Below are 123852 nucleotides of genomic sequence, written 5' to 3'. Positions count from 1 at the left end.
AGATTAGTCCATTTCGGACCCCCAAACATACATGTACAAACGCACTTACATAAATACACTTACATAATTGGTCGCATTGGGAGGTGATCGTTAAGCGGGGGTCCACTGTATATATATATATAAATATATATATATATATATATATATATATATATATATATATATATATATATATATATATATATATATATATATATATATATGTATACATACATACATACATACATACATACATACATACATACATACATACATACATACATACATACATACATACCTATACCTACCATCTGACTTCCGACCTGCTCGACTTACGACCACTCGACTCACGGCCGTGTTTTTTATGCCAAATTTCTGGGAAATAAACAACTATTTGTGTTGTACACATTGTTTATCCTAAACCTTACAGTATAAAATACAGTACTAACAACATAAAAAGTAAAGTAAAACATGAAATATCAAAACAAAACAATAAAATAAAGTCATTACAAAAATGTTTTGTTGATATTCAGTAGTAAAGTTCGACTTACGACCATTTCGACTTACGACCGGTTTCTCGGATCCGAACTTGGTCGTAAGTCGGATGGTAGGTGTATATATATATATATTATTTATTTATTTATTTTAGATAGTAGGTTGGTAAACAGCAACTGCCCAGGTACTACTGACCTGCCAAGTGAGTGTAAAATGAAAACCTGTAATTGTTTTACATGATGGTAGGATTGCTGGTGTCCTTTTTTCTGTCTCATAAACATGCAAGATTTCAGGTACGTCTTGCTACTTCTACTTACACTTAGGTCACACTACACATACATATACAAGCATATATATGCACACCCCTCTGAGTTTTCTGCTATTTCCTTTATAGTTCTTGTTCTTGCTTATTTCCTCTTATCTCCATGGGGAAGTGGAACAGAATTCTTCCTCCGTAAGCCATGCGTGTTGTAAGAGGCGACTAAAATGCTGGGGGCAAGGGGCTAGTAACCCCTTCTCTTGTATAAATTACTAAATTTAGGAAGAGAAACTTTCGTTTTTCTTTTTGGGCCACCTTGCCTTGGTGCGATATGGCTGGTTTGTTGAAAATATATATATACAGTGGACCCTTGACCAGCGATGGCATCGATTAACGATAAATCTGACTAGCGATACATTTTATCGCAAAAATTTTGCCTCGATTAGCGCTAAAAAACTCGACCAACACTATTCCTTCCGTCTGAGACGCGTCCACTTCTGGCCAGTGTTTACAAGCCAGCCAGCCACTGCGGTCGCTTCCAAGCATACAATCGGAACATTTCATATTATCACAGCCTTTTTAGTGATTGCACCTGCAAAATAAGTCACCATGGGCCCCAAGAAAGCTTCTAGTGCCAACCCTACAGCAGAAAGGGTGAGAATTACTATGGATATGAAGAAAGAGATCATTGCTAAGTATGAAAGTGGAGTGCATGTCTCCGAGCTGGCCAGGCTGTACACCAAACCCCAATCAACCATCGCTACTATTGTGGCCAAGAAAACGGCAATCAAGGAAGCTGTTCTTGCCAAAGGTGCAACTATGTTTTCGAAACTGAGATCGCAAGTGATAGAAGATGTTGAGAGACTGTTATTGGTATGGATAAACGAAAAACAGATAGCAGGAGATAGCATCTCTCAAGCGATCATATGTGAAAAGGCTAGGAAGTTGCATGACGATTTAATTAGAAAAATGCCAGCAACAAGTGGTGATGTGAGTGAATTTAAGGCCAGCAAAGGTTGGTTTGAGAGATTTAAGAATCGTAGTGGCATACATAGTGTGATAAGGCATGGTGAGGCTGCCAGTTTGGACAAAAAAGCAGCTGAAAAATATGTGCAGGAATTCAAGGAGTACATAGACAGTGAAGGACTGAAACCTGAACAAGTGTTTAATGGTGACACTGATAATGTTGTGAAACACGTTAGGAATGTCATAAAGGAACGGGAGGTACAGGCCTCTATGGGCAGATATGTTGTGCGACAGAGGTCCAGTGACTCTCAAGCTGGTCCTAGTGGCATTAAAAGAAGGGAAGTAACCCCGAAAAAGGACTTATCACCTCAAGTCTTAATGGAAGGGGATTCCCCTTCTAAAGACTAAGACCATCAACACACTCCCCTCTTCCCATCCCATCAATCATTACCAGATCTTCAATAAAGGTAAGTGTCATGTAACTGTGCATGTCTTCTTCAGTTTGTGTGTATTAAAATTAATATTTCATGTGTTAAATTTTTTTTTTTCAATACTTTTGGGTGTCTTGCACGGATTAATTTGATTTCCATTATTTCTTATGGGGAAAATTACCTTGACTAACGATTATTTTGACTAACGATGAGCTCTCAGGAACGGATTAATAGCGTTAGTCGAGGGTCCACTGTATATATATATTTCCAAGATAAATACAAATTAGTTTTACATTCAGAAAGTCTTGGCTCCTAAATTAATTCTTTTTGTTTATTGGTTTTACAGTATTGTTGATCATAATCTGTGGGGCACTCTTGTACTGCTTTTTTTCATGTTTTGATAATTTTTCATCAGTGGCTCTGAGAGTAAACTTAAGACTGAACACTCAGTTTGCCTAATTCTGTTGTGCTTTTGCACAATGCACCTCATTTTTATGCATGTACAGTATTAAATTCTGAAGTGCACTTAAGCTAATACTGAAAAAATCACTAAAGCTCTCTGTGCTGATTGAAAAAATTTAATTGATTTGTTGCATTAGTTATTGGCTTAAAAAAATTTAGTTTTATGTACATACAGGTGGTTGCTTGGCTTCGTCAACCAAACATTATGGATATTCTATGTGAGAGGCATAGTGGCCTTCGCACCTCACCAGCTCTCAGGGACAAAGTCACAGCTATTCGAGTTGATGGCACTGTAGCGCTGGACAGACTCAGTCACGATGTTGACCTCACTATTGTACTTAGGTAAGGAAATGACAGTATCATTTTTGAATAAAGAACAAAAAGGCACAATACCATGAAACTTACACATAGGAGACTGAAACTTGACAGTGTTTCAATCCAACTGGGACCATTAACTAGTCACACACACAGAGAAGTGCAAAGGGAAAAGGGCCAGAATATATACAATGGGAGTAGGGGACAGGAGTGGTAGAACGGGAGGAAGGGTTAGTAATATTGTAGTAGTAGTTATAGAGTGCAACAGTGATAGAGGTGGCAGTAAGATAGCAGTAGTGGTTGTAAAAAAAGGGACAGAGGGTGGAATGTGAACAAAGAAATAGTAGTAGTTGGTAGTAATAATGGAGGTAGTCTAAGGAACAAGAGAAAAGAGGAGCACTGCAGGAGAGCTAGTGGATCACAGGGATAGGACAAATTTCCTGTAGGATTAACCCCTCATAGGACAGAACCCAACTAGGTAGAAGACAAGAAAGGTAATGAAAACATAGGAAAGGTGAAGAGGTAGGGAGAGGAGCAGAGAAAGATTGGGTCAAGTCACAAGTGTTCTGAAGTCTGGAGCATTTGTCAGGATTATACACAACATTCATAATATGAATCTTATTCCTAGCTTTGTCTTTGTAGATGCCTTCCTTTCTCATTATACTATCGAATGCTTCAAACCTCAGAAAACTCATGACTTGACCTGATCTTTATCTGCTTCTCTCCCTACCTCTTCACCTTTCCTGTCTTTGCCTAGGTGGGTTCTGTCCTGGAGAGGGTTTAGTCAGCAGGGTTTTGTCCTACCCCTGTGGTCCACTAGCTCTCCTTTGTTTACTTGCTGTTGCTGCTGCTGCTGCTGCCACAGCCGCCGCCGCCGCCGCCGCCGCCACCTGTTCTATCACTCCCATTCCCCACCCCATTCTTGTATATATTCTGGCTCCCTTCTCTTCACTCTTCTCTGTGTGACTAGTTAATGGTCTAAGTCAGACTAAAATGTCATAGGTTTCCTGTGTGGGGGTTGTTAGTGTATCATTTGTTAATATTGTATTAAGTGTATAAAAAGAATATGTTAGGAAACATTGAGAAAGTATGGCTTTCATTTAATAAAATAATTTACACATTATTTGTTCATTATGTTGCTTACAGTAAATCCTAAATATAATGGATCTCAATATAACAGAACTTTAAAATCATGGGTAAAATCCAGTAGGTAAATTGTACTTTTAGCTCCTTTATTTATTTTTAATGTTTATTAGTGTATCTGTAAATTGGGTGTACAGCACTATATTAGGTTTACACTATTACTTTTTTCCTCTTTTAAGATTCTGATTTAATGGACACTCAGACAGTCCTTCCTATTAGTTCATTATATCAGGGGTTTACTGTACATCAAGACAATGAATATGCAATAGGCTACTAGATATAAAAATATTTAAGCAAAATGGTTTTGAATATTGGACTTAGAAATAATTGTTTTATTGTTTGCAGTTTGTTTGAACATGAGATCATGTCATATGTGCCACCTACAATTGGTATATCTCCTCGTGGTTCCCCACAACCATCTCCTCAGGCCTCACCAGGATTGGCAAGGGCAAATGCTCGAGCACCAGCTCCTCACAGAAGGGATTTTGAAGCAAAGCTCAGGAATTTTTATAGGAAACTTGAAGGCAAAGGCTATGGGCAAGGTCCAAGTAAACTCAAGTGAGCAGTATTAAGTGTTTTATGTTTTTTGGAGGAAAGATGGTAAAAGATGAGAATATTGATTTGAACTAAATGTAAAGTGATTCATCATTGAATAGGCAGATATCATTGATCCATGTACATCATTAAAAGTACATTCGTTGCATAAATTAATTTCTTAAATTATATCTTCATGTTCACAAAACATGTATAGAGAATTTGCATAACAGACCCTTATGCAATGAGTTATGTTTATATTGCTGTAAATATCATATGTAGCACATTTTCATAACTGTTTATTCTGGGAATTACAGGTAATCTGAGGGTGAATCTTCAGAGGCCAACAGGAAGTGCTGTAATACACTTTTCCTCATAATTCATCTTAGATTTACAAATGTTTTCCCTGAATTTGGTGGCAGCATTAAGATGTGTGTTTTTATAAAATAGCTTGGAAGTAACATACACATGATTATAGTGTATTTTCTGTCAGTAGTATTAAAAACAACTTGTTGAGGCTTTATTAAAGAACTCTAATGAGAGTCAGATAATCAGAGTGTGCTCATGTTTTAAATCTCAAATCAGTTTGAGTGCCTAAGTAAATTGTTGACATTTCTTAATATTAACCCTTTCAGGGTCCGTCCCGTAGATCTACGGCTTTACGTTCAGGGTCCAAACCGTAGATCTACGCCAAAATTCTAGCGGCGCCAAATTTAGCGCGGGAAGGCTGGTTGGCCTACATCTGAGAGAATGGGTCTGGGTGGTCAGTGTGCACACTATAGAAAAAATCTGGACGCCTGCATGGCATTGTGGGAACGCCGGCAAAGTGGCTTGGTTCATGGTGCCTGGCGGAAAGAAAGCTCTCACTCCCCACTCACTCTCTGGGTGAATTCTGACTCTCCTCTTCACAACTTACAGTTCTAAGACTGATGGAAGTGGAGCTGAAGACGAATTCTATGGTTTTGAACCACATGGTACCATTGTGCCATATGGTACAATGGTACCATATGGTACACTGGTGCCATGTCATACAATGGTATCATATGGTACAATAGTACCATATGGTACAATGTACCATATAGTACATTGTACCATATAGTACATTGTACCATATGGTACATTATACCATATGGTACAGGGTACAGAGACCCTAATGGAATTAAGTCTGTCTGACTTTTTTGGGTTATCCTAGGTTCTCCAAACATACGCTGCTAAGTATGATATTCTATGTAACTTTATTTGTGTATAACTAAATAAACTTACTTATGATGACACATGCACTTGAATAAGTTTATTCAGGTGTACAGAAATACAATTACATAGATTATCATACATAGCAGCATACGTATAAAATCCTAGGGTAACCCAAAAAAGTCTGGGTGACTTATTTCCATAGTTATCCCTGTATTTGTACCATATGGTGTCATGTACTGTATGGTACCCTGTACCATATGGTACCCTGCACCATATGGTATCCTGCACCATATGTTATCCTGTACTGCATGGTACCCTATACCATATAGCACAATGTACCATATGGTACCCTGTAACATATGATACCATGTACCATATGGTCAATAGGTGTTGGTGGCATGAGACACCAGCCAAGACTGAGTGAGTGGCGACGCAAGCTAGCTACTGACTCCGCAGTTTCCGAGACAAAGTGCTTTGTCATCCACCTCGAGGAACATGTAAAGTTCCTGTACACTTGTAAATATATAATAGAACATTACTAATATACAACATTTTTTGCATATTTTTGTTGTAAACAACTATTGTAAACAAAATAATAATGAAAATATTAGTGTGTTTATTGTGTTGAATACAACAGTACCATACGGTACAATGAACCATATGGTATCGTTGTACTGTATGGTACCTTATGGTACCATAAGGTACCATTGCACCATATGTTACCATTGTATATGGTACAATTGTACCAAATGGTGCCATTGTACCATATGGTACTATTGTATCATATGGTACCATTGTATCATGTGCCATTGTACCATATTGTACCATATGGTACCATTGTATCATATGGTGCCATTGTACCATATGGTACCATTGCACCCTATGGCACCATTGTACTATATGGTACCATTGTATTCAACACAATAACCACACTATTCATCATTTTGTTTACAATAAACTTGTAAACAAGTTTTGTAAGCAATATAATGATAAACAAATTAGTGCAGTTATTGTGTTGAATACAATGAGTATACACTTATACAATATACATTATACTGGTCTCACAGGCCACAAATGTTATTAGAAAAAGAAAAAAATAGAAAAGAAAAGAAAAAAGTATAAAAAACGTAAAATAAAAAAATGGGATTTTGCGGAAGTCACTGATGTTGCCGCCACTGAGTCATTTTGGGTCAACTTCCCGCCGCTGTATCTCGGTAAGTACTGATCAGAAAAATTTTGTTTTTGTTCTATTACCTTCACAAAAATATTATCTTTAATTCTGTAAGATTTTTTTTTTTTTTTTTTTTTTTCAAAATTTCTTGGACACTGGGGCACTACAGTGGACCCCCGCATAACGATGGCATCACATAGCGATTATTTCGCATACCGCTTACTTTAATTGCAAAAATTTTGCCTCACATACCGCTTAAAAACCCGCTTACCGATTTTCGTCCGAGACGCGTCCAATGTGCAGCCTGAGCCACGCTCACATGTTCCGCCGGTGGCATTGTTTACCAGCCAGCCTCCGCGGTAACATCCAAGCATACAATCGGAATATTTCGTATTATTACAGTGTTTTCGGTGCTTTTTCTGGAAAATAAGTGACCATGGGCCCCAAGAAAGCTTCTAGTGCCAACCCTACAGCAATAAGGGTGAGAATTACAATAGAGATGAAGAAAAAGATCATTGATAAGTATGAAAGTGGAGTGCATGTCTCCGAGCTGGCCAGGTTGTATAATAAACCCCAATCAACCATCGCTACTATTGGTGGTACAGCTGCTGCTGCACTGTCAGCTGCTGCTGCACTGTCAGCTGCTGCTGCACTGTCAGCTGCTGCTGCTGCTGTAGCACCGTTGTTGGTGTGGCTTATTGAGAATACCAAGAAACAATTAACCCCAGAGGATTTGCCACCCAGGATAACCCAAAAAAGTCAGTGTCATCGAAGACTGTCTAACTTATTTCCATTGGGGTCCTTAATCTTGTCTCCCAGGATGCAACCCACACAAGTCGACTAACACCCAGGTGAACAGGGAAAAATGCCTGGAACTAGTGCTCATATTGGTGAATTTAAAGCCAGCAAAGGTTGGTTTGAGAGATTTAAGAATCGTAGTGGCATACACAGTGTGATAAGGCCTGTTCTGGAAGAAAATGCCAAACAGGACCTACAGTACTCAGGAGGAAAAGGCACTCCCAGGACACAGTGTCTCATCAGTCATTGCTGCATCTTCAATAAAGGTAAGTGTCATTTATTCTTCATTTAGTAGACTAGTACATGCACAATATATACTGTGCATGTACTACTCTACTATTGTGCATGTATCCTTCTCTTTGTGTGTGGGAAAATGTATATTTCATGTGGTAAAATTTTTTTTTTCATACTTTTGGGTGTCTTGCACGGATTAATTTGATTTCCATTATTTCTTATGGGGAAAATTCATTCACATAGCGATTATTTCGCATAACAATTACCCCTCTTGCACGGATTAAAATCGTTAACCGGGGGTCCACTGTACTTCAGATTTTGGCCTTGGACCCTGAAAGGGTTAATTTAATTTCAAACTGATATAAGACATCTTTTAGGTAACCTTTAATGGTCATAAACACTGCATACTGTAGCATATACAGTGGACCCTCGAATTTCATCATCCCTTTTCTGTATGTAAAACTATAGTTTTTTTTTTTAAAGTTGGTTGTCTCCCACTGAGGCAGGGTGACCCATAAACAAAGAAAATCCCCAAAAAGAAAATAATTTCATCATCATTCAGCACTTTCACCTCACTCATACATAATCACTTTTTGCAGAGGTGCCCAGAACACAACAGTTTAGAAGCATATATGTATAAAGATATAGGTAGTAGGTTGGTAGACAGCAACCACCCAGGGAGGTACTACTGTCCTGCAAAGTGAGTGTAAAATGAGAGCCTGTAATTGTTGTACATGATGGTAGGATTGCTGGTATCTTTTGTTTGTCTCATAAATATGCAAGATTACAGGTATATCTTGCTACTTCTAGTACTCACACTTAGGTCACACTACACATACATGTATACGTTTATTTATACACTTATCTGAGTTGTCTGCTATTTTCTTTCTAGTTCTTGTTCTTGTTTATTTCCTCTTATCTCCATGGGGAAGTGGAACAGAATTCTTCCTCCGTAAGCCATGTGTGTTGTAAGAGGCGACTAAAATGCTGGGAGCAAGGGGCTAGTAACCCCTTCTCCTGTATAAATTACTAAATTTAAAAAGATAAACTTTTGTTTTTCTTTTTAGGGCCACCCTGCCTCGGTGGGATACGGCCGGTTTGTTGAAAAAAAAAAAAATCTGAGTTTGATTTTATCTTAATAGTTCTTGTTCTTATTACTTTTCCTTTTATATCCATGGGGAAGTGGAATAAGAATCTTTCCTCCGTAAGCCATGCGTGTTGTAAAAGTCAATTAAAATGCCGGGAACAGTGGGCTAGTAACCCCTTTTCCTGTAAAGATTAATAAAAAATAAGGATAGGAGTGAATGGAGACAAATGGTTTTTGAGACCTGACGAGCTGTTGGAGTGCGAGCAGGGCAATATTTAGTGAAGGGATTCAGGGAAACTGGTTATTTTTATATAGCTGGACTTGAGTCCTGGAAATGGGAAGTACAATGCTTGCACTTTAAAGGAGGGGTTTGGGATATTGGCAGTTTGGAGGGATATGTTGTGTATCTTTATACGTACTGTATATACTTCCGAACTGTTATATTCTGAGCACCTCTGCAAAAACAGTGATAATGTGTGAGTGAGGTGAAAGTGTTGAATGATGATGAATGTATTTTGTTTTGGGGGATTTTCTTTCTTTTTGGGTCACCCTGCCTCAGTGGGAGACGGCTGACTTGTTAAAAAAAAAATACTAAAACAAAGAAGAAGAAAACTATAGTTATAATCTATAAAATGTACTTTTTGTTAATATTTTTGGTGTCTGGAATGGAATAATTGGATTTACATTATTTCTTATGGGAAATATTAACAAAAAATACATTTTATAGGGAATAACCATAGTAGTATTACATATAGAAAAGGGATGATGAAATTCGAGGGCCCACTGTACTTGACAATCAGTTTTTATGAGTATTTTGGGTGCCCCATTTATGTATTTTTCTTTAATTTTTAAGCTTGTTATTCCCACCATTAAAATTAGACCATAGATATTTAATTGAAATTATTAATTGACTAGTGTTTTGAGATTCTTTGAGACTATACTCCTTTTAAAATTTCTGAAATGACACTTTTTTTTTTGCTTCATCCATCTTCCACCAAGGTAGGGTGACTCATTTGTTTAATTGATGTCTTGCCAAAAGTGTGCTAACATTACAATCTAGATGACCATCCAAACTGCAACATCCCCACTCTTCCTTCAGAGGGCAGGCACTCCCTTTCCCTCCTCCAGGACTCAAGTCCAGCAAACCAGCTTTCCTGAATTCCTTGCTAAATGTTACCTTGCTCACTCCATCAGTACATCAAGCATTGAAAGCTACTTATTTCTACTCTCATCTAACATGCTCACACAAGCTTGTTGGATGCTGCAGCTATTCATATATTTATATTCAAGTTTACTGTATTCAAGACTGTAAATATTGTGCTGGGTATAACTTAAAATAATGTCCTCATATTTTTGTTTACAGGCTCAACATACGTCGTGATCACTTACTAGAAGATGCTTTTAATAAAGTCATGGGTGCCAGTAAGAAGGATCTCCAAAAATCTAAATTATACATCACATTCTATGGAGAAGAAGGACTTGATTATGGTGGTCCATCCCGGGAATTTTTCTTTCTTCTGTCAAGAGAACTCTTTAATCCTTACTATGGCCTATTTGAATACTCAGCAAATGATACCTACACTGTGCAAATTTCTCCAATGTCTGCCTTTGTGGACAATTACCATGACTGGTTCAGATTTTGTGGGAGGGTGCTGGGCTTGGCACTTGTTCATCAGTATCTGCTTGATGCTTTTTTCACCAGACCATTCTACAAGGGTTTACTTCGCAGGTGAGTAAATAGTATTTGTTCTTTATATAGTATTTGCATTAAAAAGTTACCATTGAGAATCAAGTCAGAACACTTTTTAACACATTGATCCTCTCTCATCAAGGTAGGGTGAGGTGAAAAAGAAGACACTTTCACCATCGTTCATTCAATCACTGTCTTGCCTACAGCATTCTGAAGTCAGAGCTGAGATAACTTTCTAAACTGCAGCATTTCTTTCAGAGTCCAGGAACTGTACTCCCACCTCCAGGATTCAAGTCTGGCTAACCACTTTCCACTTTTCCAACAGCTCATCAGGTTCCAAATACCATTCATCTCCATTCACTCCTATCTAACACGCTCATGCACGCTTGCTGAAAGTCCAAGCCCCTCGCCCACAAAACCTCCTTTACCCCCTCCCTCCAACCTTTGCGAGGACACCCCCTACCCCGCCTTCCTTCCCCTACAGATTTATACACTCTCCATGTCATTCTACTTTGATCCATTCTCTCTAAATGACCAAACCACTTTAACAACCCCTCTTCAGCCCTCTAACTAATACTTTTATTAACTCCCCACCTTCTCCTAATTACCACACTCCGAATTTTCTGCATAATGTTTACACCACACATTGCTCTTAGACAGGAGAACTCCACTGCCTCCAAATGTCTCCTCTCTGCAGCATTTACAACCCAAGCTTCACATCCATATAAGAGTGTTGTTACCACTATACTTTCATACATTCCCTTCTTTGCCTCTATAGATAACATTTTTTGTCTCTGCATATACCTCAACACACCATTCGCATTTTTTCCTTTGTCAATTCTATGATTAACCTCATCCTTCATAAATCCATCCGCTGACACGTCAACTCCCAAATATCTGAAAAGATTCACTTCTTCCATACTCCTCCTCTCCAATTTGATATCCAAATTTTCTTTATCTAAATCATTTGATACCCTCATCACCTTACTCTTTTCTATGTTCACTTTCAACTTCCTACCTTTACACACACTCCCAAACTCATCCACTAACCTGTGCAATTTTTCTTTAGAATCCCCCATAAGCACAGTATCATTAGCAAAAAGTAACTGTGTCAATTCCCATTTTGTATTTGATTCCCTATAATTTAATCCCACCCCTCTCCTGAACACCCTAACATTTACTTCTTTTACAACCCCATCTATAAATGTATTAAACAACTATGGTGACATTACACATCCCTGTGTAAAACCTACTTTTACCGGGAAGTAGTCTCCCTCTCTTCTACACACCCTAACCTGATCCTCACTATCCTCATAAAAACTCTTTCAAGCATTTAGTAACTTACTACCTATTACATATACTCGCAACATCTGCCACATGGCTCCCCTATCCACTCTGTTATATACCTTTTCTAAATCCATAAATGCAGTGAAAACTTCCTTACCTTTATCTAAATACTGTTCACATACAGTAGACCTTCATTTAGCATGGTAGTTATGTTCCTGAAAATGCTGTGTTAGGTAAAATCCTGTAAGATGAACTGAAGAACTTACGGGAAAAATAGGGTTACGTTCCCGAGAGCCCACAAAAAGTCAAACAACTTTTTAGGCCTCCACGTCCTACAAAAATAAAAGTGAATATGTAGTTTTAGTTCATTGTTGTGATGTATTATGTTGTTTTTACTGCTTAAAACTACAAATGTAACAGAAATAATAGTATTTCTTACCTTAAATTATGGATGCTGGTGTTTGTGGATGATTGTGGAGAGTTATGCTGTGGCCCTACTGGGCTGAGGTGGATGGTAGAGGTTCTGGTACTGAAGTCGATGGTTGTACTGGAGTGTCTAACTGTAAGTCACTCAGTAAGCCAGTCAAGTCACTCAGTAAGTCAGTCAAGTCACTCAGTAAATCAATCATGTCACCCAGTAAATCAGCCAGGTCATTCAGTAAGTCAGTCAAGTCACTGAGTAAGTCAATCAAGTCACTCAGTAAATCAGTCAAGTCATTCAGTAAGTCACTCAAGTCACTAAGGCAGTCAAGTCATTCAGTAAGTCAGTGAAGTCACTCAGTAAGTCAGTCAGGTCACTCAGTAAGTCAGTCAAGTCACTCAGTAAGTTAGTCAAGTCACTCAGTAAGTCATTCAAGTCATTCAGTAAGTCAGTCAAGTCACTCAGTCACTGAAGTCACTCAGTAAGTCAGTCAAGTCACTCAGTAAATCAGTCAAGTCATTCAGTAAGTCAGTCAAGTCACTCAGTAAATCAGTCAAGTCACTCAGTAAGTCAGTCAAGTCACTCAGCAAGTCAGTCAAGTCACTCAGTAAGTCAGTCATGTCAGTCAGTCAAGTCATTCAGTAAGTCAATCAAGTCACTCAGTCACTGAAGTCACTCAGTAAGTCAGCCAAATCATTTAGTAAGTCAAGTCACTCAGTAAGTCAGTCATGTCATTCAGTAAGTCAAGTCACTCAGTAAGTCAGTCAAGTCATTCAGTAAGTCAAGTCACTCAGCAAGTCAGTCAAGTCATTCAGTAAGTCAAGTCACTCGGTAAGTCAGTCAAGTCATTCAGTAAGTCAATGAAGTCACTCACTGAAGTCACTCAGTAAGTCAGTTAAGTCAGTAAGTCAAGTCACTCAGTGAAATCACTCAGTAAGTCAATTGTGGAGAAATTTTCTCCAGGAGGGGGGTATCAGCCCCCTTCAGCCCCTTTCAGCCCTGAGGGGCCCAGCCCTCTCAGAAGGGGCAAGCGTCTTGTTTACTGCTACAGTGAGTAATTGATCACAGATGCCGTACGAGTATGCGACGTGGTCAAGTGACCGCTGCTCCTTGCAGAGTGTTGCAGAGTGTATTTTAATAAGAGACAGTACATCTCTTACTTTAGCAGGACAATTAAGGAAAATCCTGCTCCCACTTTGTTACCATAGTAAAGACAGTGGACATTGTTGTCTATGCTTAAGACAGCAAGAATCAAACATTCTGCTTTACTTCATCGAGGAAGTGGCAAGGAAGCAAAAGTACTAGGTCAGCTTTTTCTTTGTGCTAGGGGAGTGACGTCATGGGGCGCTGTGGCATCTTCAGATTACTTTTGACTCTACTGAGAGTGACACTGATGCCAGGATAACCAACAAAGAACGATTTGTGCGTTAGTGTGAACAAAGTATCTCATAAAACACAATAAACACTTAAGAGAAGTGTGATCAGCTTCTTTAGTGATAAGATTGTGAACAATAAAGACAAATCTTGTGGAACATAGTGTACCAGTGTGCGTTTCCTAGACTATGGAAGACGTGGACATCCAAGGACACTTCAGCTTCTATCAAGTCACCGATACCTGTCGAAGGTGTGAAGAACACCATAGCTCACATTACAAGAGCAAGGTATGTTACGAATTTCTTGTAGTACGGGGGACTGCGCAGTTCTTGAGTCGCAAGGAGTTTGTAATCAACCTATAGTCGGCAGTAAGGTGTGGACTTTTGAGTCCAAACAAGTATGTATTTTGTCAGCCATCAGTGAATGAAATATGCTGACATAACACCCCCTAGGGGTAAGTTATAATCTTACAAATTATAATTCTTGACAGCCCGTTGTGAGATGGTTTCGACAGCTTCTAGACCTCGTCTGCAGGGGCAGCTGTGCAGGCGATGAGTTGTCTTTAAGTTAAGTTTTCACTGTTTAAACTTAGCTGGTAATGCCATTTCTCAACATATTGGTCATGCTCGAACCGGATAAAGGCCATACTGTGGTCCAAATATGTTGTACTACAGTGTACAAATAACCTACGAGCCAAGGTCCTTCGAAAAAAGCTGTAAAACTAGTGTTTTACAATATAAATCAGTATAAATGAGTCCCTCCAGACTCAATCACAGAGAATGGGCAGCCAAAAGAAAACGGGCGCTCACCCAAACGGGCGTTCACCCAAAGAAAACGGGAGCTGAGTGACTCACCCAACAAGAAAACGGGGGATGGCACCTGACATCCACTGCTCCAATCTCGAAAATCGCTGACAAAGACAACAACCCAAGTGATGTTCGGTTTGTCTGAGTGTATATACACATTGTGTTTATAATGTTTATAGACAGAAATTAAGAGACAAGATTGTGTTAAAGTTTGTTTCTTATAGATCTACCTGTTATATTAAAGGAACTTATATATAAAGTGTAAGCTTTCAAATACATATTAACAGTGACATTTATATATGTGTAAGTAATATTCACGTGTGATTTACAGTTATACAGTGACATTTATAGTGTATAGTGAATGAAGTGTATAACGTTATTTACGATTAATCATCGTTGTCAGGCTGACACAGCAAACTCAAGCCATAAACACCAGCCACATGTACTCTGTACCCTTCATGGTCATTGACCCTGAGGTTAAGCTTAGTGGGTCAGTAGTGTCTGACTCGATTATTGCTGACTTAAGCATAACAAAAACTCAGCACTATAGCAGTACAGTGTTTTTTAAACACTCTAAGTGTGGTGCTGGAATTTTCAATATACCATTAAAATGGCTTGTTTGAAAACTCATTTTCAGTCTTTACAGACTAAGATTACACAATTAGAAAATCTAATTTCAGTCTGTATAGGATTAACTCAAGATACAAACATAGAATTTGATGATCTCGAGGTCAAATTTGGATTACTAACACAACGTCTGGAAATAATTAATTCAGACTATACACATTATGAGAAGAATTTTCTTGAATCAGATCCATCTGAGGATGAAATTAAAAATGTTTTGGATACATTTAGTAATCAACAATTAAGGTGGACAGGAGTACAGGCTATCTGCCGCAAAACTCTGTCACAGAGACCTACTGTAACTAGTGGTCAAACACCTGTTACACCTGTAACAACAACAGGTGTCCCATTACCAAGCTTACCTACATTGTCATTACCTATTTTCCAAGGTCATAATTATGAAGAATTCATTAGTGGGTTTCAATCCATAGTAAATTCACGAACTGACGTAGATGAGATTGCTAAGTTCAATTACCTTAAATGTCTTGTGAAGGGAGAACCCTATGAACTGATTAAGTCATTTCCGGTGGTTAAAGGCAATTATCAAATAGCCTTACGTGTCTTAGCAGACAATTACTTTGATGCTGACAAGGCCAGAGTTAGACATGCAGTCTTAATATTAAGCTTGAAGCCACCCAAACATTGTTTTTCAGACTTACAGGCATTTAGAATCACATTAGACAATAGTCTCAGATCTCTAGGTGCTAAATATGACCTAAGACAATGTGATTGGTTTATCAGTGGTATTGTACAAGATAAGTTGTCACCACAAACTATTGAACGATTAAATATTATGTTCAATAAACGCTATTTCACTTGTGAGGAAATTAGCAATGGTTTACAAACGATAGTTTCATGCATGCAAGCAAGGAGACAAGATGAAAAATCCACAAATCCAGTGGATAATAAACCTTCAATTCAGTATAAAAAGAGTATACTTACTCCCACTAAACCACAGAATGGGAAATCCCATATAGGCATTTATCAAGCTGTGAATACAACAAACAGTAAACAGACTGTCATACATAAACATACTCCAAAATGTGTACTTTGTGATGGAACACATTGGGCACAGTATTGTAGTCAATACACATCAATGGAGGCACGTAAACAACGTGTTCATCAGCTGAAAAGGTGCATCAAGTGTTTAGGTGAACACAAGGGAGGAAAATGCTCACTGAAGAAGTGTTTTAAATGCAAGGGTATGCATCATACAGCATTATGCCCAAATACTTTTGCTGAACAGCAGAAGACTTCCACAGAATCAGGAAGTCAACAAGCAACAGCATTAAATGTGAGAGATAAGTTTAAAGCAACTGCTCTCCCGATAGCTCGAATTGAGTTATCTAATAAATTACACAAAACCAGTGTGTTAACACTATTTGATCAAGGCTCACAAAGGTCCTTCATAAGAAGAACAGTGTTGCAGAAACTGAATAAACAACCCTATGCCAAAATACAGTTAGATATAGCTGGTTTTTTTCCACAATTCTGGTAAACAGACATATGACCTAGCCAGAATCACTGTTGGTCTAGGAAACAGGAAAAAGACAGTAGAAGCTGTGGTAGTAGATGATTTGCCTAAGTCTGTGCAGATCCAGGGATTAAAAGAAACAGTTGCAGCACTGAAAGCAGCTAAGGTCAAGTTAGCCTGTCCTGACATACAGACGGACACAATTAGTCCAATTGATTTAATCATTGGAAGTGATTATTATCACTGTTTTGTGCAAAATATAGTAAGTAAACATGATGTTCACTTGCTGAAAACAGCAGGAGGCCACATGATATGTGGTCCCATTCCCTCTCAAAGTGGGAAAAAAGCTGATATTGATTCAGTGGAAAATGTACTAGTTACGAGAATAACCACTGATCATGTACCACAGCAAAAATTATCATTACTGGAAGAAATGAATGAACCAGTTGATAAGTTGTGGGATTTAGATGCGATAGGTATTGATGTAAATAAACCAAGCCCACAAGAGTCTCAGACTTATAACCAATATTTGGACACTGTCGAATATAAAGATGGACAGTATTGGGTTAGATTACCATGGAAATTAAATCCACCACATCTGCCTAGCAATTATCGCATGGCTTTCGGACAGATGAAAGCACAAATACATGAGCTCAGGAAGAATCCAGAGCTACTGACTGTTTATGATAATATCATACAAGAACAGTTGAACAATAAATTCATTGAGGAAATAGTCGAAGATAAGTTGAAGACAGAAGCTCATTATCTCCCCCACCATGGAGTCAGAAAAGATTCTGAAACCACTCCACTACGTGTTGTATATAATTACAGCGCACGTGCAAATAAAGATGTAGCAAGTCTTAATGACTGTCTGATGACCGGATCCTTACTAACTGAGAAGCTTGGAGACGTGCTTATGAAATTTCGCACAAACCCATATGCCTACACGGCTGATATTTCCAAAGCTTTCTTAAGAGTAGGACTACAAGAAATAGATAGAGATTATACTCGATTCTTGTGGCCTGAAAATCCACATGATCCTCAAAGTCCTGTGAAAACTTATCGTTTCAAATCAATATTATTTGGTGCAACATCCTCTCCATTCTTATTAGAAGCTACTCTGAATACACATTTGAAGAAATCTGAAAGTCCCTTCAAAGAAATCTTAAAGAAAAGTTTCTATGTGGACAATCTTCAAGGTAGTGTGAATAAAGAGGAGGATTTGAAATCCTTATACAGAGAAGCTAACAAGGAGATGAAAGAAGCAAATATGCCTCTAAGGATGTGGAATACAAATTCAAAGCAATTAAGGGAACTTATCAAAGAATATTTCGCTGAAGCTGAAATTCCTGATTGCAACAATATGCTGGGACTTAATTGGAACACACAGGAAGATACTTTGAGTCTCAAAAAGATAAACAATAAATCATGCAGTACACTCACTAAATGTAGTTTACTGTCAGAGGTATCACAATGTTTTGATCCTCTAGGACTCGTCTCACAATTACCATAAAGGGTAAAATGCTTATGCAAGATGCATGGAAGCTCAAAATTGGATGGGATGAGAACTTGCCTCTAGAAATGAGTCAAGCATGGGATGAAATATCCAGGGAGTTTAAACAACTTCATCAAATTAAATTTCCCAGACAAATAGGTCAAGAGGGAAACAATTACACATTACATGTGTTCTGTGATGCGTCAACCAGAGGTTATGGCGCTGTAGCTTACATGAGTAATGCTGAAGGAAGTACACTAATTACTTCAAAGGCCAGGGTCGCACCCTTGAAGGTCAGAACAATACCACAACTGGAACTGACAGTACTTTATGTAGGTACAAAATTAGCTGTCTATCTCAACAAAGTACTTGATCATCTCACTGTTGAAAAAACCGTGATCTGGAGTGATAATGAAGCAGTTCTCCAGTGGTTAAGAAATAATAAGAGTAAGTTGGTCTATGTACAGAACAGAGTAGCGGAAATAAAAGAGATGCAGAGAGATTATCTCTTTCTCCACATCTCTACCCAAGAGAATCCAGCTGACCTGTTGTCACGTGGTGTCCCACTCAAGAAATTTTATTTTTATTTTTTTTATTATTATCACACCGGCCGATTCCCACCAAGGCAGGGTGGCCCGAAAAAGAAAAACTTTCACCATCATTCACTCCATCACTGTCTTGCCAGAAGGGTGCTTTACACTACAGTTTTTAAACTGCAACATTAACACCCCTCCTTCAGAGTGCAGGCACTGTACTTCCCATCTCCAGGACTCAAGTCCGGCCTGCCGGTTTCCCTGAATCCCTTCATAAATGTTACTTTGCTCACACTCCAACAGCACGTCAAGTATTAAAAACCATTTGTCTCCATTCACTCCTATCAAACACGCTCACGCATGCCTGCTGGAAGTCCAAGCCCCTCGCACACAAAACCTCCTTTACCCCCTCCCTCCAACCCTTCCTAGGCCGACCCCTACCCCGCCTTCCTTCCACTACAGACTGATACACTCTTGAAGTCATTCTGTTTCGCTCCATTCTCTCTACATGTCCGAACCACCTCAACAACCCTTCCTCAGCCCTCTGGACAACAGTTTTGGTAATCCCGCACCTCCTCCTAACTTCCAAACTACGAATTCTCTGCATTATATTCACACCACACATTGCCCTCAGACATGACATCTCCACTGCCTCCAGCCTTCTCCTCGCTGCAACATTCATCACCCACGCTTCACACCCATATAAGAGCGTTGGTAAAACTATACTCTCATACATTCCCCTCTTTGCCTCCAAGGACAAAGTTCTTTGTCTCCACAGACTCCTAAGTGCACCACTCACTCTTTTTCCCTCATCAATTCTATGATTCACCTCATCTTTCATAGACCCATCTGCTGACACGTCCACTCCCAAATATCTGAATACGTTCACCTCCTCCATACTCTCTCCCTCCAATCTGATATTCAATCTTTCATCACCTAATCTTTTTGTTATCCTCATAACCTTACTCTTTCCTGTATTCACCTTTAATTTTCTTCTTTTGCACACCCTACCAAATTCATCCACCAATCTCTGCAACTTCTCTTCAGAATCTCCCAAGAGCACAGTGTCATCAGCAAAGAGCAGCTGTGACAACTCCCACTTTGTGTGTGATTCTTTATCTTTTAACTCCACGCCTCTTGCCAAGACCCTCGCATTTACTTCTCTTACAACCCCATCTATAAATATATTAAACAACCACGGTGACATCACACATCCTTGTCTAAGGCCTACTTTTACTGGGAAAAAATTTCCCTCTTTCCTACATACTCTAACTTGAGCCTCACTATCCTCGTAAAAACTCTTCACTGCTTTCAGTAACCTACCTCCTACACCATACACTTGCAACATCTGCCACATTGCCCCCCTATCCACCCTGTCATACGCCTTTTCCAAATCCATAAATGCCACAAAGACCTCTTTAGCCTTATCTAAATACTGTTCACTTATATGTTTCACTGTAAACACCTGGTCCACACACCCCCTACCTTTCCTAAAGCCTCCTTGTTCATCTGCTATCCTATTCTCCGTCTTACTCTTAATTCTTTCAATTATAACTCTACCATACACTTTACCAGGTACAGTCAACAGACTTATCCCCCTATAATTTTTGCACTCTCTTTTATCCCCTTTGCCTTTATACAAAGGAACTATGCATGCTCTCTGCCAATCCCTAGGTACCTTACCTTCTTCCATACATTTATTAAATAATTGCACCAACCACTCCAAAACTATATCCCCACCTGCTTTTAACATTTCTATCTTTATCCCATCAATCCCGGCTGCCTTACCCCCTTTCATTTTACCTACTGCCTCACGAACTTCCCCCACACTCACAACTGGCTCTTCCTCACTCCTACAAGATGTTATTCCTCCTTGCCCTATACACGAAATCACAGCTTCCCTATCTTCATCAACATTTAACAATTCCTCAAAATATTCCTTCCATCTTCCCAATACCTCTAACTCTCCATTTAATAACTCTCCTCTCCTATTTTTAACTGACAAATCCATTTGTTCTCTAGGCTTTCTTAACTTGTTAATCTCACTCCAAAACTTTTTCTTATTTTCAAGAAATTTGTGGATAATAAATTATGGCTCCACGGACCGAACTGGCTCTCTAATGAAAATAACTGGCCTCAGCAAAAAGCTCACATTATGCCAGAAGAAACAGTCTGCTTGAACACAGCAGAAATAAGTTGTGTAAATACTGCAGACACAACAGAAATAGTCATTGATGGATCTAAATACTCATCTTTGGGTAAACTCTAAGAGTTACAGCTCTTGTCCATAAATTCATTAAAGGAATAAAACCTGATTATGAATATCTTGAACCCATTAAATACTGGATGAAACTAATACAGAAAGATGTTTTCTCTACAGAATATAAATTTCTAGAAACACAAGATAAATCCCCAAAGAAACCTGTTATGATTAATTCTTTAGGACTTTATCTCGATTCAGAAAAGATTATAAGATGTCGAGGAAGAATTCATAATTCTTCACTACCTAAAGAAGCCATACATCCAATATTGATCCCCAAGAATCATTGGCTAACAAAACTGATTGTGCAGAATGCCCACAGTAACGTGTTACATGGTGGGGTAGCTGACACACTTTGTCATATACGACAATCCTACTGGATACCTCAAGGTCGACAAAGTGTGAAAAAACAAATAAAGGACTGTATTACTTGTCGTCACTACGATATGCGAGTATGTCAGTATCCAGGTCCACCTCCATATCCCTCTGAAAGAGTTTGTCATGTCATTCCATTTGAGGTGACAGGTGTAGATTACACTGGACCAATAATTTTAACAAAAACAGTTGACAAAGTTCCCATCAAGGTGTACATCTGTTTGTTCACTTGTGCTACAACTAGAGCAGTACATCTAGAAGTAGCCACTGACATGTCTGCTGAAACCTTTATCAAATTATTCAGAAGGTTTGCAGCCAGAAGGGCATGTCCCAGACTGATGATTTCAGATAATGCAACGAACTTTGTTGCTGGTGCTGCTTATATAAGCAAGATCTTTGATCAACCAGAAGTACAACAGATGCTGAATCAACGCAGGTGTCGTTGGAGATACATTCCTCCTAAATCTCCATGGCACGGCGGATTTTATGAAAGAATGATCGGCATTGTAAAACGTTGTTTAAGGAAGACTCTTCATCGTCAAAGAATAGACTTAGAAGAATTCTGTACAGTTGTGACTGAAATAGAAAATAGAGTCAACAACAGACCTCTAACTTATGTTACCGATGATCTGGACAATTTAGAAGTGTTAAGTCCATCTCATTTACTCCATGGCAGAAGGCTCGAACCTGTTCCTCCCATGAATGATAAAGAAATCATAGAGGATCCTACTTATTTCGAACCTGAGCAACTCAGACGTAAATTCAAACACCTTAATAAAGTGATTGAACGTTGGGAGAAAATTTGGCAAGAAGACTATCTCACCTCATTGAGAGAACACTTCTATGGAGCTGGTGTTCCTGAAAATCATAAGTCCTTAAGACCTGGTGACATAGTGATTATCGACAATGATGGTCCGAGGTCCCAATGGCCACTTGGAAAAATTGTGACCATATATCCTGATGCAAATGGAATCATCAGGACAGTTGATGTTTTGAGCAAAGGTGTAGTGAATAAGTGGACAATAAATAAACTAGTGCTGTTAGAATTACACAGTGTTGAAAACAAAATTAGTGATTCTCCAGAAACCACACAGACTAAAGTTGTTCAGAAAAGAAAAGCAGCAGTGGTGGCGAGTGAGAAAATCAAATTAATGTTAAGTGATGAATAGTTCACCTGCAGCGAACCTCCGCCGCCCCCCAGTGTGGAGAAATTTTCTCCAGGAGGGGGGTATCAGCCCCCTTCAGCCCCTTTCAGCCCTGAGGGGCCCAGCCCTCTCAGAAGGGGCAAGCGTCTTGTTTACTGCTACAGTGAGTAATTGATCACAGATGCCGTACGAGTATGCGACGTGGTCAAGTGACCGCTGCTCCTTGCAGAGTGTTGCAGAGTGTATTTTAATAAGAGACAGTACATCTCTTACTTTAGCAGGACAATTAAGGAAACTCCTGCTCCCACTTTGTTACCATAGTAAAGACAGTGGACATTGTTGTCTATGCTTAAGACAGCAAGAATCAAACATTCTGCTTTACTTCATCGAGGAAGTGGCAAGGAAGCAAAAGTACTAGGTCAGCTTTTTCTTTGTGCTAGAGGAGTGATGGCATGGGGCGCTGTGGCGTCTTCAGATTACTTTTGACTCTACTGAGAGTGACACTGACGCCAGGATAACCAACAAAGAACGATCTGTGCGTTAGTGTGAACAAAGTATCTCATAAAACACAATAAACACTTAAGAGAAGTGTGATCAGCTTCTTTAGTGATAAGATTGTGAACAATAAAGACAAATCTTGTGGAACATAGTGTACCAGTGTGCGTTTCCTAGACTATGGAAGACGTGGACATCCAAGGACACTTCAGCATCTATCAAGTCACCGATACCTGTCGAAGGTGTGAAGAACACCATAGCTCATGTTACAAGAGCAAGGTATGTTACGAATTTCTTGTAGTACGGGGGACTGCGCAGTTCTTGAGTCGCAAGGAGTTTGTAATCAACCTATAGTCGGCAGTAAGGTGTGGACTTTTGAGTCCAAACAAGTATGTATTTTGTCAGCCATCAGTGAATGAAATATGCTGACATAACACCCCCTAGGGGTAATTTATAATCTTACAAATTATAATTCTTGACAGCCCGTTGTGAGATGGTTTCGACAGCTTCTAGACCTCGTCTGCAGGGGCGGCTGTGCAGGCGATGAGTTGTCTTTAAGTTAAGTTTTCACTGTTTAAACTTAGCTGGTAATGCCATTTCTCAACATCAATCAAGTCACTCAGTAAGTCAGTCAAGTCACTCAGTAAGTCAGTCAAGTCACTCAGCAAGTCAGTCAAGTTACTCAGTAAGTCAGTCAAGTCAGTCAGTGAAGTCACTCAGTAAGTCAGTCAAGTCACTCAGTAAGTTAGTCAAGTCACTCAGTAAGTCAGTCAAATCGTTAGTAAGTCAGTCAAGTCATTCAGTAAGTCAGCCAAGTCAGTCAGTCAGTCAAGTCACTCAGTAAGTCAGTCAAATCGTTAGTAAGTCAGTAAGTCATTCAGTAAGTCAGCTAAGTCACTCAGCAAGTTAGTCAAATCATTCAGTCAGTCATGTCACTCAGTCACTGAAGTCAGTCAAGTCACTCAGTAAGTCATTCAGTTAGTCAAGTCACTAAGTCAATCAAGTCATTCAGTAAGTCAGTCAAGTCACTCAGTCAGTGAAGTCACTCAGTATGTCAGTCAAGTCATTCAGTAAGTCAGTCAAGTCATTCATTAAGTCAGTCAAGTAACTCATTAAGGCAGTCGAGTAACTCATTAAATCAGTCAAGTCATTCAGTAAGTCAGGCAAGTCACTCAGCAAGTCAGTCAGTCATTCAGTAAGTCAATCACACAAACTCATGTTTACCTCTTTTTCTGTGTACAAAATAACACTTCATTACTGCTACAGGTTATCTCTTGTCTAATATCTTTGTTTCTTTGTTAATTCTAAAACTTAAGTGCTTATACCTCTTCCTGCCACTTTCAGCAACACTGGTATGGCTACTGAGTGTCATGATAGCTTGGCAGATACAAGATATAGTTATTAAAATATAACACAATTCACAAACACTTGTAGCAGAGAAAGACTCTGGATTGGACATGTAGGAATTACGAACGCTGCGATTGTGGGGTGGTGTCGGGGAGTGGTAGGGGATGGCGAGAGGGCTCCCTGGCTGCTCCACAACAAGTTGGCCGCTTGAGCGAGAGAGAATTTTTTTTTCCTTCCCACAAACTGAACCGTGTTAAATTAATTATACGACGTGTTACATAAAATTGTGTCGCAATTCTTCATTCATGCAATACTCAAATCGTGCCAAATAAACTCGTGCTAAATGATGGTCTACTGTATATGCATATATGCTTCAATGTAAACACTTGATCTACACATCCCCTACCCACTCTGAAACCTCCTTGCTCATCCACAATCCTACATTTTGTCATACCTCTAATTCTTTCAATAATAATAACCCGTATACTTTTCCTGGTATATTCAGTAAACTAATTCCTCTATAATTTTTACAATCTTTTTTGTCCCCCTTCCCTTTATATAAAGGAACTATACATGCTCTCTGCCAATCCCTAGGTACCTTCCCCTCTTTCATACATTAATTAAACAAAAATACCAACCACTCTAACACTATATCTCCCCCTGCTTTTAACATTTCTGTCACAATCCCATCAGTTCCAGCTGTTTTAACCCCTTTCATTCTACATAATGCCTCACGTACCTCCCCCACACTCACATCAAGTTCTTCACTCCTAAAAGATGGCATACCTCCCTGGCCAATGCATGAAATTACTGCCTCCCTTTGTTCATCAACATTTAAAAGTTTCTCAAAATATTCCTGCCATCTACCCAATGCCTCCATCTCCCCATCTACTAACTCCCCTACTCTGTTTTTAACTGACAAATCCATTCGTTCCCTAGGCTTTCTTAACTTGTTAACTTTTTTTTTTCTTATTTTCATTAAAATTTCTTGACAGGGCCTCTCCCACTCTATCATCGGCTCTCCTTTTGCAATCTCTCACCACTCTTCACCTTTCTTTTACTCTCCATATACTCTGCTCTTATAACACTTCTGCTTTGTAAAAACCTCTCATAAGCTACCTTTTTCTTTTTTATTACACCCTTTACTTCGTCATTCCACCAGTCACTCCTCTTTCCTCTTGCACCCACCCTCCTATAACCACAAACTTCTGCCCCACATTCTAACACTGCATTTTTAAAACTATTCCAACCTTCTTCCACCCCCCCCCCTTCCCACTACTCATACTTGCACTAGCCCACCTTTCTGCCAATAGTTGCTTATATCTCACCCTAACTTCCTCCTCCCTTAGTTTATACACTTTCACCTCTCTCTTACATGTTGTTGCCATTTTCCTCTTGTCGCATCTACCTCTTACTCTAACTGTAGCTACAACTAAATAATGATCCGAGATGTCAGTTGCCCCTCTATAAACATGTACATCCTGGAGCCTACCCATCAACCTTTTATCCACCTTGCCTTATACATACACTAAATCACAGCTTCCCTATCTTCATCAACATTTAACAGTTCCTCAAAATATTTCCTCGATATTTCTGATACCTCTAACTCTCCATTTAATAACTCTCCTCTCCTATTTTTAACTAACAAATCCATTCTTTCCCTAGGCTTTCTCAACTTATTAATATCACTTCAAAACTTTTTCTTATTTTCATCAAGATTTGTTGATAACATCTCACCCACTCTCTCATTTGCTCTCTTTTTACATTGCTTCACCACTCTTTTAACCTCTCTTTTTCTCTCCATCTACTCCTTGCATCACTTCTGCTTTGTAAGAACCTCTCATATGCTAACTTTTTCTCTCTTACTACTCTCTTTACATCATCCTTCCACCAATCACTCTTCTTCCCTCCCGGACCCATTTTCCTTTAACCACAAACTCCTGCTGAACACACTAACACTATATTCTTAAACTTACCCCATACATCTTCTACCCCATTGCTTGTATTCTCACTAACCCATCTGTCCTCCAGCAGTTGTTTATATCTTACCCTAACTACCTCCTCCTTTAGTTTTTAAACCTTCACTTCTCTCTTACTTGCTGCTTCCATTTTCCTTGTATCCCATGTACCTTTTACTCTCACTAAATAATGATCCGATATATCCGTTGCCCCTCTATGAACATGTACATCCTGAAGCGTACCCATCAAACTTTTATCCACCAATACATAATCAAACTCTAATTCACATATTTTTTTTAATTTATACTCCCATGTTCGGTAGGACAGTGGAGTGAGTGATGGTAAAAGTATTTATTCTTTTTTGGATCACCCTACCTTTGTGGGAGATGGCCAGTGTGACAAATAAAAAAAAAATTATACCCTTTCTTCTTCTGTAGTTGATCATTTAACATTACTGTTACTCTCTTCATTTGTTCTAGTTATCTCAGTTACACAGAATTTAATTTCATTCCCTCTGCTGCACTGAACTTGTTTCACTTAGAGCTAGGACATCGAGCTTCTTGTCATTCATAACATTCACATTCAGTTGTTTTATCTTTATTACACCCACACACATTCAACCTTCCCACTTGGAGGTGGGAAGTATAGTGCCTGTACTCGAAAGGAGGGATGGCAAGATTTGCAGTTTGGAAGGGCATCTGAACTGTAGTATCTATGTGCCTCTGGCTTGACAGTGATAGAGTGAATGATTGTTAATGTGTTTTATTTCAGGTCACCCTGCCTCAGTGTCAAATGGCCAGTGTGATAAAAACTACCTTTTGTATATGAGTATATGCAAACTATAGTCGCTACACAATATTAGATTAATTATACATTAGCTTACAGCAGTATTAACCCTTTCAGGGTTTCAGCCGTACTAGTACGGCTTACGCACCAGGGTTTTTGACGTACTAGTACGCCTAAATTCTGGCACCCTCAGATCTAGTGAGAGAAAGCTGGTAGGCCTACATATGAAAGAATGGGTCTATGTGGTCAGTGTGTGCAGTATAAAAAAAATCCTGCAGCACACAGTGCGTAATGAGAAAAAAAAAACATTGACCGTGTTTTTGGATTAAAGCCAACTTTGCACTGTATTTTTGTATGGTATTTATTGTTGTATTCTAGTTTTCCTGGTCTCATTTTATAGAATGGAAGACATATTACAGAAATTGAGATGATTTTGACTGGTTTTACAATGAAAAGTACCTTGAAATTGAGCTCAAAGTAGCAGAAATGTTCGATTTTTGCCGAAGTTCAAAAGTAAACAAATCATGCCAGGCGTCCAGTACACGTCAACTGGTGAGTCTAATATTCTTTCACAAGTGTGCTGATATTATTTATACCATTTCTACACTAATGCAGTAGTCTGCATAACAGTAAATCTTCTATTTTTTTGTGAGAATAAAAATTCAAAGTGGAAAGCAAAAGATTGTAAGACGGGGGTGGGGACGTGACTAATGAACAGAGGAAATGTTATTTTAGTGCCAGGAATGTCTTTCTTGTTTATTCTGGACACTTCGGAAATTGCCATCTTTTGAAATTTGTGTGAAATTGGCAAAATTGCTAAATTCTGACCACTGTATTGGATAGTTGAAATCGGTAAATGGGTGGTTTCTTGTACTCATTCGATAGAAAAAATAGAGTTCTAGTGAAATAGTTATGATTTTTGTTGACTAGTACACTGGAATTGGCTGAAAATAGGGCTCAAAGTGGGCAAAATCGCCAATGCGTAAACATCATCGAGACCGCTAACTTCGTGAGAGCATAATTACGTAAGTTTTCCATCAAATTTCATACTTTTGGTGTCATTATGATCAGGAAAAGATTCTCTATCTTTTCATAAGAAAAAATAATTTTTTTTTTTTTTTTTTTTTTTTGAAATGTGAGTGACCCTGAGAATAAGTCTCGGAGAGGGCCTGTCAACCCTGAACGGGTTAATGGTTATTTTCTGGCTAACACTTGTAGGGACTGCACCTCCAGTTAAATTTGCCAAGTGACTGAAAAATCTGCTGGTTGAAAATGAGTCAGCATGCAGTGAGAAATAATTTTCATGTGACCTGTGCACAGCTTACTCAGTGGCATCTGGCAGCCAACTGGTTGATAAATGTTTTGCTGAAGCATTGAGCTTCTTTTCATTCATAATATTGTCAGTATCCATATTTTCAGTGGAGAAAGGAAAGACCAGCATTTATTGCACAATTCAAAACAAGTAATAAGTTTCTGTTTTTCAGTTGTGTGTTATTCAAATACTACAACAAATCCTCCATTTAATGGATGGAAATACAGAACAGAATATGCTGGGTCAGTAGATTTGGAAACAATAGACAAAATCCTTTGATCGCAGAATTGTTCATTACTGTTACAATCACAGCAAAACAATCTTTTCTCTATGCACTACAGTTGCCATTACTGACCACCCTATCCTCCCAGTTAGTCAATCAAATAAAGGGTTTACTGTAATTTGTTTGTTTTTCTTTAAAATATCAGAGTTGTGATTCAAAATTATATTAGTATATGTGAAAGAAATGTTAAACAGTGTACAGTACATCAGTGATAACTCCAATAACAGCTCTGTTTCTCCTGCAGTCCTGTCTCATTATCAGATGTGGAGTCTCTAGATTCTGAGTTTCATCAGTCTCTCTTGTGGGTGAAAGACAATGACATCACAGATATGTTGGAGCTCAACTTTTGTGTTACTGAGGAGATATGTGGACATGTGGTTGAGAAGGATCTGAAACCTGGAGGGAAAAATATTGCTGTTACTGAGAGAAACAAGAAGGTAGTAATTCTAGATTGTCACTTGCATGTTAAAGGAAATTATATTGAGCCATACTCATGATTAGGTTTATATATTTTTTCATGTTTTCATTTTCTTGTTGATCTTGAATTGTGATGCATTATATTGCTTTGTAAATTTATAATGATTAAAAAATCAGTTACAGTATCTTTGCAAAGATTTTTATATTTTCATAATGCAGTTATAAATAATGTAGTGTATTCATTTTCTTTTTTATCAGATTATTAAATAATTTTTTATTATCTTTATGACAGGAATATCTCGAGAGAATGGTGAGATGGCGCTTAGAGCGAGGAGTAAGTGAACAGACGGAGAATATGGTCCGTGGCTTCTATGAGGTTATTGATCCTCGGTTGGTTGGAGTGTTTGATGCTAGAGAACTGGAATTGGTTATTGCTGGAACCCTTGAGATTGACGTTGCTGACTGGAGGAAGAATACTGAATACAGATCAGGTATACATTACATGTACTGTCAACATTTTTTACATCACTCCTACCTGGAGTTTACCTGGAGAGAGTTCCGGGGGTCAACGCCCCCGCGGCCCGGTCTGAGACCAGGCCTCCTATGTGTTTACCATCAAATTACTTTTCTTATCTTAAACCTTTTGTCAGGTGGTCATCAGTATCAAGTCTTGCATCTTCATCAAAAGTACTGTACTCAAACTTCTCTGTCATAATTAATATTGTCTCATTTTGTCAAATACCATCACTTTTGATTTTATGGGCATTCATCTTTAATTTTTCTCTTATACCATTTAATTGAAGAAATTCCTTGATGTATAAAGCAAAATTTCACTGCAACTGTCATCACTGTGCAACATGAACTTTTCTCTCTTGTGATGGTGCATGAACTTCTAAATTTCAAGCTTCTAAATTTGAATGCAGAATTTATTGTGATTAGATCTGTCTCACACACACATTCAACCTCAGTTTAATGACCTAGATAAGAACTAGAGAAAAGGTTTAATAAGTAAATAAATATGTGCGGACTTAGTTCGCTTAATCATACAACTACCAGACATGGACAAACATCCAATAAAACAGACTTAGTCTTCTGTATTGATACCACAACCGAACATACAAAGAAAAAACTAATGCAACTTATTTTTTACAGAGTTTTACAAGGTTAGGTTAAGGATTCCTAACTTTATTTACAAGCTAAGAGCTGTTACCTACATCAGCTCACTTGAAGGCCTTTTTAATGTTTTGGGACATACAAATATAGAACAGGATGAAATTGGAGCCATCTGTGGGCCAGCAGTTTCTTTTGATCAACTGACTGTTTCGTTGATATTATGTTGTGCGACCATGTTCCAGACTAAGTCATCCTGGGAATAAATGATCTCAGATGAAGTAATGTTCTGGAGAAGGGTACAGTCAGAGTGAAGTTGCTACTTGCTGCCCATCTTGTTGTTTAGAAGCTCACTTCTCACTCACCTTGGAGTGGAGCTAAGTGTGGTACTTTGACAATACAGTGGACCCCTGGTTAACGATATTTTTTCACTCCAGAAGTATGTTCAGGTGCCAGTACTGACCAAATTTGTTCCCATAAGGAATATTGTGAAGTCGATTAGTCCATTTCAGACCCCCAAACATACACGTACAAACGCACTTACGTAAATACACTTACATAATTGGTCGCATTCGGAGGTGATCGTCATGCGGGGGTCCACTGTATTGGTCTTGTACATAACAGTAAGGCCACCCACAGTCCTCCGGTGTTGAAGGCTCTGCTGAAGGGACAGATCCATCCAGGCTTGGTCAGGCAATCCAAGAAAGTGGAGCATACTCAAGGTGTCATTGTACTTGTGCCTCATACAGAATCTTGCAACCTTTACTATCGAGGAGATGCAAGATAAGTCTAAGTGCTTTAAGCTTCCTGGCCACCTTGTTTGCAAGATTTACTACATGATTCTTCATGGTCACTTCGTAGTTAGATTTAACCCCCAAGGCTATATCAGCTTCATCACCAGGTACCAACACTTTCCCATTCATTTTTTTTTTACACAGCAATATCATCATGGTGCCTAGAGACCATCATCACCATTTGCTTTCATCTCTCTCTCTATCTCTCTATATATCTCTCTCTCTATCTTTCTATATCTATATCTCTCTATATCTCTATTTTTCTCTGTCTCTGTCTCTGTCTGTCTCTGTCTCTGTCTGTCTCTGTCTGTCTCTGTCTGTGTCTGTCTGTCTCTGTCTCTGTCTGTCTCTGTCTGTGTCTCTGTCTCTGTCTGTGTCTGTCTGTCTCTGTCTGTGTCTGTCTCTGTCTCTCTGTCTCTCTGTGTCTCTGTCTCTCTGTCTCTCTCTGTCTCTGTCTCTCTCTGTCTCTGTCTCTGTCTCTCTCTCTCTCTCTCTCTCTCTCTCTCTCTCTCTCTCTCTCTCTCTCTCTATCTCTCTCTCTCTCCCTATCTCTCTCTCTATCTCCCTATCTCTCTCTCTCTCTCTCTCTCTCTCTCTATCTCTCTCTCTCTTCTGTCTCGTCTCTCTCTCTCTCGTCTCTCTCTCTCTCGTCTCTCTCTCTCTCGTCTCTCCTCCTCTCGTCTCTCTCTCTCTCGTCTCTCTCTCTCTCTCTCTACTCTCTCTCTCTCTCTCTCTCTCTCTCTCTCTCTCTCTCTCTCTCTCTCTCTTCTCTCTCTCTCTCTCTCTCTCTCTCGTCCTCTGTCTCTCTCTCTCTCTCTCTGTCTCTGTCTCTGTCTCTGTCTCTGTCTCTGTCTTCGTCTCTCTCTCGTCTCTCTCTCGTCTCTCTCGTCTCTCTCTCTCTCTCTCTCGTCTCTCTCGTCTCTCTCTCTCTCTCTCGTCTCTCTCTCTCTCTCGTCTCTCTCTCTCTCTCGTCTCTCTCTCTCTCGTCTCTCTCTCTCTCTCTCTCTCGTCTCTCTCTCTCTCTCTCGTCTCTCTCTCTCGTCTCTCTCTCTCTCTCGTCTCTCTCTCTCTCTCGTCTCTCTCTCTCGTCTCTCTCTCTCTCGTCTCTCTCTCTCTCGTCTCTCTCTCTCTCACTCTCTCTCTCTCTCTCCCTCTCTCTCTCTCTCTCTCTCTCTCTCTCTCTCTCTCTCTCTCTCTCTCTCTCTATCTCTCTCTCTCTCTCTCTCTCTCTCTCTCCCTATCTCTCTCTCTCTCTCTCTCTCTCTCTCTCTCTCTCTCTCTCTCTCTCTGTATATATATACAGTAGGGCCTCACTTATACGGCGGGTTAGGTTCCAGGCTGTCGCCGGAAAGCAGACATCGCCGGAAGGCAGAGCGCCATTTTTTTCCATTTATAAATGCATATAAATGCCAGACAACAAGTTTACACTAAATTAAATTAAGTTAGTAATAGAACTAGGCATTAAAAACACACAAAGTAAAATACATTCATTATCTTAAAGTATTTGTAATCTTAATGTAGGGAGAGAGGTGAGTAGTACTTATTTGTAGGAAGTCAGGTGCAGGTAGCCCAGGTGTAGGCAGCCCTGGCTCCCCATCTCATACTTAATATATGATATTTAAAACATCCCAGAGTTAAAATACACATACAATACACTCATTATTTACCTTAAAATATGTGTAGTCTTAATATAGGAAGAGAGGTGAGTGGTATTTATTTGTAGGAAGTCAGTGTAGGTAGCCGGTAGGTGTAGCCCAGACGGGCTACACCTACCGGCTACCTACACTGTGGCCCAGAGCCATATTATTAACATTGACATACTTTGTTCACTGAATTTAATCGTTTCTAACAACTACCTTTAGATGCCATCATAAACGAAGAGAGAAGTAATGAATAATTCATACCAAAAATTGTAAACAAAAGCGGAGTGGGGGAGTGGTTGGGCCAAATGCAGATTCATACACATTTTCTCTGATGGCTGAACAGAAAAAACATAATGTTGTCCCTCCACCCAGCTACCACACAGCTCCACATGTATTATCAGAGCACATATAAAATATGCAATAAATGCTAGACAAGTTTACACTAACTTATATTAAGTTAGCAATAAAAATAGGCATTAAAAATACAATAAAAGGTAACATACACACAGAGTACACTTACTACTTACTTTAAAATATTAATATTAATATGTGAGAGGTGAGTGGCAGGGTGTTTATTGAATAAAATCAGAATGGCACACCATCATCCTCTAACTTGGCACTTAAAGCAAGAGGCTTATGACTCCTCTTTTTATCACAGCTAAGCTTAGATGCCATCGACAATGAGAGCCAACTAGTTAACAAAAGAGTAAACGAGAGAGAGAACGAGATACAGAGTTGAGACAATGTAAGAACACAAACTGAACAGGTAGTGGACGATCACTTGGTCAGGCGAAATAAATGCGTATTAATATGTGTCTACTTTTAGTTCATTCACGTACGTTTGTGAGAGTTTGTAAAACATTTACCTCAATATTTTTTTTATTATAATAATAATTACCTCACAATACAAATACTCTTACATTGTGTACAAGTTGTACAAGTTAGTACAAAATAAACAAACAGCAACACACCATTTTTAGAGTGAATGAAGATATTATTATTATTATTATTATCATAATAAAAAGCACTAAACCCACAAGGGTCGTGAATTGCTATATACTATAGAGTGAAGGCATATGACTAGAGAAAATGTAATTCTTCTGACACTACCTACACAGCCGCTTTATAAACAAATCTTATATTTACATCAATTTTTATTCTGAGTGTATGTATCATGTTTATATGCTATGTAACAGGTTTCATATATAATTTTGAGGAAAATATCATAGATGGATTAATGAAAATGCCTATATTAATATAAAATAAGACATTTAGTGTGCCCAAGAGTGATTATTATTAGGTAGTATTGGCATCATGAGTAGAGAGACTCTTAGCAATTTTAATGTGTACCTGCACACCAGCACAGTGTGTAAGTATATTTAGGTACAGGTACACATAAGTATAATTATCAGAGTACATATAAAATACACAGTAACTTTAAAACACTTGAAATTTTGGAAAAGTTTCCTGATATAATAGATGTGGTCACAGAGAATGTAAACAAACTGGGTGGGGGCACCGTATTTGAAAGACCGCTTGCCGAATAGCAAATTTTGGTCATAATTTGACATTGCCATATTAGTGGAACGTCGTAAGGCAAAACGCCGTAAAGTGGGGCCCTACTGTATATATATTTTTTTCAACAAACCAGCCATATCTCACCAAGGCAGGGTGGCCCAAAAAGAAAAACGAAAGTTTCTCTTTTTAAATTTAGTAATTTGTACAGGAGAAGGGGTTACTAGCTCCTTCCTTTCAACATGCATGGCTTATGGAGGAAGAATTCTGTTCCACTTCCCCATGGAGATAAGAGGAAATAAACAAGAACAAGAACTAGAAAGAAAATAGCAGAAAACCCAGAGGGGTGTGTATATATATGCTTGTACATGTATGTGTAGTGTGACCTAAGTGTAAGTAGAAATAGCAAGACGTACCTGAAATCTTGCATGTTTATGAGACAGAAAAAAGACACCAGCAATCCTACCATCATGTAAAACAATTACAGGTTTCCGTTTTACACTCACTTGGCAGGACGGTAGTACCTCCCTGGGCGGTTGCTGTCTACCAAGTTACTACCATATATAGGTTGGTAGACAGCAACCACCCAGGGAGGTACTACCGTTCTGCCAAGTGAGTGTAAAACGAAGGCCTGTAATTGTTTTACATGATGGTAGTATTGCTGGTGTCTTTTGTCTGTCTCATATGTCTTGCTACTTCTACTTACACTTACGTCACACTACACGTTTATTTATACACACTCAACTGAGTTTTCTTTGATTTTATCTTAGTTCTTGTTCTAATTACTTTTCCTTTTATATCCATGGAGAAATGGAATAAGAATCTTTCCTCCATAAGCCATGCATGTTGTAAAAGTCAACTAAAATGCCGGGAATAATGGGCTAGTAACCCCTTTTCCTGTAATAATTACTAAAAAGAATAAGAAGGAAATTGTCAAAGTGGGAAGTTTGAATGTGCATGGATGTTGTGTGAATGATAAGAAAGAGATGATTGTGTGATGTTATGAACGAGAAGAAGCTGGATGTCCTGGCTTTAAGTGAAACAAAGCTGAAGGGGGTGGGAGAGTTTCAATGGAGAGGAATAAATGGGATTAGGTCAGGGGTTTCTAATAGAGTTAGAGCTAAAGAAGGAGTAGCAATAATGTTGAAGGATAAGCTATGGCAGGAAAAGAGGGACTATAAATGTATTAATGCTAAAGTGGGTAAAAATGTTGTGGAGGGAGTAGTAGGTAAATTTGGGGTGCCAGGGGTAAATGAAAATGGGGAGCCTTTAATTGAGCTATGTGGAGAAAGAGGTTTGGTAATAAGTAATACATATTTTATGAAGAAGAGGATAAATATACAAGGTATGATGTAGCACGTAATGAAAGTAGTTTGTTAGATTATGTATTGGTGGATAAAAGGTTGATGGGTAGGCTCGAGGATGTACATGTTTATAGAGAGGCAACTGATTTATTGGATCATTATCTAGTTGTAGCTACAGTTAGAGTAAGAGGTAGATGGGATAAGAGGAAAATAGCAAAAACAAGTAAGAGGGAGGTTAAAGTGTATAAACTAAGGGAGGAGGAAGTTCCGGTGAAATGTAAGCAACTATTGGCAGAAAGGTGGGCTGGTGCAAGTATGAGTAGTGGGGGGATTGAAGAGGGTTGGAATAGTTTTAAAAATGCAGTATTAGAATGTGGAGCAGACGTTTGTGGTAATACGAGGGTGGGTGCAGGAGGAAAGAGGAGTGATTGGTGGAATGATGAAGTAAAGGGTGTGATAAAAGAGAAAAAGGTAGCTTATGAGAGGTATTTACAAAGCAGAAGTGTTATAAGAAGAGCAGAGTATATGGAGAGTAAAAGAAAGTTGAGGAGAGTGGTGAGAGAGTGCAAAAGGAGACCAGATGATAGAGTGGGAGAGGTACTCTCAAGAAATTTTAATGAAAATAAGAAAAAACTTTGGAGTGAGTTAAACAAGTTAAGAAAGCCAAGGGAATAAATGGATTTGTCAGTTAAAAACAGAGTAGGGGAGTTAGTAGATGGGGAGATGGAGGTATTGGGTGCATGGCAAGAATATTTTGAAGAACTTTTAAATGTCGACGAAGAAAGGGAGGCGGTAATTTCATGCACTGGCCAGGGAGGTATACCATCTTTTAGGAGTGAAGAAGAACAGGATGTGAGTGTGGGGGAGGTGCATGATGCATTACGTAGAATTAAACAGGGTAAAGTAGCTGGAACTGATGGGATCATGACAGAAATGTTAAAAGCAGGGGGGGGGGACATAGTGTTGGAATGGTTGGTATTTTTGTTTAAAAAATGTAAGAAAGAGGGGAAGGTATCTAGGGATTGATGGAGAGTGTGTATAGTCCCTTTATATAAAGGGAAGGGGGACAAAAGAGATTGTAAAAATTATAGAGGAATAAGTTTACTGAGTATACTAGGAAAAGTGTCGGTAGGGTTATTATTGAAAGAATTAGAGGTAAGACAGAATGTAGATTTGTGGATGAGCAAGGAGGTTTTAGAGTGGGTAGGGGATGTGTAGATCCAGTGTTTACATTGAAGCATATATGTGAGCAGTATTTAGATAAAGGTAGGGAAGTTTTTATTGCATTTATGGATTTAGAAAAGGCATACGATTGAGTGGATAGGGAAGTAATGTGGCAGATGTTGCAAGTATATGGAATAGGTGGTAAGTTACTAAATGCTGTAAAGAGTTTTTATGAGGATAGTGAGGCTCAGGTTAGGATGTGTAGAAGAGAGGGAGACTATTTCCCGGTAAAAGTAGGTCTTAGACAGGGATGTGTAATGTCACCATGGTTGTTTAATATAATTATAGATTGGGTTGTAAAAGAAGTAAATGCTAGGGTATTGGGGAGAGGGGTGGGATTAAATTATGGGGAATTAAATACAAAATGGGAAGTGACACAGTTACTTTTTGCTGATGATACTGTGCTTATGGGAGATTCTAAAGAAAAATTGCAATGGTTAGTGGACGAATTTGGGAGTGTGTGTAAAGGTAGAAAGTTGAAAGTGAACACAAAAAACAGTAAGGTGATGAGAGTATCAAATGATTTAGATAAAGAAAAATTGGATATCAAATTGGGGAGGAGGAGTATGGAAGAAGTGAATGTTTTCAGATATTTGGGAGTTGGCTTGTCAATAGATGGATTTATGAAGGATGAGGTTAATCATAGAGTTGATGAAGGAAAAAAGGTGGTGCATTGAGGTACATGTATATGTGGAGGCAAAAAATGTTATCTCTGGAGGCAAAGAAGGGAATGTATGAAAGTATAGTAGCACCAACACTCTTATATGGGCGTGAAGCTTGGGTTGTAAAGGCTGCAGCGAGGAGGCGGTTGGAGGCAGTGGAGATGTCCTGTCTAAGGGCAATGTGTGGTGTAAATATTATGCAGAAAATTCGGAGTGTGGAAATTAGGAGGTGTGGAGTTAATAAAAGTATTAATCAGAGGGCTGAAGAGGGTTTGTTGAGGTGGTTTGGTCATTTAGAGAAAATGGATCAAAGTAGAATGACATGGAGAGCGTATAAATCTGTAGGGGAAGGAAGGCAGGGTAGGGGTCATCCTCGAAAAGGTTGGAGGGAAGGGGTAAAGGAGGTGTTGTGGGCGAGGGGTTTGGACTTCCAGCAAGCGTGCGTGAGCGTGTTAGATAGGAGTGAATGGAGACAAATGGTATTTGGGACCTGACGAGCTGTTGGAGTGTGAGCAGGGTAATATTTAGAGAAGGGATTCAGGGAAACCGGTTATTTTATATAACCGGACTTGAGTCCTGGAAATGGGAAGTACAATGCCTGCACTCTAAAGGAGGGGTTTGAAATATTGGCAGTTTAGAGGGATATATTGTGTATTTTTTATAAATATGTATATATATGTACTTCTGAACTGTTGTATTCTGGGCACCTCTACAAAAACAGTGATTATGTGTGAGTGAGGTGAAAGTGTTGAATGATGATGAAAGTATTTTCTTTTTGGGGATTTTCTTTCTTTTTGGGTCACCCTGCCTCGGTGGGAGACGGCCGACTTGTTAAAAAATATATATGTACGTATGTATATATATATATCTTTCAACACTTCGGCCATATCCCACCAAGGCGGGGTGGCCCAAAAGAAAAAAACAAAAGTTTCTCCTTTTACATTTAGTAAAATGTACAGGAGAAGGGGTTACTAGCCCCTTGCTCCCTGCATTTTAGTCAGCTTTTACAACACGCATGTCTTACGGAGGAAGAATTCTGTTCCACTTCCCCATGGAGATAAGAGGAAATAAACAAGAACAAGAACTAGAAAGAAAATTGCAGAAAACCCAGAGGGGTGTGTTTATATATGCTTGTACACGTATGTGTAGTGTGACCTAAGTGTAAGTAGAAGTAGCAAGACGTACCTGAAATCTTGCATGTTTATAAGACAGAAAAAAGACACCAGTAATCCTACCATCATGTAAAACGATTACTGGTTTTCGTTTTACACTCACTATGCAGGACGGTAATACACCTCCCTGGATGGTTGATGTCTACCAACCTACTACTATATATATATATCTTTCTTTCTTTCAACACACCGGCCGTATCCCACCGAGGCGGGGTGGCCCAAAAGGAAAAACGAAAGTTTCTCCTTTTACATTTAGTAATATATACAGGAGAAGAGGTTACTAGCCCCTTGCTCCCGGCATTTTAGTTGCCTCTTACAACACGCATGGCTTACGGAGGAAGAATTCTGTTCCACTTCCCCATGGAGATAAGAGGAAATAAACAAGAATAAGAACTAGAAAGAAAATAGAAGAAAACCCAGAGGGGTGTGTATATATGTGCTTGTACATGTATGTGTAGTGTGACCTAAGTGTAAGTAGAAGTAGCAAGACGTACCTGAAATCTTGCATGTTCATGAGACAGAAAAAAGGACACCAGCAATCCTACCATCATGTAAAACAATTACAGGCTTTCGTTTTACACTCACTTGGCAGGACGGTAGTACCTCCCTGGGCGGTTGCTGTCTACCAACCTACTACCTATAATATATATATATATATATATATATATATATATATATATATATATATATATACATACACACATATATATATATATATATATAATGTTATAGTATATATATCTATGTATATATATATAAATTCTTTATTTCAGGTTACCATGATTCTCATCCTGTGATACAGTGGTTTTGGCTGGCTATTGAGCGTTTTGATAATGAGCGGCGTCTACGATTATTGCAGTTTGTCACAGGCACCTCCAGTGTGCCTTATGAGGGCTTTGCTGCTCTCAGAGGCAGTAATGGTCCTCGGCGATTCTGCATTGAGAAGTGGGGCAAACCATCTAGTTTACCCAGGTTAGTTTACTGCTGTCTTATTGCAGAAACCAATTACAATAAATCTCCTTATAAAGCAACATTACATACATTTGATATACCTTTAATGGGTTGGAAGAATCTTACTACTCTCAAAGCCTGGCCATGGGTCAGGCTCATCTGGTGCTAGCCTGGTCAACCTGGCTGTTGCTACTGGAGTCCCACTGCCCCACATATCCATCGCAGCCTGGTTGATCTGGCACCTGGTGAAGATACTTGTCCAGTTTCCTCTTGAAGGCTTCTACACTTGTTCCATCCATGTTTCTGATATCTTCTGGTAAGATGTTGAATAGTCTGGGACCCCGAATGTTGATCCAGTGTTCCCTTATTGTGCCCACTTCACCCCTGCTATTCACTGGGTTCATTTTTCACTTCCTCCCATATCTCTCGCTCCAGAATGTTATGGCAGTGTGCAGGTTTGGGACCAGGCCCTCGAGTACTTTCTAGGTACAAAAGGGCACCACTTATATGGCAAGTTAGATTCCAGGCTACCGCTGGAAAGCAGAACACCTACTTTTCCACTTATAAATGCATACAAATGCCAGATAACAAGTATATACACTAACATATATTAAGCCAACAGTAGAACTAGGCATTAAAAAACAATAAAAAGTAAAATTCATACACACCTTAAAATATACTTTTTTTTTTTTTTTTTTTGGCCATCTCCCACTGAGGCAGGGTGACCCAAAAAGAAAGAAAATCCCCAAAAAGAAAATACTTTCATCATCATTCAACACTTTCACCTCACTCACCTCACTCACACATAATCACTGTTTTTGTAGAGTTGCCCAGAAGACAACAGTTTAGAAGCATGTACATGTAAAGATACACAACATATCCCTCTAAACTGCCAATATCCCAAACCCCTCCTTTAAAGTGCAGGCATTGTACTACTTCCCATTTCCAGTACTCAAGTCCGGCTATATAAAAATAACCGGTTTCCCCGAGTCCCTTCACTAAATATTACCCTGCTGACACTCCAACAGCTCGTCAGGCCCCAAATACCATTCGTCTTCATTCACTCCTATCTAACATGCATGCTTGCTGTAAGTACTTACCTTAACATATTTGTAGTCTTAATGTAGGGAGAGAGGTGAATAGTACAGCGGCACCCTGGTTTTCGTCCTTAATCCATTCCAGAAGGTCCGTCAAAATCCAAAATGGACAAAAACCGAAGTAATATTTCCCATAAGAAATAATGTTAATCCAATTAAACCTTTCCAGACACGCAAAAATATTAACAAAAAATACATTTTATAGAGAATGTCTATAATTTTACATACAGAAAACAATGAGAAATAAATATAAAGCACTAATTTTAATGGATAAATGAGCATTTAAATCAATATTACATACTTTTATTGAAGACTCTTGTTGGCATTTGGAAGAAGGCGAGGAGAGGTTATTGTTTGGAAGGGGAATCCCCCCTCCATAAGGACTTCAGATATCAAAGCCCTATCCAGGGTTACTTGCCTTCTTTGTCTTTTACTGGTGCTAGGACCAGCTTGAGTCACTGGATCCCTGTTGCACAAAATATCTGTCCAGAGAAGTGTGACAAGGTTCTGTCACTGAACCTGTTGCAGATGTAGCTTGTTTCAGCTTGGTCAGGGTGATATTACTCAGCAAAAGCTTGCAACCTAGCCCACATTGCACAAATCTCCTTAACCCTTTGGCTGTTTCGGTCGTATATATACGTCTTACGAGCCACCATTTTTGACGTATATATGGGAAGTACAGTGCCTGCACTTTAAAGGAGGGGTTTAGGATATTGGCAGTTTAGAGGGATATGTTGTGTATCTTTATACGTATATATACAGTACAGTAGGGCCCCACTTATACGGCGGGTTAGGTTCCAGGCTGTTGCCAGAAAGCAGACATCGCCGGAAGGCAGAACGCCATTTTTTCCATTTATAAATGCATATAAATACCAGACAACAAGTTTACACTAAATTATATTAAGTTAGTAATAGAACCAGGCATTAAAAACACACAAAGAAAATACATTCACAGTAAATTCATTACTTATCTTAAAGTATTTGTAATCTTAATGTAAGGAGAGAGGTGAGTAGTACTTATTTGTAGGAAGTCAGGTGCAGGTAGCCCAGGTGTAGGTAGCCCTGGCTCCCCATCTCATACTTATTATATGATATTTAAAACAGCCCAGAGAGGTAAAATACACATACAGTACACTCATTATTTACCTTAAAATATGTGTAGTCTTAATATAGGAAGAGAGCTGAGTAGTATTTATTTGTAGGAAGTCAGTGTAGGTAGCCGGTAGGTGTAGCCCGCCTGGGCTACACCTACCAGCTACCTACACATGCCTTGTTCACTGAATTTAGACATTTCTAACAACTACCTTTAGATGCCATCATAAGCGAAGGTAGAAGTAATGAATAATTCATGCCGAAAATTGTAAACAAAAGCGGAGTGAGGGAGTGGCTGGGCCAAACGCAGATTCATACACGTTTTCTCTGATGGCTGAGCAGAGAAAACGTAATGTTGTCCCTCCACTCGGCTACCACACAGGTCCACAAGTATTATTATCAGAGCACACCTAAAATATGCAATAAATGCCAGACAACAAGTTTACACTAACTTATATTAAGTTAGCAATTGAAATAGGCATTAAAAACACAATAAAAGGTAAGATACACACAGAGTACACTTATTACTTACCTTAAAATATTAATATTAATGTGTGAGAGGTGAGTGGCAGGGTGTTTATTGAATAAAATCAGAATGGCACACCATCATCCTCTAACTTGGCACTTAAAGCAAGAGGCTTACGACTTCTCTTTTTATCACAGCTAACCTTAGACGCCATCGTCAGTGAGAGCCAACTAGTTAACAAAAGAGTAAACAAGAGAGAGAACGAGATACAGAGTTGAGACAATGTAAGAACACAAACTGAACAGGTAGTGGATGATCACTTGGTCAGGCGAAATAAATGTGTATTAATATGTGTCTACTTTTAGTTCATTCACGTACGTTTGTGAGAGTTTGTAAAACATTTACCTCAATATTTTTTTACTATAATAATAATTACCTCACAATACAAATATTCTTACATTGTGTACAAGTTAGTTCAGAATAAAGAAACAGCAACACACCATTTTTAGAGTGAAGGAAGATAATAATATTAATAATAATAATAATAATAATAATATTATTATTAATATTATTATTAATAATAATAATAATAATAGATTGTTAGATTATGTATTGGTGGATAAAAGGTTGATGGGTAGGCTCCAGGATGTACATGTTTATAGAGGGGCAACTGATATATCAGATCATTATTTAGTCGTAGCTACAGTTAGAGTAAGAGGTAGATGGGAAAAGAGGAAGGTGGCAACAACAAGTAAGAGGGAGGTGAAAGTGTGTAAACTAAGGGAGGAGGAAGTTCGGGGGAGATATAAGCGACTGTTGGCAGAAAGGTGGGCTAGTGCAAAGTTGAGTAGTGGGGGGGTTGAAGAGGGTTGGAATAGTTTTAAAAATGCAGTATTAGAATGTGGGGCAGAAGTTTGTGGTTATAGGAGGGTGGGGGCAGGTGGAAAGAGGAGTGATTGGTGGAATGATGAAGTAAAGAGTGTGATAAAAGAGAAAAAGTTAGCTTATGAGAGGTTTTTACAAAGCAGAAGTGTTATAAGAAAAGCAGAGTATATGGAGAGTAAAAGAAAGGTGAAGAGAGTGCAAAAGGAGAGCAGATGATAGAGTGGGAGAGGCACTGTCAAGAAATTTTAATGAACATAAGAAAAAATTTTGGAGTTAAACAAGTTAAGAAAGCCTAGGGAAAGTATGGATTTGTCAGTTAAAAACAGAGTAGGGCAGTTAGTAGATGGGGAGAGGGAGGTATTAGGTAGATGGCGAGAATATTTTGAGGAACTTTTAAATGTTGAGTAAGAAAGGGAGGCGGTAATTTCATGCACTGGTCTGGGAGGTATACCATCTTTTAGGAGTGAAGAAGAGCAGAATGTAAGTGTGGGGGAGGTACGCGAGGCATTACATAGAATTAAAGGGGGTAAAGCAGCTGGAACTCATGGGATCATAACAGAAATGTTAAAAGCAGGGGGGGATATAGTGTTGGAGTGGTTGGTACTTTTGTTTAGTAAATGTATGAAAGAGGGGAAGGTACCTAGGGATTGGCGGAGAGCATGTCTAGTCCCTTTATATAAAGGGAAAGGGGACAAAAGAGACTGTAAAAATTATAGAGGAATAAGTTTATTGAGTATACCAGGAAAAGTGTACGGTAGGGTTATAATTGAAAGAATTAGAGGTAAGACAGAATGTAGGATTGCGGATGAGCAAGGAGGTTTCAGAGTGGGTAGGGGATGTGTAGATCAAGTGTTTACATTGAAGCATATATGTGAACAGTATTTAGATAAAGGTAGGGAAGTTTTTATTGCATTTATGGATTTAGAAAAGGCATATGATAGAGTGGATAGGGGAGCAATGTGGCAGATGTTGCAAGTATATGGAATAGGTAGTAAGTTACTAAATGCTGTAAAGAGTTTTTATGAAGATAGTGAGGCTCAGGTTAGGGTGTGTAGAAGAGAGGGAGACTACTTCCTGGTAAAAGTAGGTCTTAGACAAGGATGTGTAATGTCACCATGGTTGTTTAATATATTTATAGATGGGGTTGTAAAAGAAGTAAATGCTAGGGTGTTCGGGATAGGGGTGGGATTAAATTATGGGGAATCAAATTCAAAATGGGAATTAACACAGTTACTTTTTGCTGATGATACTGTGCTTATGGGAGATTCTAAAGAAAAATTGCAAAGGTTAGTGGATGAGTTTGGGAATGTGTGTAAAGGTAGAAAGTTGAAAGTGAACATAGAAAAGAGTAAGGTGATGAGGGTATCAAATGATTTAGATAAAGAAAAATTGGAAATCAAATTGGGGAGGAGGAGTATGGAAGAAGTAAATGTTTTCAGATACTTGGGAGTTGACGTGTTGGCGGATGGATTTATGAAGGATGAGGTTAATCATAGAATTGATGAAGGAAAAAAGGTGAGTGGTGCATTGAGGTATATGTGGAGTCAAAAAACGTTATCTATGGAGGCAAAGAAGGGAATGTATGAAAGTATAGTAGTACCAACACTCTTATATGGGTGTGAAGCCTGGGTGGTAAATGCAGCAGCGAGGAGATGGTTGGAGGCAGTGGAGATGTCCTGTCTAAGGGCAATGTGTGGTGTAAATATTATGCAGAAAATTCGGAGTGTGGAAATTAGGAAAAGGTGTGGAGTTAATAAAAGTATTAGTCAGAGGGCAGAAGAGGGGTTGTTGAGGTGGTTTGGTCATTTAGAGAGAATGGATCAAAGTAGAATGACATGGAAAGCATATAAATCTATAGGGGAAGGAAGACGAGGTAGGGGTCGTCCTCGAAAGGGTTGGAGAGAGGGGGTAAAGGAGGTTTTGTGGGCAAGGGGCTTGGACTTCCAGCAAGCGTGCGTGAGCGTGTTAGATAGGAGTGAATGGAGACAAATGGTACTTGGGACCTGACGATCTGTTGGAGTGTGAGCAGGATAATATTTAGTGAAGGGATTCAGGGAAACCGGTTATTTTCATATAGTCGGACTTGAGTCCTGGAAATGGGAAGTACAATGCCTGCACTTTAAAGGAGGGGTTTGGGATATTGGCAGTTTGGAGGGATATGTTGTGTATCTTTATACGTATATGCTTCTAAACTGTTGTATTCTGAGCACCTCTGCAAAAACAGTGATTATGTGTGAGTGTGGTGAAAGTGTTGAATGATGATGAATGCATTTTCTTTTTGGGGATTTTCTTTCTTTTTTGGGTCACCCACAAGGGTCGTGAATTGCTATATAGAGAGTAAAGGCATACGAAAAGAATATTTTTCTACTGGTATACCCCAGTTTGACTAGAGAAAATGTAATTCTTCCGACACTACTTGCACAGCTGCTTTGTAAACAAATCTCATATTTACATCAATTTTTATTCTGTGAGTGTATATATCATGTTTATATGCTATGTAATGGGTTTCATATATGATTTTGAGGAAAATATCATAGATGGATTAATGAAAATGCCTATATTGATGTAAAATAAGACATTTAGTGTGCCCAAGAGTGATTATTATTACGTAGTATTGGCGTCATGAGTAGAGAGAGACTTAGCGATTTTGATGTGTACCTGCACACCAGCACAGTGTGTAAGTATATTTAGGTACAGGTACACTTAAGTATAATTATCAGAGTACATATAAAATATGCAGTAACTTTAAAACACTTGAAATTTTGGAAAGTTTCCTGACATTATAGATGAAGTCACAGAAAATGTAAACAAACCAGGTGGGAGGCACCATATTTGAAAGACCGCTTGCCGTATAGCAAATTTTGGTCATAATTTGACATCGCCATATTAGCAGAACGCCGTAGAGCGGGGCCTTACTGTACTTCTAAACTGTTGTTTTCTGAGCACCTCTGCAAAAACAGTGATTATGTGTCAGTGAGGTGAAAGTGTTGAATGATGATGAAAGTATTTTCTTCTTGGGGATTTTCTTACTTTTTGGGTCACCCTGCCTCGGTGGGAGACAGCCGACTTGTTAAAAAAAAAAAAATACTCATAAATTCTAGCGGCTTCAAATCAAGCAGGAGAAAGCTGGTATGCCCACATGTGAGAGAATGGGTCTATGTGGTCAGTGTGCACCATATTAAAAAAATCCTGCAGCACGCAGTGCATAATGAGAAAAAAAAGCTCCGACCGTTTTTTTAATTAAAATACCGACTTTGTGGTCTATTTTTGTATAGTATTTATGGTTGTATTTTCATTTCTTGATCTCATTTGATAGAATGGCAAACTTATTATAGAAGTAGAGGTGATTTTGATTGGTTTTACTATGAAAAGAATCTTGAAATGGAGCTCAAATTAGGGGAAATGTTTGATTTTTGCCAGTGTTCAAAAGTAAACAAATGATGTCATTTTCCAATAAATGTCTAAGTAGCTATTCTAATATGCAGTTATGAATGGGTTGACATTATTTATACAATTATTACAATATTGCAGTAGTCTGCATAACAGTAAATCTTCTATCTTTTGATTGAATCAAAATTCAAAATAGAAAGCAAGAGTAATATCAGAGGGGCCTGGAGATGTGACTGATGAAGAAAGAAAATGTTATTTTAGAGCCAGGAATGTCTGCATTGTTCATTCTGGACCCTATTTTGAAATTGTCATATTTTTTAATTTTCGTGAAATTGGCCAAATTGCAAATTTCTGACCATGTTATTCGGTAGTTGAAATCAGTAAATGGGCAGTTTCTTGTACTCATTCAATAGAAAAAATGGAGTTCTAAAGAAATAGCTATGAGTTTGATCGACTGGAACAAGGGAATTAGCAGAAAATAGGGCTCAAAGTGAGCAAAATTGCTGATTCGTAAATATCGCCAAGGTCGCTAACTTCGTGAGAGTGTAATTCTGTCAGCTTTCCATCAAATTTTGTTCTTTTGATGTCATTACAATAAGGAAAAGATTCTCTATCATTTCATAAGAATTTTTTTTTGGGGGGGGGGGGGGGGAATTTTGCAACACCAGGGGACACCTCAGGATTTGGGGTTGCGACAGTCAAGGGGTTAATCTCTGAAGAAGGCACCTCCTTCACTCCCTCTTCCTCGTCCTCTGAAGCAAGTTCCTGAGCTGTGGTCTGTTGCTGTTCCACATGAAGCTCTTGCTGCTTGTCAGTGGTTAGCTCTTTTCTGTGGTCCTCCACCAACTCTTCCATATCCTCACCACTAACCTCCAACCCCATGGGCTTGCTCAGAGATACAATGGATTCCACAACAGTTATAGGGTCCTCAGGATCAGCCCTAAATCCTTCAGAATCCCTCTCTTGGACACATTTTGGCCACAGTTTTCTCTAAGCAGCATTCAAAGTCCTAGAAGTCACTCCCTCCCAAGCCTTACCTATAAGGCTTATGCAGTGGAGGATATTGAAGTGATTCATCCAGAAATCTGTGTCCGAGGTCACTTCAAAGCACCTGTGAAACACTGCTTTGGTGTACAATTAACTGTTTTTCATTGATCCACACCAACAACAGTTTCTCCATATCTTCGATTGTTTGTGATCTCTGTTTCGTTAGCATATTTACCCCTTTTGCAACATCGGCTTCCTTGATTTTCACTGTCTTCACCAGGATGGAACTGGTTGTTGATCTGGACTTCCCACACATCCTGGCGAGCTTGGCCACACGAATGCCACTTTCGTATTTTGATACAAACTCCTTCTTTAATTCTATTGTGTTTCTCATTTTTCCTTGCCCCATGGGGAGATTAATTCGCAGTTGCACTCAATAAACAAGCACCAAAAACAATGGATAGTGTATGTATCATGTTTATATGGTATGTAATGTCTTTCTCATATAATTTTGAAGAACAGATCATAGATGGATTAATGAAAATGTCTATATTAATGTAAAATAAAACAGTTAATGTGCCCAAGTGTGATTATTATTATTATTTTTTTCAACAAGTCAGCCCTCTCCCACCGAGGCAGGGTGACCCAAAAAGAAAGAAAATCCCCACTTTCACCTCACTCATACATAATCACTGTTTTTGTAGAGGCGCCCAGATACAACAGTTCAGAAGCATATATAAAGATGTATAATATATCCCTCCAAACTGCCTATATCCCAAACCCCTCCTTTAAAGTGCAGGCATTCCCAATGCCACAATGGATTCCTCAACTGGCACAGGATTCTCAGGGTTAGCCTCAAACCCTTCAAAATCCCTTTTGTCTACACATTCTGGCCACAGTTTCTTCCAAGCAGAGTTCAAGGTCCTCTTTGTCACTTCCTCCCAAGCCTTACCTATAAGGTTTACACAATTGAGGATATTAAAGTGATCTCTCCAAAACTCTCTTAGAGTCAGTTGAGTTTCTGAGGTCATTACAAAGCACCTTTCAAACAGAGCTTTTGTGTACAGTTTCTTGAAGTTGGAAATAACCTGCTGGTCCATGGGCTGCAGGAGAGGAGTGGTATTAGGAGGCAAAAACTTCACCTTAATGAAGCTCATGTCCCCATAAAGTCGCTCTGCCACGTCTGTAGGATGACCAGGGGCATTGTCTAACACCAGGAGGCACTTAAGTTCTAATTTCTTTTCAGTTAGGTAATTTTTCACATTGGGGGCAAATGCATGGTGTAACCAGTTATAGAAAAATTTGTACTTCCCATTTCCAGTACTCAAGTCCAGTTAGATAGGAGTGAATGGAGACAAATGGTATTTAGGACCTGATGAGCTGTTGGAGTGTAAGTAGGGTAATATTTAGTGACGGGATTCAGGGAAACCGGTTATTTTTATATAGCCAGACTTGAGTACTGGAAATGGGAAGTACAATGCCTGCACTTTAAAGGAGGGGTTTGGGATATTGGCAGTCTGGAGGAATATGTTGTGTATCTTTATATCTGGCAAACACCCAGCATTCTCAAATCCATAAATACAAAACACCTATATGAAAAACAGTACAGAATGGGTCACATAACCAGAGACCAAACAAAACGTTACTCGTCAATCCTAACCAGCCTGATAAGAAGGGCAAAAAAACTGTATTATGAGAACAGATTATCCAACTTACAAGGTGATATAAAAAAGACCTGGAAAACCGTGTCAGAAATTCTAGGAACAAAAAAGATATCACGAAATAGCGAAATAAAATTAGCAAAATCAGATGAACCCCAACTCCCACCAACAGAAACAGCAAACAGACTCAATGATTTCTTCTCCACTATAGGACAAAACCTTGCCAATAAAATCCCAAGCTCAGATACCCCACCAAATGACTACCTCACTGGCAACTACCCGATCACACTGTTCCTAGCTCTGGCTAACCCATACGAAGTCTCCCATATTATCAACACACTAAAAAACAAGGCAGGAGATTTAAATACCTTACCACCCTTTATATACAAAAAAGTGTCACAAGTGCTATCACCAATCATTGCAACACTCTTTAACAAATCCATTGAATCCTCTACCTTCCCTACAGTTCTCAAAATAGCGAGGGTCACCCCGATCCATAAAGGAGGAGACCAAACAGAGTTGAATAACTATAGGCCAATATCCAACGTACACCCTCTCTCAAAAATCTTCGAAAAATTAATTCATAAATGAATCTACTCCTACCTCATCTCCCAAAACATACTCAACCCCTGCCAATTTGGATTCAGGCCTAATAAAAATACTAATGATGCTATTATACACATGCTAGAACATATATACACTGCAATAGAGAAAAAAGAAGTCCCACTGGGGATCTTCATTGACTTATGTAAAGCTTTTGATACAGTTGACCATGACTTGCTCCACATAAAATTGTCACACTATGGTATAAGAGGGCACTCCCTCAACTACCTCAAGTCATACCTCAGGAACAGAAGCCAATATGTATACATAAATGGGGCAAACTCTTCTGCACAACCAATTACAGTTGGTGTCCCACAGGGAAGTGTCCTTGGCCTTCTTCTCTTTCTCCTATACATAAATGACCTAATAAATGCTTCGCAATTACTCAAACCCACACTATTTGCAGACGACACTACATACGTCTTCTCTCACTCGAGCCCAGTCATGCTAGCCAATACTGTAAATACCGAATTGCAGAAAATATCTACCTGGATGAGGACTAACAAACTTACACTAAACATTGACAAAACTTACTTCATTCAGTTTGGTAACAGAGCTACAGATGTCCCTCTTAACATAATGATAAACGTTGCACCTATCACAAAGCTAACAGAGGGAAAATTCTTAGGAATCCACCTTGATAATAGACTCAAATTTCATACACATGTACAACAAATTTCTAAGAAAATTTCCAAGACCATAGGCATACTATCGAAGATGCGGTACTATGTTCCACAGTCAGCCCTCCTGGCCCTATATCACTCTGTTATTTACCCCTATCTCACCTATGGAATTTGTGTATGGGGCTCAACAACAATTAACCATCTCAGACCACTAATTACTCAACAAAAGGCTGCAGTCAGAATGATGATAAATTCCCACTACAGGCAGCACACTCCACCAATATTCAAAACACTAAACCTACTCACCATACAAAGCATCCATACTTATTACTGCACCTATTACATACATAGAACACTTAACTCTGATATTATCCCTCCCTTCAAACATCTCCTTGCCAACCTCAACAGGACACATGACCATAACACAAGGCACAGATCACTCTTTGATGTTCCTCGTGTCCATCTCACGCTATGCAAAAACTCAATGCACATAAAAGGCCCTAAAATCTGGAATTCATTACCTGTAAATATAAAAGAAACACTACCTGTTTATAAATTCAAGTCTCTTCTCAAAGATCACTTACTCGCCCAAAACCAAATAAATACTGAATAACTGAACCTTATAAATTGTATATCTTAAATGTTTCTCACAATTATATCACATAAATGTTAAACCTAAGACCCAATCTAACTTTGTTATTTTTTAAATACACTACCTAACAGAATACTCCATTCTACTGAATGTACAGCAATGCATGCAACCATATGACCTGTCTTTGCAATACTCATTTGTGCTTTATTGTTATCTGTTTACAATAATGTTTTATCACTGATTACATCATTGCTTAGTTAATCTTAAGTTAATTTTAAGCCTGCCTGTAATGCTATGCATACAAGTGGCTTTGGCATGCTGCTCTTACCTGTATTTTTTTGTACCTCTGTATGTATGTTCAAATTATTAAATAAATAAATAAATGAATAAATATATGCTTCTAAACTGTCGTCTTCTGGGCACCTCTGCAAAAACAGTGATTATGTGTGAGTGAGGTGAAAGTGTTGAATGATGATGAAAGTATTTTCATTTTGGGGATTTTCTCTCTCTTTGGGTCAACCTGCCTCAGTGGGAGACGGCTAACCTGTTAAAAACAAAAAATCCAGCTATATAAAAATAACCGGTTTCCCCAAATCCCTTCATTAAATATTACCTTGCTCACACTCCAACAGCTCGTCAGGTCCCAAAAACCATTTGTCTCCATTCACTCCTATCTAACATACTCATGCACGCTGCTGGAAGTCCAAGCCCCTCACCCACTGTACCTCCTTTACTTCCTCCCTCCAACCTTTTCGAGGACGACCCCTACTCCGCCTTCCTTCCCCTACAGATTTATACGTTCTCCATGTCATTCTACTTTGATCCATTCTCTCTAAATGACCAAACCACCTCATCAATCCCTCTTCAGCCCTCTGACTAATACTTTTATTAACTCCACACCTTCTCCTAATTTCCACACTTAAAATTTTCTGCATAATATTTACACCACACATTGCCCTTAGACAGGACATCTCCACTTCCTCCAACCGCCTCCTCGCTGCAGCATTTACAACCTAAGCTTCACACCCATATAAGAGAGTTGGTACCACTATACTTTCATACAATCCCTTCTTTGCCTCCATAGACAGTGTTTTTTTGTCTCTACACTCACTCTTTTTCCTTCATCAATTCTATGGTTAACCTCATCCTTTATAAACCCATCTGCTGACACGTCAACTTTCAAATATCTGAAAACATTCACTTCTTCCATACTCCTCCTCCCCAATTTGATATCCAATTTTTCTTTATCTAAATCATTTGATACCCTCATCACCTTACTCTTTTCTATGTTCACTTTCAACTTTCTACCTTTACACACATTCCCAAACTCATCCACTAACCTTTGCAATTTTTCTTTAGAATCTCCCATAAGCACAGTATCATCAGCAAAAAGTAACTGTGTCAACTACCATTTTGTATTTGATTCCCCATAATTTAATCCCACCCCTCTCCTGAACACCCTAGCATTTACATCTTTTACATCCCCATCTATAAATATATTAAACAACCATGGTGACATTACACATCCCTGTCTAAGACCTACTTTTACCGGGAAGTAATCTCCCTCTCTTCTACACACCCTAAACTGAGCCTCATTATTTTTTTTTATTAACTCATTGGCCAATTCCCACCAAGGCAGGGTGTCCCGAAAAAGAAAAACTTTCATCATATTTCACTCTGTCACTGTCTTGCCAGAGGGGCGCTTTACACTACAGTTATAAAACTGCAACATTAACACCCCTCCTTCAGAGTGTAGACACTGTACTTCCCATCTCCAGGGCTCAAGTCCGGCCTGCCAGTTTCCCTGAATCCCTTCATAAATGTTACTTTGCTCACACTCCAACAGCATGTCAGGTACTAAAAACCATTTGTCTCCATTCACTCCTATGAAATACGCTCATGAACGCTTGCTGGAAGTCCAAGCCGCTCGCACACAAAACCTCCTTTACCCCCTCTCTCCAACCCTTCCGAGGCTGACCCCTACCCCACATTCCCTCCACTACATATTTATACACTCTCGAAGTCATTCTGTTTTGTTCCATTCTCTCTACATGTCCAAACCACTTCAACAATCCCTCCTCAGCCCTCTGGATAATAGTTTTGGTAATCCCACACCTTCTCCTAATTTCTGAACTACGAATTCTCTGCATTATATTCACACCACACATTGCCCTCAGACATGACATCTCCACTGCCTCCAGCCTTCTCCTCGTTGCAACATTCATCACCCATGCTTCACAACCATACAAGAGTGTTGGTACAACTATACTTTCATACATTCTCCCTTTTGCTTCCATGGACAAAGTTCTTTGTCTCCACAGACTCCTAAGTGCACCACTCACCCTTTTCACCTCATCCTTCATAGACCCATCTGCTGACACGTCCACTCCTAAATATCTGAATGCATTCACCTCCTCCATACTCTCTCCCTCCAATCTGATATCCAGTCTTTCGTCACCTAATCTTTTTGTTATCCTCATAACCTTACTCTTTCCTATATTCACTTTTTATTTTCTTCTTTTACATACCCTACCAAATTCATCCAACTTCTCTTCAGAATCTCCCAAAAGCACCGTGTCATCACCAAAGAGCAACTGTGACAACTCCCGCTGTGTTTGATTCTTTATCTTTTAACTCCACACCTCTTGCCAAGACCCTAGCATTCACTTCTCTTACAACCCCATCTATAAATATATTGAACAACCACAGTGACATCACACATCCTTGTCTAAGGCCTACTTTTACTGGGAAATAATCTCCCTCTCTCCTACATACTCTAACCTGAGCCTCACTATCCTCGTAAAAACTCTTCACTGCTTTCAGTAACCTGCCTCCTATAACATACACCTGCAACATCTGCCACATTGCCCTCGTATCCACCCTGTCATATGCCTTTTCTAAATCCATAAATGCCACAAAAACCTCTTTACCCTTATCTAAATACTGTTCACCTGTATGTTTCACTGTAAACACTTGGTCTACACACCCCCTACCTTTCCTAAAGCCTCCTTGTTCATCTGCTATCCTACTCTCTGTCTTACTCTTAATTCTTTCAATAATAACTCTACCATACACTTTACCAGATATACTCAACAGACTTCTTTCCCTATAATTTTTGCACTCGCTTTTATCCCCTTTGCCTTTATACAAAGGAGCTATGCATGCTTTCTGCCAATCCCTGGGTACCTTACCCTCTTCCATACATTTATTAAATAATAGCACCAACCACTCGAAAACTATATCCCCTCCTGCTTTTAACATTTCTATCTTTATCCCATCAATCCCAACTGCCTTACCCCCTTTCATTGTACCCACTGCCTCATGAACTTTCCCCACACTCACAACTGGGTCTTCCTCACTCCTACAAGATGTTTTTCCTCCTTGCCCTATACCCGAAATCACGGCTTCCCTATCTTCATTAACATTTAACAATTCCTCAAAATATTCCCTCCATCTTCCCAATACCTCTAACTCTTCATTTAATAACTCCCCTCTCCTGTTTTTAACTGCAAATCCATTTGTTCCCTAGGCTTCCTCACCTTATTAATCTCACTCCAAAACTTTTTCTTATTTTCAACAAAATTTGTTGATAACATCTCACCCACTCACTCATTTGCTCTCTTTTTACATTGCTTCACCACTCTTTTTCTCTCCATATACTCTTCTCTCCTTGTATCACTTCTACTTTGTAAAATCCTCTTATATGCTAACGTTTTCCCCTTTACTACTCTCTTTACATCATCATTCCACCAATTGCTCTTCTTACCTCCCACACCCACTTTCCTGTAACCACAAACTTCTGCTGAACACTCTAACACTACATTCTTAAACCTACTCCATACATCTTCGACCCCTTTACCTATACTCTCACAAGCCCATCTATTCTCCAATAGTTGTTTATATCTTACTCTAATTGCCTCCTCTTTTAGTGTATACACCTTCACCTCTCTCTTACTTGCTGCTTCTATTTTCCTTGTATCCCATCTACCTTTTACTCTCACTGTAGCTACAACTAGAAAGTGATATGATATATCTGTGCCCCCTCTACAAACATGTAAATCCTGAAGTCTACTCAACAGTCTTTTATCTACCAATACATAGTCCAACAAACTACTGTCATTATGCCCTACATCATATCTTGTATACTTATTTATCTTCTTTTTCTTAAAATATGTATTACTTATAACTAAACCCCTTTCTATACAAAGTTCAATCAAAGGGCTCCCATTATCATTTACACCTGGCACCCCAAACTTACCTACCACACCCTCTCTAAATGTTTCTCTTACTTTAGCATTTAGGTCCCCTATCACAATTACTCTCTCACTTGGTTCAAAGGTTCCTATACATTCGCTTAACATCTCCCAGAATCTCTCTCTCTCTCCTCTACACTCTTCTCTTTTCCTGGTGCATACACGCTTATTATGACCAACTTTTCACATCCGACCCTTATTTTAATCCACATAATCCTTGAATTTACAGATGACTGTGAAACAGATGACTGTGAAAACAGATGAATTTACAGATGACTGTGAAACAGATGACTGTGAAACAGAAACCTGTAACTGTTTTGCATGATGGTAGGATTGCTGGTTTCTTTTTCTGTCTCATAAACATGCTAGATAACAGGGATATCTTGCTACTCCTACTTACACTTTGGTCACACTTCACAGACACGCACATGCATATATATATACATACATCTAGGTTTTTCTCCTTTTTCTAAATAGCTCTTGTTCTTCTTTATTTCTTCTATTGTCCATGGGGAAGTGGAAAAGAATCTTTCCTCCGTAAGCCATGCGTGTCGTATGAGGCGACTAAAATGCCGGGAGCAATGGGCTAGTAACCCCTTCTCCTGTAGACATTTACGAAAAAAGAGAAGAAGAAAAACTTAATAAAACTGGGATGCTTAAATGTGCGTGGATGTAGTGCGGATGACAAGAAACAGATGATTGCTGATGTTATGAATGAAAAGAAGTTGGATGTCCTGGCCCTAAGCGAAACAAAGCTGAAGGGGGTAGGGGAGTTTCAGTGGGGGGAAATAAATGGGATTAAATCTGGAGTATCTGAAAGAGTTAGAGCAAAGGAAGGGGTAGCAGTAATGTTAAATGATCAGTTATGGAAGGAGAAAAGAGAATATGAATGTGTAAATTCAAGAATTATGTGGATTAAAATAAAGGTTGGATGCGAAAAGTGGGTCATAATAAGCGTGTATGCACCTGGAGAAGAGAGGAATGTAGAGGAGAGAGAGAGATTTTGGGAGATGTTAAGTGAATGTATAGGAGCCTTTGAACCAAGTGAGAGAGTAATTGTGGTTGGGGACCTGAATGCTAAAGTAGGAGAAACTTTTAGAGAGGGTGTGGTAGGTAAGTTTGGGGTGCCAGGTGTAAATGATAATGGGAGCCCTTTGATTGAACTTTGTATAGAAAGGGGTTTAGTTATAGGTAATACATATTTTAAGAAAAAGAGGATAAATAAGTATACAAGATATGATGTAGGGCGAAATGACAGTAGTTTGTTGGATTATGTATTGGTAGATAAAAGACTGTTGAGTAGACTTCAGGATGTACATGTTTATAGAGGGGCCACAGATATATCAGATCACTTTCTAGTTGTAGCTACACTGAGAGTAAAAGGTAGATGGGATACAAGGAGAATAGAAGCATCAGGGAAGAGAGAGGTGAAGGTTTATAAACTAAAAGAGGAGGCAGTTAGGGTAAGATATAAACAGCTATTGGAGGATAGATGGGCTAATGAGAGCATAGGCAATGGGGTCGAAGAGGTATGGGGTAGGTTTAAAAATGTAGTGTTAGAGTGTTCAGCAGAAGTTTGTGGTTACAGGAAAGTGGGTGCGGGAGGGAAGAGGAGCGATTGGTGGAATGATGATGTAAAGAGAGTAGTAAGGGAGAAAAAGTTAGCATATGAGAAGTTTTTACAAAGTAGAAGTGATGCAAGGAGGGAAGAGTATATGGAGAAAAAGAGAGAGGTTAAGAGAGTGGTGAAGCAATGTAAAAAGAGAGCAAATGAGAGAGTGGGTGAGATGTTATCAACAAATTTTGTTGAAAATAAGAAAAAGTTTTGGAGTGAGATTAACAAGTTAAGAAAGCCTAGAGAACAAATGGATTTGTCAGTTAAAAATAGGAGAGGAGAGTTATTAAATGGAGAGTTAGAGGTATTGGGAAGATGGAGGGAATATTTTGAGGAATTGTTAAATGTTGATGAAGATAGGGAAGCTGAGATTTCGTGTATAGGACAAGGAGGAATAACATCTTGTAGGAGTGAGGAAGAGCCAGTTGTGAGTGTGGGGGAAGTTCGTGAGGCAGTAGGTAAAATGAAAGGGGGTAAGGCAGCCGGGATTGATGGGATAAAGATAGAAATGTTAAAAGCAGGTGGGGATATAGTTTTGGAGTGGTTGGTGCAATTATTTAATAAATGTACGGAAGAGGGTAAGGTACCTAGGGATTGGCAGAGAGCATGCATAGTTCCTTTGTATAAAGGCAAAGGGGATAAAAGAGAGTGCAAAAATTATAGGGGGATAAGTCTGCTGAGTATACCTGGTAAAGTGTATGGTAGAGTTATTATTGAAAGAATTAAGAGTAAGACGGAGAATAGGATAGCAGATGAACAAGGAGGCTTTAGGAAAGGTAGGGGGTGTGTGGACCAGGTGTTTACAGTGAAACATATAAGTGAACAGTATTTAGATAAGGCTAAAGAGGTCTTTGTGGCATTTATGGATTTGGAAAAGGCGTATGACAGGGTGGATAGGGGGGCAATGTGGCAGATGTTGCAAGTGTATGGTGTAGGAGGTAGGTTACTGAAAGCAGTGAAGAGTTTTTACGAGGATAGTGAGGCTCAAGTTAGAGTATGTAGGAAAGAGGGAAATTATTTCCCAGTAAAAGTAGGCCTTAGACAAGGATGTGTGATGTCACCGTGGTTGTTTAATATATTTATAGATGGGGTTGTAAGAGAAGTAAATGCGAGGGTCTTGGCAAGAGGCGTGGAGTTAAAAGATAAACAATCACACACAAAGTGGGAGTTGTCACAGCTGCTCTTTGCTGATGACACTGTGCTCTTGGGAGATTCTGAAGAGAAGTTGCAGAGATTGGTGGATGAATTTGGTAGGGTGTGCAAAAGAAGAAAATTAAAGGTGAATACAGGAAAGAGTAAGGTTATGAGGATAACAAAAAGATTAGGTGATGAAAGATTGAATATCAGATTGGAGGGAGAGAGTATGGAGGAGGTGAATGTATTCAGATATTTGGGAGTGGACGTGTCAGCGGATGGGTCTATGAAAGATGAGGTGAATCATAGAATTGATGAGGGGAAAAGAGTGAGTGGTGCACTTAGGAGTCTGTGGAGACAAAGAACTTTGTCCTTGGAGGCAAAGAGGGGAATGTATGAGAGTATAGTTTTACCAACGCTCTTATATGGGTGTGAAGCATGGGTGATGAATGTTGCAGCGAGGAGAAGGCTGGAGGCAGTGGAGATGTCATGTCTGAGGGCAATGTGTGGTGTGAATATAATGCAGAGAATTCGTAGTTTGGAAGTTAGGAGGAGGTGCGGGATTACCAAAACTGTTGTCCAGAGGGCTGAGGAAGGGTTGTTGAGGTGGTTCGGACATGTAGAGAGAATGGAGCGAAACAGAATGACTTCAAGAGTGTATCAGTCTGTAGTGGAAGGAAGGCGGGGTAGGGGTCGGCGTAGGAAAGGTTGGAGAGAGGGGGTAAAGGAGGTTTTGTGTGCGAGGGGCTTGGACTTCCAGCAGGCATGCATGAGCGTGTTTGATAGGAGTGAATGGAGACAAATGGTTTTTAATACTTGACGTGCTGTTGGAGTGTGAGCAAAGTAACATTTATGAAGGGATTCAGGGAAACCGGCAGGCCGGACTTGAGTCCTGGAGATGGGAAGTAGAGTGCCTGCACTCTGAAGGAGGGGTGTTAATGTTGCAGTTTAAAAACTGGAGTGTAAAGCACCCTTCTGGCAAGACAGTGATGGAGTGAATGATGGTGAAAGTTTTTCTTTTTCGGGCCACCCTGCCTTGGTGGGAATCGGCCAGTGTGATAATAATAAAAAAAAAAAAATAATAATAATAATAATCCAATTACTCTCTCACTTGGTTCAAAGGTTCCTATACATTCGCTTAACATCTCCCAGAATCTCTCTCTTTCTCCTCTACACTCTTCTCTTTTCCTGGTGCATACACGCTTATTATGACCAACTTTTCACATCCGACCCTTATTTTAATCCACATAATCCTTGAATTTACACATTTATATTCCCTCTTCTCCTTCCATAACTGGTCCTTCAACATTATTGCTACCCCTTCCTTAGCTCTAACTCTCTCAGCTACTCCTGACTTAATCCCATTTATTTCTCCCCACTGAAACTCGCCTACCCCCTTCAGCTTTGTCTCACAGATCCAACACTTCTCACTTGAAAAGCTTGTCCAAGGTGTTTTCTGTACCAAGATGCCACGTGTTGCAGTGTCTGACAAGATGAACATCAAAATGGTATACAATACCGACAGGTTGTTAGGTAAGACACATATGCAACAGTTAGACAACTTTATTCCGAAACGTTTCGCCTATACAGTAGGCTTCTTCAGTCGAATACAGAAAGTAGGCAGGAACAGTAGAGATGTGAAGACGATGTAATCAGTCCATCACCCTTAAAGTCGTAGAATTTGAGGTTGTCAGTCCCTCGGCCTGGAGAAGTTCAGTTCCATAGTCAGGAACTATCTGAAGATCAAGCGACAGTGCGGAGACTTAAATACTGTCGGAAGGAGAGGTGCAGGGTAGTAGTAGTAGTAGTAGTGAGAGACTGTCACTGAGAGGCCACTGAGAGGTCATGTCCCTCTCAGATCCAACACTTCTCACTTGAAAAGCTTGTCCAAGGTGTTTTCTGTACCAAGATGCCACGTGTTGCAGTGTCTGACAAGATGAACATCAAAATGGTATACAATACCGACAGGTTGTTAGGTAAGACACATATGCAACAGTTAGACAACTTTATTCCGAAACGTTTCGCCTACACAGTAGGCTTCTTCAGTCGAATACAGAAAGTAGGCAGGAACAGTAGAGATGTGAAGACGATGTAATCAGTCCATCACCCTTAAAGTTGTAGAATTTGAGGTTGTCAGTCCCTCGGCCTGGAGAAGTTCAGTTCCATAGTCAGGAACTATCTGAAGATCAAGCGACAGTGCGGAGACTTAAATACTGTCGGAAGGAGAGGTGCAGGGTAGTGGTAGTAGTAGTAGTAGTAGTGAGAGGCCACTGAGAGGTCATGTCCCTCTCAGATCCAACACTTCTCACTTGAAAAGCTTGTCCAAGGTGTTTTCTGTACCAAGATGCCACGTGTTGCAGTGTCTGACAAGATGAACATCAAAATGGTATACAATACCGACAGGTTGTTAGGTAAGACACATATGCAACAGTTAGACAACTTTATTCCGAAACGTTTCGCCTATACAGTAGGCTTCTTCAGTCGAATACAGAAAGTAGGCAGGAACAGTAGAGATGTGAAGACGATGTAATCAGTCCATCACCCTTAAAGTCGTAGAATTTGAGGTTGTCAGTCCCTCGGCCTGGAGAAGTTCAGTTCCATAGTCAGGAACTATCTGAAGATCAAGCGACAGTGCGGAGACTTAAATACTGTCGGAAGGAGAGGTGCAGGGTAGTAGTAGTAGTAGTAGTAGTAGTGAGAGGCCACTGAGAGGTCATGTCCCTCTCAGATCCAACACTTCTCACTTGAAAAGCTTGTCCAAGGTGTTTTCTGTACCAAGATGCCACGTGTTGCAGTGTCTGACAAGATGAACATCAAAATGGTATACAATACCGACAGGTTGTTAGGTAAGACACATATGCAACAGTTAGACAACTTTATTCCGAAACGTTTCGCCTACACAGTAGGCTTCTTCAGTCGAATACAGAAAGTAGGCAGGAACAGTAGAGATGTGAAGACGATGTAATCAGTCCATCACCCTTAAAGTCGTAGAATTTGAGGTTGTCAGTCCCTCGGCCTGGAGAAGTTCAGTTCCATAGACAGGAACTATCTGAAGATCAAGCGACAGTGCGGAGACTTAAATACTGTCGGAAGGAGAGGTGCAGGGTAGTAATAGTAGTAGTAGTAGTAGTGAGAGGCCACTGAGAGGTCATGTCCCTCTCAGATCCAACACTGCTCACTTGAAAAGCTTGTCCAAGGTGTTTTCTGTACCAAGATGCCACGTGTTGCAGTGTCTGACAAGATGAACATCAAAATGGTATACAATACCGACAGGTTGTTAGGTAAGACACATATGCAACAGTTAGACAACTTTATTCTGAGAGGGACATGACCTCTCAGTGGCCTCTCACTACTACTACTACTACCCTTTGCATATGTGTCTTACCTAACAACCTGTCGGTATTGTATACCATTTTGATGTTCATAACAGGAGAGACTATGTGATGGCAGGGTTTACTGTTTTCAGGAGGATTCTTGCTAAGACTTTGGAGATGGTGAAGCTGCCGTTGTTTTGTTTAATTGTATTCGAAACAGCGATCAGTGCTGATTCGAGGCACTTGTGTCTGTGGAAATTAGTTTCTTTGATCGCTAATTGGGCGTCTCTGAATTTCATGAGATGATTGGTGGAATTTCGGTGTTGTACACAGGAGTTGTTCAAGTTATCGTTCCTACATGCGTAAATGTGTTCATTGAGGTGGGTGTAGAGGTTTCTTGCTGTTTCACCTACGTAAATCTTGTCACAGCCTCCACAGGGTATAGTGTAAACTCCTGCATTGACTGGTTCGTGGTGCTTGGATTTTGTCCTGGTTAGATCCTTTATTGAAGTGGTAGAAGCAATGGCGACTCTGGTGTTAGCTTGTGAAAGTACTTTTGAGACGTTCAGTGCAACCTGGCTGTTGGGAAGAATTATAACTTTGTTGGGAGTGGTGTTGATGTGTGGAGAATTAATGATCTGAAGAGCTTTTTTCTTGCAGTCTTTGATGAAACAAGGAGGAAAATGTAACTCAGTGAATGTTTGGTGAATGTATGTACATTCCTCGTCAAGAAACTCAGGACTACAAATTTGGTATGCTCTTAGGAAAAACCCAATGATGATGCCTCTTTTGGTCTTGGTATCTTGACTGGAATAGAAGTGTGTGAGATCATTTTTATTGGTGGGTTTCCAATAAACTTGAAATCTTAGGTTGTCTACTTTGTGAATGAGGACGTCGAGGAAAGGTAGCTTGTCATTGGACTCTTCGTTTAGTGTAAACTGGATTGCCGGTTCAACTGCGTTGAGCCTTGCCTGAAGATTCTGTACATCAAAACGTTTGGGAGTTATTACGAGGACGTCGTCCACATAACGTAACCAAGTGACGCTTGAAGGGATGATGTTGGCGAAGTGTTCGGACTCTAGGTGTTCCATGTATAAGTTGGCTAGGACGGCACTGATGGGGGACCCCATTCCCATGCCGTAGGTTTGTTTGTAGAGCTTGTTATTGAAAGAAAAACAGTTGAAATTAACACAAGAGTTCAATCAAGTCAACAGAATCTCCAGGAGGTAGAGGCAGATTAAGGTCCTGATTGACTTTACGTCATAGAACCTCGATGGCTTTTTTGGTAGGTACTTTTGTGAAGAGGAAGTCACATCCAAACTGCTTAGTTTCTTGTTACGGATGGAGAGGTTTCGGATGCGGTTGAGAAGGTCGCCTGAGTGTTTAAGATTAGCGTGGCTGATGGTCCCCAGAAGGCACGAAAGATGTTTGGCAAGAACTCCGGCTAGTTTGTGTGGAGCACTGCCTATTCCTGACGTGATTAGTCTGAGAGGAATATTGTGTTTATGGGTCTTGGGTAAACCATACATGAGGAATGTACATACATTCACCAAACATTCACTGAGTTACATTTTCCTCCTTTTTTCATCAAAGACTGCAAGAAAAGAGCTCTTCAGATAATTAATTCTCCATGCATCAACACCACTCCCAACAAAGTTATAATTCTTCCCAACAGCCAGGTTGCACTGAACGTCTCAAAAGTACTTTCACAAGCTAACACCAGAGTCGCCATCGCTTCTAGCACTTCAATAAAGGATCTAACCAGGACAAAATCCAAGCACCAAGAACCAGTCAATGCAGGAGTTTACACTATACCTTGTGGAGGCTGTGACAAGATTTACATAGGTGAAACAGCAAGAAACCTTGACACCCGCCTCAATGAACACATTTACGCATGTAGGAACGATAACTTGAACAACGCCTGTGTACAACACCGAAATTCCACCAATCAACTCATGAAATTCAGAGACGCCCAATTAGTGATCAAAGAAACTAATTTTCGCAGACGCAAGTGCCTCAAATCAGCACTGATCGCTGTTTCGAATACAATTAAACAAAACAACGGCAGCTTCACCATCTCCAAAGTCTTAGCAAGAATCCTCCTGAAAACAGTAAACCCTGCCATCACACAGTCTCTCCTGTTATACTACACAAAGCACATTACAGAGAGTGAACACTGAAACAGGCTGCCTCTTTCCAGTGTATATTTGTCCAACCTATTTTGATGTTACCCTAGTAATAGCTTTTATATCCTTTTACTCATGTACGAATTAATTGCTCTACCATATTGTATTACTTTTGTCACTACTACTACTACTACTACCACTAGTGAACATCGAAATGGTACCTCACTAGTATTGCACCTCACTCTGAGCCTTTATATACCCTCTGTGTCCATGTATTGTTTGTAATGGCTTGATAAAGCTCCTGGAGAGCGAAACGTTGCCACAATAAAATGTCACATTAGTTGCACTTGTGTCCTTTTACTTTACATATTGTCGGTAATTCTACCAACTTTATTACACAAACAGCTTTGTTGATCAGACAGGTAACAGGGAAGCCTGGCCTCAGGCTGGGTTGTCGGGGTTGAAGAGCCCTCAAAACTCGTCACAGATAAAAACAAAAGCAAAACCCCTCAAGGCTCCAACTACCTAAATCACAGTACAGTGGAACCTCAATTTTCGTATGCCCTAGTTTGTATGTAAAACTATAGTTATTCTCTATAAAATGTATTTTTTGTTAATATTTTTGGGTGTCTGGAATGGAGTAATTGGATTTACATTATTTCTTATGGGAAATATTGCTTCAGTTTTCGTACAATTCAGTTTATCATCACTTTTTTCAACTGGAATAATCACAAAAACCGAGGTTCCACTCTAAATCTAGTCCTGTCTGAATCACAGTATAGGATCACTAAACTGGACATTATTACTGAAAGCAACACAAATTTGGAATAATGCTATACCAGTATGGATACATAATTTTACCTCATGTTATACAGTATGTATTATAATTGTTTTTGTGTATTATAGTATTTTTTTTTTTCCATTTTTCTTGTCAAATGTTTTTTTGTAGTTTTATTAATAACTTATATTAATTTTAAGTAAACAGTTTCCTTTAATGTTTATTTTTATACCAGGGCTCACACATGTTTCAACCGTCTTGATCTCCCGCCTTACCCTTCTCCGGAGATGTTGTACGACAAGTTGCTCTTGGCTGTGGAAGAAACATCAACATTTGGCATTGAGTGATCATATCTTCTTAATGCTATAAATTGATGATCAGTTGATGCATTTGCTTTTAACTGATCATCAGTGGTGGAATAAAGTATAAGAATCTTATTTTTTGTGAAGTCTGGTGAATTGTTAATAATCCTAACACACATTGTTATCAGGTATTTTGAGCCTCATTAAGAGTTTTGAAAGGAGTGTCATAAAATATTATGACCTGCTGATATTTTTTCATATGGTGTACTTTATAAATCATGCATGAACCCTCCCTTGTAATGTAGTCACCACAATTTTACATTACATTATTAGTCATACCTCTTGCCAGTGCAGTATATACATTTTATTTATATATGTTTTCAAGCTTATGCAGATTTTCTTGAAGTATATTGGTTACATGAACACACATGCATTGTTTTGAATGCTATGTTTCGCTCACCAGGAGCTCTGTCAAGCCTCTGTGTACATAACTGGACAGAGAAAGGATATGTATAGTGAACAGGTGAGGTGTAAGGGCATGTGTACAAAGGTAACACCAAAGATATTTAACAATAGAGTTGTACAAAGAAAGGTAAAGCATAGGTTTAACAATGAAGTTTTACATAATAGACATGTAACATCTCGCTGCTATATTTGACAATACTGCAACAGTTTTGGGCGATTGTTCCATAAATTTGTTTGCTCAGTAATTATTCTTATGATGTTCCATTTCATGAGATGACTATGGGAAGCACAGTGAAACAAAGGTTTAAGCAGGCACATTTTTTTTTTTAACACATTGTTCGTCTCCCACCGAGGCAGGGTAACCCAAAAAGAAAATACTTTCATCTTCATTCAACACTTTCACCTCACTCATACATAATCACTGTCTTTGCAGAGGCACTCAGATATGACAGTCTAAAAGTCAACCTCCAAACCGCCAGTATCCCAAACTCCTCCTTTAAAGTGCAGGCATTGTACTTCCCATTTCCAGGACTCAAGTCCGGCTAACCGGTTTCCCTGAATCTCTTCACAGAATATTACCCTGCTCACACTCCAACAGCTCGTCAGGCCCCAAAAGCCATTCGTCTCCATTCACTCCTATCTAACAAACTCACACATGCTTGCTGGAAGTCCAAGCCTCTCACCCACAAAACCTCCTTTACCCCCTCCCTCCAACCGTTTTGAGAACAATCCCTATGCCGCCTTCCTTCCCCTACAGATTTTTACGCTCTCCAAGTCATTCTATTTTGATCCACTCTCTAAATGACCAAACTACCTCAACAACCCCTCTTCAGCCCTCTGACTAATACTTTTAGTAACTCCACACCTCTTCCTAATTTCCACACTCCGAATTCTCTGCATAATATTTACACCACACATTGCCCTTAGACAGGACATCTCCACTGCCTCCAGCCACCTCTTCGCTGCATCATTTGCAGGCCAAGCTTCACACCCATATAAGAGTGTTGGTATCACTATACTTTTGTACGTTCCCTTCTTTGCCTCCATGGATAACGTTTTTTGTCAACGCACCACTCACCTTTTTTTCCTTCATCAGTTCTATGGTTAACCTCATCCTTCATAAACCTATCCACTGACAAGTCAACTCCCAAATATCTGAAGACATTCACTTCTTCCATACCTGCTAATAGATATTTCAGAATTTCTAAGAGCTTAACCAATATACATTTCTGGCAACTTCCACAAATAATGTAAATACAGTGGTACCCCAGTATATGTCCTTAATCCGTTCCAGGACCTTGGACTTGTACCAAACAGTACGTATGCCAAACGAATTTTCCCATAAGAAATACATGTACGTAGTATAGGGAAAACGATTAATCCGTTCCCATGAAAAAAAAATCTTATTGTTATTGGCATATTATACATTGATGGAGCTGTATAAAATAATTTAAACCCTGCTTAATACTAAAACATGTAATTTAAACACTGATAAATATTAAAATACATACATAAATACAAAATAATTAGATGAAATAAATGCAAATTTAACCTCACTTTACTTTGCTGAAAAGAGTAGAATACCTACTAGGATAGTGCTGAGAAGGGAGGAGGAGGATATGTTATTGTTTGGAAGGAGAGTCCCCTTTTCTTTTCTGTCTCTTTTACCCTATTTGGACCTGGTTGAAGCTCACCAGGTTTAACTTTTGCTAAAAATCTGTCCAAAGAACTTTGCTTCTGCCTTCTCCTCAGGATGTTTTGGAAATGTGACATTGTCTGGTCATTCCAGACAATGTTATTATGGCTTGTTTGGGCTTTGTTGGGGTGGTACTTCTCTGCAAAGTTTTTGATGTCCATCCATTTGGCAAAGATTTCCTTGATTAATGAAGCAGAGGCTTCCTCTATCTCCTCTGCCGAGCCTGAAGAGAGAGTATCCATCTTAGTCTTGTGCTCCTCCTCGAGTTTCTGCAGCTCCTCAGTAGTCAGCTCTTCCCTGTGCCCCTCTACTAACTCCTCTACTTCACCATCACTCACATCCAGACCCATGGACCTGGTTATTGGTTAATGAATTTACTAAAAATTTACATGTACAGTGGACCCCCGCATAACGATTTTAATCCGTGCAAGAGGGGTAATTGTTATGCGAAATAATCGGTATGTGAATGAATTTTCCCCATAAGAAATAATGGAAATAAAATTAATCCGTGCAAGACACCCAAAAGTATGAAAAAAAAATTTTTACCACATGAAATATACATTTTCCTACACACAAAGAGAAGGATACATGCACAATAGTAGAGTAGTACATGCACAGTATATATTGTGCATGTACTAGTCTACTAAATGAAGAATAAATGACACTTACCTTTATTGAAGATGCAGCAATGACTGATGAGACACTGTGTCCTGGGAGTGCCTTTTCCTCCTGAGTACTGTAGGTCCTGTTTGGCATTTTCTTCCAGAACAGGCCTTATCACACTGTGTATGCCACTACGATTCTTAAATCTCTCAAACCAACCTTTGCTGGCTTTAAATTCACCAATATGAGCACTAGTTCCAGGCATTTTTCCCTGTTCACCTGGGTGTTAGTCGACTTGTGTGGGTTGCATCCTGGGAGACAAGATTAAGGACCCCAATGGAAATAAGTTAGACAGTCTTCGATGACACTGACTTTTTTGGGTTATCCTGGGTGGCAAATCCTCTGGGGTTAATTGTTTCTTGGTATTCTCAATAAGCCACACCAACAACGGTGGTACAGCAGCAACAGACGATGCTACAGCAGCAGCAGACGATGCTACAGCAGCAGCAGACGATGCTACAGCAGCAGCAGCAGCTGACGGTGGTACAGCAGCAACAGACGATGCTACAGCAGCAGCAGACGATGCTACAGCAGCAACAGACGATGTTACAGCAGCAGCAGACGATGCTACAGCAGCAGCAGCAGCTGACAGTGCAGCAGCAGCAGCAGCTGTACCACCAATAGTAGCGATGGTTGATTGGGGTTTATTATACAACCTGGCCAGCTCGGAGACACGCACTCCACTTTCATACTTATCAATGATCTTTTTCTTCATCTCTATTGTAATTCTCACCCTTATTGCTGTAGGGTTGGCACTAGAAGCTTTCTTGGGGCCCATGGTCACTTATTTTCCAGAAAAAGCACCGAAAACACTGTAATAATACGAAATATTCCGATTGTATGCTTGGATGTTACCGCGGAGGCTGGCTGGTAAACAATGCCACCGGCGGAACATGTGAGCGTGGCTCAGGCCGCACATTGGACGCGTCTCGGACGAAAATCGGTGAGCGGGTTTTTAAGCGGTATGTGAGGCAAAATTTTTGCGATTAAAGCAAGCGGTATGCGGATTAATCGCTATGTGATGCCATCGTTATGCGGGGGTCCACTGTATATGAAAAAACAAAATCATGTGAAAATTCAGAGAGAATTACAGCATGGGTTGTTCACTGAATGGTAGCAACAGGCGTACTGACACTAGTGGGCAGTCTTGGCTTTGTCTCGAGAGAAAGGTAAACAAGGGTAGCCTGTGGTGTCGTGACTCATTTTGACCCATACAAGTTCTAGCACGCAAGTCGTTTTCCAAACAAAGGTCGTATTCCAAGCAAAAATTTTCATGTCCAAACATAACGTATACCAAGTTGGACTTATTCCAAAGCGAATGTATACTAAGGTACCACTGTACCTGTATCACTGCTTTCATGATTAGCTGCTTTGGTTCTAGTTAACACTTATGATGGTGGTGATATCGACTATAGCTACTTCATTGTTACATAATGAGAGAGCCTTGGTTATGTTCTCAAGATTCATTGGTGTTAGGGAGTATGATATAGATTTTAGAGGTGATTTCAATACTTGATACAGTGGACCCCCGCATAACGATCACCTCCGAATGCGACCAATTATGTAAGTGTATTTATGTAAGTGCATTTGTACGTGTATGTTTGGGGGTCTGAAATGGACTAATCTACTTCACAATATTCCTTATGGGAACAAATTCGGTCAGTACTGGCACCTGAACATACTTCTGGAGTGAAAAAATATCGTTAACCGGGGGTCCACTGTATATTGATTATACACAATGCTCTCTCTATGCACTCCCTGAGAAAATGAGAAGGGAACTGCAATTCTATAAAGACTTCTAGGTATTCAGGACTACTAATTCTATGTGGATGAAGAAAAATTTGTATTACCACTTCCTGTCCAGTTTGTATATTGTAGTTAAAATAGGAATGTAGCAAGTCCTTTTTTATTAGTAGGCTTTTGATAGACCTGGAGTGGTTGTTCATTAGATTTATTATGTAAAATATCTGGAAAGGTCATTTTATTCTCAACTTCTTCCAGAGGGATTTGGATAGATGATTGTACTTAAGTTTTGTCTGTAGTGTTCAGTCTTCTGGGAGCAATGATAAGAATGTTGACTTAATGAAACCATGTTGTATTATTGGGGATGATGTTTGTTTAGTTTTTTTGCCTCCATATGCTTCATGAACATATTGCAAGAGCCCTGTTGATGGGTGAATCCATTCTGTCCTGTCTGAAGTAATTGAAATTTACACATAACTCAGTTAAATTAACCAAATCTTTTGCTGGGAGCAAAAGATCCATGCTGTTATGTAATTTATGGAACAAGAGTGTGACAGCCTGGTCAGCTGATAGCTTTGTGAATAAGGACATCACATCAAGACTCGCCAACTTTTTTTTTCATAACAATGTCTCCCATTCATTGGTAAATCCCCTGGATGCTTCAGGTGCATGTTACTAATGATTCCCAACATTATTATTATTATTATAATCAAGGGGGAAGCGCTAAACCCGTAGGATTATACAGCGCCTGGGGGGGGATGTGGAAGGCATTCAGGCTTAATTCGGGGAACTGGAGCACAGATCCAATTCCCTAAATCAAGAGCCCCTCACCAACATCAAGGAACCTTCCATGAGGGGATGATTCCCAACAAATAGGAAGTTCTTAACCAGGATGCCTACCTACTTATGTAATAACAGGACAGGTGGTGTTTGTGTTTTAGGGAGCCTGTACAGTAAATCCTCACGTGATATCTTTTCGTTCAACATCGTTTCATTATAACATTGATGAGAAAAGGCTAATTCCTGGCCGCTACCACTGTCTTGTGTGGAGTTTGCATGTTCTCCCCATGTCTACACTGGTTTTCTCCAGGTACTCCAGTTTCCTCCCACATCCCAAAGATGTGCACGTTAGGTTAATAGGTGTGTCCAAATTGTCCCAATATAATTGAGTGTGGGTGTTCTTGTGAGTGTGCCCTGTGATGAAATAGCATCCTGTTAAGGATAAGTTCCCACCTTGCTTCAACCACCTGTGATTCAGAACTGGAATAATTATTATTATTATTATAATCAAGGGGGAAGCACTAAACCCGGAGGATTATACAGCGCCTGGGGGGGGGGGGATGTGGAAGGCAATCAGGCTTAATTCGGGGAACTGGAGCACAGATCCAATTCCCTAAATCAAGAGCCCCTCACCAACATCAAGGAACCTTCCTTGAGGGGAGAACTGGAATAAGCTGGTTGGAAAATGAATGAATGAATATGATTTATTTTTTTTTTTCATCAAACAGGTCATATCCCATCAAGGCAGGTTGACCTAAAAAAGAAAAACAAAAATTTTTCTTTTTAAATTCAGTAATTTATACAAGAGAAGGGGTTACTAGCCCCTGAATACAAATTATTGTAAAATAAAAATTCGTAAAGTATACGATAATCATACAAATTCATGACAATAAATGTTGTGGTACGAAGCACTCAGGGAGTCTGCCATATTTATAATTGTTTGTTTCATAAATGTGTGATGGTAGGAGGTGCTCCTTACAATTTTTGCTTTGCAAGCATTTATTCCTTACTTTAACCCTGTAGCACTGTATAACCCTTGTGGCTTAGCGCTTCTTTTTGATTATAATAATAATAATAATTTAACCCTGTAGCAATGAGTGATAAAGGTACACTGTGCACCCTTGATGTTTATATCAGTTAACCTATGGTAAAATTGGTTTCATTATGTGTCATTTCACTAAAGTTTCCAAGAACCTATTGATGATGTTAAATGAGAACTTACTGTACATCCAAGCTGGTTTCATATTGTTGGGAATCGGGTAAAGAAGCTTCATCCTATGTTTATTATACAGTACTGTATTTAAAAATCTGTCACACTGTAAAGGAGCTCCTTGGTGAAGGATCTGTGCATGAAGCTCCCAAATACACAAAAACTTGCGATTGACCCATCACTCCTGGTATTGGTAGTACCCTACAAAAGTTGTCAGGTGTCTTGGTTAAGATTATTATTATTATAATCAAAAAGAAGCGCTAAACCACAAGGTCTTGGTTAAGAACCTTTCCTGTTTGTTGGGAACTATTAAGAATGAGTACTGGATGCATTCAGGAGACTTGCTTAACAGAGTTGGAGGCATCAACATTAGGAGCAAGACGGTGAGTCTTGAAGTGATGTCCTTATTCACAAAGGTATGTGTCAATCTTGGTCTCTCTCTCTTATGCATGACAGTTCTATCTCTCCAGGAATCACTTCAGCTACAGTGCTAATCTCTACATATAATATTGCTGTATGGGAATGGGTTCGCTTATCACTGCAGCTCTTACCATCATCCCAGCAACATAATCTGAGTACATTATGTTGACAATATGCCTATCATCAAGCCCAGAAGGATGGAAATTGCAGACCTAAGGAAAAAAAAATAACCAAGTAGAATCATCTGTCTAGTTCATGTTAGATGTAGAGCACAAAATCCCCTTCCCTAAATTCCTTGCTCCATAAATCCGATGACCATACACTGAAGTTCCAGGTTTATCAAAAAATTACAGAATTAGTAGCTTAGAATACCTTGAAGGAGAATGCACCTACATTTCAAAGTCTTGACAGAATTGCAGTTTTTTTTTTTTTTCTCAGGGAGCGAAGGAAGAGAGCTTTGCACATAATCATAACACTAAGTACTGAAACAACTACTAAAACTTGTATCATACTCTGCAACACCTGTGTAGCTGAGAACACAACTAAGGCCCCCTCATGATGTAAATACTAATGTAATTATAGCCAATGCATCACCATTAAAGATTTAACTATAACCAAAACAGCCAATCTTGGAGACAGTGATGCTGGTGTTTACTTTAGTTCTTGTGGAGGGTGTCAAAAAATATATGTTGGTGAAACTTCAAAGAAAGTGGACACACATGGATGTATAAATAACCATAACATATGTGATTAATCACAGTTCTTATGGTCACCTAATGAAATGGCACAGTGCAAGAAACGTTATCAACACAGGAGACAGTGTTTAGAAGTACCATAATGCTTTGCAGTCTTAGATATAATTTCCCATAAGCGACAATATCATATCTGAAGTAAAGTATAACCTTGATTTATTGGACCCGGAATTAATAGGCTCCAGATATAACAAAAAATTTGTGGCTGGACAAAATTCAGAAACAACAGACAAAGTTTGTTTAATCTAAAATTGTCCATTATTGATACTGTTCACTGGGTAAATTGATTTTGGATTTAACGACAAAATTTGTTAAATCAATATTTTTGTTATTGTTAGGATTATGGAAAAACTATCTTAATCAGATTTAATGAACAGACAGCTTTAACAGTCACCCTCTTTCCTCAGTTAGTCCATTAAATTGAGGGTTCACTTATCAAGAATAATGTTGTGACCCCCACAACATGGCCATCACCTAATGCATTTTATACATGTGCAAGTCTATTGTTAAATTTATGCTTTACCTTTAATTGCAGAATTTTGTTAAATATCTTTTGAATTACCTTTATGCTTGGGTCCCACCCATACAACTCACCTGTTCACTATATATATCCTTACTCTGTGTGGTTATGTACATTAATACTTGACAGCTCCTTGCAAGCAAAACATTTCATACAAATAAATATACAGAACATAACATGTATGTCTATTTACCTAATTAACTGTCAGTATTTTTTTTTATACCTTTCTACTTTCATTGAAGTACATTAAAGATCAAATTTTTTTTTTACATAAAGTTCAATTACCTCATGGATTCTTTTTAGATTTCCTATTGTATTTCTTGCAATTTTATGCAACTTTATATTTGTGTGTTTTAGCCTGTTCATTTGATCAGGATGTATGTGATAATTATAGCTTTTTCTCTCCTTGTATCTCATTACCTCTGTTCCATTAGATGATATTCTGGATTTATAAATGTGGGAAATCAGTGTTAAAAAACTTAAATTCTGTTCTAAAAACACTTACTTTTCATGTTTTAGCATTGACTATTTATCAATTATTCATTGCATATTTGTGTTTTTAGATAAGGATGTTCACCATTTATTTTAATTTAGGGTACAGCTGTGGATCAAAGAAGTGGCTCATATTAAGGTTAGGCATTACAAAGGCCAGTTTTTAAAGTATTGACATTACGTGTAGTTACTAAGTTTATATTTATTTACCATGAATACCTGGCTTTTCCCATAAAAGCCAATTTCATGTAAGTGATAATAGTATTGTAATTTGTAAATACTAGTTCAAAATGAGGAGTTTTAAGCTCTTGTATCCTTTTTCTTAATTTAATTTGATAGAATTCTTGAATTACAGGTTAAGGTAGATGGCAGCTAGCAACGTTTGATATATTTCCGTTATATATGTATGTACATATCCAGTATGTGTTTGTAAAAAAAGTGAAAGATATGGAAAGTAGTGAGACACAGTAAGTCACTGTCTTCACTGACAACCAGCAATATCAGTAAACTGTCCAGAAGATGTTGAAATTTTCTTCATTGGTAACTTGTGGCTATTTTCTCATAGCAGGTTCATAAAAACATTGTTTACAGTACAGCCAGATTAATATATACTTTAATTTAAATGAAAATAGTGTGAAGATAGATTTTCCATTTTCAGTTGATTTAGATACATATACTTTGTTTTACCACACTGGCCATCTCTCATCAGGGAAGGGTGACGCAATTAAGGAAACACATTCACCATGATACATTGTATATTAATAGTTGTCTTACCAAAAGTGCATAGATATCACAATTCAGATGATCCTCTGAACTGCAACATCCAAATTTTTTCTTTAGAGTACAAGTGCTATACTCCCTGCCTCCAGGACTTCAGTCCAGCTAACTGCTTTTCCTGAATCCCTTCACAAATTACTTTGCTCACACTTCAACAGCACATCCATTAAAACCCACTTGTCTCCATTCATATCTTATCAAACATGCTGTCACAAACCTACTGGATGCTCAAGCCCCTAAACTCAAAGATTGTTATACCCCCCTTCTTCCAATTGTTTCTAAGACAACTTCTATCCATCTTGCCTTCCACCTAATTAATGCACCCTCTTCATCATCACATCCTTCTCCATTCTCTCTTCATGCTTTAACCACCTCAAAAACCCTTTCTCAGCTCTCTGAAATATAATACAATGCTGTATAATATAAAACACCAGGTACAAGGAGACATAAATAACTTTATAATAAACTATTTTTGAGGTGCGACTTGCAAACCACTGCAGTAATAGAACAAGAATGGTTGAACAGAGCAAAAAAGATGCTTTACAGGAAAAGTATTGGATGATAGACTTTGCCAGGTCTAAGAGAGCTAGTTACTAGGTATGAATTGGTGTGGCATATCCCAGGTGTGTTCCCCAGGGCCTGGTACTGAAGTGCAACTTTCTGTTGGTTCAAAATGCAGCTGTGAATGAAAAATGGATTCTTTTAATTAATACTGCATACTCATTCAATCAATGATTATTATTATAAAATGTAATCACAACAGTAACTTCTTTACTCTGTAAAACAAGTTTTTTTTTTTTTCAACAACTGGCCACATCCCACCAAGGCAAGGTGACCTAAAAAGAAAAATGAAAGTTTCTCTATTTAAATTTAGTAACAAAAGTTTTTATGAACGTTTTAAAATGAGATCTTGTAAAGGGTTATGTTGATCATTTGCTTGCATCAGGCATTTAATTATTTGCAATAAGCCCTTTACATGATACACTGTCACTCAGTACTTTGTGAAGTTAATTTATTTTATGCAGTTAAATGTATACTTCTTGGGTGGCTGACATCTTCCAGCACAGTTTACATAGTATTTGAAAATTTAGATTTGACTATTGTGCATCTTTTTGTAATGTAACATAGACCAGTTACTCAAGTGTTAGCATTTTCTTTAATTAGTGTGATATCATTGCACAGCTTTAGTTCTTGTTATTATTTATTCAGTACATATATATTTGAATACTTCCATTGGCAATAAGATTTTTCTCATTTTGAGTGTAATGCATATGTACATACACGGTTTAGTATTACTCTTTCACCTAGAACTGTTTTATTACACTTATGTATGGTATAAAATAACTAAATATAAAACATTTCATATCATCATTTTTCTTTTACTTGGTGTATGTTAGGTTACATGTACCTATAGTACCTGGTTTTGGTTCCAGGTTAAGCTGACCATAATATTTGATATTTGTACGGATTAAATTCAATGTTATATCACACCTGGTTTATTTATACTTAAGTTTAGCAACACAGATTATTTTGTTTATAGTTTCATTAGTTGTGTCTTTTTAGTTGTGAGAACAGTGGTTGTGTCTAATTTACTGTTGGCAGTATATATACTGTATACTTTTTAAGTTGGGTTAAGAGGTGCACTAATACTTTATATTTTTTTAGCTCCTACAGTAAGAAAGATGCTGTATGGTTGTGTTTGTATGGCAGATAAATATTATGCATGTACTGTACAGTATTCACAACTAATATGTTGTAAAAAAAAAATTCCTCAGAATGCATAGAGAATTCTTGTATACAGTTTCTTACATAAGGCCACAATGTGGCCATTCCTGGGAACTTAGTTTTTTTAATATTATAAGCTTTTCCAAACATACCAAAGTATTTGGCATTCTTGTCCGAGATAAAATATTGTGTGACTTAGACGAGCTTGTTTGGTCTGTTGGTCTTGTTTTCATCATTATCATTACATCAGGCTAGTGGTATTTTGGAGAAGGTACAGAGGCCAAATTAAATGTCTATCTGTAGTATCTCAAAAATATGTTTGTGTAAACTAAATGTATTTAAGCTATAATGAATAATGCATATTAGCTATGCTTGTGGTTCATTTAAAATCTTACAAAAATATTTTTGGTCCTCATGCCTAACCAAATTGATTAAGATTGTTCAGTCTTTCTATATAAGACCATTATATTTTGTAGTTAACATCAGTGGTACAGACCAGAAAATTTTATTGCTCTAACAGTTTTGTGCCATATTATAGAGTTAACACTGTAAATTTTTAAGGTGAATTTGAGCCCATGTTTAGGCAGGGATGGAGGTGTGTCATTATACCATGCTGAGTGCAAGTCACTCAAGACCCAGACTATTGTAGTTGACACTTCGGTTTAGAGGTACCATGCTTATTAAGAGATTAATGTGGTATGAAGAATGATTGAATATTTATTTATTGATAGTTTGTAACTCAGTGAAAGAAAGCCAGGGAAAATAAGGATGGAATGGAATGATCAGGAATAAATAAGCAACTTTCCTAATTTATTTATATCCTAGAGTTTATGCAAAACCATGCGTGTTGTAAAAGGCAATTAAAATGCCGGGAGCAAGGGGCTAGTAACCTCTTCTCCTGTATACATTGCTAAAGTTAAAAAGAGAAACTTTGTTTTTCTTTTTGGGCCACCCTGCTTCAGTGGGATACAGCCGGTTTGTTGAAAGAAGAACTTCTTTATGCAAAAATGGAACCAGTAGAATTTTCTTTGTACAACAATTTTCATACAGTGATATTTCTTTTTTTTTTTTTTTTTAAACACATCGACCATTTTCCACCAGAGGTGTGCCAATACTATAGTTCAAAAACTGCAACATATCTCCACCCCTCCTTCAGAGTGCAGGTACTACTTCTCACCTCCAGGACTCGGGTCTGGCTAACAGATTTCCCTGAATCCCTTCATAAATATTACTTTGCTCACACTCCAACAGCATTTCAAGTCATAAAAACCACTTAACTCCATTCACTCCTATCTAACATGCTTGCTGGATGTTTAAGCTCCTTGCATGCAAAGCAGCGCTAAATTCATTAAATGTGTGTCTAGTACTAAATAAAATTTGAAAGCATATACAAATACAAGTACAAATTTTTATCTCCAACAATGCAAAGTAATGTTACAGTTTTGAGAATTACATATGTATAGAGTGAAACATTTTTTATTGTAAAGCCCTTTGTTATGCACAGCATTTTGGGCACACTAAAACTAGTACAGTACTCACAACTACTGTACTTAACACTAGTACAGGCATGGAGATAATGATTAGTAAATGAATACAGGTCTCCCTCAACATTCGCGAGGGTTAGGGGATCAGGAGCCTCGCAAATGTTGAAAAATCATGAATGTTTGGTGCCCCAATATATTGTAGGGAAATACAATACAATACTGCTTTCTTAACTTGTTGAACCATGAACAGTTATAAAATACATGAAAACGTCATAAAATATTGTGCTAAATACATACATGTTATTAAACCATAACAAGTATGTCATTAAATACCACTGCCTCAACCACTGCGGCGCACTGCTCATATTTTGGTACAATTTCTTTCTTCAATTCTATCGTGTTTCTCAATTTCTTTACCAAAGGGTTGGCACTAGCAAGTTCCTTTGGGCCCATGGTTAATTATGTAGCAGTTGCACTCAATCTACAAGCACCAAACACAATGAATTATTATGAAATGTTTGGAAAAGCACGAAAGCTAATGCTCACTCCAGCATAAACAAAGCCACACTGACTGATGATGCCTCGGCCACTTCCTCCACCACTGCTTCAACCCTTGTATTTTTGTACAATTTCCTTCTTCATTTCTATAGTACAGTGGACCCCCGGTTCACAATATTAATCCGTTCCTGAGAGCTCATCGTAAACCAAAATTATCGGAAAGCGAATCAATTTTCCCCATAAGAAATAATGGAAATCAAATTAATCCGTGCAAGACACCCAAAAGTATGGAAAAAAAAACTTTTACCACATGATATATTAAGTTTAATGCAATATAATACAGTGGACCCCCGGTTAACGATATTTTTTCACTCCATAAGTATGTTCAGGTGCCAGTACTGACTGAATTTATTCCCATAAGGAATATTGTGAAGTAGATTATTCCTTTCAGACCCCCAAACATACACGTACAAACGCACTTACATAAATACACTTACATAATTGGTCGCATTTGGAGGTAATCATTATGCGGGGGTCCACTGTAATTACAATAACAATAATAATAGAATAATCACAATAGAATAATTGACACTTACCTTTAATGAAGATCTGGTGATGATTGATGGGATGGGAGGAGGGGAGAGTGTCGAAGTTTTTAATGTTTAGAAGGGGAATCCCCCTCCATTAGGACTTGAGGTAGCAAGTCCTTTTCTGGGGTTACTTCCCTTCTTCTTTTAATGCCACTAGGACCAGCTTGAGAGTCACTGGACTTCTGTCGCACAACATATCTGTCCATAAAGGCCTGTACCTCTCGTTCCTTTATGACTTTCCTAAAGTGGTTCACAACATTGTCAGTGTACAGGTTGCCAACATGGCTTGCAGTAGCTGTGTCAGGGTGATTTTCATCAAAAAAGGTTTGCACTTCAAGCCACTTTGCACACATTTCCTTAATTTCAATAGTCATTAGCACCCTTGGGTCTCGATGGGTTGGCACTAGAAGCTTTCTTGGGGCCCATGGTGACTTATTTTGCAGAAAAAAGCACCAAAAACAGTGATAATATGGATAATATAGAATGTACCGCATGTATCCTTAGATGCGCGCACACTGGCTGGCTTGTAAACACTGGACACGTCTTGTACGAATCGTATCGCATACCGGGTTTTGTAACGGGAACCGAGGCAAATTTTTTGCGATATAACGCTTCGGATACTGGATTTATCGGTTACCGATGACTTCGTGAACCGGGGGTCCACTGTACAGTGGACCCCCGCATACCGATTTTAATCCGTGCAAGAGGGGTAATTGTTATGCGAAATAATCGGTATGTGAATGAATTTTCCCCATAAGAAATAATGGAAATAAAATTAATCCGTGCAAGACACCCAAAAGTATGAAAAAAAAAAATTTTTACCACATGAAATGTTAATTTTAATACACACAAACTGAAAAAGGCATGCACACTTACATGACACTTACTTTTATTGAAGATCTGGTGATGATTGATGGGATGGGAGGAGGGGAGAGAGAGTGTTAGTGTTTAGAAGGGGAATCCCCTTCCATTAAGACTTGAGGTGTCGAGTCCTTTTCTGGGGTTACTTCCCTTCTTCTTTTAATGCCACTAGGACCAGCTTCAGAGTCACTGGACTTCTTTCGCACAACATATCTGTCCATAGTGGCCTGTACCTCTCGTTCCTTTATGACTTCCCTAAAGTGTTTCACAACATTGTCAGTGTACAGGTTGCCAACACGGCTTGCAATAGCTGTGTGAGGGTGATTTTCATCAAAAAAGGTTTGCACTTCAAGCCACTTTGCACACATTTCCTTAATCTTTGCAGTAGGCAACTTCTTCAATTTCTCTCTCCCCTCCTCTGAACCAGTTTCCTCAGGTCTGGCCTCTTGCTCTTGAAGTTGATCTATCAGCTCATCAGTGGTTAGTTCTTCATTGTCCTCCTCCACCAACTCTTCCACATCCTTCCCACTAACCTCCAACCCCAAGGACTTTCCCAATGCCACAATGGATTCCTCAACTGGCATAATCCTCTCAGGGTTAGCCTCAAACCATTCAAAATCCCTTTTGTCTACACATTCTGGCCACAGTTTCTTCCAAGCAGAGTTCAAGGTCTTCTTAGTCACTCCCTCCCAAGCCTTACCTATAAGGTTTACACAATTGAGGATATTAAAGTGCTCTCTCCAAAACTCTCTTAGAGTCAGTTGAGTTTCTGAGGTCACTACAAAGCACCTTTCAAACAGAGCTTTTGTGTACAGTTTTTTGAAGTTTGCAATAACCTGCTGGTCCATGGGCTGCAGGAGAGGAGTGGTATTAGGAGGCAAAAACTTCACCTTAATGAAGCTCATGTCCCCATAAAGTCGCTCTGCCACGTCTGTAGGATGACCAGGGGCATTGTCTAACACCAGGAGGCACTTAAGTTCTAATTTCTTTTCAGTTAGGTAATCTTTCACATTGGGGGCAAATGCATGGTGTAACCAGTTATAGAAAAAGTCCCTAGTGACCCATGCCTTACTGTTTGCCCTCCACAGCACACACAAATTATCCTTGAGGACATTCTTTTGCCTGAACGCTCTGGGAGTTTCAGAGTGATACACTAATAAAGGCTTAACTTTGCAATCACCACTAGCATTGGAACACATCAACAAAGTAAGCCTGTCTTTCATAGGCTTATGTCCTGGGAGTGCCTTTTCCTCCTGAGTAATGTAGGTCCTGCTTGGCATTTTCTTCCAAAACAGGCCTGTTTCATCACAATTAAACACTTGTTCAGGTTTCAGTCCTTCACTGTCTATGTACTCCTTGAATTCCTGCACATATTTTTCAGCCGCTTTGTGGTCCGAACTGGCAGCCTCACCATGCCTTATCACACTATGTATGCCACTACGCTTCTTAAATCTCTCAAACCAACCTTTGCTGGCCTTAAATTCACTCACATCAGCACTAGTTGCAGGCATTTTTTTAATTAAATCCTGATGCAACTTCCTAGCCTTTTCGCTTATGATCGCTTGAGAGATGCTATCTCCTGCTAGCTGTTTTTCATTTATCCACACCAATAAGAGTCTCTCAACATCTTCCATTACTTGCGATCTTTGTTTTGAAAACACAGTTAAACCTTTGGCAAGAACAGCTTCCTTGATTGCCTTTCTGGTGCCCACAATAGTAGCGATGGTTGATTGGGGTTTCTTGTACAACCTGACCAGGTCAGCGATACGCACTCCACTTTCATACTTATCAATGATCTCTTTCTTCATTTCTATTGGAATTCTCACCCTTATTGGTGTATGGTTGGCACTAGAAGCTTTCTTGGGGCCCATGGTCACTTATTTTCCAGAAACAGCACCGAAAACACTGTAATAATACGAAATATTCCGATTGTATGCTTGGATGTTACCGCGGAGGCTGGCTGGTAAACAATGGCACGGGCGGCACATGTGAGGCTGGCTGAGGGCGCACATTGGACGCGTCTCGGACGAAAATCGGTGAGCGGGTTTTTAAGCGGTATGCGCGGCAAAATTTTTGCGATTAAAGCAAGCGGTATGCGGATTAATCGCTATGTGGTGCCATCGGTATGCGGGGGTCCACTGTATTAATATTATTATTAATACGATAGAATTGAAGAAGGAAATTGTACAAAAATATGAGGGTTGAAGCAGTGGTGGAGGAAGTGGTTGAGGCATCGTCAGTCAGTGTGGCTTTGTTTATGCTGGAGTGAGCATTAGCCTCTGCGCTCTTCCAAACATTTCACAATAATTCATTGTGTTTGGTGCTTGTAGATTGGGTGCAACTGCAGTGGTAGAGGCAGCAGTTGAGACAGTGGTAGAGGCAGTGGTATTTAATAACATGTTAATAATAATAATAATAATAATAATAATAATAATAATAAATGTTATTAATAATATGTATTATTATCATTAATAACATAGATGTTATTAAATACCACTGCCTCAACTGCTGCCTCAACCATTGCCTCAACCACTACCTCAATCAATGCCTCAACCAAAGCCTCAACTACTGTCTCAACCACTGCCTCAACCATTGCCTCTACCACTGCCTCAACCATTGCCACAACCACTGCCTCTACCACTGCCACAACCACTTCCTCAACCACTGCCTCAATCACTCCAATTGCACTCAGTCTACAAGCACCAAACACAATGAATTATTGTGAAATGTTTGGAAGAGCACAGAGACTATTGCTCACTCCAGCATAAACAAGACCACACTGACTGATGATGCCTCAACCACTTCCTCCAACACTGCTTCAACCCTCATATTTTTGTACAATTTCCTTCTTCAATTCTATAGTATTATTATTATTATTATTATTATTATTATTATTAGCAGTAGCAGAAATGTTTGATTCTTTGCCATGTTCAAGAGTAAACATATGATGTCACTGTCCAATACGTGTCCGAATGGCCATTCCAATATGCAGTCATGAATGGGTTGACATTATTTATACTGTAGTTTAATAGCAAATAATGAACAAACAAAACACTCACCACACTGAGTGGCGGGAGGGCTGGCTGTCAGTTGCGGGGCTCAGAGGGAGGGTAGTAGGGACTCGCGGGCGGCAGCGGGAAACTTAAATATGATTTGGCGCCTGGGAATTTGGCGGTTAGGAATTCGCGAATGTGTGAAGCTCACGCAAGTTCAAAACGCAAATGTTGAGGGAGACCTGTATATGCAGAGGAACAAAAATAAAAACTAACAAGTGAAGGTTTCTTAATCAGATGTAGAACTGATTTCATCCCTCCCTATCTGCAGATAAAACCTGAATTCCCTGCACTTCTACCCCAGGAATTATGTCTAATTGAGACTTTTGACATGCAGAATTTTTTTCATGAACTTCAGTGAATTGTGATTTGTGAATTTTGTGCAAAAGATCTATTTCTGTTACCCATTTTTTTTATTAATTTTATAAGAGTTCTTTTTTTTGTAAGATGGGTGGCCATTTTATTTTAAGATGTCTGTCTTTTTTTTGTGTGTGTGTGTAAAATACCTTCACCTTATATTTTATTTGTACATGTTTGGAATATTGCTGTTTTTTAGGATATTTTTTATTCTTGTGTAAAAATTTACATGGTCAGTACTGGTGTCAGACAGATGCTGTATGGATGATGGGGCTTGGGATAGGATATGATGTAAGAGGGAGGGGAGCTATTTCCCATTGGAAATAGGCCTTAGACAGGGATGTGTGATGTCACCATGGTTGTTTAACAAATTTATAAATGAGATTGTAAAAGTGAATGCAAGGATGTTGGAAAGAGGTGTGGGGTTAAGAGATGTTGGGTTTGATACAAAGTGAGAGTTGTCAAGGTTGCCTTTACCAATGAAACTTCTTTTAGGAGATTCTGAAGACAAGTTACAAAGGTTGGCAGACAAATTTGGGAGGGTATGTAAAAATAGGAACATAGAAAAGAGCAAGGTGATGAGGGGTAACAAAAAGTCTAGAAAATGATAGATTGAATATCAGATTGGAAAAGGGAGTATATGGAGGAAGTGGAAATATTTAGACATTTGGTAGATGACATGTCAGCATATGAGTCTTTGAAAGACAAGGTGAACCATAGAATAGATTAACCCTTTCAGGGTCCAAGGCCCAAATCTGGAGTCACGCACCAGTGTCCAAGAATTTAAAAAAAAAAAATTTGTTATTTTTTCTTATGAAATCGTAGAGAATCTTTTTGTGAAGGTAATAAAACAAAAAGTACGAAATTTGGTGGAAAATTGACGAAATTATGCTCTCGCGAATTTTGATGTGTCAGCGATATTTACGAATCGGCGATTTTGCCGACTTTGACTCCCATTTTAGGCCAATTACATTATTCCAATCAACCAAATTCTTAGCTATTTCACTAGTATTACTTCTATTCTATCGATTGAGCACAAGAAATCGCCAAGTCAACTGTTTCAACTACAAAATAAAGTGATCGGAAATTGTTAATTTGGCCATTTTAACACAAAGTTCAAAATATTCCAATTTCAAAATAGGGTCCAGAATAAACAATGTAGGCATTCCTGGCACTAAACTAACATTTCCTCTGTTCATTAGTTATGTTTTGAGGCTTTACAAATAAATTCAATTTTGATTTTTATTCACATAATGAATTTTTATTCACACCAAAAAATAGAAGATTTACTGTTATGCAATACTGTAATAATTGTATAAATATCATCACCATATTTGTGAATGTATATCAGACCCACCAGCTGACGTGTATTAGACGTGTGAGTTCGTTTCTTTACTCTTGAATATCGCCAAAAATTTAACATTTCTGCTACTTTGAGCTCAGTTTCAAACCATTTCCAGTGCTAAAACCAATCAAAATCGTCTCTATTTCTGTAATATGTCTTCCATTCTATCAAATGAGACCAAGAAATCGCAAATACAACCATAAAAATCATACGAAAAAACACTGCAAAGTTGCTGTTTTAATCGAAAAATCATGATTTCAGTTTTTTTCTCTCATTATACATAGTGTGCTGCAGGATCTGTTTTATGTGGTGCACACATACCACATAGATGTATTCTCTCATATCTAGGCCCAAATGTACCACTCACAGTTTATCAGAGTGAGCTGAGCTCATGGCATAGATCTACGGTTTGGACACTCACCGTAAAGCCGTAGATCTACGGGACGGACCCTGAAAGGGTTAAGAAAAAAAGTAGGTGGCATGTTGAGGTATTTATAGAAAGAAAGAATTATATCTATGGAGACAGAAAAGGAATACAGTGGACCCTTGGTTCTCGTGTTTAATCCGTTCCCAAGCCATCGGCCAAAACTGAAATCAGCCAAAACCAAAATAATTTTCCCCATAAGAAATAATGTAAATGGAATTAATCCGTTCCAGACACCCAGATGTATCAACAAAAAAAATTTTTACCTTAAAGATAGATTTACATGCACAAAAGAATGAACATTACACATGACACTTACCTTTATTGAAGGATGTTGTTGATGGATGGAAGACAGGTTATTGTTTGGAAGGGGAATCCCCCTCCATAAGGACTCAAGGTACTAAGCCCTTATCAGGGGCCACTTCCCTAGCTTAAATATAGATTTACATGCAGAAAAGAATGACAAATATAAAACACTAATCAAATGTATAAATGAACATTTAATGTCACACTTACCTTTATTGGAAAGACTTGTTGGTGTATGGTAGACCGGGCGGAGGGGCGAGGGAGACGAGTTTATTGTTGGAAAATATGACATTAATATCAACTCTGCGGCTTATTTATCTATCACAATTCAACTAATATGACATAATAAACAATATTAATAACATAGAAACATGACATATACAGTGGAACCTCAAAAATCGAACTGCTCCCAACACGACCAATTATGTAATTGTATTTTTGTAAGTGCTTTTATAAGTGTATTTTTGAGGGTCTGAAATGGACTAATCTAATTTACATTATTCCTGATGGGAATAAATTCATTCGGTAAAGGCACTCGAACAGCCTTCTGGACCGAAGAAAGTTCGATATTTGAGGTTCCACTGTACTCTAGAATGAATAAAATAAGTCATGTATGTAACAACAAGTGTTCTGTTGTTGTTGGGTGTATAAGGGCCACTGTGAGCATAAGCCGTACATAATGTTGATTATGGCTGCAGTTGAGGTGGCGGTGTTTTCTGCAGCCCTATATAACTCCAACAACATTGGAGGAGTTAGTAGAATCACTGAAGAAGGCACCCTCTACCACCATCACAACCACTACCACCCTTTACCACCACCATTACCACTACCACCCTCTACCACCATCACTACCACCTTCTACCAGCATCACAACCACTACCAGCTTGAAGACTGCCAGGGGTCTGTTGGTAATCCCCCTTATGTATGCTGGGAGGCAGTAGAACAGTCTCGGGCCCCTGACACTTATTGTATGGTCTCTTAACGTGCTAGTGACACCCCTGCTTTTCATTGGGGGTATGTTGCATCGTCTGCCAAGTCTTTTGCTTTCGTAGTGAGTGATTTTCGTGTGCAAGTTCGGTACTAGTCCCTCTAGGATTTTCCAGGTGTATATAATCATGTATCTCTCCCGCCTGCGTTCCAGGGAATACAGGTTTAGGAACCTCAAGCGCTCCCAATAATTGAGGTGTTTTATTTCCGTTATGCGCGCCGTGAAGGTTCTCTGTACATTTTCTAGGTCAGCAATTTTACCTGCCTTGAAAGGTGCTGTTAGTGTGCAGCAATATTCCAGCCTAGATAGAACAAGTGACCTGAAGAGTGTCATCATGGGCTTGGCCTCCCTAGTTTTGAAGGTTCTCATTATCCATCCTGTCATTTTTCTAGCAGATGCGATTGATACAATGTTATGGTCCTTGAAGGTGAGATCCTCCGACATGATCACTCCCAGGTCTTTGACGTTGGTGTTTCGCTCTATTTTGTGGCCAGAATTTGTTTTGTACTCTGATGAAGATTTAATTTCCTCGTGTTTACCATATCTGAGTAATTGAAATTTCTCATCGTTGAACTTCATATTGTTTTCTGCAGCCCACTGAAAGATTTGGTTGATGTCCGCCTGGAGCCTTGAAGTGTCTGCAATGGAAGACACTCATGCAGATTTGGGTGTCATCTGCAAAGGAAGACACGGTGCTGTGGCTGACATCCTTGTCTATGTCGGATATGAGGATGAGGAACAAGATGGGAGCAAGTACTGTGCCTTGTGGAACAGAGCTTTTCACCGTAGCTGCCTCGGACTTTACTCTGTTGACGACTACTCTCTGTGTTCTGTTAGTGAGGAAATTATAGATCCATTGACCAACTTTTCCTGTTATTCCTTTAGCACGCATTTTGTGCGCTATTACGCCATGGTCACACTTGTCGAAGGCTTTTGCAAAGTCTGTATATATTACAACTGCATTCTTTTTGTCTTCTAGTGCATTTAGGACCTTGTCGTAGTGATCCAATAGTTGAGACAGACAGGAGTGACCTGTTCTAAACCCATGTTGCCCTGGGTTGTGTAACTGATGGGTTTCTAGATGGGTGGTGATCTTGCTTCTTAGGACCCTTTCAAAGATTTTTATGATATGGGATGTTAGTGCTATTGGTCTGTAGTTCTTTGCTGTTGCTTTACTGCCCCCTTTGTGGAGTGGGGCTATGTCTGTTGTTTTTAGTAACTGTGGGACGACCCCCGTGTCCATGCTCCCTCTCCATAGGATGGAAAAGGCTCGTGATAGGGGCTTCTTGCAGTTCTTGATGAACACGGAGTTCCACGAGTCTGGCCCTGGGGCAGAGTGCATGGGCATGTCATTTACCGCCTGTTCGAAGTCATTTGGCGTCAGGATAACATCAGATAGGCTTGTGTTAACCAAATTCTGTGGCTCTCTCATAAAAAATTAATTTTGATCTTCAACTCTCAGTCTGGTTAGTGGCTTGCTAAAAACTGAGTCATACTGGGACTTGAGTAGCTCACTCATTTCCTTGCTGTCATCTGCATAGGACCCATCTTGTTTACGTAGGGGCCCAATACTGGACGTTGTTCTCGACTTTGATTTGGCATAGGAGAAGAAATACTTTGGGTTTCTTTCGATTTCATTTATGGCTTTTAGTTCTTCCCGCGATTCCTGACTCCTTTAAGATTCCTTTAGCTTAAGTTCGATGCTTGATATTTCTCTGACCAGTGTCTCCCTACGCATTTCAGATATATTGACCTCTTTTAGCCGCTCTGTTATTCTTTTCCGTCGCCTGTAAAGGGAGTGCCTGTCTCTTTCTATTTTACATCTACTCCTCCTTTTTCTTAGAGGAATAAGCCTTGTGCATACATCGAGTGCCACCAAGTTAATCTGTTCTAGGCATAAGTTGGGGTCTGTGTTGCTTAGTATATCTTCCCAGCTTATATCGCTTAGGACTTGGTTTACTTGGTCCCACTTTATGTTTTTGTTATTGAAGTTGAATTTGGTGAAGCTCCCTCGTGACTAGTCTCATTATGTCGGTCTGGGGCTCCACGCATACATGTCTGAACCTCAATTATGTTGTGATCTGAGTATATTGTTTTTGATATGGTGACATTTCTTATCAGATCATCATTGTTAGTGAAGATGAGGTCTAGTGTATTCTCCAGTCTAGTAGGCTCTATTATTTGCTGGTTTAAATTGAATTTTGTGCAGAGATTTAAAAGCTCGTGTGAGTGTGAGTTTTCATCAGAGCTGCCTCCTGGTGTTATTACTGCAACAATATTATTCAGTGTGCACAGTATAAAAAAATCCTGAAGCACACTGTGCATAATGAGAAAAAGAAAACACCGACTGTGTTTTTGGTCTAAAACAGACTTTCTAGTGTATTTTCATATGGTATTTATGGTTGTATTCTCGTTTCCTTGGTCTCATTTGATAGAATGGAAGATATATTACAGAAATAGAGATGATTTTGATTGGTTTCACGATGACAAGTACCTAGAAATCGAGCTCAAATTCACGAAAATGATCGATTTTTGCCAATGTTCAAGAGTAAACAAATCAAGACACACATCCAATACACGTCAATTGGTGAGTCTAATATTCTTTCACAAGTGCTCTGATATCATTTATACTGTTTTTACAATGATGCAGTAGTATACATAACAGAAAACCTATTTTATGGGGACGGCGGCAGCGACAGCAGAGGCAGCAAGTTCTGTCATTTTTCTCACCTGCAGAGCCCACCAGTGCTTCAATGATGGCCTAATTGCAATCATAACTGCACTAACATACGTAGAACCCAGCATGACCCAAGATAATCAACAGTGATACCTACAAACTGAAAAATTACCGAGTGAAGCGAAGACTGCCCCATTAACTCCAAGCACAACCCCACTGCCAGACGACTACCTACTCCAAGCTCTTAACTATCTTAGTTTCTTCATCTAACCACAGCAACTCCTGCACTACTATGAGACCAACTACTAGAAGAAACAGCACTAAGAACAGCAAGGCAGCACCTAGAAATCGAATATTCCATAAGACGACCCAGCAGGATGCCAGTGCACTATCCACCCCCCTTACAACCCAGAGCGACGCATCACCAACAACAAACATGGCCGACTCACCCTCACCCACCAACCCAGGCGACTCGACAACAACACCACCAACCGTGACCGACTCCCTCTCTACCTCTACTACCTTCATAGGATTTAACCCAGCTGATATGCTCCCAGGTATGATTAATGATCCTGACACACTAAAGCACTACATCACCACCCTAACGGCGGATAACTTGAATCTTCGTGCTGAAAATATGTCTCTCCGTGCAACAATAACAAACCATGAATCTAAGTTACTTCACCTTGAGAAAAAGATCAACAACCTTGAACAACAGCAAACATCAACTGGCATGACTGATTTTGGCAAGACCCTCCAATCAGTCATAGCCAGTCACACAGATCAAATAACTTCCCTAAACACGAAGATTGATAATGCCGTCAAGGACTGGAAAATAAACATAGATACATAAGAAAGGAGGATCACTGCAGCAGGCCTGTTGGCCCATACTAGGCAGGTCCTTTACAATCCATCCCACTAACAAAACATTTGCCCAACCTAATTTTCAATGCTACCCAACAAATAAGCTCTGATAACTCTATCCACTCATTTGTAAGTCCCACTCAAATCCAACCCCTCTCACTCATAAATTTATCCAACCTAAATTTGAAACTACCCAAAGTCCTAGCCTCAATAACCCAACTAGGTAGACTGTTCCACTCATCAACTACCCTATTTCCAAACCAATACTTTCCTATGTCCTTTCTAAATCTAAACTTGTCTAATTTAAATCCATTACTGCGGGTTCTCTCTTGGAGAGATATCCTCAAGACTTTATTTATATTCCCTTTATTAATACCCATCTTCCACTTATACACCTCGATCATGTCTCCCCTCATTCTTCATCTAACAAGTGAATGTAATTTAAGAGTCTTCAATCTTTCTTCATAAGGAAGATTTCTAATACTATGTATTAATTTAGTCATTCTACGCTGTATGTTTTCTAACGAATTTATGTCCATTCTGTAATATGGAGACCAGAATTGAGATGCATAATCTAGGTGTGGCCTTACTAATGATGTATAAAGCTGCAGTATAACCTCTGGACTTCTGTTGCTTACACTTCTTGATATAAATCCCAATAATCTATTTGCCTTATTACGTACACTTAGGCATTGCTGTCTTGGTTTAAGGTTGCTGCTCACCATAACCCCCAAATCCTTTTCACAATCTGTATGGCTAAGTTCTACATCATTTAACTTATAAGTGCTAGGGTTATGGACACTCCCGAGCTTCAGAACCTTGCATTTATCTACGTTGAACTGCATCTGCCACTTTTCTGACCAAGAATAGAGTTTGTCTAAATCCTTCTGAAGAAGTTCCCTAACATCTACATTTGAATCAGTTATCCTTCCTATCTTTGTGTCATCGGCGAATTTGCTCATATCACTAGTAATACCCTCATCAAGGTCATTGATATATATTATAAACAACAACAGGCCTAAAACTGATCCCTGTGGTACGCCACTTGTTACAGATCCCCACTCAGATTTAACCCCATTTAAGCATGCTCTCTGCTTCCTATTAGTGACCCATGACTCAATCCATGACAGCACTTTTCCCCCAATGCCATGAGCTGCCACTTTTTTTTATCAGTCTCTGGTGTGGTACTCTATCAAAAGCCTTACTAAAATCTAAGTAAACAATATCGAATTCTTTATCATGATCAACGGCCTCAAAAGCTTTACTGAAGAATGTCAATAAATTAGTTAGGCAGGAACAGCCCCTAGTGAAACCATGCTGAGTATCATTAATCAAGCTATGCTTATCCAGATGGCATCTTATACAGTGGACCCCCGGTTAACGATATTTTTTCACTCCATAAGTATGTTCAGGTGCCAGTACTGACCGAATTTATTCCCATAAGGAATATTGTGAAGTAGATTAGTCCATTTCAGACCCCCAAACATACACGTACAAACGCACTTACATAATTGGTCGCATTCGGAGGTAATCGTTATGCGGGGGTCCACTGTATTATCAGCTATAATTGACTCTAGTAGCTTGCTCACAATTTAAGTTAGGCAACAACTTGTTCCCTGCTTTAAAAATAGGAATTACATTAGCCATCTTCCACATATCAGACACTACACCTGTTTCAAGAGAAATATTAAAAATATTAGTCAATGGTTCACAAAGTTCCATTTTACACTCCTTAAGAACCCTAGAAAAAAGTTCATCAGGGCCCGGGGATTTATTTTGCTTCAGTCTGTCTATCTGTTTGATAACCATTTCGCTAGTGACTATGATATTGCATAATTTATTGTCTTCAGGCCCACTATAAAAATTTATTACTGGGATATTGTTAGTGTACTCCTGAGTGAAAACTGAGAGAAAATAATTATTAAGAATAGAGCATATTTCATTCTCCTTGTCAGTAAGATGCCCAGAGCTATCTTTAAGGGGACCTATCTTTTCTCTAACTTTTGTTCTATATACCTGGAAAAAACTTTTCGGGTTAGTTTTCAATTCCCTAGCAACTTTAATTTCATAGTCCCGTTTAGCTTTCTGTATCTCCTTTTTAATGTCCCTCTTAATGTCAGTACAGTGGACCCCCGCTTAACGATCACCTCCCAATGCGACCAATTATGTAAGTGTATTTATGTAAGTGCGTTTGTACGTGTATGTTTGGGGGTCTGAAATGGACTAATCTACTTCACAATATTCCTTATGGGAACAAATTCGGTCAGTACTGGCACCTGAACATACTTCTGGAATGAAAAAATATCGTTAACCGGGGGTCCACTGTATAATGATTCATAAGATGACCCTCACCTCTTTTGATGCGCCTATAAATTCCTTTTTTCTGTCCTAAAAGATATTTGAGCCTATTATTCATCCATTTTGGGTCATTTCTATTCGAACTAATTTCTTTATACGGGATAAATATTCTCTGGGCAGCATGTATAGTGTTTAGAAAACTCTCGTATTGATAGCTCTCTTCGTTACCCCAGTCAACAGATGTAATCTGCTAAGCGAAAATCTGGGACTGTTACTGAGTTATCCCTAATATCATACTTCCATTCAATGCTAAAGGTAATTGATTTGTGGTCACTTGTGCCAAGTTCCTCTGAAATTTCTAAATTATTAACAAGTGATTCCTTGTTTGCCAGAACCAAGTCAAGCAGGTTATTACCCCTTGTAAGTTCTGTCACAAACTGCTTCAAAAAACAATCCTGCACTACTTCTAAAAAATCATTAGATTCTAAATTCCCTGTCAAAAAATTCCAGTCAATCTGACTAAAGTTAAAGTCTCCTAGAATTACGACGTTGTCGTTCCTTGTGGCCTTAATACTGTAATATTCCTATATTGATATTAATTGCTCAAACTTTATGCTATAAGGCAAATCCTACTCTCTGATTATTTTCATATCTTAGTGACTATATTGTGTGTGTAATTAGTGTATATTTCAATTACATTATTGTTCAAGGCCCAAAACTATCTTTTGCTAGCTACTACCAACTACCTCATATTTTTTTTTTTTTTTTTTTTTACTTTTTATAGTGCAACAAAGTGTTCAACTTATTATATATAACAAATCAGATCTTACTCCCAAATCAATATCATATCACTGTGACTATCTGCCAATTTAACTTTGTTTACCTTTATTTAATTTAGTCCCTTATATATTTTCTCCTTTATTTTAGCTTTACATAACAACCTTAGTTCATATATTCACAATTGTTAAAATAATCAAGGTGCTATTCTCAGGTGCTAAAGTGTAATAAGTTCACTATTTTACCATTATATTCCCTAGCTCATTTATTTGTTTATTACTTTATTTGTTCCCTTTTATATTGTCTCCTTTATTTTAGCTTTAAAGAACTACCTTCAGGTGCTATTTTATAGCTTTAGAATATTTACTTTGTCTTATACTTAATTCTAACTATTGATTCACTCTAAATCTTATGATAACAAGCACTGATCCTGATACCAACCTCTTATTGAATGACTTAAATGAATCAAACAGTAACTGTAATTACTACACAGCAGAACACTTCTCAGAGCCAACAACAACATAACTGTCTTTAACTACAATATCAGATCTTTAAGTAAACATTACGATGACCTCATAGCATTACTAAATTCCCTGCATGCCAGTATATCCATCATTACTCTCACCAAAATCTGGCTAAAGCCTGATACTACAGATGTCTATGCCATTCCTGGTTACACAGCCATACACAACTGTAGGCCAGATCAACAAGGGGGTGGCACAGCTATATACTACTCAGACCAACTAGAATGTATCACAAATACTTGCACAAGGGATGAACATGGGGAATATATAATAGCTAAATTCAAATCCAAATACCTACAAAAACCTCTCACAGTGATAAACATCTACAGAGTACCACAGTCAAACATTAGCCGTTTTAGTGAAAACCTAGGAAGTATGATAACTGATGCACGCATGAACAAAGATCACTTACTACTCTCAGGTGACTTCAATATAAATCTCATGCAAGACCAGGACCCACAAGTTACTGAATTCACAAACACAATGAGTAACTGCATGTTGCTACCAACAGTAACAAAACCTACAAGAGTTACAGAGACTAGTGTTTCCCTACTAGACCACATCTGGACCAACACCATATCCCCTTTAAAATCAGGCATAATCACAGATAATACCACAGATCACTACCCTACCTTCCTCATAACAAATCTTGGCAAATTACCCCCAAGATACTACTAAAGTCACTTTCAGACTTCACAATGAGGCAGCCATTAATAACTTCATAGCAGCAGTGACAAACATTGACTGGCACACTGAGCTAGAAATCTATACAGATATTGACGAATGTATTAATAATTTTCTAAAAAAGACCCAATACCTCTATAACAAGCACTGCCCCCCCCCCCCCAAAATAAACAGAAACTGCTAAGAGACTAAACAGTCCCTGGCTAACACCCAGCATCCTCAAATCCATAAATACAAAGCACCTATACGAAAAACAGTACAGAATGGGTCACATAACCAGAGACTAAACAAAACGTTACTCGTCAGTCCTAACCAGCCTGATAAGAAGGGCTAAAAAATTGTATTATGAGAACAGATTTTCCAACTTACGAGGTGATATAAAAAAGACCTGGAAAACCCTATCAGAAATTCTAGGAACAAAAAAGATATCACGAAATAGCGAAATTGAATTAACAAAACCAGATGAACCCCAATTTCCACCAACTGAAACAGCAAACAGACTCAATAATTTCTTCTCCACTATAGAAAAAAACCTTGCCAATAAAATCCCAAGCTCAGATACCCCACCCAATGACTACCTCACTGGCAACTCCCCGAACACACTGTTCCTAGCTCCGACTAACCCTACTGAAGTCTCCCTTATTATCAACACACTAAAAAACAAGACAGGAGATTTAAATACCTTACCACCCTTTATATACAAAAAAGCGTCACAAGTGCTACCACCAATCATTGCATAGAATCCTCTACCTTCCCTACAGTTCTCAAAATAGCAAGGGTCACCCCGATCCATAAAGGAGACCAAACAGACTTAAATAACTATAGGCCAATATACAACTTACACCCTCTCTCTAAAATCTTTGAAAAATTAATTCATAAGCAAATCTATTCCTACCTCATCTCCCACAACATACTCAACCCCTGTCAATTTGGGTTCAGGCCTAATAAAAATACTAATGATGCTATTATACACATGCTAGAACACATATACACTGCAATAGAGAAAAAAGAAGTCCCACTGGGGATCTTCATTGACTTACATAAAGCTTTTGATACAGTTGACCATGACTTGCTCCATATAAAATTGTCACACTATGGTATAAGAGGGCACTCCCTCAACTACCTAAAGTCTTACCTCAGCAACAGAAGCCAATATGTGTACACAAACAGGGCAAACTCTTCCGCACAGCCAATTACAGTTGGAGTCCCACAGGGAAGTGTCCTAGGCCCTCTTCTCTTTCTCACATACATAAATGACCTACCAAATGCATCACAACTACTCAAACCCACACTATTTGCAGATGACACTACATACGTCTTCTCTCACCCGAGCCCAGTCACACTAGCCAATACTGTAAATACAGAATTACAGAAAATATCTACCTGGATGAGGACTACCAAACTTACTCTAAACATTGACAAAACCTACTTCATTCAGTTTGGTAACAGAGCTACAGATGTCCCTCTTAACATAATGATAAACGGATCACCTATCACAAAATGCACAGAGGGAAAATTCTTAGGAATCCACCTTGATAATAGACTCAAATTTCAAACACACATACAACAAATTTCCAAAAAAAATTTCCAAGACCGTAGGCATACTATCGAAGATACGGTACTATGTTCCACAGTCAGCTCTCCTGGCCCTATATCACTCGCTTATTTACCCCTATCTCACCTATGGAATTTGTGCATGGGGCTCAACAACAATAAACCATCTCAGACCATTAATTACCCAACAAAAGGCTGCAGTCAGAATAACAAATTCCCACTACAGGCAGCACACTCCACCAATATTCAAAACTCTAAACCTACTCACCATACAAAACATCCATACTTTTTACTGCACCTACTACATACATAGAACACTTAACTCTGATATAAACCCTTCCCTCAAACTTCTCCTTACCAACCTCAACAGAACATAACACAAGGCACAGATCACTCTTTGATGTTCCTCGTGTCCACCTCACGCTATGCAAAAACTCAATGCACATAAAAGGCCCTAAAATCTGAAATTCCTTACCTATGAATATAAAAGAAACACTGTCTGTTTATAAATTCAAGTCTCTTCTCAAAAATCACTTACTCACCCACAACTAAATAAATACTGAAAAATTGTATCTCATAAATTGTATGTCATAAATGTTTCTCATTACAGTGGACCCTTGCCTAACAAACGCATCGCATAACGTTAAATCCACCTAGCGATACATTTTAACGCAAAAGTTTTGCCTCGGCTAGCGTTAAAAAACTCGCCCAACGCGATTCGTTCCTTTCAGACGCGTCCACGTGTGGCCTGAGTGCCCCTCACTTGTCCCATGGCTGCCAGTGTTTATAAGCCAGCCACCGCGGTCGCATCCAAACATACAATCGGAACATTTCATATTATCACAGCGTTTTTAGTGATTGCACCTGCAAAATAAGTTACCATGGGCCCTAAGAAAGCTTCTAGTGCCAACCCTGTGATAAAAAGAATAAGAATTAGTATGGAAATTAAGAAAGATTTTGAAGGGTTTGGGGCTAACCCTGAGATGCCTATGCCAGTTGTGGAATCCATTATGCCTACTTCAAAGATTAAGGAAATGTGTGCAAAGTGGGTTGAACTGCAAACCTTTATGGATGAAAATCACCCTAATACAGCTATTGCAAGCCGTGCTGGTGACTATTACAATGACAATGTTATGGCCCATTTTAGACAAATCTTAAAGGAATGGGAGGTACAGCTCTCCATGGACAGATATGTTGTGCGACAGAGGTCCAGTGATTCAAGCTGGTCCTAGTGGCATTAAAAGAAGAAGGGAAGTAACCCCAGAAAAGGACTTGACACCTCAAGTCCTAATGGAAGGGGATTCCCCTTCTAAACATTAACACCATCCACACTCTCCCCTCCTCCCATCCCATCAGTCATCACCAGATCTTCAATAAAGGTAAGTGTCATGTAATTGTGCATGTCTTCTTCAGTTTGTGTGTATTAAAATTAATATTTCACGTGGTAAAATTTTTTTTTTCATACTTTGGGGTGTCAGAAACGGATTAATTTGATTTCCATTATTTCTTATGGGGAAAATTAATTCGGCTAACGATAATTTCGCCTAAAGTTGAGCTCTCAGGAACTGATTAATATCGTTAGGCGAGGGTCCACTGTATTGTATCTCATAAATGTCTAACCCGTGACCCAATCAAACTTTGTTATTTTTTAATTACATTACCTAACAGAATACTCCATTCTACTGAATGCACAGCAACACAGTAAATGACCATATGACCTGTCTTTGTAATATTCATTTGTGCTAAATTGATATCTGTTTACAATAATGTTTTTACCACGGCTTAGTTAATCTTATGTTAATTTTAAGCCTGCCCATAATGCACCGCATACAAGGGGCCTTGGCATGTTGCACTTTAATACCTTTAATAACTGTATTCCTTTGTACTTCTCTGTATCATGTTCAAATTAATAAATAAATAAATAAAAATTCAAAATGGAAAGCAAAAGCAATGTAAGAGGGGCCTAGAGATGTGACTAATGAACAAATAAAATGTTATTTTAGTGCCAGGAATGTCTGTCTTGTTTATTCTGGACCCTATTTCGAAATCGGCATCTTTTGAAATTTGTGTGAAATTGCCCAAATTGCTAATTTCTGAGCACTTTATTCTGTAGTTGAAATTGGTAAATGGGTGGATTCTTGTACTCAATCAATAGAACAAATGGAGTTCTAGGAATATAGCTATGATTTTAGTCAACTGCAACATTGGAATTGGCCGAAAATAGGTCTCAAATTGGGTGAAATCGCCCACTTCAAGACTGCTAACTTCGTGAGAGCATAATTCCATAAGTTTTCTATCAAATTTCATACTTTTGGTGTCATTATGATTGGAAAAAGATATTCTATCATTTCATATGATTTTTTTTTTTTTTTTTTTCAAAAAATTTTCGACCCTGAGAACGAGTTTGGGAGAGGGCCTCTCGACCCTCAAAGGGTTAAATGTGTTACTTTACTTAAATATAGACATTTCCATTAATCCAGCTATGATATTTTCTTCAAAATTATATAAGAAACACATTACATAGCATATAAACATGCCTTTGTTACTCATTCACTAAGAGTGTCCCTCTAGCCTTAACACCATAGTAATAATGCTAATACGTAATAATAATCACTCTTGGGCACATTAAATACCTTATTTTGCATTAATATAGACATTTTCATTAATCCTTCTATGGTATTTTCTTCAAAATTATATAAGAAACACGTTACATAGCATATAAACGTAATGTTTTATATGCTATAGAAGGGTGGTCGGCTGTGGAGGGAAAACATTACGTTTTCTCTGGTCCCGCATTAGAGAAAACGTGTTTGAATCAGCGTTGGCCCAGTCACCACCCTTAATACATAATGCTTTTGTTTACAATTCTAGGCATGAATTATTCATTACTTCTCCCTTTGTTTATGACTGTATCTAAAGTTAGTTGTTAGAAACGATTAAACTCGGTGAACATGGTATGTCGATGGTAATAATATGGCTGTGGGCTGCAGTGTAGGTAGCCTGTAGGTGTAGCCCAGGCAGGCTGCACCTACCAGCTACCTACACTGACTTCCTACAAATAAATACTACTCACCTCTTGCCTTACATTAAGACTACAAATATTTTAAGGTAATGAATGTACTGTGTATGTATTTAACTTTTTATTGTGTTTTTTAATGCCTAGTTTAGCGCTTCTTTTTGATTATAATAATAATAATAATAATTAATGCCTAGTTCTATTATTAACTTAATTTATTTTTTGTTAATATTTTTGGATGTCTGGAATGGATTAATTGGATTTACATTATTTATTATGGGAAATATTTCGACCTACCTTCTGGAACAGATTAATGATGAAAACTGGGGGTTCACTGTATTTAAAAGCCCTGTGGTGTGAATATTGTGCATAAGATTCGGAGCATAGAAATTAAAAGGTGATGTGGGTTTGGAGGGGTTGGAGAGAGCTAGAATGATGAAGAGGGTGTATAAATCCTGGGTGGATTTATACACTCTTATTATCCCATCTCTCCAACCCTGAAATGGTAGGAGAGATGAGATACTAACAGATGCTTTAAGTTTCAGGGGCTTGAGCATCCAGCAGGCTTGTAAGAGCATGTTAGATAAAAATGAATGGAGATAAGTGGTTTTTTAATGGATATGTGTTGGAGTGTCAACAAAGTAACATTTATGGAGGGATTCAGAAAACTGATTACCTGGAGGTGCAAAGAGCAGAGCCTGTTATCTGAAGAAGGACGTGAGGCTGTTGCAGCTGGAGGGTAATCTGAATTGTGATGTCAGAACATCTGTCATGACAACAGTTGAGTGAATGATGGTAAATGTTTCCTGTTTCAGGGTTACCCTACCTTAGTGAGATCTCAAAAAGTAAATTTTGGTTAATATTTTTTTTAATGCGTCAGCCATTTCCCACTGAGGTAGGGTGACCCAAAAAGAAAGAAAAAAACTTTCATCATCATTCAGTATTTTCATGTTCTTCAAAGCCGCCACCATGACTCACAAAATCATAACCAGATTGCAAATAAATCACAGGATGGGTAGGGCTTGAATCTATGGCAGGTGAGTCCTAAAACTTGCAGGCCAGTGCGCTAACCTCTCAGCCAGCTGGCTCTAATAAAATTCACTGCATTTGTGGTATCTGTGGTGCCCATGCTAACCTTCCTATGGTACAGTATATAGAAATATACCTAGTTGGGGTGAATCTTCTCAGAGCCAGTGGGCCGAGTGGTTTGGTTAACACACTGGTGAGTTTTAGGACTCGCCTGGTATAGCTTCAAGCCCCACCTGTTCTGTGATGTCTTTGCAATTGTTTTATCACGATTTCATGAGTCATGGTGTGAAGTTCTATTGGTGTCCCTGGAAATGAATGCGTGGATGCCAAGGCAAACACTGCTGTAAGCAAGCCCATTCTACAGTAGAGTTTTGTCTTGTGCGATTTCATGGGCCATATCCTTAGATATATCCTTGGAAAGTGGCAGGCTCTGTGGGCCCTGCAGACTGGATATAAGTTACGCAGGGTTAGGTAGGATGTTGGCATTTTGATCCGCTTCCAGCAGGAATGAGCAGTTTGAGATGAATCTCCATCTACTGAGGATCGGGCAGCCTAGATAGAACAAGTGACCTGAAGAGTGTCATCATGGGCTTGGCATCCCTAGTTTTGAAGGTTCTCATTATCCATCCTGTCATTTTTCTAGCAGATGCGATTGATACAATGTTATGGTCCTTGAAGGTGAGATCCTCCGACATGATCACTCCCAGGTCTTTGACGTTGGTGTTACGCTCTATTTTGTGGCCAGAATTTGTTTTGTACTCTGATGAAGATTTAATTTCCTCGTGTTTACCATATCTGAGTAATTGAAATTTCTCATCGTTGAACTTCATATTGTTTTCTGCAGCCCACTGAAAGATTTGGTTGATGTCCGCCTGGAGCCTTGCAGTGTCTGCAATGGAAGACACTGTCATGCAGATTCGGGTGTCATCTGCAAAGGAAGACACGGTGCTGTGGCTGACATCCTTGTCTATGTCAGATATGAGGATGAGGAATAAATGGGAGCGAGTACTGTGCCTTATGGAACAGAGCTTTTCACCGTGGCTGCCTCGGACTTTACTCTGTTGACTACTACTACTCTGTGTTCTGTTAGTGAAGAAATTATAGATCCATCGACCAACTTTTCCTGTTATTCCTTTAGCACGCATTTTGTGCTCTATTACGCCATGGTCACACTTGTCGAAGGCTTTTGCAAAGTCTGTATATATTACATCTGCATTCTTTTTGTCTTCTAGTGCATCAAGGACCTTGTCGTAGTGATCCAATAGTTGAGACAGACAGGAGCGACCTGTTCTAAACCCATGTTGCCCTGGGTTGTGTAACTGATGTGTTTCTAGATGGGTGGTTATCTTGCTTCTTAGGACCCTTTCAAAGATTTTTATGATATGGGATGTTAGTGCTATCGGTCTGTAGTTCTTTGCTGTTGCTTTACTGCCCCCTTTGTGGAGTGGGGCTATGTCTGTTGTTTTTGGTAACTGTGGGACGACCCCCGTGTCCATGCTCCCTCTCCATAGGATGGTAAAGGCTTGTGATAGGGGCTTCTTGCAGTTCTTGATGAACATGGAGTTCCATGAGTCTGGCCCTGGGGCAGAGTGCATGGGCATGTCATTTATCGCCTGTTCGAAGTCATTTGGCGTCAGGATAACATCAGATAGGCTTGTGTTAGCCAAATTCTGTGGCTCTCTCATAAAAAATTTATTTTGATCTTCGACTGATGCAACCTAGTGTTTTAGCCAGTGATGCAGCCTAGTGTTCCAGCCAGTGATTCAGCCTAGTGTTCCAGCCAGTGATGCAGCCTAGTGTTCCAGCCAGTGATTCAGCCTAGTGTTCCAGCCAGTGATGCAACCTAGTGTTCCAGTCAGTGATGCAGCCTAGTGTTCCAGCCAGTGATTCAGCCTAGTGTTCCAGCCAGTGATGCAGCCTAGTGTTCCAGCCAGTGATTCAGCCTAGTGTTCTAGTCAGTGATGCAGCCTAGTGTTCCAGCCAGTGATGCAGCCTAGTGTTCCAGCCAGTGATTCAGCCTAGTGTTCCAGTCACTGATACAGCCTAGTTTTCCAGCCAACGATGCAGCCTAGTGTTATAGCCAGTGATATAACCTAGTACTCCAGTGATGCATCCTGGTCCCTGGCCACAAGAATCATCCCTCACTACTTAAAAGACTGAATAAACTTTAACTGTGTTACCTGTTTATCATTCATCCAAACTCAAAAATTCGATTGCAGACAGCATCAGTGTTGAATAATGATATGGTAATTAAATATGAGAGCTATAATACAGTACAGAGTGCAATATTGACATTAAATATTGATGGTACTCTGGTCACTGCAAGTGATGCTGCGCATAAATGGGGGTCTTGATGCTTGGGTGGGGCTCTTGATTCAAGGAAATGGATAAATTTTCTTTTGAATCGAAAATGAATGTTTCCCAGTCCCCATGTTCTTTATAACCCCTGTTGGTTTAGAGCTACCCAATAGTAAAAGTAAGTGATTATTTTGAAGGCGCAAGTAACCTCTCCATTCTGAAGGACGAGTCCAAGTCCAGTTTGTAAACCATGATAATGTTTTAAAACAAAACCGCACAAGTGGTATAATACTCATTTTCCCAGGCGCTGTGACCCCTGGGGGTTTAGTGCTTCCCCCATGAATAATAATGCACAGCATTTTGGGCAGATTTAATCTAGGATTAAAGCCATTACTAATAAAAATATACATGGACTTGGACTGCTTTAGCTTATAAGTTTAGAGCAAAGTATTGACAGGAGAAATATTGAAAAATATATTTGAAGAATATAAGTTTTAGCCAGAGCTCCCTTCAAGGACCCCTCAAGGGAGGTTTCTTGACGCTGGTGAGGGGCTCTTGAACTAAGGAATTGGATTTGTGCTCCAGTTCCCTGAAGTGAGCCTCAATACCTTCTGTGGAAAATTTTTAATTTTCCGAAACTATAGCGCCTAATAGGTGTTTAATGTGCCGATATGAGTCAAAAATGTATTTGACAATAGGGTAGAACCAAGAGTTCCCTTTGCGCATGCGCGGATGTGTGGGGGTATAGGTGGACTCGGGCCATGGGGGAGGCGGGAGTGTTTTGAATGTGGTGAGGAGGCTGGGAAAGCATGGAACCACGAAATTGGCATTCACGGCGGCCTAAGGATTAATATAGGCCTCATTTCATAATAGGAAGTGTCGTAACTGTTCCTGGTGGAGAGTGAGGGAACGTGATTTACGGGACCACGGTAATAGAGTGGTAAAATGAGTGAATAAGGGTAGGACCGATGGTGACTGGCGCGTCACCATGGACTGTGTCCCGGGGAAAATTACCCTTGGTTTAATCATCACTCATCGGTCTCAGATCTTAATGGAGTGATCTCTAATGTGTATAATAATTATGAGAGGTTAAATCGTCTTGTGAATGGTAATGTAATCAGTGATAATAACGTTGAGTTAAGAGAATGCGGGATGTGAAATAGATCGCCCTGCTCAGAGTGAATGTGTGATTCGTACCGAGGATAATGAAGTTTTATGGAATCACGACTTCTAAACCGGGACAAACCGACGGATACCTCGTCCTGCTGGAATGAGAACCGTGTCGGTGTAGCAGAGCATCGAAATGAGATGGTGAATGGAGGAAATAAGGAGTATCAATCACCCACAGTTAAGTAACCCTTCTAGTTATAACAGACTGATGCTGGCCAGTTAGGTTATGTTGTAATTGGATAGGTTATGAGTGATCCAGCTACATCAAGTGACCACCAGAGAACATCTGGTAAGTGGCGGGATTATGTACAAATGTTTTTCCTTGATGGATGTATCCAGGTGTATCCTACCCCCCCCCTTCATTCAGCTAAACTAATATAATCTATACAGTCCACAATTACAGTGGACCCCCGCTTAACGATCACCTCCAAATGCGACCAATTATGTAAGTGTATTTATGTAAGTGCGTTTGTACGTGTATGTTTGGGGGTCTGAAATGGACTAATCTACTTCACAATATTCCTTATGGGAAAAAATTCGGTCAGTACTGGCACCTGAACATACTACTGGAATGAAAAAAGTTCGTTAACCAGGGGTCCACTGTAATTAGTAGCACCGTACTTGTGGGTGCTATCCAATCCATACTGGTCTCGGATAGATATGGATAAGATTGTGAGGTCGAAGGAACCACTTGCCGCGACCAGGGGTGGTTAAGTTTTCTCACATGTCTACACGGGGTGACTACGGTAAACAATATGGTTGTCTCCCAATGAGATTACTGGTATGTATATAATGTTGAGGTACATACAGGTAAGCACCCTAGAAAATTTTCCATACCTTCCGCCCCCCCCCCCCACAGGCGCTGTATAATCCTACGGGTTTAGCGCTCCCCAATGATTATAATAATAATAATCCCTTCAAGGAAGGGACGGTGTGAGGAGCCTTGATGCTGGTGTAGAACTCTTGACCTAAGACAGTGGTTACTGTTACCCTTCTTTTCCTTGGTGTGAATTTTTTTTTTTTAATTTTCCTGTAATTTGTGTGTGAGGATTGATGGGGATAATAATGTTTATCTGAAATTGTGCAGTTGTGTATCTTCAGTGATTTTTAAAAGATGTTCTGTGACATGAGAACTGATTGTGAAAATTTGTCTCGACTTCCTCCATGTGAGTTGCTTACCCTAGCCAACTCTGTTGACACCGAGCTCTGAGGTCGGCACCTCAGCCTCACAAGTGGCTTATAGGACAGATTTCCACAAATGACTGATGTTGCAAGAAAATCTCGCCTGCATGCACGAATAAAGGGTTAACTTACTTGGTGTTGGAGAATCTATTCCGGTCTTCAACCTCCCTAAGCTTTAGCCCCTCTGGACTTCCCCTCAGAACCACGTGCAACCGGGAGCCTTAATTCCTGCAATATTCAGTCGTTATTAGTGACCTGCCTGCACCTCAGAACTCTCTGTTTCCAAGGGGGTGTGTATCCCCTAGTATAACTATGCAGAAAGTGACACTAGCTTCTAAGGTTACACCACGAGGTGACGCCGGCACCTACCGATCAATTAGGTCGTCCAGCTGCACAAAGACCCACAGTTCAACTCACTCACAAATTCCCCCCCCCCCAGAAACTGGCCAGAAAACTGAAGGAGAAAGGGAGGTCTTGTCTTACTGTATGGGCCTGACGGAGGAGGACATCTACGGTACGTCCAGGTGCCTCCACCAGATTTCCCCAGGTCTAGTATAATAACAATAATAATATCTTTATTTACTACAAGTACATGTACATGGTATACAGGCCTAGCTGACAACAATGACATACTACTATATAGAAAGCCACTTGTTATGCTCCGCATGTCGGGCAAATTATGTCAGTGTCCCAGGATGCGACCCACACCAGTCGACTAACACCCAGGTACCCATTTTACCCATGGGGAACATAGACAACAGGTGGAAAGAAACATGCCCGGTGGTCTGATGGTGGCCCGGTGGTCTGGTGGCTAAAGCTCCCGCTTCACACACGGAGGGCCCGGGTTCGATTCCTGGCGGGTGGAAATTCCGACACGTTTCCTTACACCTATTGTCCTGTTCACCTAGCAGCAAATAGGTACCCGGGTGTTAGTCGACTGGTGTGGGTCGCATCCTGGGGGACAAGATTAAGGACCCCAATGGAAATAAGTTAGACAGTCCTCGATGACGCCCTGACTTTCTTGGGTTATCCTGGGTGGCTAACCCTCCGGGGTTAAAAATCCGAACGAAATCTTATCTTATCTTCTACTCTGGCTGGGAATCGAACCCAGGCCCTCGCCATGTGAAGCGAGAGCGTTAGCCACTAGAGCCCTTATAGTATGTGAGTATGTGAAGACACGTGGGGGCGCCGCCTGCTGATCACGGCACTTGGTCCCACGGTGTTTGGTCTTAGAAGAAAGGGCACTGCGGTCTCAAACCCGTGCCCCAGTATTCAAACTTGGGCTGCCAGTTCTCCCTTGCTAATATAACCTAGGGTATGCCTACATTATCGGCCTATTACTACCTATATTAAGGTATTAGGTCTACATTATTATTATCTACAGTTGCCTCAATAATCCTAATATTAGTGTACTAACAGTATAAACTACCTACTTCTTCCTTGAAGGGTAAATCTATCAATTAAATGTACCCTCCAACCACCTTCACCAACCCGGGTGTGTGTGTGTGTGTTTTGGGTGGGTGTAAGGGCCACCCAACCCAGCCGTTCCATCCGCGACCGGACGGGATCTTTGTATGACGTATCTACCCTGTGGAACTTTAGGACCAAATAAATTTCCACACTGATATTCTCTGTTATTTCCTTATATTCTGTAAGGAGTTGAACAAGTGAAAATTATTGCAATTTAGAAGAAATTAATATTTCAATAAAAAAAAATGTAGTACACACATGGAAGTGATATTAAATTAATTTGAAAAAATGTATTGTTAGAAAAACAAAAACATTGGGGGAGAGCAACGAAAATGGCAAAACGTATGCCTGGGGAGTGTGTTTAGCGCTTCTTTTTTATTATAAGATATAATAAGTGGAGAGTGTTGCAGAATTTGATCGTGGGTAACCGAAGCCGATAAAGAATGTATTGGCAATAACTGAGGACCATGAAATGAGTATACAAAATAGGTATCTGGAAGGGTTCATATGGTAATCTGGCCATAATAAGGCTGATAATGAAGATAATACTGGACATGTTGACCATCGTGTATACCTACAATAATTTAATCTCTCCTTAAATATGGTGTGGAAAATTGCATTTACTTGAATGTATCATTATTTACATAACAGTAAATGAACAAAGATAATTATTATTTATCAGTTAGATGTTGTGATAGAAACACAGGCCTTATCTCTAGGCTTTATTGAACATAGAATCTTCATAGTACTTCTGCAACAAAATATAATGACTAGTACATCTAATAATGGCTTCTACAGGGATGGTGATGTCTTGCATATGTCAAGAGAAAAGTTATAACTACAGGCCACATATTTAAACTCACCATGTAATCTGCATCACTAATATATATATATATATATATATATATATATATATATATATATATATATATATATATATATATATATATATATATATATATATATATATATATATATATATATATAGATAGAGGAGGAGAGAATCACACACCATGTGTTGGCGCCCATGACACACACCAAACTGTTGTTGTTGTTAAGGGCCCCAAGAGGTGGTGCAGTATTATCCTGCTGCTGCTCCCCACAGGACCAGTATCACTACAATCTCCCCCTTCTAAAATATCAGAGACAGTAATCTCCCAAACTGTTAGGTGGGCGACGTATACGTCCCGACCTTCGTAGCCCTTGAGCCTCTTCACCAGGTTCGATATTTTCCAGTGGGGTTTGATTAACTGCTAGTTAATTTAGTTTAATATGTTTATTATGCACCCCATACCCATCCTGTGGGCGGTAGTCAAAAGATTACAGAGGTACATAATTGGTCCAGGGACTGGACTCCAAAGTTTTGATAGCTGAGCAAGTTACAAAGGTAATGAACTAGATCTGGTCATAATCATGACCAAGTTACAAAGGTAATGAGCTCCAGGTTGAGCTGGTCACACTCATGAATAATTGCAAAGGTAATGAATCATAACACATTAATCATGAGAATTTACAAAGGTAATGAGCTCCAGGTAGAGCTGGTCACAATCATGACAAGTTTCAAAGGTAATGAATGATAAACACGTTATGACATGATTACAATCATAGACAAATTACAGAGTAATGAGCAGTTAACAAACATAGTAGGGAATTCATCCATTGCCCCAACAACAGATGTTGCTAGGTGCCTGTCTCTCCTCGGTAGACAGCCATTGCAAACAGCAGCAAGTTGCCCAGGGATCTGCTGCTTGTACGAGCACCATCGACCCTCCCCAAGAGGTCCAAGAAGCCAGTGACTCCGTTAGCAGCCCGATGGAGAGCTGTCCTAGGGACATGTCAGCGTCCTGGTGGACGCCATGTTGATTGAAGATCCCAGGCCCTCGTGTGCACGGATGTTGAAGCTTGAGGAACTGAGTACACACTGCCTGTGGCACACCTGGCAGCTGCCTCGCGGTTGAACTCCACGATGCTGTCCCTGTAGTGGAAGTTCCTGTGAGCCCGGCACTCCCTGTGGCTGCAGTACCATCGCTGACATCGTGGGTTAGGGGAGAAGTACCCTCTACAGATGGGGTGGCGCTGTGATTAACTGCTGGAGCAGAATCCTCTATTTCCATAGGGGTAGTCTCAAGGGGCTTTCCAGGAGAAAACGAAGCAACTTTCACATCTATTGGTGTATCTTGAGATTCCACACTAATGGGGATTTCAACTGGGGCTAAATGTCTTGTAGATACTGTAGTCTCTTCACCATTTTGGTAGCGAATGTGGGCGTAATGTGGATTAGCTTGCAGGAGCTCTACCTCTTCCACTAAAGTATCTGTCTTGTTCATCCTACGGTGACTCTTCAGGAGAATGGGTCCAGGATGACATAACCAAGTGGGCACAGAGGCTCCCGTAGAGGAACGACGTGAATAGTTGAGGAGTCTTTCATGAGGGGTTGCATTAGTAGCTGTGCACAGCAATGATCTAATAGAGTGAAGAGCATCAGGTAGGACAGTTTGCCAGTGTTGAACAGGTAGATTGCGCGACTTCAATGTCATTGTAACTGCCTTCCATATAGTACCATTGAACCGCTCCACTTGACCATTGCCTTGAGGGTTGTAGCTTGTTGTTCTGCTGCAGGCAATACCTTTGCTAGCCAAAAACTCCTGAAATTCGTTACTCATGAACGAAGATCCCCTGTCTGAATGGATATAAGCTGGCATACCAAAAATAGAGAACAACTGTGAAAGACAACTAATAACAGTTGAAGCAGCCATATTTGCACAGGGGAATACAAAGGGAAACCTTGAATATTCATCTACTATGTTAAGGAAATACCTATTCTGATTTGTGCTTGGTAGAGGTCCTTTGAAATCTATATTCAATCTTTCGAAAGGCTGGGTGGATTTTATGAGATGAGTCTTCTCTGGCTGATAAAAGTTTGGCTTGCACTCTGCACATACTCTGCATGCTCTGATCACTTGTCGCACATCTTCCACTGAGTAGGGCATGTTCTTTGATTTGACAAAATGGTACAGGCGTGTAACTCCTGGGTGACACAAAGCCTTGTGGAGCGCTGAGAGTGATTGCAAATCATGACATGCTGCTCCACAGTGGGACCTAGAGAATGCATCAGGTGAGATGTTCTCTTGACCCGGTCGGTACAGAATATCAAAGTCATAACACGATAGTTCCATCCTCCAGCGTAATATCTTGTCATTCTTTATCCTACTTTTGTGCTTCTTGTCGAACATATACATCACGGACTGTTGGTCAGTCCTTATGGTGAAATGTCTACCAGTTAAATAATGCCTCCAGTGGCGAACTGCTTCTATGATGGCCTGGGCTTCCTTTTCTACAGCAGCGTAACATTTCTCTGATCCTTGAAAAGTTCTCGAAAAAAAGGCTACTGGTCGTCCTGCCTGAGATAAGACTGCAGCAATGACAATGTCAGATGCATCTGTTTCCACTTCGAATGGTAGGGACTCATCAATGGCTTGAACTACTGAGTTTTCAATGTCCTGTTTGAGAGTATGGAAAGCGGCTTCTGCTTCCTTTGTCACAGGAAATGTGGTAGCACTCAATGGGCGGACTTTACTTGAATAGTTGTAGATCCATTGTGAGTAATAAGCAAAGAGACCAAGAGTTCTTCGGAGTGACTTTTTGTCTTGAGGCATTGGAAGTTCCCGTAGAGGTCGTAGTCGTTCAGGGTCTGGGAATATTGAACCTCCTTCCACTACATAACCAAGGATGCTAAGCCTTTTAGTTGAAAAAGTGCACTTTTCCTCATTGTAATTGATATTTTTCTTCTTGGCGGCTTCCAAAAACTTATCAAGGTTTGCATCATGTTCCTCCTGGGTCTTGCCACAAATGGTAACATTATCTAAATACGCGTAAGTTCCCATGAGTTGCTCTTCTTGAATGAGTGAATCCATAATTCGTTGGAAGCAGGCTACCCCATTGGTGACTCCAAAAGGGACTCTGGTAAACTGATACAGGCCTCAGTGTGCGCAACAAGGCCAACAGATTACTTGGATTTATCTCAAGAAGTATAAGTAACAGAAGTCCAAAAGTTATTTTACAGCTCTATACATCACTAGTGAGGCCTCATTTAGATTATGCTGCTCAGTTTTGGTCCCCTTAGTACAGGATGGACATAGACTCATTAGATTATTATTATTATTATAATCAAGGGGGAAGCGCTAAACCCGGAGGATTATACAGCGCCTGGGAGGGGGGGGATGTGGAAGGCATTCAGGCTTAATTCGGGGAACTGGAGCACAGATCCAATTCCCTAAATCAAGAGCCCCTCACCAACATCAAGGAACCTTCCTTGAGGGGATAGACTCATTAGAGAACGTACAGAGAAGAATGACTAAAATGATTTACTGTGTAAGGAACCTCCCGTATGAAGATAGACTTAAAGCCTTAAATCTCCACTCTCTGGAGAGGCGTAGAATGAGGGGAGATATCATTGAAGTGTATAAGTGGATGACGGGCATAAACAAGGGAGACATTAATAAAGTACTGAGGGTGTCGAACCAGGTAAGAACCAGGAATAATGGATTTAAGTTGGATAAATTTAGATTTAGAAAGGACATAGGTAAGTACTGGTTTTCTAACAGAGTTGTAGATGCGTGGAACAGTCTTCCCAGTGGGGTGATAGAGGTTGGGACCTTGGGTAGCTTTAAGAAGAGACTGGACAGATATATGAGTGGGAGGGGCTGGGTTTGATTGGTGTCAAGGGGTACGGGAGTTATTTCTTGAGTAGCTTTAGGTAGATGTCGTTTTGATAAGGACCTGCCTCGTATGGGCCAGTAGGCCTTCTGCAGTGTTCCTACATTCTTATGTTCTTATGTTCTTATCACTAGCCTGAAACGCTGCGTATGGTTTATCTTCATTCCTTATAGGGACTTGATGATAGGCACTCTGTAGATTAGTTGTGCTAAACACATAGTACTGAGCAATTTTGTTCACTGTATCATCAATTCGAGGTAGAGGGTACCCATCAAGAAGTGTAAATTTGTTGATTGTCTCAGAGTAATCGATAGCCAGTCTCCGTTTCCTATAACCATCTTTAACAACAACAACCTGTGCACGCCAAGGGGAATCACTCGGTTCTATAATATCCTCCTTCAGCAGCCTTTGAGTTTCTTTCTCAATGAACATCCGATCCTCATAAGAATAGCGGCGTGACTTAGCTGATATAGGATGGCAATCCGCGGTAAGATTTGCAAACAGCTTTGGTGGGTCTACCCTTAAAGTGCTAAGTCCACAGACAACAAGAGGAGGCAGTTCACCTCCATATGTTAAGGTGACACTACCATGCAGCTTCTGAAAGTCCTGACCAAGGATAACATCAGAGCACAGTTGTGGCAGAATAGCTAAATGTACATCTTGATAATCCTTTCCATTAACTCTGAGATTTACCTTACAAAACCCTAAGGTCTGAATAGAGAGAGATGTTGATGCCATGGAAACGGTACCTGATGAGTGATGTACAGTCAAGGAGTGGCGTTTAACTAAGTCAAAGTTGATGAAACTGAGCTGCCACTATCAATAAGACCATCTACTTCTGTTCCTTTGATGAATACTTTCACAACTGCCTTTGACAGTGAATTTGGAGTAGCCGCAGAAGTCACTGTTGCTAGAGTCGCATGATCACTGGAATGTGTGGAGGCACTAGCTCTTGTTGATGCATTAGCACGACATACTTTAGCAAAGTGACCTTTCTTGTGGCATTTATGGCACATTGCTTCACGAGCAGGACACTTTGGATGTGGATGTCTTGAAAAACCACTAAAGAAACACACCGTACCTGCTGCTGCTGTCACTGAGGCAGGTTCCACAGTAACTTCATTGCAAGAGTCTTGGTCAGGAATTGCAGCACTTACCACTCGAGAAGGCTGAGTGGTACTGTATACTTCAGAATTCTTCTGGGCTGAATCTAGAGCTCTTGCCTGGTCAAAGGCAGCGGCTAAGTCGAGAGTTTTATTCTCCAATAAACGCTGCCTTATTATTGGTGATTGCAGGCCACTGATAAAAGCATCCCTGATGGACTCTTCACAATACTGAGCAGCTGTCACTGCTTGGAAGTGACAGTCCTTACCTAAAATTTTCAGTGCTTGAAAGTATTCCTCTAAGGATTCATCAATCTGCTGGCGGCGAGTTGCAAGGCGATAGCGTGCAAAGATTTCATTTACAGGTTTAATATACTGAGACTTAAGGGTTTTGATAGCATCTTCGTAGGTATTATACTCAGAAATAGCCTCATATATCTTAGGTGACACAAAATTGATGAGCAGACTTAGTTTATCTAGATCTTCCTTAGGAAGGGCTCCCATGAAGTTTTCGAAAGTCTTAAACCAGTGCTTCCATTCCTGAGCAGCCGTTGATAAGCTGGGGTCAGAGTCTAGCCTCTCAGGTTTCAGTAAACGCTCCATGTTGTGATGTAGTCTAGCGCAGGATCACCACCAGGTAGCCCAGGATTCTATGTTCAATAAATTGTTGTGATAGAAACACAGGCCTTATCTCTAGGCTTTATTGAACATAGAATCTTCATAGTACTTCTGCAACAACAAAATATAATGACTAGTACATCTAATAATGGCTTCTACAGGGATGGTGATGTCTTGCATATGTCAAGAGAAAAGTTATAACTACAGGCCACATATTTAAACTCACCATGTAATCTGCATCACTAATATATATATAGATAGAGGAGAAGAGAATCACACACCATGTGTTGGCGCCCATGACACACACCAAACTGTTGTTGTTAAGGGCCCCAAGAGGTGGTGCAGTATTATCCTGCTGCTGCTCCCCACAGGACCAGTATCACTACATTAGACAAGTAGGAATTTGGGACACCTAGGTCGCAAAAAATGTCCCCCTTCGATACCTACCACTGTCATATCCACAAGTTGCTCTGGACCTATTAGTTATAAATAAAAGATACATCACCAGGAATGCTGGTAAATATATAAATTTGTGGACTGTATATTAAATTAAAAAATGATTATATATAAACACATTCACATAACAGAAGGAGAATATATCTTAATATCACTCACCAATTTGACTGGAGATTAAGGTGTATTATACCCAGAAAACCTCACTGTCTAAATTTATGAAATTACTGGCCAGAATTAAACATAAACAGACTTATCTGAGGTTCCTGGAGCTGTCTTGTCCAGTCGCCTGATACTCAAATTCTGCAGGAATGCACATCCAACAATTTCGTCTCCTATTTGAGAGGTGTCAGCCTAATTTTAACCTCTAGAGCACGAAAATTTCTTCCCATTACACTAACATTGGATCCAATTCAAAAAACCAAAATGGCGACTGACTCCCCCAGCCACAGGTTTCCCATTTTCGATATCATACTTCTTTTAAAAATACAATATAGGGCATCTATTTACCTATAAATTACTGTATTTCCGGAAAATATACGGTATTTTCCACACTGCGGCCAGGCGGAGGTCATTGCAAAACGACTCAAATTGCTGATTTGGCAACGGTGGAGGACCTGGGTACATATAGGATCTGGCATCCACACGGCGACATATTGCACAAGATTTAATCAACCCTTTTTACACTTTGCCGTCTTTGTGGAATCCAGAAAGTTTCCCTAATACAATTTAAGGTATCTTGTACCCCACCATGCATTAGATTTTTAGAACAATTAAATTTGTTAGATGATGAGTTTTGGGCAGTAAGATAGGGTGTTTAGCATAATCATCCAATTCAGCATTTTGTAACCTACCTCTGCACCTAATTACATTGTTCTCTAAATACAGCCCCAATTTCTCTATTATAGAACCTTTCACAATTTTTCTTTCCATCATCAATTTAATCTCATTTCCATAGATTTCCTCCTGTACCCTCTTTATCCAATATTCAAGAGGATGTGAAAACTTATATGATATATTCATCTTGTTTAGAAATTTAAACACAAACTTAGTTACATTGATTAGTTTGGGTAAAGAAGAATGCCTATTTATATCAATGACTAAGGAAGGACAAACAATTGGAGTGGTGGTCACAGTAATTTCAACAGGAGTAATATACGCCTTTTGTACAGGCCAATTAGCTTTATTTACCAACCAGCTAGGTCCTTTAAACCATGATACAGCATTTACAAATTTAGCATAAGATAAACCTCGAGACAAGAAATCAGCTGGATTCTCCTCACCTGGTATATGATTAAATGTTAACATATGCTGACCCAAACTATTATACTTCTCTTGCATCTGATTAATTTCAGTGACTCTGTTTTGTACGTACACAATTTTACTGTTTCCATTACGAATCCATTGTAAGAATACCTCATTATCAGACCAAATTACAGTGTCGCTAATATTTATCTCCTGCAACTTATTTCTTATATAATTAGCTAATTTGACACCTACATAAATGGCTGTTAATTCCAACTGAGGTAAGGTACATGATTTAATTGGAGACACTTTAGCCTTAGGCATAACAAGAGAAATAACACTATTACATTGAAGGTAAGCAACTGCTCCATATGCCAATTTGGAAGCATCACAAAAAATGTGGAGTACATTTTTCCCATTTTGATTGGCCACCTGGCATGGGAACTCCAACATTGGAATTTTTTCATAATCACCAATTAATTCATCCCACCTGTTAATGAATTCCTCAGGTAGAATTTCATCCCAAGCACATTTAAGTTTCCATGCTTCCTGAATTAATAATTTCCCTCTTATAGTAAGGGGTGACACTAAACCTAGTGGATCAAAACATTTGGAAACTTCAGCAAGCAAAACTCTCTTAGTTAATTTATTGGACATACTGTAATTATTAGGTTTTAATATTAACAAATCTCTCTCAGTTTCCCAATTTAAACCCAATACATTACTACATTTTGGCACTTCATCTCCAGGGTAATCTTTACTTATTTTGTCCTTTAATTTGGATGAATTACTATTCCATTCCCTCAGAGGCATATTTGCACTTTGCATTATTTTATTAGCCTCTCCATAAGTCATTAACAGTTCCTCTTCAATTTACTCTTAACATTTTTGACATTTAATAACCATTACTTGTCTAATTACCTTTACCTGTTTTAATACCACATTTACTATCTTAGATTACTCTTAATTACCTTGTACTGCCATATAACCAAATATAACTACCAGTGCAATATTGAATGAAATAAACATTACTTTTTCACTTTTTTGTAATCATTATTACTTACTAAAATTTTATTAAACACCATATTTACTACCAGTCAATTTTACTTTTGTACATTAAACATTATCTTATACTTCCCATAACATTTTGTTGCCAAATTTTCAAGTTTGTATATTCAACCCCAACCTTTATATTATCCTTTGTACCTGTGTACCTGTGTACCTGGGTACCTGTCTACCATCTTACTATCATATTATAACCAAGACATTACCATTGTTATTTTTTTACTATTATTCTTTTGGTACTTTAATTGTAAATTTTATTTTGTCAATTTAAATCTAGTTATAATCTTGATCTTGTCAACAACCTATACCAGACACTAGTGCAATTGCAAGTACCATTTCAAATTGTATTTTTATATTATAAGTTTATATTATAATTCCTACCATCTGTCCATTTAACTTTGTTTACCATTACTTAATTTTAGTCCCTTATATATTTTCTCCTTTATTTTAGCTTTATATAACTACCCTAGTTTATATATTCACAATTGTTAAAATAATCAAGGTGCTATTCTCAGGTGCTAAAGTAGAATAAGTTCACAATTTTGCCATTATATTCCAAAGCTCATTTATTTGATTACCACTTTATTGTTCACCACAACCTATATTAGTCCCTTTTATATTATAATTTTATACTATAATTCTAACTTTAAAAAATTACCTTTATAGTACTACCTACTATCATATTCCCAAGCTCCATTATTTGATCATCACTTTATTTGTATTAGTCCCTTTTATATTGTCTCCTTTATTTTAGCTTAAAAAAAAAAAAAAAAAAAACTACCTTAGCTCATTATTTTACATTTGTTAAATAATTCAGGTGCTATTTTTTAGCTTAAGACTATTTACTTTGTTTTATACTTAATTCTAACTATAGATTCACTACAAATCTTATGATTACAAGCATTGATCCTGATACCAACCTCTTATTTAATGACTTAAATGAATCAAACAGTTACTGTAATTACTACACTGCAGAACAATCAAAGGCACTTCTCAGTGCCAACAACAACATAACTATCTTTAACTACAATATCAGATCTTTAAGCAAGCATTACGATGACCTCATAGCATTACTAAATTAGTTACATGCCAATATCTCCATCATTACACTAACTGAAACCTGGCTAAAGCCTGATAGTACAGATGTCTATGCCATTCCTGGTTACACAGCCATACACAACTGTAGGCCAGACCAACAAGGGGGTGGCACAGCCATATACTACTCAGACCAACTAGAATGTATCACTAATACTTGCACAAGGGATGAACATGGGGAATATATAATAGCTAAATTCAAATCCAAATACCTACAAAAACCTCTCACATTGATAAACATCTACAGAGTTCCACAGTCAAACTTTAGCCAATTTAGTAAAAACCTAGGAAGTATGATAACTGATGCACGCATGTACAAAGATCACTTACTACTCTCAGGTGACTTCAATATAAATCTCCTGCAAGACCAGGACCCACACGTTACTGAATTCACAAACACAATGAGTAACTGTATGTTACTACCAACAGTAACAAAACCTACAAGAGTTACAGAGACTAGTGTTTCCCTACTTGACCACATCTGGACCAACACCATATCCCCTTTAAAATCAGGCATAATTACAGATAATACGACAGACCACTACCCTACTTTCCTCATAACAACTCTTGGTAAACTACCCCAAGACACTACTAAAGTCACCTTCAGACTTCACAATGAGGCAGCCATTAATAACTTCACAACAGCAGTAGCAAACATTGATTGGCACACTGAGCTAGAAATCTATACAGATTGTTGAGACTTTATTTGGCCTTACCTGCCGTGTTTATTATAAATATATAATGAACACTTAGCTGATAAATGACAGCAAATCGTCTACACAGCCGCCCCTGCAGACGAGGTCTAGAAGCTGTCGAAACCATCACAACAAGTGGGCTGTCAAGAGATACAATTTGTAAGTATAAATTACCCCTAGGGGTGTTATGTCAGCATATTTCATTCGATGATGGCTGACGAATACTTACTTGTTTGGACTCAAAAGTCCACACCTTACTGCCGATTATAGGTTGATTACAAACTCCTTGTGACTCAAGAATTGCGCAATCCCCCGATCTACAAGAAATTCGTAACATACCTTGCTCTTTGTAACGTGAGCTATGGTGTTCTCAACACCTTCGACAGATATCGGTGACTTGATAGAAGCTGAAGTGTCCTTGGATGTCCACGTCTTCCATTGTCTAGGAAACGCACACTGGTACACTATGTTCAACAAGATTCGTCTTTATTGTTCACAATGTATCACAAGAGAAGCTGATCACACTTCTCTTAAGTGTTTATTGTGTTGTGTGAGACACTTTATTCACACTAACGCACAGATCAGTGTCCTTTGCTGGTTATCCTGGCGTCAGTGTCTCGTAGTAGAGTCAAAGTTAGTCTGCCAGACGCTACAGGGCTCCATCCCGTCACTGGCCCCAGCACAAAAAAAAACGCTGACCTAGTACCTTGCATCCTTGTCACCTCCTCGATGAAGCAAAGCAGAATGTTTGTTTCTTGCTGTCTTAATCATAAACAACAATGTACACTATCTTTACTATGGTAATAAAGTGGGAGCAGGATTTTCCTTAATTGTCCTGCTAAGTAAGAGATGTACTGTCTCTTATAAAAATACACGTTGCAACACCCCTGCAAGGAGCAGAGGTCACTTGACCACGCATAGCATCTGTGATCAATTACTCACTCTAGCAGTAAACAAGACGCTCGCCCCTTCTAGTGGCCCCTCAGGGCTGAGAGGGCTGAAGGGGCTGAAGGGGGCTGATACCCCCCTCCTGGAGAAAATTTCTCCACACAGATATTGACGAATGTATTAATAATTTTCTAAAAAAGACCCAATACCTCTATAACAAGCACTGCCCTAAAAAAACTAAACAGATGACAGCTAAGAGACTGAACAGTCCCTGGCTAACACCCAGCATTCTCAAATCCATAAATACAAAACACCAATATGAAAAACAGTACAGAATGGGTCACATAACCAGAGACCAAACAAAACGTTACTCGTCAATCCTAACCAGCCTGATAAGAAGGGCAAAAAAATTGTATTATGAGAACAGATTATCCAACTTACGAGGTGATATAAAAAAGACCTGGAAAACCCTATCAGAAATTCTGGGAACAAAAAAGATATCACGAAATAGCGAAATAAAATTAGCAAAATCAGATGAACCCCAACTCCCACCAACAGAAACAGCAGACTCAATGATTTCTTCTCCACTATAGGACAAAACCTTGCCAATAAAATCCCAAGCTCAGATACCCCACCAAATGACTACCTCACCGGCAACTACCCGAACACACTGTTCCTAGCTCCGACTAACCCATACGAAGTCTCCCTTATTATCAACGCACAAAAGGCAGGAGATTTAAATACCTTACCACCCTTTATATACAAAAAACTGTCACAAGTGCTATCACCAATCATTGCAACACTCTTTAACAAATCCATAGAATCCTCCACCTTCCCTACAGTACTCAAAATAGCAAGGGTCACCCCGATCCACAAAGGAGGAGACCAAACAGAGTTGAATAACTATAGGCCAATATCCAACTTACACCCTCTCTCAAAAATCTTCGAAAAATTAATTCATAAACGAATCTACTCCTACCTTATCTCCCAAAACATACTCAACCCCTGCCAATTTGGATTCAGGCCTAATAAAAATACTAATGATGCTATTATACACATGCTAGAACATATATACACTGCAATAGAGAAAAAAGAAGTCCCACTGGGGATCTTCATTGACTTACGTAAAGCTTTTGATACAGTTGACCATGACTTGCTCCACGTAAAATTGTCACACTATGGTATAAGAGGGCACTCCCTCAACTACCTCAAGTCATACCTCAGCAACAGAAGCCAATATGTGTACGCAAATGGGGCAAACTCTTCTGCGCAACCAATTACAGTTGGTGTCCCACAGGGAAGTGTCCTTGGCCCTCTTCTCTTTCTTCTATACATAAATGACCTTCCAAATGCTTCGCAATTACTCAAACCCACACTATTTGCAGATGACACTACATACGTCTTCTCTCACCCGAGCCCAGTCACGCTAGCCAATACTGTAAATACCGAATTACAGAAAATATCTACCTGGATGAGGACTAACAAACTTACATTAAACATTGACAAAACCTACTTCATTCAGTTTGGTAACAGAGCTACAGATGTCCCTCTTAACATAATGATAAACGGATCACCTATCACAAAGCTAACAGAGGGAAAATTCTTAGGAATCCACCTTGATAATAGACTCAAATTTCATACACATATACAACAAATTTCTAAGAAAATTTCCAAGACTGTAGGCATACTATCGAAGATACGGTACTATGTTCCACAGTCAGCCCTCCTGGCCCTATATCACTCTCTTATTTACCCCTATCTCACCTATGGAATTTGTGCATGGGGCTCAACAACAATTAACCATCTCAGACCACTAATTACCCAACAAAAGGCTGCAGTTAGAATGATAACAAATTCTCACTACAGGCAGCACACTCCACCAATATTCAATACACTAAACCTACTCACCATACAAAACATCCATACTTATTACTGCACCTATTACATGCATAGAACACTTAACTCTGATATTAACCCTCCCCTCAAACATCTCCTTGCCAACCTCAACAGAACACATGACCATAATATAAGGCACAGATCACTCTTTGATGTTCCTCGTGTCCATCTCACACTATGCAAAAACTCAATGCACATAAAAGGCCCTAAAATCTGGAATTCATTACCTGTAAATATAAAAGAAACACTACCTGTTTATAAATTCAAGTCTCTACTCAAAGATCACTTACTCACCCAAAACCAAATAAATACTGAATAACTGAACCTTATAAATTGTATATCTTAAATGTTTCTCACAATTATATCACATAAATGTTAAACCTAAAACCCAATCTAACTTTATTATTTTTTAAATACACTACCTAACAGAATACTCCATACGACTGAATGTACAACAATGCATGCAACCATATGACCTGTCTTTGTAATACTCACTTGTGCTTTATAGTTATCTGTTTACAATAATGTATTATCACTGATTTCATCATTGCTTAGTTAATTTTAAGCCAGCCCGTAATGCTATGCATAGTATAAGTGGCTTTGGCATGCTGCTCTTATCTGTATTTTTTTGTACCTCTGTATGTATGCTCAAATTGTTAATAAATAAATAAATAAATAAAGGTAAATATCTGGGAAGCTGAGCAGCTGTTACAAGTTTGACCTTGAGTGGCGCCGCTTGGCCGCCTGGCAACATCAAACTAATATACCGGCCCCTAAACCGTATCTGTTGTACCAAGCCCTCCGGGTCACTATCTGGAAAAGACCCTGGCTGGGACGGGTTTAGAGCTTCACGCAGTGAATAATATTATAATACTGTCTTTATTTACTACAAGTACATGTACAAAGTATACAGGCCTAGCTGACATCAATGACATACTACTACATGTATATAGAAAGCTGCTTCTTATGTAGAGCATTTCTGGCAAATTAGGTTAGTTTTGTCCCAGGATGCGACCCACACTAATCTACTAACACTCAGGTACCCATTTTACTGATGGGTGAACATAGACAACTGGCGTAAGGAAACACGTCCAATGTTTCCACCCTTGCTGGAATACTGCTGTACACTAACGGCCTCCTTCAAGGCTGGCGACATTGCAGACCTGGAGAGTGTACAAATAACTTTCACGGCACACATAAGTACGATAAGGCACCTAAACTACTGGGAACGGTTGAAGGTCCTTGATCTGTATTCCCTCGAACGCAGGCGAGAGAGATACATGATAATACACACTTGGAAGGTCCTGGAGGGATTGGTACCAAACCTGCCCACGAAAATCACTCCCTATGAAAGCAAAAGACTCGGCAGGAGATGCAACATTCCCCTAATGAAAAGCAGGGGCGCCACGAGTATACTAAGAGACACAATAAGTGTCCGGGGCCCAAGACTGTTCAGTTGCCTCCCAGCATACATAAGAGGGATTACCAATAGACCCATGGTTGTCTTCAAGAAGTCACTGGACAGGGACGTAGAGTCAGTACCTGACCAACCGGGCTGTGGTTCGTACGTCAGCTTTCGTGCGGCCAGCAGTAACAGCCTGGTTGATCACACCCTGATCCACCATGAGGTCTGGTCTCAGACTTGGCCGAAACCCTCTCCAGGTTGCCGGGAATCGAACCCAGACCCTCAGCGTGTGAAGCGAGAGCTTTCGCCACCAGGCGACGGGCCACCGTGGATGGACCCATACTTGTTTTTTAGAATAAAATATTATGAAAGAAATGTAATTATATACTGTATAAGCAAATAGGTATGTAAGTAAGCAAGATTTATTCAGGTTAAATATAAGTACCAATGTTTTACAATCTGTTCACCTTATGAAGATACCTTGCGGCGGTGAAGGTACTCTTAATCCGAGGAACTGAACCTGCTCTCCCTTTCCATGGATCGAATCTAAATAACCTCCAACCCTCCCGTCAGAACACTAAGAGAAAAAATAAAAAGGGCCCAAGACTGTTTAACAACTTTCATTTCTGCCTCTTTGTAGAAATGAAGATTATCATTATTATTATTAAAATTATTGTTCTCGGGTGCTTTAAAATAAGTGTGTATATAGCGAAGTAAACACAAGCTAGCTAAAACTATCAGGATAACTTATGACAGGTGACACCCGTTGCTTCATACCGATATTCCCTGTATATATATATATATATATATATATATATATATATATATATATATATATATATATATATATATATATATATATATATATATATATATATATATATATATATATATATATATGTATGTATATATATATATATATATATATATATATATATATATATATATATATATATATATATATATATATATATATATATATATATATTTTTATTCGCCGGTATTCTCCCGGCCCGGGTCTTTTCCAAGTAGTGGTGACCCGGCCTTGGCTCCCTATCTGGGGAGTGTCTCGAGACTTAAGTCTCCCATGGGAGGAGGTACAGTACCTCCTCATCTTTGGGACCAAGTGTCCCCAGGCCTAGCCACATTCCCCGCCCTCACGGGGCTCGTAGGGAGAAGCTAGGCCTCTGGTCTGCCATCTACCCCGCCTCAAATGGGCTCGTGGGGATGGCAGTCTTATGAGCTGCAGATGGTAGCAAGCTCAGGCATTAAATATATATATATATATATATATATATATATATATATATATATATATATATATATATATATATATATATATATATATATATATATATATATATATATACTATATATATACATATATACACTTGTCATAAAGGACAAGCGAAAATTTGTGTATGCAATAATTTCGCCAAAATAATTCTGAACCTAATGAAAAAAATATATTTCACTGTGTTTGTTTAGTATTAAATTATTGTAAACAAATCTAAAATATATTTTGTTGGGTTAGGCTAAAATAAATTGCTCTTATTTATTTTATTTTTTTTTATTTATTTATTTTATGTCTTTGCAAACAGTACATTTAGATTTTGTATTTACAATAGTAGGTTGCAATACAAAGAGAGCCTCTATTATGCCTAGGCATTATGGGCCGACTTAACATTATTGGCTTACAGTCTACTTAATACTAAGGAGTATTTCATAGTTGTACAGTAGAATATTAATTATAAATGAATCAAAATTTGAATAATACAAAGATATAATTATATTCTAAAATGCTTTTTGTGAAAAAAATGATTCTATTATATTCCTGTCAACAATGGATAAAAGGTTCAATGTGATTGTTTCAGTTATGATGTGGGAGTACATAGGTGAGTGTGTACTGAGTATTTAGTATTTAGTCTAGGGTGATTTAAGGTTATTAATAGAATATTCAAGAGGTTGCTAGTAGAATTGCAGTAAATCAACCATTCAAATCATTATGAAGCTGTGTGTAGTCTGTGGTCAGTCAAACAAACGGGCTTCCACATGGATAAATTGTCATTTTTGTGGAAATTGGTGTCACGCTCCTTGTGCAGATATTCAAGAACTAGCTACAAGCAGTATTAAAACAGAGAAGTGTTTTTGGGTATGCCCAAATGAGGAAAATCTGTGGACTAAAATCACAAGGGTATTAAAAAAGGACAACATCAAAGCTGCTTTCATAGAAAACCTGGAAGCTTTCTACAACAGATGGGAACATAAAAAGTCTGGGCTGAATGGTACTGCCCTTGATACTGGCCATGTAGTCAGAAACTGTAAGGCTGGAGGTGATGTCCTGGTAGTCAGTAAATGTGGGGCTGATAGTGCTGTCCTGGGAGACAGTAATGGTGAAGCTGGAGGTGCTGTCCTGGGAGACAGAAATTGTGAAGCTGGAGATACTGTCCTGGGAGACAGTAATGGTGAAGCTGGAGTTTTTGTCCAGGTAGTCGGGAATTATACGCAGGAAGGAATACATATAAATGACCTCATAGGGGACAGGAGCCATAGTAGGGAAACAAGTGTAGTCAAAGATAAGATAAAACCAATATTGCAAACTAGAAATACCGCAGGAAATAGAAAACAAGAGGACTCCAATAGCAATAGTGAGGATAAATTACCAAAAACAACTGGTGGGAGCTCCATTGTTGGTGCTAGGGAGGATAGAAGTAAGACAGGGAAACATGCACCAACAGGGAATACAGCAACAGAAACCCAAGGCAAGCGGAAACCAAGCCTGTGCACATACTATGCACTTGGTATCTGCTGGCATGGGAAATCTGGAAAAACAGATGGGACATGCAACTATGACCACCCTAGAAAATGCCATGCCCATATGACAACAGAAAAATGCAAACTCCCTTCCTGTAAGCTTTTTCACCCTGAAATGTGTACCTCTTCAGTACAGGAAAGACTGTGCTATAACTTAAATTGCCAGTCATACCATCTAAAGGGGACAAAAAGATACAAAACATCCAGGCCATGGGAAAACCTGGGTAGCCACAGCCACTCAAGAGGGAGAGGTTTTTTAGTGCCAGGAAGGAAAAAAAACTGGCAGGAAATGGCAGAAATCGTACACCAAATCCAGTCATTCCTAGAGTGGAACCACAGTCGATGGCCTCCACTCCAAACCAACAGATACAGATACTAATGCCGGAAAAAAAATCCCCCCCCCCAGTACCAACAATACCACCAGTCCGATAACATTCTTCTTTGCAAATATACAGGGTCTAAAGCCAGCAACAAACAACAAAATACCTTTCATCCGTGGACTGCTTGCAGAGGCAAAAGCAATGTTCGTGGCTTTCACTGAGACCCACATAAAGGATCACTTGGACAACGAAATATGGATCCCAGGTTACAACCTATACAGATGTGACAGAGTGAACAGGCAAAAGGGGGGGGGGGGGTTGGCCTGTACATTGCAGAGTCACTTGTTTGCACAGAACTGCTAAATGCCTCAAATGATGTAGTGGAAGTTTTAGCAGTAAAGGT

The 123852-nt window shown here is 39.2% G+C and overlaps 1 protein-coding gene across 1 annotated transcript; it reads left to right on the top strand.

Annotated features, from left to right (window-relative positions):
• Window positions 1–2767: 2767 nt before the first annotated feature.
• On the top strand, window positions 2768–76491 carry Hecw (Hecw ubiquitin protein ligase; the record flags this gene model as incomplete). The annotated part of the gene is given in 8 exon segments (XM_070089662.1): window positions 2768–2934; window positions 4396–4608; window positions 10432–10797; window positions 28979–29171; window positions 29444–29642; window positions 39349–39547; window positions 64378–71220; window positions 71274–76491. Coding segments are annotated over 7 exon segments (1419 nt in total). The 3' UTR covers window positions 64490–71220; window positions 71274–76491.
• Between the last annotated feature and the right edge of the window lie 47361 nt (window positions 76492–123852).

The sequence above is a fragment of the Cherax quadricarinatus genome, chromosome 29 (assembly GCF_038502225.1).
Source record: "Cherax quadricarinatus isolate ZL_2023a chromosome 29, ASM3850222v1, whole genome shotgun sequence".
Lineage (NCBI taxonomy): Eukaryota > Metazoa > Arthropoda > Malacostraca > Decapoda > Parastacidae > Cherax > Cherax quadricarinatus.
This window is presented reverse-complemented; position numbering and strand designations above follow the sequence as displayed.